We start from the raw sequence: 144179 nt of genomic DNA, 5'->3' as shown, positions 1-144179 counted from the left end.
CAGGGGTCACACTGCGAGGCTGGGGCTGAGCTGGGACTGGAAGCACCCTGTCCAGGGCTCACACTGCGAGGCTGGGGCTGGAAGCACCCCTGTCCAGGGCTCACACTGCGAGGCTGGGACTGGAAGCACCCCTGTCCAGGGGTCACACTGTGAGGCTGGGGCTGGAAGCACCCCTGTCCAGGGGTCACACTGCGAGGCTGGGGCTGAGCTGGGACTGGAAGCACCCTGTCCAGGGGTCACACTGCGAGGCTGGGGCTGGAAGCACCCCGTCCAGGGCTCACACTGCGAGGCTGGGGCTAAGCAGGGACTGGAAGCACCCCTGTCCAGGGGTCACACTGTGAGGCTGGGGCTGGAAGCACCCCTGTCCAGGGGTCACACTGCGAGGCTGGGGCTGGCTGGGACTGGAGCACCCCTGTCCAGGGGTCACACTGCGAGGCTGGGGCTGGAAGCACCCCGTCCAGGGCTCACACTGCGAGGCTGGGGCTGGAAGCACCCCTGTCCAGGGGTCACACTGTGAGGCTGGGGCTGAGCTGGGACTGGAAGCACCCCGTCCAGGGCTCACACTGCGAGGCTGGGACTGGAAGCACCCCTGTCCAGGGCTCACACTGCGAGGCTGGGGCTGGAAGCACCCCGTCCAGGGCTCACACTGCGAGGCTGGGGCTGGAAGCACCCCTGTCCAGGGGTCACACTGCGAGGCTGGGGCTGAGCTGGGACTGGAAGCACCCCGTCCAGGGCTCACACTGCGAGGCTGGGACTGGAAGCACCCCTGTCCAGGGCTCACACTGCGAGGCTGGGACTGGAAGCACCCCTGTCCAGGGGTCACACTGTGAGGCTGGGGCTGGAAGCACCCCTGTCCAGGGGTCACACTGCGAGGCTGGGGCTGAGCTGGGACTGGAAGCACCCTGTCCAGGGCTCACACTGCGAGGCTGGGGCTGGAAGCACCCCTGTCCAGGGGTCACACTGCGAGGCTGGGGCTGGAAGCACCCCGTCCAGGGCTCACACTGCGAGGCTGGGGCTGAGCAGGGACTGGAAGCACCCTGTCCAGGGGTCACACTGCGAGGCTGGGGCTGGAAGCACCCCGTCCAGGGCTCACACTGCGAGGCTGGGGCTGAGCTGGGACTGGAAGCACTCCCGTCCAGGGGTGCACTTTTCCTCCACAGCCTTCCTGTCTTTGTACCATACCCTAAATTACTTCATTGAATTTTGCCTGCAGCGGTAGACCATTGTTTGCCCTAATGTTTATTTAACAAATTGCTGAATTTCAAGTTTTCAAATGTGGAGACTTTCTGGGCTTCTCCTCTTAAAAGATTAGTAATATGTACTGGTTTTGATACTGAAGCACCTACCAACCGGAAATAGACAAGCCCGAAGCAATTTAATTCCAAGTTAAATTAAACCCGAATGAAAGTTATATTTTGTCACTAATTTTAAAAACCAAAAATACATATCATTTAACATTCTTCTCATCCTTCATCAGGAATGACCTCACCACTCAAACTCAGCTGACGTTTTGAATACTTTTATTTTTTAATTAGCACTTTTCAGTTTTCAAGTGTAAGGCGTGTCATTACCGCAGAGGGAAAAAATAACTGGACATTCAAAATTAAGGAGACAGTCGGGGGTAACATAATTGGGGGCGCTAAAATATTTTAAAAAAGTGGATCTCACAAGTGTAGAAATTCTAGGGGTTTAAGCCCGAGGAGACTTTCTGGGCTTCTCCTCTTAAAAGATTAGTAATATGTACTGGTTTTGATACTGAAGCACCTACCAACCGAGCGGATGCTGGCATCCCTCAATTACAGGCCTGTCTGGTCTGCTGTGGTGCCCAAGGGGACTGAAACGCGCTTGCATCGGGTTCTAATTCTTTGTCCCCTGCTAGTCCCCCCCCCCCGGTCCAGAATGTATTTCTGGATCTTCATTCATTGCTTGGTATGTTTGTTATTATTTAGCACAGTGTGATTTATAATTTGTATTCAGTTTTTTTTTTTTTTTGTTATTTTTTAAGATAAAACTAGCACTTTGAAATCAAGCCCCAGCTTGAAAGTGATCTATGCAAATTGTCAACAAGATAGGTAATTCTTGTCCTGAAAAACAAAACCCAAACAGCAACCTGGAGATCGGAACTTGCATTTATTGGAACATAAATAAATAATTGCACAGACTTCTCTCATTTGAGATCTTTGGCTTTTTTGTAGACTGTGAGTAAATCCTGCACCCTTTATGCTATCAAACCGTGTCTCGTTATGTTGCTTCCTTGTGCCCTTTCATGCTTAAATGGCGAACAAGCATGCTTTAATTGAGAAAGCGTTTGTGTTAGGAGCGTTTGTGTTTGGGAAAAACAAAACATCTTAAGAGGTATTTAGCTTTTAAAGATCAGCTGCATGCAGCAAAAACATTTTGCTGTGATATCTTAGATACTAACCACAGCTGTTTAAAGTTGCAAAAAGAATTACACTATTCACAGGTTGCAGCAAAGAGGGACGCTAGTGACCGAATGCGCTAGATTCTCCGACATCACCCTTATAAAAGTTTACCACTGTATTTTTGTATGTTATTTTGGCACTTTTTTCCCATTCTTTTCCCATGGCTATACTAATGCATTTACCATAGTTTGCCATACCTCCCTATTCTTTACATTGCTTGCCTATGCTTTATTGCACTTGCTATGCTTTTACTGTGGTAAACCTTTATCAGGACTTTGTGTTTTGGTGTAGGAAAGGATTTGGACCCCTATTCATGTTAATTGCACCTCGTTGGAACACAATATGGGGTACAACAAAAAGCTCTTGGACAGGATGTAAAAACCATGGTATGATATTTTGTTGTATCAGATTTCAGTTCATATTTCAAAACCTAGGAAGCCTAACAAGAGACAACGCTGAAAAGAGGTGCATTTCGAGAAAAGTTTTAAACTGAGAAATGGAAGTAGAATTTGGAATGCTGCTGGGCAGAGAGTTCCAAAAGGAAGGGGCAATGCAACTAAAGCTGCGCCCACCAAGAGGAATATGCGTAGATGAAATGCATTGAAGAAGTCCTGAATTGGAAGACCTAAGCTGTCTCCCAGGGATGTGTGGACTAAGAAGGTCCATGATGCAAGAAGGCCTTGTTTGTCACCAGCAGCGTCTTGAAAGTGACACAGGAACAGACAGGTAGTCCATGCAAGCGTGCAAGAACAGGAGTGTGTTCAGTTCGTATAGTGCCAGTCAAGGTTCTAGTTGCAGTGTTAAACGATTGATAGAGCAGCCAGTGGTGTTTTTTTGTTGGCTAGCTGGTGCACTGCAAGGGTTAAACCACATTAGAAGCTGGGCCAAATGACACCACTCTGAGTGGATTTGCAGGTAAAGCAACACCTACCCATGTCCTGAGGGCATGACAGGATGGTAGACTAAAAAACCTGTGTGAGCCACTGACACTGCCAGCATCGCCAAAAAAAAACCCAACTCGCTTGAGGTCACTCAGTCAGCAAAGCAACAGCATTTTCTCCCTTTCTCTTTTATTTCCTCGAGCGCTCTCCAATGCAAATTTACTTTCCTTAATATCAGCAAACAAAGTCCGGGTGGTGACTGACTGCAGGGCTAAGAAACAGACGGAGCTTTGAGTTTGAGGGCTGTTATTATTGGGGGTATGGAAGGGATATGTTTCCTAAAACAGCAGAACAAAAGATAAAAGTACTGCCAAAACTGCTTCTAATGACTACTGCAAGCTCTTTAAAAGCACTGTGTGCTTCATATACAGGTGATTAAACACAGAAAACAGTTTATAAAGGCTGACCTGAGTTGGAGTTTGTGGTGGTGAAGTTTGCAAGGGCACGTGTGATCTGTGGTACTCAGCTGCAAGCGATCTCCTGACTCTACTGCCTTATGTCCTGTTGTTTTTTTTTCTAGTCATGCTTGTAAAATTATTCCTAATTTCAACATCTTTAAATCAGGGTTTTTCCAATAGAGGGTTTATGGGGTTCGAAGGCCCAGAATGAGTTTGTTAATGAGAAGTCTCGTCTCCACAGTTGTAATGTAAAAGAAACTACGACGACATTGAAGACCGCTAGTCAAAATGTTTGTCATATAATTTTATAAGGGTCTTTTTGTATAATAGAATTGTATAAGGGTCTTTTAGTATAATGACCATGTTTGTGTGTTTTTACAGCTACAGATTTACCTGCACAGTACTATCTAAAAAAAATAAAAGTGATGTTTATTGCACAGTAGGTGGCAAAGACTAACACAGGTGTGGGGATTTTGTCCAACACCAAGGTATTGAGATGCAAGTTGTTTGAAGGCTCCAAGACTTTTTTTTGTTTTTGTCCCATTTATACTTATAGCCGACAAGAAACCTCCAAAGACTAATATCTTTTGAATTCTAATCCACACTCTGGGAGAGAAGACAACCAGAAAGCTATTGTACAAAAAAAAAAAGCATTTTTAATGAAATACTGACTTTATGCCTATTGAAGAGGTTTAGACCATAAACAGAGTTTGACTTTTTCATCTGGGGGACGGGCTATTTCACTTATCACTAATACTTTTTTAGTAATTGTCAGCGTCACAAGTTTACAACCTACGTGAAATCAGATGCAGTTTACTTGTGCTGATTAATCGCCCTGCAATTTTTCATTCGCTGGTCTTTGTCAAGTTGAGCAGCTAACGCTAACAAGAAGCAATAAGCAGACCAGTTTTATTTACCTGTCCATTTTATCCTCGGTCATAATTTAGCTAATAATTGAGTAACTGAGTAAGTAATAAGAAAAGGTACCCAGAGTATTCTGGTGCTACCCCTCAAAAGAATGTTTCTCTTTTGTTGTGGGGGTTGGAAAACCCTGACTCCAGCTTGGTATTCTGGGGAAAACTGGCAGGTAATGGATTTTTTAAAAAAAAATGTATTAAATATAAGACTGGCAGATATTCATGCCTTCTGGATATAAACAGATTTGCACAGTGAGCACTGACTGATACACAAAGCACAAAATATTTCATTGTGCAAGAGCAGTACATGCTGGAGGGCTGCCAAGGTAATCTTAATCTCAGTTTTTCACAGAGCTCTTAGGAGGTTTAATTACATTTTAAAATGCGCCTCCAGGTTTTTTTTTTTTTAATTTTTATTAGCCTTATTAAAAAAAAAGTTTTAAGTGTCTTTATGATGAAAAAACACAAAATGACCTTCCAGGACTACAAGCATACAGTACATGGTATAACTTTTAATCCGCTCCTTCTGTCTGTGTCTTCATTCAGATGTGGCACCCAATACCATCGCTAAACACTTCTTCCCTTCTGTAAATTGTGTTCATGTTAGATTTGAATTGTGTTTTTCTTACACAGTTGTGTATTATAAAGATGCCCCTACAGCGTGCCAGGGGACCGGAAGCGTCATGTTAGACAGTGTGTATTGTGATGGGGCTGCAGTGCAGTTTGTAACTTCTCCCCTTGTAAGCCTACTGGTAAGACTGGACTCCCAGTCTACACAGTACCTTCTTCTGATCAGCTGTCTTGTCTTCTCTCATGTCTTCCGTAGCCTTGCCATCTTAACTGCTACTCTGCAGTAGGCTTATTAGAACTGAGTGATTAGGTAACTTTCACCCAGCGGCTAAAATCAAAACCACATTTCACCTGTAAGCTGCAAGTTTATTTTGGAAGCAGTTTGTCCTGCCAGTCTGTCGAGTTGTTGATCGGCACTTGATACTTTGTTGTGTTTCACTGGGTTCCTCTGAACTTATTCCTGAGTGTTTCCAGTAAGCCATGTTGAGGGCGTTTTTAAAACAGGCTTAAAAACACACTGTATTGAACTTATTTTGGAATGGTTTATCCTATAAAATCATTAGCAACCTACTATCTGTGATGGGTTGCTGTAGTAGGAGGAGGGACAACTCGACTGGTAATATGGAATTATTACCAGCCTAGCCAAAAGAGCTGCACATTTGGCTTATCTACCCCTATACAAGTTTACCATGGTAAAGCATAGCCGAGTGCAGTGGTAGCATGGTAATGCCAAGATAGATATAGTAAAGCATGGTGAACTGTTGGTAAATGCATAGTATAACCACGGAAAAGACATGGGGAAACTGCAAAATTGCAGTGCAGATTTCCAGTGGTAAACTTTCATAAGGGTAGTAGCATACTAGATTTTAAGGCATTAGAAGCCATGCTCCTTATATAAATGGATGGTGCACTGAAGGGTTTTATGTTCGATATTCAGAAGAACCAAGAACAGTATGTGTGCTCTTAGTCATTGCTACATGTCGCTGTGCTGGTGCTGGAGGACCAATGTTTGAACACAACCATAGTGTGAAAAATAGATCTCATATTAGTGGAAATCAATTGCAAGATCTCTGAAGTTCTGAGCTATATCGTGCTAGTTCTCTAGTTTTTATTTACCTTTAACATTTATTTTCCATTCTCAAATATTTTTGCATAGCATAGAGTGCCACTAGTGCATTGTAATGTGCACTGTAACATTGCACTTGCTGCCACCAGGTGGAAAAATGTTGCAATTGCAGGAGGGGTCTTAAAAGCCAAGTCCAATCTACCCCATCGCTCCCCCCCTTAATCCTATACATGTTTGTTTTGCTGCCTGGTAAAGGCGAGAAGGGGAAGGACTACGCATTCTCTGGGACAGACTGCGGGAGCCGACCTTCGTGTCTCGCTGGAACCCTTTCTCGGGGGACTTTCCATTCTGCACCTTCACCGAGCACCCAGTGCTGGGGGCCAGCGACAAGTTCACAAAGATGTGTGCGGTAGGTACTTTATTCAACTGTCCTGAAGTATGTATTTATTATTTAGTTAGTTGTTTTAGTTATTCATGGGTTTAAAATATTTAACCTTGTGAAAAGCCATGGAGACGGATCATCTCGTTAACAAGGAGTGGAGATCACAAAGAGGTAGCAGAGCTCAGCCATTTCATTTCATTACAGTACACAGGGCTGGAAATAAGACTCCCATTGCATAGCTGTTTGATTCATTTCTGGTTTTACGACTAGTTAAATAAAACACACCTCAGCTTGTTACCTATACACACTGTGGCTAATCAAGGTTATAGTAAAATTTGGAATGATGTGCAGTAGGAGTCTTATTTCCATCCCCAGTGCATCTGACAGGCTACAATATGATCCACCTGAAGCAATTTCACGTGGCTTGATCAAAGATTTTAACAGATTTGGGTACAGTAAGTGTGCACGTTGGACCAGACCAGTGTTCACTTTTGTAGGGGTTTTAGAGCAGTCACCTTTGTGCCGTCACTTTTTATGATTGCCTGCTTTCTCTGCCTACATTTTACATACAGTAAAGGGAAAAAATATGCTTTTGTGTTAGCGGAAGGCTTACAAACTAGAATAATTGTTTTCAGATCACAAGTTTGCAGCGGTTTGTGGGTTAATATCTGACAAATGTGCAACAGTGATGAAATGTCTGCTTAGTCAGACAGGTAGTCTCGGGGCATTATGACCGATATTCATAGGAATTGTAACTGTGGGCCGAAATACGCCCATGAAGGAACATGCTGTGTAACAGGAAGTGACTTATAGAGCCACACCTCAGAACTGAAACAAAAAGGACAATGGACTGAAGAAGCACTCTGCCCACTTTCCTGTTCCCTGCTAACCTTCAGCGAATTTGCAAGGTTTCACTGCAATTCCATTGAACGATTTGTAAGACTTTCTATTTTTTTTGTATTGAAGTATGGCCACTTTCCACACCTAATATTTCAGATCCAGACTTCATATTTGCTGAGTTATTGTTGTCCTCCCCTCCCCTCTAGCTGGACCAGTTCAGGGATCAGCTGACACAGGCAGTTCAGAGAGCTCATGAGAAGAAGCCGATCCCTGGCAAAGCCAATGGAGTCCTGGTGCTGAAGCAACCTATCCTCATAGAGACCTATGTGGGGCTCATGTCCTTCATTGGAAACCAGAACAAGCTGGGGTACTGCATGGCACGAGGGAACATGGGATTCTAAATGCAGTGCCACCATGCCTTGGCAACTTCTATATATATATATATATATATATATATATATATATATATATATATATATATATATATATATATATATATATATATAAATTAATAACATATTAATAAACCTTTGGAAAACATTTTCTTGCATTTTTACATTTTTTTTTTAATTTTCGTGCACTGCAGTTATACCTCTCAAACCCATAATATGTAATTTTTATATATCTCATTTCTATTATACAATATTTTTTTGTATTTAATTTTTAGTAAATATAACTTTTTTTAAGTGGGCAGGAGTAGATGCCGTTAACGCCAAATTATTTATCTGCAGTTTGGTATTTTTTTATTACCTTGCTTTTAGCCTTTGTATCCAAAGGCTACTTTACAAAAAAGATGCTTATTTAACTAAGTTGACTGATTAGGGATGCATTAAATGACAAAGAAAGCACAACCTCATTAAGAAGGAGCATCTTATTCACTTTGAAAACCGATTACCGTAATTTTTCAGCATATAAAGTTTGCTTTGTGTACTGTGCAGTGGGCATGACTGAGCAGTTGCATTCCTTGAACACCACTTGCATGCTAACCTAAAAATAAAAGCACAGTATACTGTAGAATACTAGACAGGTATACTGAACACCTAGTGTACAACTTACCTGTACATGACACACACATTTTAATTAAATCTGTAAACTGGTGCAGGTTATAATGTAAAGATTATGGTATAAATGTGTAAACTGGTGCAGGTTATAATGTGAAGATTACGGTATACTTTATTAGTCCCAGTTCCAATTTAGATCAACTGATGTGTTTCTGTTAACGCTGTCCACTCATTCAGTTTATGTGTGTTGCTATAAATGCTGTTGGGTTTTCATGTTTTCTTTCTTTGGATTGTTATAAGGTGATGGGGAAACATTGGATCAGTGCTTTTGACCAGCACTCATGAACTGTTACCAGCCTTTGCAGAAAGCAGGTGTCTAACGTGTATCTGTTTACAATGAATGCTACTGCAAGAGTTACTGTATATACGGTACCGAATTTGGGTCCCACCCAATCCAGTCCATTTCATTAAAATAAAAACTTAAGAAAAGATCTTTCTTGAGATCAGGGGTAAAACTACAAAGGAAACATGCTTTTGTTACAGTTTCTGATTAAGTGTTGTTTGTTTTTTTTTTTTACATCACATGTCCTAACCAGTTTCTATCAGACCTTTACAATAGCGTAATGTTTTATATATTTGCCTATCTACCGTAAAAGGCATCTTGAAGCATAATGTCTATTCATTCTTCAGTTTAAGACCATGTCATGATGATGGTTTGGCAGTGATCTGCAATGTGGGAAATTCCCAGCAACCTTTCATTGCCCCTTTACTGGAAAACAAACAGTGCTGCATCAAAACACAGTAATCTCGAAAAAAGGGACACTTTGTACATTGTTTGAAGTAGCTTTTACATCTAAATAATGTGCCAAAAAAAGTACAAATCGTCTATATTTGGGCTTGTTTATTTAATAATAATAATAATAATAATAATAATAATAAATATCTGTTTCCTGTTTGTGCTGACATTAATACAGTGTATACTGTTAACCCTGTTCACTTGAATCACCCCTGTGTCCTCTATAGCTGATACACCAGTATGTAACCAATAACCTGCCCCCCCTGCAAGACATGTGTTCCAGGTATTATTAAAAAATGATTTCCACGTGGAAGTATAAAAGACATCCACAGGTGAAGGGAATTCAAGGTATCTGGTTAAACCAGCACTCCAGATTCTTGAGTTGAGGTAAAGAAAGGGGCATTGCCAAGTCATTTAAGCAGCAGACAGGTGTTAACACCCCTTCAGTGTTTTCTAAAGAAAGGAATTGAATTGAGAATCAGGACTTTATTGTTCTGTTTTAACATTGTTGTGAGCCGAATACCTGCAAGCACTTACTTGCACTGTACTGTTTAAATAGTGAAAGTGCAGATAAGCTCAGTCTTTCTGTCTGTATTGAGGATACAGCAAATCACACAAAGGTGTGCTCGCAAACGACTATGCTCATAGATCTAGCAATAACCAGCCTACCTGAATATCAAGCCTCATCTGGGAGACACTATACAGTATAGGGGCAAAACAGAAGCAAAACTTCCCAAAAGATAATTGCTGTTACTAACCTGTGTCCCTTTTGTTGTCTAAATGCATAATCTAGCTGCTTGGATTTCCAGTCAATCCAATAGGGATTAGGTGGAGGGGTGCTTTGCAGCCTCGCCTGCCTGTCCTGACTGCTTCAGTGGTTGTACAGTGATGTCTGACTAATTGTTATTTGATGTGGTTGCCAAAATGCTGGGTATGATCCATATTTTCTACCTGAAAAATCTGTGAAAATGAAACTCCTGAATTTAGGGTTACAGTTTAACAGAACACCGATATAAGAGCAGTGGGCCTGTATTGCAAGAAGCAGGGAAATAGCCTGGCCCCTTTTAAAGTATATGTAGACAGCACATCTTTAGATACTGCGAGAGGAGTGGCGCTGCCATGTTAACCCTATGTGCTGGCCTGTATATAGTCCCAGCCGAAGGGAGAAGAAATCCTCTTTCAAGTTTGTGTTTGTCGAGTTTATTTCTGATGTTGTAGGATTGTGCTAAATTGCTTCAGCTGTCATTGTAGTTGTAACGAGGAGCAGCTCTGACTGTTATTCCCATGGAGTCCGTAATTATGTTTTCTGTAATTACTGGAAGATGTTTCAGTTGTGTAGCATAGCAAGCTCCCACGCTGGAGAGGTATTTACCAGGGCAAAGAAACCTTGAGAAAGTCTTCCACATGAAACCCCAGTGAAGAGAGGCTTGGGTTGAGAAACGCACTCGATCTGCAGAGCTGGATCAGAACGAAGGGCCAGAAGTCACTTCTCCTGTACATGATTACAGTGGTGATAAACTGTGAGCCAGTGACTTTGTTTACATAAACTAATGATGAGAAAATGTACAAATCTTTCTTGCTATGTAACAGTGTACTTACACTTGGATCTTGGATCTTTGTACAGTACAACATCGCATATCCGACCCCCTGTGGACTGGGGTATAGGCAGATATGAAAAAGTCAGATTTGTGAACATTTGTAGAAAAAGCATTTAAATATGCATAAATAGGTTAGTGAAAAAAACCAACACGCAAACTGCTTTAAACACGGGGAAATGCTTTGCTTTAAAAGTAAGAAAACGTAAAAGAGATAGTGACACACAAAGTGCTTTCACAATGACAGTGCCAACTCTAAAAAAAAAAAAAAACAAGCTGTAAAAACAGGCTGAAGGCGCAATGCTAAAGTCATTCAGGGAGTGGAGTAAGAGCGTATTAGCAATATAATTTATCTAATCCTTCCTTACCTTTTCCCATTTCCCTACGCAATCTCACACACTTAATTGCATGGTAGATTTGCAGTGCAACGTTTCTAAAGTATAATTATCGCCATTATTGAAAACAAAGTAGGCGTGAGGCAGTCTGAAGAACTAGAACAGAGCCCTGGGATATAGAATACAGAACTACTGTACTGTCGTGTGTGTGAGAAATTGATAATTAACCAATGAATTCTTTAAAACTCTAACCTACTTTCAGCCTTCACCCTGGTAAAAGAATGAAGCCGTACAGAACAGTACAGAACCCTTTCTGGCCTGCTGCTTGTTGGAATTCTGAACGACGTTGATTCACTTTGCTTCCACTCTTTCTGAGTCCAGTGCACTCCTTGCCTCATGGGGCAGTTGGCTTCTGATCCACAGTTTCTGCCAAATCTCACCTCTCCGAATGCATGCTACAGGACAGACTGAAGTGCTACCATAATGTTTAGTATACGACTTGCGCATGTGCACAACATGCATTAGGCTATTTTTGTACTTTATAACCCACAAAAAGGTGAAAGGTCTCTACACTGTGTAGAATATGAATTTGTCAAAGTAAATGGCTTGGCATCTCAGCCCATTGAATTGAATGGGGAGGCAAGGACTGGACAAACTTCTTACTGTTTAACTAAAGAGCAAACTCTGTACTCGAGAGGCAAGTACATGCTGATGTCGGTATTATTGACTCATCAGCCACAGGAGATAAAGTACATCAGGATGGAACAAACAATACTCATTTAAAAAAAAATCATTTGTCATCATAGTTTCATAAAACAGAGTTAAACATAGTAATCAACTAGTGTCTAATCCTCTCAAATAAAGAATGTGTATGCCAAGGAAATAAACTATTGAAATAAAAAAATGAATCTCTGAAATGCTTAGAAACAGGTTGAGATCGCTGCTAAGGTTATAGAATAAACCCCAGGGGTGGTTTTTACTGGCCAGTTGTTCCAGCAGCCGGAGATGATCCCAGAGTTGATCTGGCTGATTTTACACTAGCTTCTGCTGAGCGATTCGATAAGTTTGAGATGTGTAATTAAAGCTGACAGGCACTAGTGGACTGGGTTAATTAAGGTCATGTGTTAAACCCCTCTGCACCAAATAGCTGCTTAACCTTCCCGTGGTGAACTCCTGTTGCACTGGAAGGACCCCTGTAGTGCTGACTGTGCGAGGGGGAAAGTATTATACAACAGCCAACACCAGTTTAATTGATATAGCATCCTTCCTGTACAAGCATCCCAGTGCACTTTATAACAATAAAATAAACAAAGAATAGCTTGAAACAGCTTGTCAGTCAACCGCCAAATGAAAAATATATTTTCTTTAAGCTTAGATTTAAAAAACAAAACAAACAGAAAAAAACATTGCTTTGATTCAATGCCTTCGACTCAATGGTCACTGTGCATTTTACCATGCATTTACAATGTATTTACCATACTTGTCTTGTTTTTAACACCTGATTTACCACAGTCATCTGTGATCGACCATGTTTGCCTGTGATTTATCATACTACTGAACTATGTTTTTCTTTCTTCTATTATTTACTTTGCTTTTGGCGCAGTATACTCCATACAATATAACGGTTATGTTCGGGTGAGAACCAGATGATATAATAAAGACACAAATCAAGCAAAACCTGATGACAAAGCACTGTAGGCAAGTAAGTAACACAAAGTTGAAAATTTCTAAAAGAAAAACCAATCCTGGATGTTTTGCTTTAACTCTTTTATTTCTGGAATTCGAGGGGCCCTGGTTCTCCGAACCTGGAAGTCAATGTCTGTAGCTGTGGCAGAATTTCAACTGGACAGGATTTCTCAGACAAGCGGCATTACTGGAATTCTGAAGTCTTTTCACTGGAATGAAAGCAATACTCTGTCGTGCTTAAAAGCCAGGAAAACCACCTTGTGCCCAGATTGCTGCCAGCCCATGCCAGAGCGGTCACAAGACCACTGAGGATTGAGATGACCTCTGGGCCACAGGGTTATGTGACCTGGTTTTTTTTGGGGGGTTTTTTCTGACGTTTGCCCTTCTTGTTTGCATAGTAAACACTCTTCAGCTGTTTCAGGAATGCAGGGCAGCTACTCCAAGACTTCAACAACATTACTTACATTTGCAGAACTTTTTCCCCTTCTCCCTCTCTCACTTCTCCCCACCTGTTGCTTGCACAGATGTAGGTATGCGCCCATGTGTTGTCTGTCTGTCTGGATGATTAGGTTGTTCTCCAGAATACTTTGTACTTTGTTTTTATTTATTCCCCCCCCCCCCCCCCCCCGTACCGGTCACAGCTGCAACTGTTGTGTCTGGGGAATTGCGTTACTTGGAAGAGCCTTGACACTGCTAACCCTCTGGAAAATGAAGAGAAGAACATACCCTGAATTTCTTTAGCTGTAAAACAATAGCAGTGGGACGAATGCCAGCATTATTTTTATTTGCTGAAATGTTTCGCTCGGTAACCTTGAGAGGAACCCGTTGCCATTCACGGCTCTTTCACAAGGGGGTCCTAAGAGACAGAAGCAGCAGTGCACTGTCCATCCTTCGCCAGTTTCAACACTGAACAAGGGTGTGTTATCAGCGACAGCGTATCAACAACAAGTCACAGCGACGTTTTCTTCCATGTTCTATGAGTATGCAGTATTACTTTGCCATCAAGATAGCATATTTTGCACATATTCAATACCTGTTTAAATTACCTTGTTCAGTGTTCTGTGGACCCTCTAGTTATTATGAGGAGTGTGCAATGTAGCAGTACTGCAAGTAAAGTTTTTGCAATTTAAGTATAATTGGTAGTCAGCTGTTAAAGGTGAGGGAAGGGGACTGTTTCTTGTTTTGAAATCACACATTATTAATGAATGGATTTATTTAATACCTGCCAACGTGGTAGCTAGCTGTTAAAGGTATCGGGAAGGGGATTCCCACCCTTGTTTGAAATCAAACTTTAATGAATGGAGTAATACTTAAAGAAATAATTCTGGAGTTGCGTACGAAGTTTATTTTCCATGCTGATTGTGGGTAAAATAAAAGGTACGACTAATACTCATGTAGTTTCATATAGTTTATGTTACATTTATATAATAGTCCAATCTAAAAAATAAGGGTCAGAATATTGTACATTCCAAGTTTTCTAACAGGTAGAGTGTGTAAATATAAAAGATTCTGATACACTACACAGTGTAATCGAATGATATTATCTCACATTAGGAGAAGGCAGCTGTCTAAAGGAGTGTGTTTTAATGAAGTATTCAGGTGAATGCAGGTACTGTATGAGGGGCTTACTGCACAATGCCTGCATGCCCTGCTGTTCATGGCTTTCCAGTTCATGGAAGAGCAGTACAGGCAACAGTTGTTTGTATTTGTTTACCGCACATATCCCCACATTACTCGTTTTTCCTTTCTCCACATACCATAAGAATAAACAGTAATCTTGTTGTTGAAAGTGTGCAGCGAGTGCCAAGACAGATTGAATTGAGCCAGCTTCTAGTACCAGTATTGCTTCAGATGAAAGTGTAACAGAACGCCTGAATCTTCTTGGATTTTGTCGTTTTCTTTCCTTGCATGGATAAGATTGCAAGCTCATATGTGTTTTTCCATACTGGTGCAGTGCCCAGATTTCTGCTTGAATGAATGGCTGGCAAAGAAAGGCCTGTTATTGCTCTGCCTGAATGCTCTGAACCACGGGCGATATCAGTGGACCAGCCAGAGCTGCATGTTCTGAAGCACGGGCGCTATCAGTGGACCAGCCGGAGCTGAATGTTCTGAAGCACGGGCGATATCAGTGGACCAGCTGGAGCTGAATGCTGTGCTGTGCTGTGTAGGAACCATTCTAGTCAAAACAACACAGCTGAAAGCTAACAGCTTCAGGAGGAAGTACAGCTATTGACAAAGATTTTGTATCACCTAGAATTTTAGGATTGAGACATAATAAAAAAATAAACTATGTGAACATAATTTTGATCTTTTATTTAACATCATGTAATTGAATCTACAAAATGTGGAGGGAATACTCAAGTGGAGGGAAAGCAGATCCTTAAAGTGAGGTACAGGCTGATACACAGCAGTAGGATGTGACACAGTATAAATGGGGAAGAAGATTTGCTACCGAAACTGACCACACTGCCTTGAGATTGGACACTCTGCAGAGCTCAGAATCAGCAAACATCTCAGTTTACATGGCTTTCCTCAAGGGTATTGGGTACATTTAGATGAGTCAGCACTGTTTCTCACATGTCCTAAAAATGTCAACGTTCATAACAGTTCTTGGGACATTTTTAATGTCGACTGGGGCTTTCCCTGGTGAACTGGGGACTGTTTCTACAGTGGGCGCTATAGAAGTGTAATTTATATTAATATGTGTATTGGAGTTGATAAGAATGCAAACAGACAAAAAGTTGAAGGTGGGGGTGGGGGGTGGGGGTGAGGAGCTATCGGATAACAAGCTATTGGGTTATCAGTAGTAAGTCAGTAGAGTATAAGCATATATTAAGACTGACCGCATGGTAACATCTCATTTAGTGTTATGCATTGGTCTGTGGCAGTGCTTTTCTTTGTCAGATGGTTAATACTGTTACATTGATGTACTGCAGATGTAAAACTAACATTTGTTGTCAATGCAAAGTTACCACAAGTAAGTTAGAATAATGATTAAAAACAAATACATTAATACATAGCTGAGTCTGGCTCCTGCTGCCTTACCAGTATGTAGCAACAGGGGGCGATACCTACCAACAGCCATAAAAGAAATACATTAGAGTATTAATGCTAACACTTGCAGATAACAGATTTGAGATGTATGTACTGCATCTATGAAAAGCAGAGCAGATTCCTAACACACTAAAACATATTCGAGGCACTGGTCAACTTAACTCTTTATTTAGTCATCAAGGCTGATTTAGTATAAAGAAACAGGACTTAGTCAGAAACTTAAACTAGATAGATAGATAGAAAGAAAACTATGCCAGAGATCAAGCTTGATAATCCTGACTGGTGCTTGAATGTACTGTACTCTACCACCTGGTACTGATGCAAGGCAGGACAACAGGACATTCTTACCAGCCTGGTCTTCATGGTAGTATCTTTGCTTTGAATGCACTACCCAACTGTAGGACCTTACAGAGACAGGTGTATTTCAGGTGAACCACTTTTATTGCAGGCAGATGAACTATATGTAACTTATTGTGTGAATTCTGAAGGCAGCTGGTTGCACCTGAGCTTATATAGGAGTGTCACAGCAAAGGGGGTGAACACTTATCTAATGAAGACTTTTCAGGTTTTTATTTTTAATTGATTTGTGTTGAGTAGGTTGTGTAAATCAAAGGGGAAAAAAATCCCATTTAAATGCATCAAGATTTCAGGTTGTAACACAACTAACTGAAAACGTCCAAGGGGGGGTGAATACTTCCTATAGGCACTGTCTAATCAATTACTTTTCTTCTATATTTTATATATAGATAGATATGAGATATAGATGCCAACAGAGAGAACAGACAGGACAGCAGTGTGTTTTTCATTTCTACCCTTGCTTGACCCCTAAGCAGGAATGCGATGGCTGTGTGCTATGAGTGGCAGAGCCCTGATATCATGGTCTCGTTAAACTCTACAATACTGTCACTCTGCCACTGTGTACATGGCCTACCCTCGCAACTCGCAAATATTTTCTTGAGATGGCTGGCAGGCCGTGAGCAGATGTAGAGTAGAGGGAGATAAATTCGCCCGCAAGGAGATGTCAGCTCAGTGACAGCTGGGGGCTACAGTTTCAACCAGATGTCTGGCATTTTAACTTTCTTGTGACTTGAGGAGGCCCGGTAGAAAGCAGGGGCCACAGCGGCCTTATCGTTGAAGTGCTCAGTGAGTACTTTCACAGAGCCAGGATTACGAGAGGCGTAAACCGGAACGTGATGCGCAGGATTGACTCGTCACAAACATTCACCCAGAATCAACGACTTATTACAAGAAATGCCATGCCTGCACGATGGCCCGGTTGCAATGAGACATTAACCAAGCATTAGTGGGGCCTCCATTAATTGTATAGATGATGCAAGGGGAAAACTTGGGGAGCTACCATGTAATTACCATGCAAATGTACCCTGAGACCATAGTGTGCTAAATTTACCCAATGAAGACCAAAATCAAATGCAGGTCCAATGAGGAAGGAGTAGGTCCAGCAGCCTGGTCCCAGTGAGGAAGGAGCAGGTCCAGCAGCCTGGTCCCAGTGAGGAAGGAGCAGGTCCAGCAGCCTGGTCCCAGTGAAGAAGGAGCAGATCCGTTGTTCTGAGAATATTCTGGTGTTAGTTTTATAGCCGTAAGACAAATGCATTCAGTATAGGGCCTTATCAATGCTTGTTGCGTCTCTGTACAGCCACCTGTGGAATGATTTTGTGTGAATCTGGCAGGACTAGAAAGGTGATCAGAGATATGCTCTGAGCTAGTACGATCAAGGGTGTGTGGCATTGCCTGCTCTCAGTGACTGGTTCTCACAGTGACTTCACTCATAAAACCATATCGTGTTATGAGCCCAAGCTTGGGAAGATTCAAGTTGCCTTAGGGTTAAACAAACTGGTCGAGCTACTAACTTATTTTTCTTTCAATTGTTCTTGTTTTTAACATTGAACTGTTTACTCCATCATTCAGCTTCTTCCTTAAATGAATCATGATTAATATTTACAGAATAATTCTTCAAAAACAACAGGTAAGGCCTCTGACTGGGATTTCAGTCATAGGTCACTTGAACCTTTGAGCAGGCAAACTGGATTTCAAAGACCACTGCTTTCAAACTGAATGTCTGAAATCTTACCTTATATTAATCCTTACTTCAGTCACTTACTTTAAACTCCCATGTGTTATTTTAGTACAAGCAGGTATTTTAAAAACGTATCAATGCAAGAACAGTAGATTTCTAGGGTAAAATTCATCCATTATACAACCATGCTTTAGGTATCCAGGAACGTAACTTCAACAGCATTGCACCTATCACAGCAAAATGTGTTTCAACATGACAGCAATATCTTCTAATGTAAAATATATTAAAACCGCATTCAAATAAATATTCAAATAAATCACAGAGCTTAGAAAACCCTGGAAAAAGAGGATTGGGTGTAGTCTTCAAAGGCATGTAGAAGAGGCTGCGCATCGCTCTTCTACTCTGGCCTCAGTCCCAGTCACCCGGCACATTTACAGGACTGCATGAAGAGATTTCACCAGCAAGCCGCTTCTCTTTGGTAACCCTCAACCTCCTGTTCTTTGGGATGCTTTTCTCTACAAATATTTCTCAACATTCGGTCAATTATAATTTCAAAGAACACACTTCCCTATTCCTCACATGACCACGTTTCTCCATTGGTCTCTCATGGTAATTTGATCTGTTTATTAGTTGTGGAATACTGCAGTGAACCCATTACAATTCTTACAGTTATTCCCAGCTGCAGTCTCCTCTTTTCTAATTGTACCATGAAGAGTCCTATTCAATCAACGCTATTCTTTATAATGCATGTATGTTTTTTCAAAGTCTTGGCAGGGCAAGTTGTTCCCCATAGAGTTCAAATAAGCAGCCTTAGAAAAAACATGAATAAAAAATTGGTGAACAAAGGGGATTGTCGGTGGGCAATGTAATGCCCAAGCTAATATATAACAATGGGACTCCTGCCAGCCTGGTCTCCTTAGGGTCACCTCGTAGAGCTTTCAGTGCCTTGATCCTGTGTTGACCTGTGCACGGCTGTAGCAGTTTTCCCATGATGCCCTGTGCATGGCTGTAGCAGTTTTCCCATGACGCCCTGTGCACGGCTGTAGCAGTTTTCCCATGATGCCCTGTGCACAGCTGTAGCAGTTTTCCTTCGATGCACTGTGCACGGCTGTAGCAGTTTTTCCATGATGCCTTATGCAACCACAGAGTAAGGGAAACGAGGCGGCTGAAGAAATAGAAAAAGGAAAGCCCCGTCCAGGCTCAAGAGCATGAGCTTCACTAGCAACGAGTATGAAAGTGTCTTGAGATTTATTGTAGAATATAGACTTTACAGGCTCAGTAGAGCCATGCAATAGAGTACAAAAAAGCACCTTGCTACTGAAAGCATGCAGAATGGCTACTGGGGATTTCTACACAACTTTATGCAAACCATTTCTGGAGTTTTTTTTTTTTTTTTTTTTAATCAATTTTCTTTAAATAATAATTGCTTTAAATATACCCTCATAAAAGTTTCCCGTGGTAAAAGCATAGCAAAGTGTAATAAAGCATAGTGAAAGCATGGTAAAAGTGTAATAAAGCACAAAGCACAGGTACTATGGTAAATGCACAGTAAAAAGCATATGAAAACTACAGAAATACCAATGTTTGTCTGATTGATAGATACAGTATGCTATCTTGAAGAATTTCTTGCAACAGTGGGTGACTTTAGTTATCACAGTATACGGTTTACATGTTGTTTTTTTCTAACATAATCAGTAAGCTTAATGTTGAAACTGGAACCAGGTGTAACACTGAAATGGTGATAACATGTGTTCATTTCAGCAGACACAGAATCATTTCTCAATTAGGGATTATGGAGATAGAATTCCTTTAGGAAAACGTAATGTCATGTTTAATAAGGTTTCCCAGTTTGCTTTGGAGTGGTTCATATTATTGGCGTGGTTCATATTATTACGCAATGTGGTGGAAATTCAAATAGTTTAGTGATCCAGAACAGACCAGTTCTGTCACTGTAGCCTGTTTGTATACATGTAGTATGAAGACAATAGCTGTAGGGCTTTTGGTTACTTCAGAATCCAATTTGGTTAAAGGTTAAATAGATTAACCCTGAACGGGACGATATATCCCTGAGTGTTTTTAGAAATATGTGTTGCTTACTAATATAGCCTTTCAACAAGGGGGGCTGCTTCTAGAAAGAGTTGTGAAAGATGCTTTTCTGGAGTGAGAAATGACCACTGTGGTGGGTTCTGACTGTAGCAATTTGAAATATCTCTATCCAGAAATCACAGTTACAAGGAGATGGAAACTGAAGCTGAACAACACAGGCTTCAATTTTCAAAGCACTTTTCTTCAGAGAGTCAGCTTTTAGGAGTCTTCTCAGTATCAGACCCAGTAATTGAAAAGGGACACATTGGCTGGATTAGTTAGTATGCAAGGGGAAATATAGAATGACGGAGGGCACACATACCAGGATTTTACACAGGTAACAAATTAAATATACTTATAAGTTCCTAATATAAGTTTACCCTGAGTGTGATCATTAATCTGTCCACATACACATTTACTCTATATTTAGGATGTATGAATTGGCATAACATGTTTGCTATATTTCAGAGATATGGCATGTAATTGATATAGAATCTTCCAGAATGTTTCATTTTCTGTGTGAGGGTATTTTCACATAAGCATAAACATCAGTAGTTATCCCTGTCAAACAGGTTCTGAAACCCCAGAAGGCACAAGGAGGGAGCGTATAAACATGAGAAAGATCAATTTCCATGATGGGGTTGACCCTCTCTGCGTATGCCACTCTAGGCTTTACCAGAACAAGTTTAATCGCACAGCTAGTCACTTACAGTAAACGAAAACAGGGTCGCTTGCACACATATTTAAATTCAAAGCGTATCAGAAACAGACGAGTGAATAAAAGGTTCATTTAACACTTTGATGCATGATATTGATTGCATTAAAGTAACGCTGTGATGCAATTTTAATCACAAAGCATGATACTGTTTGCACAGTACAGGGCGGGAATTTCCATATCGGACTCAAATGGATTGAAATACAGGAGCTCGTCAGAGTTATTCCACTCAGCTGAAAGATTCTATTGACTGCTGGACAGACGCTCAGAGGCCAGTAAACAGAGAGCAGTAAATAGTATCTTCTAATATGCATTTAAAATTATGAAAGTGAGTAAATCCACCCCATAGAAAAAGGTCCTTACACCAAACTGAAGTTTTCACTGCTGTTTTATGAAATTAAAATAAAACTATTAATATAACAGAACTATAAAACGGGGGATATAATTTAAAGAAGTGTTTGTTACTAGATGTATTCTCCTTTTAACTAAAAAAAGGAACAAACTGTTCTGTGCCAAAAGGTAAAAAAAAAAAACACTGTAGATCAAAATAGATCAAAACCAGCATTTTTCTTCATTACCGCATACCGTCGCGAGGGAGGATGAGCAGACAGCACATGAGGGACATTTCTCTACCACCATCTAGTGTTGGTGGTGTGAGCGTGCAACCTCAAGGACCCTAGTGCCTATTCAAGGAATAGAGGGATCTACAACAGTAAGTCGGTAGAACCTGGTAAATGTATGCAGAGTAGCCCAACTATCTGTAGTACAAATATCGGTCAACAAGGCACCTGTAAAGAGGCCCCATGACGTAGCCACACCTCTGGTAGAGTGAGCGGCCACCCTCCCAGGTGGGGGTAGGCCGGCATTAGTATATACAGTTGAAACTGTGTCCACAATCCAATGGGATAGTCGCTGCTTACAGAGGGCTGCTTAGAGAGGTCTTTACCTCGGGTCCTTTCACCATGACAGAGGAAGAGCTGGTCAGACTGACGCAGTGCTCTCGTTCTAGCCACATAACCTCTCAATGCCCAAACCGGGCAGAGGCAATCCAGCGGAGTCAAGTCAACAGCGGGCCACGGCAGAGATCTCTTAAGAGTCAATCACACAACTGGAGAAGGTCAGTTTATACTTACCTTGTTTACTCACCTGAAGTGAAAGGCAGAAGAGATTGACGTCTCCGTGCATGACTATTTATTAGGGGAGGCGGGACCGAGGACGTCACTCCACGGAGGGGCCTATCGACAGCTTTGATATAAAAAGCTCAGCAAATACCTGACAAGCAGCCATATTCCAAAAGTATTGTTTTCACGGTCATCTTCTAATTGAAAGGGAACCCCATTTACAGGTCCTGCTTTGATGGAAATGACTGTTGTGTTGCACAGTTGCCAGATTAGTGCTGTCTATTTTTTTTTTTTTTAGAATCCCTGTGGATGTTCTTTTAACCACCTTACGTCACCCTAGATCAGGGTTCAGACAAGACCCTCAGCTCCGCTCTCCCCTCTCGTTCATCCACCCCACCCTCCCTGCTTGTAAGCCTATCTTGCCCATTCCACCTTGCATTAAAAACCAGCTCAGCAGTTGTTCCATGATGCCTGCTTGGCTTGTGGATGACCTCAAGCCATCTGAGCAGGAACTACAATACAAGGCGTATGATGCCCTGTGTCAGGAATGTGTCGAAGGCAAAAACAAAATGGCTTACCCATCTTCGTTTTATACATCGACCCCTCTCGGCAGCTGTCGAAGAGATTGACAAGTGACGTTATCAGCCAGGAACCTGTGTCTACAGCTCAGCTTTCATACACAGCTATCGCTGCTTCAGTTCTTTAAGCCACCCCAGTTAGAAAACACATTACCAGCCCTCTGAGCTAATTAAGCGGAATTAAGCAGTCACTTGCAGGATTACAAAAAAAAGGTCAATAGTGTGATTTGAACACATTGGAACTCAATAGAATTTGAACTTGCATGATGCATTTAGCATCGCCTGTGTGCCTTGTTCGTGCGTCAAGCTTTCTATGTTAAAAACTGAAATCAGCTTCCATTGAAGACGATCCAACCTCTCCTACCAGTCTGAACTGATCGTATTGATTTAAAAATGTGTAATTGAATATGCAGTGGGTGATGCGGTACGGGTCCTAATGAAAATCACAGGACTGGAGCGTTACACTGTACATCATTACCTTGCATTGCTGACGTTCATTGTGAATGGTTGCCTTTAAGTATTTAACTTCCACACTGATTGTTTTAAAAGCCAACTGGAAGATTATTTTACTCTCATCAGGCGCTGACATATTTACTGTAACACTGGCGTACCAAGGCTCTAACATGACAATGAAAATCTTCCGAATGTATTTTAAAAGTGAATTGCCATTGACTGGTACTCAATTATAAATGTGAGGAAGGACAGCTTTTCTTGCTTTGAAATCAGCACGTTACTAAATTAATTTATCGAATACCTGTCGATTAAATACTTCTTAAAGACAATTCTGAGTGCGAGTAACATGTTTTTGCACACCTCAATTGGTTAGAATATTTAAAACATGATTCTAGTATCTTGAAACTCAGCCTTTAGAAGCAAAGATAACCCACAAGGTTTTGCGTAAACGATTTAGAAATTCAGCTTTCTATTCTAGAGACTGGTGTTTAAAAACCTAGTGGGTTTCAGGTGTGTATTTAAATGAACCACTATTAACTCCTCTGCTGTCATTGCTGGTGCTCAGAGAGGTTGAGAGGCATCAGATTTAATTGGGAGACATTTGAACCTGGGGTCTCGATGCTGTGACCCCCAGGTTCAAAAACAGTATTGGCCAGAATCTGCAAGCACTTATCACTGAAACAGAAATATAAGCAAACTTCAGCAAAAGAAGATAATAAACTAAAGGAAGAACAGTCACATATGAGCACCATGCGCTCTCTCCAGGGCCCAAAAAATGAGTCGCTTTAAAACATTTGTTTGCATTTAAAAGCTCTCCATGATTACTACGTGCAATATTTTTAAAAACATATCGAGTGACAAAAGATACAGGACACTTATATTACATTCTTATATTACAAGGGGTTGTGGTGTGGGGAGGGGAGGGGTCAGCTCATGGATACAGGATGAACATCCTTACATACTGCATGAGCAGGGATTTTAATTGGCTGCAGCAGTCTCTGTTATAGACCAATCAGGCTTCCCTTTTTGTCCCCAGGTTACCAGTCTCCTAGCAATGAAACATGATTCCTTAGGTTTACATCATGGACTATATTTCAGAAAGTTACAGAATATGGAAGATATTATTACCTAAGTGTGCTGCTGAGGCAGCCCTTTCTAATCTAACAACACTTGCTGTTTCAAAGGCTTGTGTGCAGTGCTCAGCTAAAATATGCACTATTAAAAACCTTTCCTCCATTTGATATACAATATAATTATAGAGCCTTCACTAGCAAAGAGATATGTTATTAAAACAGGTCAATGTGTCTTATTAACAATTAGCTGTCTTTTGCCAGTATTGTAAGATACTTGTGTAATAATAGAATTTTTACCAAATTCACATGCCTAACACCTACTTAAAACAGACCTCATACAAAACTGTGATACATTCAATACCATACAATAAGATATCATGAGCAGGTAATTGAAAGTGTGACTGAACATTTCTTAGAAACACCATGCGGTGAAGGGGGCTAGATGGGGCAGTGGAAATGCATGTCATCCCTGAAGGGGCTGGAATTGAATCTGGTTCACACGTGAAAGGTGTTTGAGTTTGAATCTGGTTCACACGTGAAAGGTGTTTGAGTTTGAATCTGGTTCACACGTGAAAGGTGTTTGAGTTTGAATCTGGTTCACACGTGAAAGGTGTTTGAGTTTGAATCTGGCTCACACGTGAAAGGTGTTTGAGTTTGAATCTGGTTCACACGTGAAAGGTGTTTGAGTTTGAATCTGGTTCACACGTGAAAGGTGTTTGAGTTTGAATCTGGTTCACACGTGAAAGGTGTTTGAGTTTGAATCTGGTTCACACGTGAAAGGTGTTTGAGTTTGAATCTGGTTCACATGTGAAAGGTGTTTGGGTTTGAATCTGGTTCACATGTGAAAGGTGTTCGAGTTTGAATCTGGTTCACACGTGAAAGGTGTTTGAGTTTGAATCTGGTTCACACGTGAAAGGTGTTTGGGTTTGAATCTGGTTCACATGTGAAAGGTGTTTGGGTTTGAATCTGGTTCACATGTGAAAGGTGTTTGGGTTTGAATCTGGTTCACACGTGAAAGGTGTTTGAGTTTGAATCTGGTTCACACGTGAAAGGTGTTTGAGTTTGAATCTGGTTCACACGTGAAAGGTGTTTGAGTTTGAATCTGGCTCACACGTGAAAGGTGTTTGAGTTTGAATCTGGTTCACACGTGAAAGGTGTTTGAGTTTGAATCTGGTTCACACGTGAAAGGTGTTTGAGTTTGAATCTGGTTCACACGTGAAAGGTGTTTGAGTTTGAATCTGGTTCACACGTGAAAGGTGTTTGAGTTTGAATCTGGTTCACACGTGAAAGGTGTTTGAGTTTGAATCTGGTTCACACGTGAAAGGTGTTTGAGTTTGAATCTGGCTCACACGTGAAAGGTGTTTGAGTTTGAATCTGGTTCACACGTGAAAGGTGTTTGAGTTTGAATCTGGTTCACATGTGAAAGGTGTTTGGGTTTGAATCTGGTTCACATGTGAAAGGTGTTTGGGTTTGAATCTGGTTCACATGTGAAAGGTGTTTGGCTGGTCTCAGACATTCTACAGAGCAACCCTGCTCATAAGTAAGAATCTCCCATTGCCACTGCTTGTGCTGTGAGGACCCGTTCAGGGTCAATAATACCCGTGTGTCTCTTCCCGCTTCTGAAAATGACTCAGGGTTTCTCACCTGCCTCATATCCTATGAATGAAGGCTGTGGGCAATGCTCGACACTTACTGCATGATTACAGGTTCCCGGCTGTAGTAAGCTTATCAAACATTAGTCATTCATATTCGTATTTACTGTCAGTATTGAGAAAGCAGTTTCCTGGTTCCTTGTTCTTGTATAAATAAGGTTTTTTGTGCCCTCAGGGTATAGAACTGGTTTAAACTGGTCTCCTCCATGCAGCTTCCAACTCCTGCTGCCCTGGGGGAAGCCATACAGTGATCCCTACTGCTCTTTCACAACTTCCGCTTTCTGGTTATGAAGGTATGTTTGGGGTTTTTGTGGAAGTCTAATTGATGAGATTTCATTCTAAAACACACAGCTTTGGTTTTCTGGTACAAAGCCCCAATACAAGATTCCAGTCAGGCCAGTTCAGTCCAGGTCTTTATTCCACTGTGATTCTCCCAAGAATGTAGGAGCTGGTTAAAGGAAAGAGCTGGACTGGAATCTGCCTTGAGGAACAGTGTTACAAGTATAACAAAGTGCAGCAGTTCCATAGTAAAACGATGGTATAGTAAAAGAAGAAAACGGTTTGCTCTTTATTTTCCAAAGCAAAAACAAAGTTGAAAATTTACTAATCTAGTGAGGAATTCCCTGCTGTGTTTTTTATTATTGTTCTCAGCTCTCTGTACTGACAAGAGCAAAGGTTTAATAAGCTGAAAACATGTCCTTCCAGCGGTGTAAACAATCGATTCAAACCTAGTTTGCTAAAGCTTAATTGCAATTTATAATGCGATACAAAGCAGCTTTACTCATTGTGTGCCTCTTCTTCACAAGGGGATTGGGTCTGTTCTGTTACACACTGACACTTTAGACTGTTTTAATATATGTTGCATATTGTGATGTTTTGATTGCGAAGATGTTTTTATGGTAACTGGTACTTCCTGAAAAAGGCCTCAAAGGCTTAACAAATGCTACATGCCTGTTTACTTCATAGCACAAAAATGCTGATTCCCACCAAAGCTGTCAAACGGGACTTATTTATTCAGGCTGATTATCTGCACAACAATATCGAAGCCATCCTCACTTCATTTGGCAAGTTGTCAACACTTGCAAAGATGCAAAGCCGCCTTTACCAGTGGAATACGTAAGCAATACGGCACGACAAGGTGTGGGATATACTCTAATATTCACACGCCCCGGGTGCGTTATAAAAGTGTGGATATTAAAGTATATCCCACCCCCTGAAGTGCCTTATTGCGCGTATAAAATGGATCAACCAACATTACAAAAAAAAACAAACAAAAAAAACTAAAAACATAAAAACATGTTTTAAAAAAGTTTCAGAAAAGTAATTTTTATTAAATATCCTTCCACCTCTGCCTGACCTTAGAAAAAATAATCCCTTAAAACATAAAAAATAAAACCAAAAATGCATTAATTAAAAAATTATTTCAGATGTTAAATTGAACATTGCCATTGAAAGTGCAGTTTTGATTCGTTACACTTCTTGTAATTTTTGGTTTATTCATTACATTTTAAAGTAAAATATTATTGCCCGTTTTCATCACGACAAAGCACAAATGAGTCTGCCTTTAAATCACGCAGACTCTTCCTCACAAGAACAGTCCCAGGTTATCCGCGGTACTAACACGAGGTATCCATACCAGATTTGTGCTACAGCTTCACAGAGGTGAGAAAGACGTTACAGTATTTGCATGGAATACCCGGTTACTTGTCAAACTGACTTTGCAATTTACAGCTTGGTAACGAGGAGATCTACTGGGCCAGTGTTAAGAAACAATTTAAAACAATGCAGGGCACAGCAGAAGACATGATACCATCGTACCTGGACACATTTAAAAGGTACGGCAGGAACTGGCGAGATGAATTTATAAATGTTCAGCATCAGATCACACAGCTGCGCAGGGGGTGGGTCCAGTGGCAGCAAGCAGGCAGGCAGACCAAAGTTTTGAATTTATTTGAATACTTTTGCTTTTTTTCACTGCTTTAATTAATCATTGGTGTCCAGTCCAGATTCGTTCAATATCTCATGTACACTTCGGTTTCCCAAAAGTTCAACATTTACATAAATCTCGTCGGTCATGTTTATTGCGATAAATCCCAATATGTCTGCCGTTTTTGTTTTTGATTTGCTCGTTTTTGTTTTTAAATTCTAGTGCATGGATATCTGCCAGTGATTTGCTCGTTTTTGTTTTTAAATTCTAGTGCATGGATATCTGCCAGTGATTTGCTCGTTTTTGTTTTTAAATTCTAGTGCATGGATATCTGCCAGTGATTTGCTCGTTTTTGTTTTTAAATTCTAGTGCATGGATATCTGCCAGTGATTTGCCCGTTTTTGTTTTTAAATTCTAGTGCATGGATATCTGCCAGTGATTTGCCCGTTTTTGTTTTTAAATTCTAGTGCATGGATATCTGCCAGTGATTTGCCCGTTTTTGTTTTTAAATTCTAGTGCATGGATATCTGCCAGTGATTTGCCCGTTTTTGTTTTTAAATTCTAGTGCATATCTGCCAGTGATTTGCCCGTTTTTGTTTTTAAATTCTAGTGCATGGATATCTGCCAGTGATTTGCCGTTTTTGTTTTTAAATTCTAGTGCATGGATATCTGCCAGTGATTTGCTCGTTTTTGTTTTTAAATTCTAGTGCATGGATATCTGCCAGTGATTTGCTCGTTTTTGTTTTTAAATTCTAGTGCATGGATATCTGCCAGTGATTTGCCCGTTTTTGTTTTAAAATTTAAGATCACGTACCTATATCTGCCAGTGATTAAACCGTTTTTGTTTTTAAAAAAATTTAAGTGCACGGACCTATAGCCAGTGATTTGCCCGTTTTTGTTTTTAAATTCTAGTGCACTAATCTGCCAGGATTGCCAAAAAATTTTTAAATCACGTACCTATAGCCGGTGATTAAACGTTTTTGTTTTTAAATTTAAGATCACGTACCTATACTGTCAGTGATTGCTCGTTTTTGTTTTTAAATCACGTACCTATAGTGCATGGATAAAAAAAATTTAAGCCACCGTGACGGTAACTTGATTTGCCCGTTTTTGTTTTTAAATTCTAGTGCATGGATATCTGCCAGTGATTTGCCCGTTTTTTTTTTTTAAATTCTAGTGTGCATGGATCTGCCAGTGATTTGCCCGTTTTTTTTTTTAAATTCTAGTGCATGGATATCTGCCAGTGATTTGCTCGTTTTTGTTTTTAAATTCTAGTGCATGGATATCTGCCAGTGATTTGCTCGTTTTTGTTTTTAAATTCTAGTGCATGGATATCTGCCAGTGATTTGCTCGTTTTTGTTTTTAAATTCTAGTGCATGGATATCTGCCAGTGATTTGCTCGTTTTTGTTTTTAAATTCTAGTGCATGGATATCTGCCAGTGATTTGCTCGTTTTTGTTTTTAAATTCTAGTGCATGGATATCTGCCAGTGATTTGCCGTTTTTGTTTTTAAATTCTAGTGTATGGATATCTGCCAGTGATTTGCCCGTTTTTGTTTTTAAATTCTAGTGCATGGATATCTGCCAGTGATTTGCCCGTTTTTGTTTTTAAATTCTAGTGCATGGATATCTGCCAGTGATTTGCCCGTTTTTGTTTTTAAATTCTAGTGCATGGATATCTGCCAGTGATTTGCCCGTTTTTGTTTTTAAATTCTAGTGCATGGATATCTGCCAGTGATTTGCCCGTTTTTGTTTTTAAATTCTAGTGCATGGATATCTGCCAGTGATTTGCCCGTTTTTGTTTTTAAATTCTAGTGCATGGATATCTGCCAGTGATTTGCCCGTTTTTGTTTTTAAATTCTAGTGCATGGATATCTGCCAGTGATTTGCCCGTTTTTGTTTTTAAATTCTAGTGCATGGATATCTGCCAGTGATTTGCTCGTTTTTGTTTTTAAATTCTAGTGCATGGATATCTGCCAGTGATTTGCCCGTTTTTGAAAAAAAAGTGCCGACCCGTGGTGATATACTGTAATATCAACTCCTCCATGTGACCTATTTTGACCAATCAGGATAGAGTATTTAAAATACCCATCTTTTAAATGTTAAGAAATTGGTGTGTGACGTTTCTCATCAGTGGAAATTACGTCAGCAACAGTGAATAAATCAGTACTGCTTAACCCGTTCAGTCCTCAATTATTTTTTGTCAAGCTGAAGAATGCAAAATTAAGTGAAAAAAAGAAACTCCTTTATTGAGTATGCAGTATGTGAGAACATGACAACATGCATTTATTTTTTTTACATATATTTCTACCCAACCTCAGACTGGGACCTAGGAGTCCGGTGAGGTTCCAGGACTGACAGGGTTAGGAGGTGAGTAAAATAATACAACAAACAGATTTTAGCATCTCTCTTCGTGAAGCAGCTGCCAAGTTGGGTGCTGATTACAGGTGAGCTGGGTGAACGTTCTGGCTGCTGATACAGCAAGAAAGGTTTTGCTAGCTAGTTTTTACACAGGGAAAAACTGGAATAACAGACTAAGCCTTCAGGGGATCCTTGTAATCTAATGAGTAAAAGCTTATATGCAAATTAGATGAAGATAAAAGTGCCTAAAGGTAATTGGGCAACAGTTCTCAAGCTGTGTCAGTAAGTCTGTCTTTTTGCACGTTCATCTCTTTATCGAGTATCAAGTACAATATCGCTGGAGCTACTGTTATTGTTCATATAACAAAATCCTCCAGTTTTGAATTTGAATAATTTTTCTCTGTGCCAGAATCCACTTGACGTCTGTTCCTGTAGAATCCTAGTTGCCAGCTCCTTTCGAATACTTTTGAGCACAGTAGCCTTTCAGCCTTGTCAGCCCCAGCTCATGATTACTGCTGGAGCCAGCAGAGTTCACAGGCCACAGCACTGGAGCAACAGAAGTTCTAACCAACACATCTGAGACTCTAAAGTTTCAGAGGTTGTGGGTGTTGTGATTTGCCCACACTGTGCGCAGTGCAGACTTCAATCACAGATTTCGGTCCTGGCTGGCTGCAGCCCCAAGTTATGGATTTCAGAAGCACCGCTTTGCGGTGAAGTGCCAGAGAGTGTTGGAGATGTTGAAGGGTATTCTGATGGCTGGCACTGACCACATGGGTGTGCCCCCATTGGCAGGAGCCTCCTTGCCTGAAGACAGGGCAGACCCGGTCTGGAGCTGCTCAGAGACAGTCACACCCAGAAGGCTTTGAAATGCACTTCTCTGGTCCAGTGCCATCTACCAAGACCATAACAACCACGCCTTTTCCTCTTTAGTACCCTGCTTTGAGGGGCAAACAGCCATTGAGGCCTAATCACTATAGTTTGTTCTGTAAGAATCATTCCTGGCCGTGACAAATGAAAGGGTGATAATTCGTAGTACACTGTCTACAACACCTCATCATGTTTTTACATTTTTTTAAGAAGATTAACATTTTAATGTCTGAGTCATTTCTGTTCTTTTCTGTACATTTATTAGACAGAGTACTTTTTTCATAATGGAGCGTCCTCCGAACACGCCTAGATAAGTCTATGCTGTGCAGGTGACACACTGTTAAAACAGTTCTTGAGTTCACTCGAGAACTCAGGTAGCCGATTATTTATTTATCCTTGGTGGAGCTGCAAGCACATTCTCTGCTCCATTGCTCTTTCAGAAAACATTTTGTTCTGAACTTACAAAAACACTGTTTTCCAGCTGGCAGTTGAATGAAGGTTCTTAACAGTACAGTAAAAGACTTGTTTCTTTTGAATATAATGTAGTCAAAAAAAGAGTTCATGTTTTTTGATGCCTTTCTGTCAAGCTCTCAGCCGTAGCAAGACACCTCCTAACACAACACTGCCTCAGCACAGTCCTTCATTAAAACTCATACATGCAGCGTTTTTAGAAGGCTTGAAGGAATGCTACACACATCCAGGTGCCTAGTGAGCTCAGACAGACACCTGCAGGGCTGGTCCAGAGGCTACTCTAAGGCCAGCAGTTCGCTGATATCCACTCTCTAGTTCCAGGGTGAAAAGAGGAAGCCGGCTTGGTCGTGGGATTGGAGGACGCCCACTCAACCTTCAGTTCTCCTGAACCGTGTGGGGAATTGTTGCGGTGAGGGTGATAAAAAATAACTGGACATTCTAAATCGGGAGTAAAATTACCCACTTTAAAGGCAAGAAAAGGAGACAGTAATGAAATGCTTCTAAGAGTTCAGTGAAAGCAGTCATTAAAAGAAAATGTTACGACCCAATTAAAGGAAATGTTAAGACCCAATTAAAGGGATTAAGCATTCACATCCAATAATGATGGTATTGTATCATCTTATCTTTACTATGTATCTATTTTTTTTTTTATATTATACATTTTTTGTTATTTTTATCTGTAAAGTGCTTTGAGGAGATTTATCACGAAAGGCGCTCTATAAGAAATATTGACAAATTGAACATATTAAACAGTAGAAGTACAGGCTCCCATGTCCCAACCTTCTCTAACAGATATAAATGAACCATGCCATACAGATCACACTGGCAGTGTGTGGAGCTGCAGTATGTCAGCCTCTGCTTTATCAGCTGCCCACCCATCTGCTCAAAGGTATTCCATGAGTAAACTCTGGGCCATTAATACCCCACCAAAAGGGTATCTTTAAAGCACACAGGAAGATGGGCAAATAAAACTGAATTAAAGAGGATATACAGTAGAGTTAAGTTACAGCAGTTGGGAGTCACTGCTTCTATTTACATTATACTGCCAACACAAATGCAGATTAATACAGGCTTTGACGTGCTTGGCGCGGTGAAGTGTTAAGAGTTATGAGGAAAGCACAGTCACTGTTCACTTATTCAGGCCCAACATGGTTACTCAATGCCCCTGTGCATCAACACTCGCTGTTGTGATGCTAATCATGATATCATTGTGAGAGCTGGATGCAGTTGCATCCACATTTGTGTCTGTATCTTTGTTCATTGGAATGGCCTGTGGGTGTCTGGTATATCAGCCTATACGGGGAGGGAGGGGAGGTTAATAAAATACATCCAGCACTGGCTTTGATTCCCTGTTGGTGCTAGTGAGCTTTATTATTTTGCCCCACGTTTGATTTTCTCCCCAATTTCAGTCAGGAAACTCATGCGATAGATTATTTATTAAAACACACTAGACTGGGAACGACAGTGGACGAGAGTTCCCAGGGGGCGGCGCACAATTGCCGACTACTAAATTTATAAAAAAAAACACATTAGACAACACTACTACATTACACATATTTTACACTACATTCTTTGGCCTTTGGCTTCACCTTTTGAAGTTCCTCCCATAAATTGGCTTGCAGATAAGTGGAGAGGTTGACCATAGGGAATGGGCTGGGAGGCAAGATAGCTGCCCTCCTCCATTAGACAAAGCCAAAAAGCAGGTGGAGGCTGGGAAGGAGGAGGAGGCAGACTCTGGCTTACAGCAGGGTCATAATGGATTGAGGTCAGATAGAAATCCTTTCCTTGCCGATCACTGGACGTATTGTTTTTCAAGGGACAAATAAGAAACTCGCTATTCGATTGACGATTTAGTCTGGTATTGGAAGTGCCCCACATATACTTGAGGTTTAGGTGGTTTAAAAGGATAAAAGTGAGTTTCCTGCCTGAACCATTGCTTTGCTTAATTACTGTAAGAATGTTTGCTCGCTTCCTCCACAGGAGCGCAGAAGAACTGAAGGCCAGGGGGTTTCCTCCAATCACAAGGCCAGGTCGGCTGTCTCTTTACATCCAGGAGCTCCAGAGCAGATCCACTGCAGGTGTCCATTTTGATCTCACTGAGAAACCGGCCAGGAGCGCCCGCTGTAGCACTGTGAGGAGAAACAGTCGATTCACAGCAACTACATGACTTGATAACTCATTCAGTACACTCACCTCTCTCTGTGTAAAAAAGTGCCTCCTGCCCTCTGTAATGTCTAACTTTGTCACCTGGTCTTGGTTTTGGTTCACCAGAATTAAGCATGTTATGTGGCTCCATCAGTGCATTATACAACTTCGTCATAACATCTCTTGGTTTGTCTGTTCCCACTTTGGCTGAGGTTGTAGGGGCACCTACACTTGGACAAACGATTAGTATTTCTAGAGAAGGTAATGAGCTTGTTGTAAACATTTGCACCTAGTGCATTTCTATCTGTAAACACACCAGAGAGGGTCTGATTGAATGTTTGAAGCAAGGGAAGTATTAAGATCTGCCACCATTTGAATTCAACACAGCTTCACCTTATTCTTTGATATGATTATTGCATTTCACGTATTGGGAGATTCATTTTATAGAAGTTACACTCTGGCATCTCCTGCCTTGACATGAAAAACAAAGTGGCACTAATTTGGATGCATTAAGGTTACACTTAATGCACACAGTAGTGTTTCAATTGGACTCAGTTCAGGACTGCAGTTTTTAAATGGATTTACAATTCGCAGATGTTAGTAACTATCTGTCTGGGCATGGGCTGAGGGGTGTCAGTTTAAAATAACTTTCCACTGCTTTGGCACGTAGAAATGGAGAGCGAGAGGCAGAGGAGGGGGGGAGTGAGAGGTGCATTATGGGTAGGTGAGTAGTAGGTCATAACCCCCCTCCCCTCTTCTTTCCATTTCTTCTTGATAGTACAACTCTCGAGGACAGGATTGTGTTCCATAGATACACAGCTTAAATTTTTTTATCCCTTTTTACTGGCCTCTGTTTTATTTTAGCTCCCTGATTCATGTGCCATTCATTCCTGAAAACCACAAAAGTAGTCTAAGTTTACAGCTGGTACTATTTGTGTGGGAGAAAAAGAGTGATGGTTGAATGCATGTGTTGGGTAAAGGGGGAGGGGAGTATTAAGGATACTCTAGTATTCACAGACAGGTTGCTGGTATTGGACTACCAGAACTTCAATCTGCTGCTGTACATGCCAGTCTGTCAAGAAGACATTCACTTTATTCACTTGTTAATTACATTAGAAGCGATTGGTGGAATTGCAGTGGGGAAACCAAAAGATACCAGTGTCTTCACTCCACCATCATCAGAGAGACAGCTTTTACACCTGTGGTAACTTCTTCTTCCAAGGAGGGGTGGAATTACAAGGATCCTCTGCATTATTACACAAAACCTGCCTGCCACTAGTAGCCATTTCTGAAGCAACAAGGTAGGTAAAGGTTACAATTCTTTGCACAATACAATTCCTCCCTCCTGAACATTTCTGAGTTTTGCTTTAACCTCTGCAGCAGCAGCTGTTTAAAAATAACCAGTGACTCAAAAGACAAAACCCCCCTGGGCATTTTTATTGGACACATCTGCCCCCAGATTCTCTAGAAGTGATCCATCAGCCGCACAGCAAGACGGGAGGGCTCATCTGAAGCACGGGGGTGGCTACTGATAACAGAACTGCTGAAATTAAACAGTGATGCAAGAGCTGAGCCAGCCAATGAGGATAGAGAGCTGAGATCAAGTTCCAGAGTGAGGCAAACAAACAAGTGGAAAATGTGCTTGATTTACATCCTAAATTCTTAAGATGCAAAAGATGTTCAATTGGCATGCCCAGCAGTGGCTGTCATACCCAATCCCTCCGCTCATTCTCATTGGTCAGGCTGAGGAATCGGCCCCGCCTGTTTACTCCTGTGAAAAAATAACAATTGCAAAAGAAAACTCGAATCGCCTTTCACTCCTTTGCACTTGACCACCCAGCACTTTAGACTGATAGTTTTGTTTTTGTTTTTGTTTATTTATTTCTGTGTTTATTTATTTCTCTTTGTTTCATTTATGATTATTGTTTGAATTGTAATTTTAGTTTGGAAGAGCAGTAGCACAGCATGAATTTTGAACATCCACCTCATGCAACTTTACAGTACTGTCCTGAGCACTACTTTCAGCGGTAAGTAACTAAGTTGCTTCACTGATGCAAATATTTTGTTAGTAAAAATAGCCCTTTGGATTTGCTTGGCTGTAGGCTCATAATTACTACAAAACCATGAGGATCAATAGATGGTCCTGATTTCATCCATTTTCATCACTCAATTAAATGATCTTGGGGGAGTTTTATTTAATCTAATATTGTGCATTTAAAGCAGCTGGTTTTTGTGTATAACACAAAGCTCTTTGAACAGATGAAGACTACGCACTGAATGCTCTACACCATCTCTGTGTGCCAGTATTCAATATCACTATGTATGTATAAAATAACAAAGTGACCAACCATGCAGTAAAACCAGATGCATACTTTACTTCCTGAGCAAATAAAAGGATATTTTGTCTTTGAGAGTACACACATTTTCATGCAGCTCTGTCTAACTCTACAGCTGTTGCATGTGTAGGATATTTAGAAGTGCGGCATACTAATGACAACAATGCAAGGGTAGCCCAAGCAAAAAAGCATGACTAAAGTTTAGCTATGGGAGTAATTAAGTAGGTTCAAATTCACAGATGGGTTTTTAAAGGAAATTCTGAAGAGCAGTTGTGGTCCGATCCTCATTCACCATATCGACTGGAAGTCTTGTTTTTAGTGTTTGTTTTTAGTGTTTGTTTTTACTGCTAGTCCAAACCCAGTCAAAGAATCCTTTCTTCGGGTTTGGTTTACAACTGGTTGGTGTACATCCAGTAATTGAGAACGAAACAGCTGGAAATGGACGGAGGCCAGTCTTCGTAGCTTGTTCATTTAATTAGGTGAATAATGTTAGCTGCACAAGAGCTTGCCGTATTCCAGATTTTATTTTTTCTAAAACGATTGGTTCATCAAAATATTCTTTACTGTTTCTTCAGAGCACAACTTGGACATCCCAAAAGATGAACAAATAAAAACCCAAGGGAGCTCTACACAATACAAAAGATGAACAGTACAAATATAAAACCCAAGGGAGCTCAACACCTTCACAATAGACCTGGTCAAATGGACTTTCTCATGCTAGCTCAGTTTTTTATGCTCAGCATAATGGTTCTGAAACCATTTGTGTTTAAAAAGGGGGGTGAAATAATAAACAACAGCGCCTAGCACACGATCAGTTTAGGAAACTGAGAAATGAAATCCTGACCACTAGCAGAATGCATCACAAAACAAACTGCTGTTTACTTCATAGGAACAAGAACACATGCACTTCTAGAAGGTTGACCTTTCATTTACCAGATGAGAAATTCAGTTGATCAAACAAATGATTATTCACCATCAGGTCGGAAAACGATCCCTCAGATGTGCACTATCCTCCTAGGCAACAAGCAATTAGTGCTCAGCATTGCTGCTATCTGTATCAATAAACCAGGCTCCCATGACATTCAGTGTGATAACAGAGTCTTTTCCAGCATGGCCCTTCCATCCCCCACTTTCATTGTACACAGCTGATTATTTGGTGTCAGTCTTAAGCTTCTTGTGTTTTTTGGAAGACGGGGACCAGCCTAAATGATCCATGATTTGCTTTCACAAGTTCGGTTTTGTTTAATTTTTATTTACTTTACATGTGCTCCCATCTGATAATGTCCTGTTGATGCGTTATGGGCGCATGGCATCGTTTCCCCACCATTATGAAGTTGTATGCAAATTTTCAAATGACTGCAACAAGACATTCACAAGACTCACAAGTTAATAATAACATGTCCAGGCATTATACAAACCCCAACATTTGCTTTGCAACAATAACACAGCAAGGACAGTTTCCATTTATAATATCTCATTAAATGATAATATAGTGAAAACCACTCTGATAAAAAAAAAATATAACTGAGGGTTATATGTTTAGAAAGGGTAGAAGTGTATTGTTGTTTTTCAAAGAGCTGTTTAAACTAACACAATGTTTAAAGACACTTAAAAAAACAAAACATTCCCTAAAACACTTACAGTTGTGAATAGAGCTGAAGAATTCATGAAGTGAGTCAGTTAAATAAAACTGTGGCTGCATTCACAAAACTTTAACTCAGGAGTTGTTCAAAGAAGGTATTTTCACTCTGTTTTATGAATAAAATAACATTTGATATTTCTAAAACTGTTTATTGCTGTTGCTAGTCTCATAAGTATCAATCATTATTTTATTCACAAAAAACATTCTCATGAATTAAAGCTTTGTGAACAGAGCTCTGTGTTTCATTCATCAAAACATTCTGGAAATAAATAATGAGTTAAAGCCTGATATTTGTAATTTGACTCTTCTGCGTCGAACACTGCACAGTTTAAATCACTTTCGCAATTTGCTAAAGAATTTTAAAATGTTAGAATGCAATTCATTGCCCTGCTACGATCTAGTAACAACATTTGTCAGCGCCCTTTCGATTTTTCTGAGTAAAATTAGCAACAGGGCATTTCAGAGCTGCCCTGAAGGTCTGCTAACCCAGTGCCTCTCTCCATCTCTTTGCTCTTATATCTTCAGTGTAATAAACATGAATAGCTGAGAATTTTATTAACAAGCTCTTATTTCATGTAACACAGAGAACCTAAAGCATGAGCAATAGTACTGTAAGACCTTGCTTGGGATTGACAGAAGCTTCATATGAATTCAAAGGAAAGCATGCTCTCGTAATGCTTATGTACATCGGAATCCTGACATTACAAAGCATTACCAGAGCGTCTCTTCCAGTCCCTGAAGCTTCATCTGTTTAGGCTGCGGGGGCAGTAAGGGTTTTGTATTGTCATGGCTCCCTTGAAGTCTTTCAGTACAAGGGTTGTTTTCTTAGCTGACAGAGGCGTCTCTATCCTTCTGTAACAGTCAATTGTTTGCAATCACTGTTGTTTGATGTTACTGATGTAGCTACTACTTGATTCAAGCAAAGTGTTACATAAACTATAGACTAGATCCTGTAGGCGTATGTGTTATACACTCAGAGTCACCGACAAAAATAACCGTTTCGCGATTTAACCATTTACAAATGAAAGGTTATTTAGGTCTCTGAGCAAAGTATTTTTGCATGAACAAAGCATGCTTACAGTAGTCTTTAAAGTCTTGTGAAAAGGGCCCACTGATTCAGTAGTGATCCAGTTCAATATGCAGCAGCTAAACTAAAGTGAGGCCCTGGTACGACTGTGCTTAGCAGAGGTTTTTAGTATTTAATTGAATCTTTTTGAAATCTGAGCCAGTCTTAAACTAATCTTCAGCAAGGGGTTCTAAGGGTTTTGCATTGGATTTTAATGGTATTGAGGAGGCTATGGGAACGGAGATGAGACATGTATCTGTTCATTCACAGCTTAAAATGAATGTGATTATGGCTTAAACAAACATCGAGACAGTAACTGAAACTTCAATCACTCTGTTTCCAGTATTCTAGTCAACCTTTAGGCTAGTTGGGTTAATGAACGGAAGAGCACTGAGCTTAGAGGATGGGCTACTTCAGATATTATAGAGCGTATCCCTCTGAAAGCTGATGAGAATATTTCAACAGGCCTGACCTTTACTGTTAGCACAATGCTATGCCATCTTGTGTAACCTGAGACTGACTGTTCAAGCAGAGAAGCGTCATTAAATATGCTTTAGTCATCTTCATGCATTCCTTACCAGTCTGAGTGGGGCTATATATCAGCTTCAGTCTTTAACAATACAAATAATAACAAAAACAATAACTACTACTACTGCTACTACTAATAATAATAATAATAATAATAATATAATAATAATAATAATAATAATAATAATAATAATAATAATATAATAATAATAATCTTCATGACCATTTGAGCAGCATGTGTAGAATTCAAAACAGCCTAAAGGAGGCCACACACACTGTACAGATTTTGTCACTTACTAGACGTCTGGTTTCTGTGTAGAAGCTCCTCCTCTGGAGACTGAGGTGGGGTCCTAGTGTTCTGCTAAGGCTGTTTGCGTTAGCGCTCCTCTTTTAAAAGGGATTATTCAGGCCAGTACTCTGTCTGTGTTGATTCAGTGTGGCATCTACACCTGCTTTCATTTGCTCTTTTATTCCACCTTGGAAAGAAAGAAAGAAAGAAAGAAAGAAAGAAAGAAAGAAAGAGTGTATAAATGATGACACTGTTAATGGCACTGAAAATATAAAAGAAACTGTAAAAGAAAATATCACAAGCCAGCCTTCTTTGAAAACCTAACCAACAGACGATTTGGCATTGGAATAATGACAGCATGGTTTCCAGGAAGTATACCGTTGTTTTATTATTTTTGACACCATGCTAAAGTTTTGTGGCCTTGGGATAAGTAGCATAATTACTTATTTTTGCTTGGTAAAAAAAGACCTGTCTAAAACTACAAATGCAACAGATTCTACCTGCAACAAATTTGTTGCTTGGTGGTTTTTTTACGTTATTGTTTGCTCTTCCATTCAGAACAGCAGGGCAAAGTAGCTTTAAAAAGAGCCCCTGGTTCATAGTGCCTATTTCTGGGGGGTGAATGTTAATCTAGCCAATCAGAAACAACAGAGAACACTGACAGTGTCGGGTAACACTTAAGTGTCTGTAATTCCAATGCAACTAACACATGATATCCTACTGATTTCAAATGCAATTCCCATTGAATTCAAAAGTCTTATCCATGAGTTCATGCCATACTTTTTAAGAATTCATAACATTTCCCTTAATGCATGTGAAATAATCATGAATAGACACTTATTTTAAAGTGTTATCCAGTGTTGTACTAGCAGTGCTGTGACACTAATGAACTGGCAGTGCTGTGACACTAATGAACTGGCAGTGCTGTGACACTAATGAACTGGCAGTGCTGTGACACTAATGAACTGGCAGTGCTGTGACACTAATGAACTGGCAGTGTTGTGACACTAATGAACTGGCAGTGCTGTGACACTAATGAACTGGCAGTGCTGTGACACTAATGAACTGGCAGTGCTGTGACACTAATGAACTGGCAGTGCTGTGACACTAATGAACTGGCAGTGCTGTGACACTAATGAACTGGCAGTGTTGTGACACTAATGAACTGGCAGTGTTGTGACACTAATGAACTGGCAGTGTTGTGACACTAATGAACTGGCAGTGCTGTGACACTAATGAACTGGCAGTGTTGTGACACTAATGAACTGGCAGTGCTGTGACACTAATGAACTGGCAGTGCTGTGACACTAATGAACTGGCAGTGCTGTGACACTAATGAACTGGCAGTGTTGTGACACTAATGAACTGGCAGTGCTGTGACACTAATGAACTGGCAGTGCTGTGACACTAATGAACTGGCAGTGTTGTGACACTAATGAACTGGCAGTGTTGTGACACTAATGAACTGGCAGTGCTGTGACACTAATGAACTGGCAGTGCTGTGACACTAATGAACCGGCAGTGCTGTGACACTAATGAACCGGCAATGCTGTGACACTAATGAACCGGCAATGCTGTGACACTAATGAACTGGCAATGCTGTGACACTAATGAACTGGCAGTGCTGTGACAATAATGAACTGCAGTGCTGTGACACTAATGAACTGGCCCCCAGGCTCTCAGTCTTTCTCTCCACGCTTCCTGTCATGTCTCTCAAAGTACCCACGTGACAGGAGTGCATAGCCTTGTGCTCACAGCTCTCCAAAAACAAAGAATAACGTTGAGAGTGAAAGGTGCAGACTGGCTTCAATGCTGGTCCTGCAGCATGTTATCCCACAAAGCTGTCAGATTATACATGGGAAGCAGTGAACTGGAGCCAGTAATCACAAGCTTACATTGGGCCACTTTAGCCAGCCGTGTTTGCCTCTCGTTCAGTTGAGAATCTTGTCGCCTCCATTTTACGCCCGCTGAACTGCAAGTATGCAGATCCAAAAATATGCCTGAAACACCAGGCTTGCAATTTAGTTCAGGGTGATCTATAGGTTTTGAATAAGATTACAGGCGACAGTGACAGAACCTGCCCGGGGCCTCACTTCACATTCACTGTGTTAACTTGCTTTGACCTCAGCACCACATTTACTACCACCTTTCACCTGCCTCTGAGCTACATATCCCTTGGCAGATAGCAAACAATGATCCCTGAACACTCTAAACAGGCATTCTATCACACTCCAGACATTCACCTCGCCCAGTACTCATTGGAACGTAGCATAGGTGTAATTCACTTTAAACTAAATACATTGCAATGATTACACCTTTCACTAGAGTCCACTAATTATAGTAATAAGATGGACATATTTTGGAATAAATTGCAGTAAATTGTTTTTACATAGTTCTAACAGAATGTAAGGTGTTTTAAGGTATTCATATTTAAAACTTTATGATAATTATTAATTAGTCACTTAGCAGATGCTTTTATCCAGAGCAACTTACAGAGACTAGGGGTGAACTATGCATTACAACTGCTGCAGCAGAGTCACTTGCAATAAGACCTCGGTTTTACGTCTCATCTGAAGGACAAGAGCACATGGCTACGTGAGTCCATGGCTGAGCTGGGAACCTCCTGGTAACAAGCCCCTTTCTCTAACCGCTGATCCATCCAAAAGATCCTATAAGACTCATCACATTATTGTTTCAGTTGATCAGATTACTGTGATGTATCAATGCTTTGGTTTATCCTGCTCACCAGTACAGTTTTAAGAGCATAGTGACTTGCAGGGCTTATTCATTCCTCTAGTAATTGAAACTTGAACCACTCGGATGCCTCCTTGTAGCAGCACTGCACTCTTCCAATCTCTTGGTGTGGGTGCGCTGTCTGTCAGCTCCTCTGTATAGCGTAGCCCCATGTTTCTGACACAGCTGGACCCAAAAACAGTCCCTTCTCCAAACCAACGTCCCTCTCTGTCTCCTTCCGTCATTACACGGAACTGTGCCTGTCCTGGGCGGTGATGTCATTATCTTCGGCTTTCCCTCCACCTATCCGATCTCCAGCAGTGAATTCGGAGTATGCCTGTACTGCATGACCTGAGCTAGCAGCCACTCAGCACCTGCCGGGAGCCCATATAACTCCAATGTTCTCACCAGCCTGAAATGTTTATTCTATTAAGTATAAAAACAAATAAAACTCCAGGGCACCCGATACCTCTTCTAATGAGCCCTGCCCTTGCGCAGCATTTCGATACGCAATAGCATGATCTAACCCCCCAGCTACTTCGCTCGGCTGGATCGGATCCAACCCTTTAAATGACTATGAACGGTTGTCGGGTAACACTGAAAAATTGTCACCGATACTTTTAATCAACATTAACTGACTAGATTTTTTCAAATGGTTTGGAATTACTTTTTTATTTAATTAACATTTTTTTTGCTCTCGATTTTTTCTCCAATTTGGAAAGTCCAACCCTTTTTTCCCTTCACCGCAGCAATTCCCCACACAGCTCAGGAGAACTGAAGATTCAGTGGGCATCCTCTGATCCCACGACCAAGCCGGCTTCCTCTTTTACAGCCAGGAACTCAAGAGCTACCGACCTCTGAAGGACAAAGGCCAACCCTGCAAGCAGTGGTCCAGATAAGCTGCATATCTGCTGTTTTTACGCGTGAAGAAATCCAAAATATGCACTAAAATTGTATTTAATGAGTAAAAATAAGCACAGCAATTTTGCTGCACAGATTGTCTTTCTCCCCTTCCACTAACAACTATATCTCCCAGAATACAACGTCTTCAGTTACTAGGAAACTGTACACAAGAAAAATCTAACAAACATTATCCAATCTCTGGCTAGCCTTATCCAATCTCTGGCTAGCCCTGTTGTCTTTGCAGCCAATCACAGTAAGAATAAGAAAAATTCAAAGCTACACAGGTTGTGGCGTAAACACCCCAGTGCAGCTATAAATCCATCTGGAACAAGGTGCCTATAATATCAAACAAACTCTTTGATAACTTATTAATGCATTGCCTTATTTTATTTATCTGTATGACTTTATATTTAAGTTATAACATGTTCTCTGAGTTTAAGAATGTAATGTTAAAATCTAAATAACGCAATTCATTTGGAGAGTCAGTGTGATACCTCGAAGAATCTTGTAGAACATACGTGTGGTTCTACAGCAGTTCACAGTAACAATGCAGTTAAAATGGAAGGGTCTTTTTACTGCCTATTCAATTACCATTAAAGATTATACAGTATTCTTCATTTTTCATGTAACCTTTATTTTACCAGAGAAGAAGATTGAGAACAAATTCTCATTTACAACAATGATCTGGTCAAGAGGCAAACATCACAACAGCAAAAAGCAAAAAAACACAACAAAGAAAAAAGAAATCCATGAATAACACATTAACAAATACATACAAATGCATCAGACAATAGTGAATTCAGATTCCCATTAAAAACATCCACCAAAACAAAACTGTGTAGTTTTAAATTAATTTGAAATTCGTTCCAGTCATTAGCAGCCGCAAACTGAAATGAATCACATCCAAAAACAGTGGACACTCTGGGAAGAACCAATCTAATAAATGAATCTGATCTTAAGTAGTAAACTGAAGCAGAGAACTGTAACAGGTTGTGCAGATATAGTGGGGTTTTCCCAGTCAGGGTTCTGTAAACTAAGCTAAGCCAATGATCCTATCGCCTAGTGTGCAATGAGGGCCATACAACCATAATATAAAGATCGAAGTGATGAGTAAGATAAGAAGCACCAGTTATTAATCTAATAGCAGGATGGTATAAAGCATCAAGCTTCCCAAAGCAGCTTTCAAGACCATTTTGTAGAGAACATCACCATAATCCAGTACTGGAAGAACAGACATCTGGACTAGAGTATACCTAGCGGACCGTGTGAAACATGAGTTACTGTGAAAGAGAAAAGCAATTCTAGATTTAACTTTAGATTGCACTTTATCAGTCTGGGTTTTAAAAGACAAAGCACTGTCCTTGCCAAATACCTAAACATTTATAAACTGCTACTGCTATTTTTGCAAATGCTGTTAAGTGAACCTGTCATATTTCTTCTATTAAAATGCATAAGTTTATTTTTATCAGTGTTCAGCGAAAGATGCAAGTCATAGAAGGCCTGTTGAATTTTATCAAAGCTAAGCTGCAAATCAGACATTACTAATGGCAGCGTAGGACCAACTGAATACAAAATAGTGTCATCTGCATAAAGATAAACAGCCTGAAAGTTTGCCTATTACCTGAGCAGTATTATTAATATGCATTTTACTCTCAGTGTGTTAAAATTAGAGGGTAATTTATTCCCAGATCCAAAACCTTATCTGGAGCGCTGCCTGCAAGTGTCCGCTTTTGAGCTTACTGGGCTCCTGGCCAACAGGGTTCACTGTAACGCGATGAGGAGAAACAGTCCCAACAGATGCAAACCTGTGCTGTCTGACTCACCCTGCACACCATGCAGCTGTACCTTGACCAGGCAAGCCCCTGGTTTTTAAATTACTCAAGTCTTTACGAAGTTGCTTTACACTCAGGCTTTCCTAACACAATACTTGCTTTCTTGAAAATATGATTGAGTTGCATAAGTGTGTAACTTTCTCTTTACTGCTGGTCTATTATCCCCTCCTACCTCAAACCAGCCTCAATGGTATTAGTCACCTTTTAGAGAGGCTTTACTATCCCCCCAGGCAAGTTCCACTAAGCTAACAGAAGGGGGTGTGTCGCATTCAGTGACATAAACTGGGAACACAGTGAGAAATCTCATAATCTCTGAGGAGTGCACCTATATAGCAGAGCCTTCCCTTTCTTCCAGTCATAAATAGAAATAATCCATTTCAGAAGCTTTTAGGAGAAAACAAAACAAAAAAAAACCTTGAGTTTCCAGGGAAAAGCAAAGCTGTGGTTTAAATTGAATTTTACCAGTCCATGGGTGTGCTGGGATTGTAGTTACTCTGAGACAGTTGTTACAATCTCTTTAATGAGAGGCATGGGATGAAGAGATTTAACTGGTATCTTTTCTGCAGAATTGATCAAAGGGTACCTGAAATTCAACACCTGTTATCAACTCAGACTCAGTGTTTCGAAGTCAGATAAATACCTGGAGTTTTCGTCAAAATCAGAATGCCACGAGAAACCTGGTTCATTAAGCATGAGTTTTTTAAAAGAATATCTGTAACCTGCAGCCAAGCCTTTTCCTCAGGATTGGAGGTGCTTGGGAGGCAGGGCCACTGATCCTCGCCCAGTATTACTCCAGTTTATTTAATTGTTTCTGACTAGGTTCCAGTATTAAGGAATCAACAGAATGATCTTTCTGGAATTTTAAAATGTTGCACCTGTTTATACAAAGTTTTAAAAAAAAATCATGCACATTATGTTGCAAGATTAATTATAAAATATTTACAAACTATAAAAAATGGCTACTTTAAAAAATAGATATCTATATAGCAAATAACAGGTTGACAAGGAAGGTGTATGAATTGAAATGTATCACTGAAAAGCCCTTGTTCATAGATAATGACTGATTGTAATGTACAGAAAAGCCTGACTAGAATGTAAAAACCTGATTTGTCTATAGCTGTTTGAATTCTGTGGTGGGTTCAGACAGCATTGCTCTACGGTTTCTATTGGCTGGTAGCTCCTTGGACAAAGTGCTGGGGGGGGGGGGGGGGGGGGGGTGTGTAAGTCTGCCTGTTTTAAACAAAGAGCTGGACCATTAATTACATGTATAAGCCCACAACTGCATACCCAAATAGGCAATTGCATCAACCCCAGGTGCTGGGAACTTGAGAATCCACACTGCGTTAAAAGGCTGTAACGTTGCAATGTTTCACCAGGCAAATGATGATTCAGCAGCTAATGGGACAATGGAACTGTCCCAGCCGCCTTCTATTTCCTTTCAGTATACCAGTGTTTTATGTCTCCGTTGACATTATTACCTAAACTCAAGGTGTTCAATATAGCCATAGTTGGTGCTTCCAGTCCTGGACTTTGTTCCAACCTTGTTCTAAATTTTTTAATTGAACAGATTAAACCTCCATCCAGACTCTGAAGTAGTTCATTATATCCATTTACCTGTTAAACCCAGAGTGGAATGGCTCTCCAGGACCGTGAATGGACACACCTAAGCTTTTGCGTCAGTGTTTAAAAAAAAAAGCAATTTAATGGGAATTCAAGATGTACACTGAACCAAGCTGCACCTTTGTGGTTTATTTTCCTGTTACAAATGAATGGTGCATAGCGGTAGCCAGGTAGGGGTAGAATTGCTGATGACTCATCTGCAAAACTGAGACCATTTCAATTATACTGCACCACTTAACAGAGATCTGCCACATCTGTCAGAATGGAGATTAACTGTTACAGGTAAAGGAAATGGGAGAACTTGGGAAGGCGCTACCATTAAAAACACTAAAGGGATCATCGCCATATAGTATCTCATAAGCGCTCAGTCCTCCTACAGTTTCTATTTGTAATGTTTTAATTCAGCTAGACCTTAATGAACTGAAACAAGGCAGGTCCAGATGACTACCCTGCATCTAAGAAAACTGCCCTTTCATTGATAATTGTGCTGTCAGGTTGCTTGTTCTTATGTCCTTTATTATTATTATTATTATTTTTAAACTATTTTAGTCACATGACAATAAGAAGATAACAATTAATTGATCTGCAATTACACACTCGATATTTCAAAGTCCGATTTCTTTTGTCTGTGACACTATTCAGTTCATATTAGCAAGGTACCCAGAAGGGTTTGTTTGTTTGTTTGTTTGTTTCAATGTAAGGCCACTTTTAATTGGACTCTTTATTACACATACTACTTGCTTTAAATTAACTGGCTCTTATTTCATTTTCAGTGATGTCACTGGCTAAATTAATAAGCGTAATAAATTAAATTGCAACACACAGGCTAGTAAATTCAAGCTGGAACGTGTACTAAATAACGCGTTTTTAACCCTTATGACCTTCCATAAGATTCCGCCACATTTTTAGGTCCCCTTAAAAGTCAACGTGACTTCCCATCACACTGCCTTATAAAAAGACAGTTTATATTTGTTTTCTCATCCTTGCTACCAGCGATATGGGGATATATAAAAACACGTGGTTTTATTTACGTTTGGTGTAATGACTATAACATCCGGGTGAGAGGTGGCTTGTTGCATGCCAAGACGTGTTTGGAAATCTGAAGTAAGCGCGAAGCTGTCTGCGGCAGGTAGCGGGTTGCATTGAAGAGCAACTTTTTGAAACGGCAGTATTTTCCAACAAGGTGCACTGCAAGTGAGTGGAGTTTTATTATGAAAATGACAGTGGCCGTTGAATTGTTGTTGGTTTTGTTAAGTATATTTCCCCAGTCACATTGCGGGTTCAGGCCCTGTGAGAGCTCCCGCAGTTTTGAAATCGATGTAAAATGATCAGCTATCATCAATCGAAAATAAATATTTAACAATGTTTGAATAGTTTTACGTTTACAGAGTTCTAAAATCAATACATATCGCAAGAGGCAATGAAACCCGTCGTCGTATTAATCGTAATAATTTCTGAAAATGTTATATAAACCTCACAAAATATAAACTTTTTAATTAATCTTTTAAAAATGGAATGTTTTGGACCGAACACGTTTCTGAGGACGCGTGTGTCAGTCTTCATCCCTCCTAAATCAGTGCTGACGTGGCTGCGGTGAGCCGGGTTGAAGTAAAAAATAATTGTACATTTCAAATTGGGGTGAGAAATAATTGGCAATTCCAGATTTGTAAGATACTTGGGCCGGTATTTGGAAACCAAATTCCAAACTCTCAAAAACTATATCATTGGTTAGTGCAATGTGACCGGAAGACGCCCCTCTTTGAGTTGTTACCATGCAGTGTGATCTAAGAAGAGAGTTAGTTTGGAGAAGCGACGCGCTTCGGGTTTTTACAGGCGTCGAGTAAAAGTTCCCTCTCTGGCACAGAGTGCTGCTGTGTGTGTTAGAAGGCGCCAAACAGTGATAAGGAGAACAGCATTCTTTTGTGCAAAATTTGTCGTGTCATTATTAACAAATGGGGTGATGCATGAGATATATACATTTGCCAGAAGTAGTAACGAGACAGAATGATAATCATTTAAATCATAATCATTAAGATTACGCGGGGTACAAACTGACGCGTGATTGACAGCAGTGACATAGGCGGTATGACTGGTTTCAGAGTGCAGACACAGCTAGGAGTAGCATCGATGCAATTCACAGTGGATCTGATTCTGCAAATGTTAGACCATTTAAATACATATATTTGTAATATAGAAAGGAAGTTAAAACATGTGGAAGACGTGATTTTACAATGCACAAATTTAGTTTACATTGGGGTTGCATTTATAACATGTAAACAAAAAAAAAACAAAAAAATGCATCGTATTATATATATTCACATTACCTGCTTTTTTCCAGTGGCAAATTCATTCAGTTTTGTATAATAACATTATTTGCACATTGTTAATGTATAAAACGTTGACCTTTTTACTTCTAACAAATACTACGAAAATATTGCATAATGGTTTATTTTGTAACAGACAAAAATGCCCTTTAAAACGTGCTATAACACGTTACGTTTTATGTATATTTAAGAAGGACGCATATGCATTGTTTTGCAGTAGTGTTTGTCTCGGTGTCACTTCATCCTCACAGTCTTGGCAGAGTGACCAATGTGTTTTTAGGGGTACAATAAAATATATATTTCAATTTAATCACATTCTAGCTTGGAATTAAATTGGACAAATCCTTTTTTTTTAAATTCTAAAAGCTAGTGTCAGTAGTGCAAAACTTAAATCCAAGATGGCTACCGCATAGGAACTGTAGCCGTATTTGGTGCGTAAAAAAACATTTAAACGTTTACAGTTTTTTTAAATTAATTTCAGATGTGTTTAAATTATTAATAACCTGTTTTGAGTTGTTTGTTGAAATCGACAAAAACGTTTCCCCGCCCTACTAGTAATGAACCTAATATTTTTGCAATGCACAACATTGGTGTTTTAACTACTACGGAGCGCAGTCTTTTATAGAAGATCTTTATCGATTGTAGTTGTAGTTTGTGTGCTTTGTTTAAGTGTGCACTAGTTTAATTGTGTAAAGACTGTGTAGTTTGTGTAAAGAGGATCAATAGTGGCATACTGTGCTTACACATTCAGTAAGTCATGTTTCAAGTTAAAACTGTGTAACTAAAACAGGGGGACACTGATAGTCCCCTTCATGGGAAGAACACGTAGACTGTAAACAGTCTGAAGCTTGATTATTAGCACCACTGGCCAAATTTGGGGTATTCCCTTCACTCAGCAGTAGGAACCTGTGGTGGGTTTTCTTATTAGGTGGAGAAATATTCACCACAAAAGTCACTTTAAAACATATAAAAGTAACTTTTTTATTGTATTTATTACAGCACTGTGATTGTTCAGAGTTGGTCAGGAGTTTTGATTGACATTAGTGGTAAGTATGGGTGTTCTGCTGTACAAAGGATAATAGCTCCACATTGCTTTTCCATGCACACTGTACCTCTGCAAACTACCATCCTGTCTTGAGAACATTTGTTTGAATAAGTCTGGCTGATTTCTTCAGCCGTCTGAGGTAATCCTAGTTTGAATAAAGCAACATCAGCAGTTTACAAAACACTGGGTTAACCAAGCACCCAGGGCAACAAAACAGCTCTTTAATTACCAGTGGAAGCCATAAACCTGCTGGGTGCAGCATTCATATAATTATCAACACAGGGATTCATCTTTGAATCCCAGGGCAGGTGCTCCTATACACAGGTGTTGTCAAAATAGAAATGAAACACACATGTCCTGGTCCCTCACTTCATATTTCTCAGGCTTAGGGATAATGCTAATGGAGAAGGGGATGCAGTATCCTTTGTTCTTGGTTTGTGGCAGCTACATGCATTATGGTTTTGGGAACACTAAAAGTATACAGTACTATACTAACAATACATAGCTCAGGCTTCTGTCAACATGCCACTGGCTTCCCAGCTCTGTGCGGATGCATTGTTTTGCTGAGACAGAAAGGGAGGGTGTTTGCATCGTCTGAATGTGCAGTCCATTTACAGCCATTCACGCGACACTAATGAAAGCAAACAAAAGCCAGTGAGTGAGGGAGTGGGGCAGCTGACTGTGCAGCGAGCTTTCACTGGCCCCGCAGCACCATTGCTCGTTCCGAGACAAGCACAGATTGATGAAAGGGGTTCCTGCTCGGCGTCTGCAATCGCTTTCCCTGCTCCCCTTTTCTTGTGCAGAGGAGCTTTTCACTTTGAATGGATTTTAGTTACTGGAAGGCAGCAGAGGAGGCGGCTGGCCGGTCACCGCACCTATGTTTTGTTTTTAAAAAAAAAAAACAAACAAAAAAAACCGTTGTGACCTCCTCCTGTACCCTTCTCTCCTGGGTTTGAGGGAGGGAGCTGTGCAGCCTCCCCTACTCCAGCTTTGTGCAACACCTGTAGTTCCTAACAGGTGAAATCCGGGGCTGCCGAACAGCAGGTTCCTCCACAGCCTGAGCCTGTCTGTACCTGCTACAGGTTCAGCAGCACCTCACGCTGGAGCCACTCTGAGGGATATCTCAAGTTCCCGTCTCTTATGAAGAGGGTCACAGTAACCCACAAGCCAGGGCTTAATGTATTTGAATTGGAGCCCATATCCTGGCCCCAGTCTCCTACTGTAGCACTAACACTAGATATTCAAATAGGGCTCTACATCTGCAATAGACTTGCACTGTATTTAGTTCATATTTTACATTTGCATATACAGTATTCAGTTGCAGTGGGCTACAATGTATGTTGGGGGGGGGGTTTGAAACCTTTTTAAAAAATAAACATTGTTAATTTTTGAAGTACTGTGCCCTTTTAAGGATTGTTTACAGTTGTGCTCTTAGTATTGACCTGAGAATGCACTGACAATCCGTGCTACAGTTATATACAGACGACCTGAGAATGCACTGACAATCCTTGCTACAGCTATATACAGACGACCTGAGAATGCACTGACAATCCTTGCTACAGCTATATACAGACGACCTGAGAATGCACTGACAATCCTTGCTACAGCTATATACAGACAACCTGAGAATGCACTGACAATCCTTGCTACAGCTATATACAGACAACCTGAGAATGCACTGACAATCCGTGCTACAGCTATATACAGACAACCTGAGAATGCACTGACAATCCTTGCTACAGCTATATACAGACAACCTGAGAATGCACTGACAATCCTTGCTACAGCTATATACAGACAACCTGAGAATGCACTGACAATCCGTGCTACAGTTATATACAGAAGTCAGAGTATAGCCCATAAATACTGGAAAAAACCCTTTCCCGTTTAAAAAAAAAAAAAAAAAAAAAAAAAGTACATTTCCCAGTGCAGCGTCCCTCTGTCCTGTCTTGTATTATATTGAATTCATTTGAAACTTAAATCAGCCCCAATTTTGCATTGCAGCACATTCCCTACAGTCTATTGGAGACTTACGCTTGCAAGATTGTAAATGATTAAAAATGAACGTTCTAGAACAACTTCCCTGAGGTTTGTTAGCGGGATTGTAAATGCTTGTTAGCTAGCACAGTTGCAGGTAACAGAGGATTTAAAAAATAGAATTGTAAATTGTGTGGAAGAATTTTAACTTTAAAAAAATGAATGTAAAAAAAAAAAAAAAAAAAAAAAAGTCTACACACAAAACCCTAGAAGAATGTGCCTGGTTTTGGTTTGCAAAGGAAAGAAGATACAACTTAAGTGTGCAAGTAGTGCGAGAAAAATAACACCCAAGCATTGTGGAAAGTAAATGAAAACAATTCATTTAAAAAAAAAAAAAAAAAAAAAAAAAAAAACAGGTTTAAAACTCAAATAGCTAAAAATAAGCACCAAAAAATGAAGTTAATAAACAGAAGCCCTAATTATTGTGCATTCTCTTCTTGACACTTGCCAGCTCCCTAAAAAAAAAAAAAAAAAAAAAAATATTTCTCGCTGGTGTGTTTTTTTTTTTAAACTTTACACTGTAATTTGAACTCTTATTCTCTTCATTTTAAGAAACTGGTAATGGATTTAGATAGTGTGAATTTCTTTTATATTGGAAATTAAACTTTGTTGTCTACTATTACAGAGGATACTGGACTTTACTATTCTGCGTTTTTTTTTTTTTTTTTTTTTTAAAGTTAAGGTAACTAACTGTTTTGGTAAGAGTTACTGTGCTGTGTACACTGATCTGTTAGGGTTGTCAGAGTAACACATGACACAGTGGTATCATTCTGATTTTGTTGTTTTTATTATAAAGCAAGCTTCTGAAATGCTGTGGTTGTGCTTCATCAAAGATGTTTATGTTGGAGAGTCGGGTATTAATATCTCACTGGAGAGAGAGTCTGGGGGAATTCCGACTGCAGTTTAATGCCAGATCCTGACAGCCAAACCCCTCCTCCAGCTTCTATACAGCTGTACATCAACACATACCAAGAGTCTGCAAAGCCCTACAGAATGATCAGGTAGCACAGGGGAATTCCAGTGTCCAGACACACAGGGACCGGGGCTGTTAGCGGAACAAGCCAGCTTTACACTGCAAACAGCATTTCACGTACCTGCGCTCCATAATTGTGCCCAGGAATGTGACTCGCATTTCCTAGGATTTTGAATCTTATTGGTGCAATTTTAATTTAAAATGGAATTTAAAATATCTTCTGTGGTCCCACTTTCAATGTGTATCTATAGTGTTGTACTGTATTATACATATGTGCATATCCCAAAGTATAGAAAAAAAACACAAGAAAGGGAAGTGGGTCCAATGATAATATTAATAATGCTGGTTAGAGGGGCGCCAGTGATAGTATTAACAATGCTGGTTGGAGGGACTCCAGTGATAATGTTAATGCTGGTTAGAGAGGGGCATTGATAATGTTAATATTAACAGTTAGAGATAGGATTTTAAGTACTGGTACAATTTATACAAAGCTTCAATGTCAGGATGAATGGGCAGTTTAAGAGTTAGGCACGTGAATGTCAAACCCCTGTTACATGTGCCCAGGGTGGATATACAGTAGGTCATGAAGATGCTTATTATGTTAATGACTGCTTGCATTTACAGCTGTGGAGTTGGATGTATGTTACTTACATACTTTGTTTTATTAAGCATTTGGTCAAATCTCGCAATAGTGCCATTTTATTTTCTACTGTAGCTGTTGCTGGCCAGTTAGTGTTCCTGGTCACTAACCGTGTGGGTGAAGTTTGCACGGCCTCCATCCTAGAAAAACGGGAGCAGCATTTTGCAACAAGGGTTATAAATCTGTCTTTTGGAAATTTCTGGTTTGCTTCACTTTGTAAAACTCCAAGCCCCTTTGATCCTGACAGATCTGTGCAGGTGAGGCAGCTATAGCTGTAGGTGTATATTCTCACAACATACCTTGGAACAGAAACTCCTCCAAAGGGTTTTTATTTCAGCCCGCCAGAAAGACGTTTTCATATATAAAGAACCGGTTTTCAGATCATTTCATGTGGCATTTTTATAACAAATATGATTATCATTCTGAGTGTACCTCAAACATGGTTTATTTTTTAAAAGGCAAAGCTTCAAACAATCTTAAACAACTGTCCAAAACACAGATTGTTTTAATCCTACATGCCAGCATTGTATTATTTTTTTTAAGGCAAATCAAACGTTTCATATTTAAAAACTTTTATTGTTCATTTTTATGGCTCTTGTTTGTACCAAATGTTACTAGCGCTGAAGCAAAAGCTTGTCAGATGTGCTGGTTAAACTAGCTAACCTGGGGCGTGGGTCTAATTTAATATGGTTTGTGTTTGAGAAGGTTTGGGCTTTATTCTCACGTTTCAAAACAATGATAAAAACAAAACAGTCTAAGTAAAACGCAAGTGAAAGAGATACTTCATCATATGCATTGTCCTAATATATCATTTGCCTGTGTGTACGTACTGTGTGATCCTCTATTGTTTCTGCTTACTTACTATTCCAGAAACAAATTGCTATAAAAGACTGATTGTGTGAAATGAGATGACACTGAGTGTTGCAAACCCATATAGAAGTTTCCCACAGTAAAGCATGGGAAAGCACAGGTAAGCATTAAGACCCAACTTGTGGGATCAGTCAGCAGCTGGAAATCGGACGAGCTTAGATGGCCCAAATGGCCTCCTCGTTTGTACGTTTTCTTACGTAAAGCCCAAAGAGGTTTGGTGAAGCAAATTAAAAAGCATGGCAAGTTATGGTAAAGGCATAGCATAACCATGGGAAATGCATGGCAGAACTGCAGAATTACAATGAAAATGTACCGTAGTAAACTTGTAAGGAAAGTGTCCAGTGCACAATGCTTCAGCTATGAGCTTCAGAGCAGAATGCACTGCTAAACATGCTTCCACATGAGGAGTCTTTTCAGAGGCATCTTTGCTGAAATAATTAGTAAGCATAGAAAAAAAGAACAAAGCAGGACCATTAGATAATCATACAGATCACACGTAATAGGATATAGAGATGTAATAGCAGGACGATGATAATGAAGAATCACTTGAAGCTCTTGTAAACTGAAATATTCTGCCAGAGTCATACAATACAGTGCATTTGTATTCCCAGCTCCCTAAGGCTTTTCAAAACTGGATTGCTACCCACCCTACTTTTTATTTTACTCGGCAGTTTAATTGGTCTTGCCTTCTCATTTTCTTGAAAGAAATCTTTACACGAGACAGAGACTGCTGTGTGCACAAACCTGGAAGCTGTTGTAATCTGAGCTCTGAGCGCATGCGGCAGCCAGACTTCGTTAGTATTGTACTTGTCCTTCCTTTTAACTGCGTGCAGCTTTCAGGACATTGCAACAGACTGCCTTGCAACAGTTCATGAGAGGTGCTGTATACAGAGCCATTTACCCCACGCCAGGTCGCATGCACAGAGTATGGCTGGTTTCTCAGCTTTGATCTTGTGATGTGGAGGCTGACCTCTACAGGCAAAAGAATGTACTTCAGGCATACTGCAGATGGAACCCATGGTTGTGTGATTTGTAGAGAATGGCTGACTTGTAAAATTTATCTCTTACATTGAAATAGTTGAACTTCACAGCTGGGTGTGTTCTGTACTTTGTTCAAGTCAGCATTTTACAACAAATGGGTTTGATACACACTAGCAAAATAGTACCTTTGAAAACAAATGTTAATGGTATAAAATGAGGACAAATAGTTGCATAATTTCTGAAATCCCAGTTGTGCTAAATATTATGTATATGTCTCCTCTTTTTTTTTTTTTTTTTTAGGTTGATGAACCAGTCATCAGGGATCTACCGTTCTGCAATGACACAGTCCCCGCACACAAGTCAGGTTTTTAACCAGCTACTGGGAATGCTGGACCAGTGAGTACAATACCAGTCTCTTAATGCACGCCTCCTGTACAGTATGTCAAGATTCAAGAGTCAAGATTCCAGTTCCATAGCTGTTTCAGCCATTCCGCATTTTAATGAGCCTAATTTCCGTACTGTTTTTTCTAAAAAAAATAAGTGAACCTGTTTTGAATAAATAGTTAAGTTGAAGTAGAAGCAACTTTTTTTCATTTAATCCAGTAAGCTCTTTCAGTCCAACCATGTTCTTAAACATTGAATTTAAAATCTAGAATAGCGCTGGAATGGACTAAAAGAGACACAACCTAGACAATAACCAAAAAACCTTTGGTGATAATTACGGCACTGTATCTTACAGGAGGTAAGAACTTGGATTTTCAAAGCATGGTTATCGTCACTCTTCATTGCGATTTCTGCAGTGATTCAAGTCCGGTTGTTTTGCCGTCCCCTGTTTCTCAGAACCTCCTTTCACTCGGTTCAGCCGATCGAGCTGGACTTCAGTGAGACTCCTGAGAGTAACTATCCCGGGAACATGATCCAGATCAGCATGGACTGCATCACCATGCAGGACCGGGAGGAGGCAGACCCCCTGTGGGTGAGTGAGCACCACAGCAACAAACACTCATTTATAGACATTAACTTTCAGATCGCCACCCCCATCTCTTTGCCGAAGTTCATTTTGACTGTAGTTTATTCCGTTCTCTTAGTTGAAGTGAATTTCAGCGCCGATTACTTATAAAAAACAAACAAAAAGTCACAGCAAAGATAACACATAAAACAGGAATGCGCTGGAAGCTGATCAAAAGGGACTTCACTGATACTTGTTTATTTTGTCACTGCAGTGCATTTGCTAGAAAGTGCAAAAAAAAAAAAATTGCTTGACCACGTGTCATTAAAACTACCGCATGTGAAATGTTAGCGATGTTTTTCTATTCTTTGGATTTTGTGTTAATCCGTATTTTATGTGCATGTAATGCGATAGCTGAGAATCCTGTGTTTTGAATTGCATGCATGAGCGATGGAAAGACCAGAGTGAATACAGACTTCACTGCCAGCATATCCATTTCAGCCTGTGACGCCTCTCCTGCAGAGGTTCCGAGTCACACAAGTCTGACAATGCAGGCGGCTACAGGTTCAGCATGAAAGCATAAAGAGTACTTGCAGTTTATTGTAGTAAGTATAGTTGTAGTCTTTTGTCTAATTTACTTTCTTTGCAAGATTTTTAACAACCAAGCGAGCAAACAAGTGTTATGTTGTATTGACTTTTTAAGAACATATGTTACAAACAAGAGGAGGTCCGTTTGTCCCATCTTGCTCATCTTGTTTATTGATCCGAGCAAGAACCTCATCAAGCCATTTCTTGAAGTAACCGTGTGAATCAGCTTCCACAACAGTCTTTCATTTTTTCATTCCTTGCTCACGTTTTAGGGCACTTCTGCTTCAAGGAAAGTATTTCTGTAAGAATTAAGAGATTCCTTGTAATTGGATTATTTGAAGCTGGCTAAAATGTCATTGTTCTTTTTTTATATGTAAGAAATAAAGAAAATGGTGTTGCTTACATTGTATTGCTCTTTCTTACCAGTTTTATTTGAATTTTATAGCTGGCGTCAGTGACCTTTTGAATACACTGGAACTTGTTTGCAGCAGTGTGTGTGTATATGTATGTGTGTAGTTAAACAGCAAGCTTATAACCATGCTGTAGCAGTAACTGTGTATTAGCTTTTGCAACTGCAAAAAAATGAATTTGGCAGCCATTTAACATGTACTAGACATAAGATCCAAAATATCGCGATAGTGTCGAATATCATTACACTGAATCTCTTGCTTAGACTCGCTTGCCTTTTAGTTAGAACCCTTTCTGTTTTTAACCATAGCAAATACATTTAAAGGGGATTCACTTTTCGAATACAACTCAGACATGTTGGTAAGTCCCTGCAGATAAAGTGTCCGTTGGAATTTCATAGTTAAGCTTCGCAGTTCTGCAGTGCAGATTGTGGGGTTCCCCTTGTCATGCATTCACTCAGCCAGCCCAGGTGCCTTTCCTATTGGCGTTACCACCTTCACTGGCTGTGCTTCAGACCAGTCAGAGCGTGAACGTTGTTGCATCTTTCTGAATGAAAGATTTCTCCAGAAACGTTACAAAAGAAAGAGGAAGAGTCTTTCATAAATAGATGAATTGAAAGGCGACCAGTTTGGGTCACGATGCTAACATCTCGCAGCCTCCAGCAATGGTGAACAGAGGAAGAAAGTAGCATACTTCTTCTGAAGGCCATACAACTGAAGTATAACGTTTGGCTTGGAGATATTGGAATGGTTTGGGAACCTGCAATAGAAAAGGAGATGGGCTTTGTCGATGTAAGTTTTACTTTCTTTTTCTCAAAAGTAAAAAGTCAATTCTAACAATTTCTTTTCTATAAACTGTAGTGGTTAGTATACAGTATCTGTAGTTTTTAAACAGGTTTAGATAAAGAGGAATGTGTCTTCTGCATATATCTAAGAAGTAAACCGTGAGGGGAGCACAAAATAAGAATTAGCCATTTCTGTAAACTAGCATTTTGGATAACAGCATCCTGTTCATTTAAGACTTTACAAGTCGTCAGCCCTGTCCTGTACTGGAGTTTGCACAGCTTTGTGAGTCGATGTGACCTTCACACTTCATTTACTGGGTATTATAGGATTTTTTAAATAATTTTGTTCAATTTGTTGAATATTTTAAAGGTAGAGTATATGATATAGTTTGAGGGTTATTACCCTTTGAGCCCAATGAGAATATATGTAGACATTTCCTATAAAGCATGATTGATGTGAACACCATGTGGGAAGTAGCCCATTTAACAAGGACAGGCTCAGGAGCTAGGAGCTCAGGGCTCAGGAGCTGTACATTTACAGGAATGTGCGCAGGGGTAAAACTGGAAGCGTGTGGGGAAACAGTAACGATTCTATTCTGTGTTTTTCTGCAGATTTCAAAATCTCAGTGACAGCAAAAATAAAAGTGAAGCCTTGCTGCTGGTGTAAAACCGTATCTTTTGTCACATATTAGTCTTGGACAAATGAAGAATCTGAAAAGTCTAGTATCAGACTATGGAAAGGGCTGTACTGTAAATGAGGCAGCATGAAGTACAGCAAACCGCTATAGAGGAGGCAGAGAACCACAGATCTAAGCTAGATTTGAAGCATTCTCCCTGCAGGCGAGGCATATCGGTATGATGAAGCCGACCCTTTAATGCCCTCCACCCCCACCCCCTCTCCTGCCCTCCAGCAGTAAGGCGTGATCCAGGGAGCATGCCAGCAGTTAGCAACAGCAGCAGCAGCAAGCACTGTAACTGAGTTGGCTGTTGGAAATTGCAGAAACATCCTTCCTCTCAGTGTGATTTTTTTTTACAGCACTTGCGCTGACTAACATCCTTTTGAACAAACCTTTGACTGGACATAGCCCTTTTCTTTTCTATCTATTTATTTATTTTTTCATAGGCGTGCCTCTTTATTGCTCATTAGAATACAGCTTGCAGTTCAGTGCCACCGGGGACATGTTTGCATTGTGTGGGGTTTATGTTTAATCTGAAATTCCTTCTCTTGTTTTTCATGGCTGCAGGGCAGCAATTTAAAGCAGCACCTGCCGCCCTGCTGGGATTTCAGCGCTCGTCTGTCATTGGGTGTCTGTTTACTGGAGGAGGAGAGGTGCACCGGGCAGAATAACATGAAGGAATTTAGCAGAAACGGTGGCAGGGGAAACATAATATCTTCTACAAACAGCTGATTTTATAGGGAGATAAAGGGCAGATCAGCTGGAGCATGGGGCTCGGAGAATGCAGGGACGTTCATTCGCCCCTCTGTTAGTGAGCCTGTTGCTGGCATTTCAGATGGTTTCAAAGTGAAGATGCAGTTATCTCAGGCTGCAATTCCACTTGAGATAGGAATCGCCCCTCCCAGTACACACGCACTGCCCTCCAGCAGTGATTACAACACCCTCGGAGCTTTATATACACTATAATGTCACCTTACAAAAACACCATAGGTATTTATTGTAGGTGCTGTGCTCATATGTAGAATCTTAGTCATAAAAAAAGTTAGAAAACAGTCCTGCTGATAACACTGGAGAAAAGCTTTGACAGTTACCCACACTGTGTCTTACTTTGCCATTTATCTATTTATTTTTCCATTTTTAGGGAAGTCTGACAATGAGCTGTGACATTATTCTGATAAACAGAGTTGCATGTGATCAATTATGAGGTTGGGTTTTTGAACCAATAAAATATAGTGCCAGCCATCCAAAAAGAAATAGACAGTAACAAAGGAAGAGTACTGTAAATAGCTAGAGTGGAGAGCTGGAAATGGTTTGTAATGCGCTCGCCCTGGTGCAGTCAGCCACTGTGACTGGAGAAGCCTTGTTGCTTTTGGCTGTTAATGCTTCTGTATGTTCTGAACACTTTGAATTGCACTGACAAGCCTAACGTGAACAGCTGGCTTGGGAGGTGTGCGTGTTGTAGCTTACTTTCTCGGCAAACAGCTTTCAATAAATGTGTCCCCCTTCCAGACGGGGGTGCGGCTCTGGCCAGTCACTTGGTGCTTTGCACAGGTTTTGCTTGTCTAGCGTAGTCCTGTCGTGTGTTTGTAGTGCTCAGTAAGACATGCATTCAAGGGGGCACGCTTTTTGTGTGAGCAGGTTGTAACGGAAACAGACCTGCATGGGTTCAGGAGTCTGGGGCTGCTGTTTAAGAGAGGTGAAAGATTTAACTCTTTCAGCACTAAGATAACCCTAAGAAAACAAATTAAGGAGTTTCACTGGAAAACAAATGTAGACAGGCACGTGCCACATTAGTTTATTGTCCTGCTGATCTGGGTGCAGCTATCTGGCTACCTGTAGAGTTCAAAGAGTAGATGTTGCCTCTATAAAGATACATACTAACCCCCCCCCCCCCAAAAAAAAAAAAAAAAAAAAAACAAAACAAAAAGCAAAACAACTCTGATACTTAAAACAAAAAACAAAAAGATTAGTTCTCTTTTAAACTTGTCCCATGAGATCCTTTTAACCCTAGTAATAATGATGGTAATTTATAGAAATAAGTGTTTTTAGTTGTATTTTGTTAATTTTCTTGTAAATCAATCAAGGGCATGCGTGTTTATTTTTTTTATGGTTTAGATTTTAGATTAATGTGGTGCTATACGTGGTTGCTGTTGTGGGAAGCCATTACAGCCCTAGTCACATGAATCAGGCCAGGGGGCCTTCTCAACCAAGTCTCTTTCGCAGTTAGATTCCCTTGGTAGAAAGAATGGTGTGTTGGGAAGGTGTGGGTCTATATGGGCCGAATGACCTTGTCTTGTACCCAAACATTTCTTCTGTCGTGTAAATTTGCCATGAACCACCGGTGTGTGAAGAATGCTTTTCCTTACTGTGTGACAGACCTGGATGGAATCTCGCTGTTCCACACTGGTGTTTCTACAAGTATGTTAATGCCTTACAGTGCTGCTCAATTTCCTTTTGTCAGTTTAACTTTTAATAAAATATCCTGGACAAATAACCTACTACAACTGGAGGTGTATCCTGGATTACTGAATTAGTTCTTCAATAAATTAATTACTCCTTGTCATTTTAACACGTAATTTTAGCTTTACTAATAAGGATAATAATGAAGCAACTGTCATGAAGTAACGATCCTTGTGTGTAAATTCTGCTAGTTATATGTGTAAAAGCATGCCGTAGTAAACAGATTAAAAGCTTTCTCAAATAGCTCATATCGGAAGCCAAGCCCTTATGTTCCCTCACACACTAACAGGTTTTCCATTTACGTTTTCTGAGTTTCCGTGGAAGCTGGGCGAGGGAAGTGGATTCCTCTCAAGTATTTGCGCCTCTTTTTTTTTTTTTTTTTTTTTTTTTTTTTTTTTTTTTTGAAAGCCGTGCTTGCAGCCCGGTTCATTGGAGAAGTCGTCGCAGAGCTACCTCTCAATAACAGACAGGGCAAAAAGCTTTTGTTTCCCCAAACCGGTTTCCTGGTTCAGTGTTGTGAGAAATGTCAGGTTGTGTTGCAAGGTAATATATCTCCCCATACGTTTAAAACCCCTATGAATGTCCGAAAACTGTCAGCATTTGGCTGAACAAGGACCTCCCTGGACATATTTGTTGGGGGGGGGGTTTGGGGGGGTAAAGAAAACAGAAACAGGTGGAACCGCTTCATATACAGGGCCTTGTGTTGTTCACAGCATTTCAAAGTGCTGTAGTTCAGTGGGCCGTAGTTTCAATGCATTTTCGCCATTCTTTCATTAACTTCTATTTTTATTTTTTTCTGTATTTTTTTAAAGGAGAACTTGGATTATGCTCTTGTAAAATTAACCAATGTTTTACCCCTTTCAAAAAATAGTTCAATAAAGAATGTTGTAAAAGCTTTTTAAAAAAATGGCATTGTGTGTTTTTAATGAAAGAAAAATAATCTAAACCATGTATTTAAATGGCATGTTGAGGTTTCGACAATTTACTGTGAACCTGCATTTTACTGAGCATTTATTTATTTATGTATTTATTTATTTGTTTTAGGGTGGCATTTTCACAAACTAAATGATCACGTTGTGTATATATTTGTATTTCAACCCAAACTGCAGTTCAACAGTAGTGTTTAGAAATGATTATAAGGTACTGTGTGTGTGGTGGTTTTTATTATTTTTTTTTTTGTTTTGTTTTTTTTCTTTTGGAAGTCTTCGACGCTACCCTGCTCATTTGCCTGTCTAAAAAAATAAAAAATAAATAAATACTTTCATTAGTCTGGGCAGGTGGACATGTTAACTGTTACCATGACATCAAAACAATCAACTGCAAATCTGAATAAATTGAAAGAAACACCAAGACCAGTTCTTTCTTTAACCTGTCATTACCTATTTAACTGCATTCTAATAACTTTTTATTATTTCATTTTTATGATATTAACATAGAATTTGGTTTATTTAAATACAGTATATATTTCTGTATATACTCCCATCTACTTCAGAGTTGAGGATTTATGGGTGAATGGATCAGACACAGGAAAGATACCTTTTTCTTCTTGTTTCTGCTGTACTTTTCTTGAATTTTACATTCATTTGCTGCACCCTTTAACGAAGGATACAGTTCCAGCATTGGCTGTTCTTTTCAGTGCCGGTGGTCCTGAAACCCCCAAGTACATTCCCTTGCAATAAACTCCACCAGTATAATGCAAGCCGTTTGTTCAGGTGCAGCGTGCAGAGAACCATATATTGATGTGATTTTAATTTTTTGCATAACAAGTAATTCACTTGTTGGACCACCATCAGTTTTTCTCTCTCGTCGCCCTATTGGATGTTGGTTGGGGTGTCCTCTGCCAAGCAGGGAAATCTGATATCATGTCATTAGGGATCAGATGGAATTTTCAGGTGAGTGGGTGTTGGAGACACGTGAAAAGGATTTATGGTGGTCTTAAACCTGTATCTGTTCCACACAACTAAAACCACTGTGTCAGCTTACTCAGACTCGACTTCTTTAACTATGATCATCTCTCGAGTAATGCCAAGGACTGGCCATATCTCTAATCAGTGGAAGGACAAACAAACAAGCACCTCCATTGTACGTTGCTGGCAGTGATCTCCATCCCTTTGAGGGATAACCAATTCCTTCGTCCTGTTCCTGGCACTGAAGGAGTAGAGTGTGCAAGTAATGACTATTTACTGTTTCTTTTTGAAGTTTAAAAAACTGAGCTGAGATCATATTTAGTTACCTGTGCTGTCGTTATATATCATATATGACAAAGCCTTGCCCATAGTCTTGGTTTAGTGTTTCTTAGTTTTGAGTATGAAATAGAGTTGGGCTTTGAGACTGGTTGAGTTGGTATAAAGCCAAATGGCTTACATGAGCGCTACAGTAATGGGATTGTAGCCACAAACTCGTAACATATGGTATACTGATAGACTGTTCTTTTGAAATAGTAGCCTGGGTTTAATGTTTACATAATTCTCATATATTTGTTTCCTAGACCGGTCCTAATCCATGCTCTTTCAGCTTGACATTTTAATAAATGATCATCTGTCAAATTTTCACAAAGCTGCCCATGTGATTGCCATGAATTTGCACAGTTGCTGGGTAAGAAATTGTCAAACAGTGGATAAAAAATACAAAAGATGAGTTATCTGTTTTAACCCTGTAATGCCCAAGTAGTTTAGCATGGAGAAAATCTTCTGTATGTTGGCTTTTGAGTCTAGATTTATAAACCCAGTATTCTGCACAAGGTGGCCCAGTATTGTCTTACGGTATGCGATAGACCAATGTGAATTAGTGTTCACTGATTCCGTGCAGCTTTGGGTGAGCATTGACTCCTTTTTACAAGCTGTTGTCATGTAAGATCTCTGTACACGGCTAATTGTCAAAACACTTCATGTAAAATATTCAAGCACTGTTGAACATACAAGAATATTTAGAAACACTTTTCAGAAAAATATTCTTTAATAGGGCCTGATGCAATGCAATGAACACAGTATTGCCTTGTTTTATTTATTATACATTCCAAAACAAGTGAAAAAGGTTAGAATAATAAAGGTGCAGTTGCTCAGTGTAGGCTGCGTTTAATTGCTTGTGTGCCGATTTTCATGACCGCTGCTGTCCTGAGGTTAAGGAATGTGTGTGAAACCCTGTTTGTGTGCCAGTGCTGGATTTTCTCAGGGATGACGTTGTTTTTAAAGAGCAGAAGTGTCCCATGGGACTGTCACCCGTAGCGTTTCCAGCCAGGCTTGTTCACACAGTGCTTTCTGCCAGTTGCCCTCCAGCAACTCTTTGATAGCATCACTAAACCTTAAACAAAAGTTCTCGCCAGGGAAACCGTTGACAGAGGTTCAACCTGCCAATTTAACTTTTCTTAAGAATTGTTGCTGCATTCGCGGTTGCATAACCCAATATGAGAACCTGGTATTTGGCAAAACCACAGCTGTTATTATTTACTCAAGTCATCCATTCATCCTGCAGGAGAACTTTATGCTGTGGTAATTAAAGTGACCACTTATGGGACCAGCAACAGGTACTGCAGATAGCATCGTGTCACTCAAAACCAAGAAGCAGCTATCAATAAAGTTTCAAATGCGTGCCTCCTTAAAAGCATTTGTAGCTTCTGTCAGTGCTGGTGGAAGTTCCTGTGGCTGTAGGAAGTGGTTTTCAAGCTTGAGTAGCACGAATTGGGATCACAATCTGGTGTGTGTGTGTGTCATCACAGGGGTATATGGAGCGCAGAGGAATGAAAGACCCGATATTCTTAGCTTAGGAAATGGAACCAGTGGATCCTAATGTCATCGTGACACTCGGAAGATGAAATCGCTGATTGCATATCAATATTTGGGTGCGGTGCCCCCTTTATAGTCACATGCTGACTATGTCCTACTAGCTGTGTTTTGTCCAAGATGTAGAAACTTTCACGGCTTCATTTGAAGCAGCACAACAACAAAAGCAAAGGCACCTCTTTTTGAATTGTTTGGCTCTTTTTTTTTTTTTCCAACACTTCAGAAAAGACATGGACAGAAAAAAATGTGAATGTGTCCCCTACTGTATCTGTGTGTGCATCTGCACAGTCTGAGCCACATGCCACCAGAGGGGATTCTGGAACTCTGCCAACAAGTGTGCCATTGTGGCCAGGTTTATTGGGCTTTGTTGATACGCTGCTATAGTACTGCACCGGTGAATTGACAAACTATAGGTGACATTGTGATGCATTTGGAACTGATTGATTTGATCTGGTTTGTTTGCAATATAAGTTACATTTATGAAACCCATTTTATTAAATTAGAAATAATGTGTTTCATGAAAAGCTTCATTGCCGCTACCTGTTTTAGGAAAATGTGTGTGTACCTGAAAAAAATAGTGGCTTTGTAAAACGTAACATGCACATCTCTGAATATAATATATTTATTTTATTAAAATATATACAGTCAATACTTTGTGCATTCAGCTATCTAAACCTTTGTTTTTGTCTCTGTGACATTGCTCAAAAAATCTTAAGGTAATGCTCCTTGGAATTGATTAATGGAGCAACTGAAAGCAACAAATTAGTAGCATGTATTGAAAGCCTTTGGAGAGCAGGAAGCAGCATTCTGTTTTTAGAAGTCCTTTCATTATCCTTCAAGGGTCTTGCCTCAGTCCTTCCTCTATTAGGCTGCTGTATATTTTATAAAGCAGAGGGCCAAAAAAAAAAAAAAAAAAAAAAAAGGTTTCGGGAACACATACCCCGAGGAGTAGGGTGTGGTGTGCTGTTGGATTGATGTGTGTGACTCCTGGCCTCAGGATATCCAGGCTTCTGATGGCTGGTTTGGTCTTCCAGGTGATGCACGTTCTAGTGGGAACTTTGTTGTTTCGTTATTGTGCTCCACCCACCTGCCTGCTAACGCAGCCATATCAGCAAATCCACAGCATTGTGGCCACAGCCTAGTTCTCTGTATATTGGGTGACACAGCGATTCTGTGAATTGGTTTAACACCACAGTTTTCTCTAGAAGGTGTGTGTTGAACGCACTGCAGCTGTAGCGTCAGCAATGCCCTGGGCCCTTTCAGTGTGTGTCACTGTTTAGGTAACTGGGCCGAACGCTCTACTGACGCCTCTGAAAAACTGCCTGCTGCCTCGGTGAAAGAGGAGAGGTTATTTTAGACCCGAGACAGTATTAATTCTCCAGTGGCAGCTGCCCGAGACAACTCTGCAGATCTGAAAAAGGAGTGGATTGATTTGGTTCTGTTTCCACTCTCTCTTTCTTCAGCACTGTCTGAGGAATTGGAGGGGGGGGGAGATATTAACTGTTAATAAGCCCTGAGGGCCGCTGTATAGACACAAGGCTTAACACATGGATCTGGCGTGTGGACACATTCTACAAGAGTCACAGGTCAGGCAGGCAGGCAGGGAGGGAGCCTTGTCTGGTTGAAGGCACACTTTTTCTCCAGGCTCCTGTGAAACACTCCAGGACACCTGGCAGGGCCAGAGCTCGGCAAGCACACGCCACAGTGTGGAATCTGGGGCTGAGATGCCGTTAATGTTTTTAACTAGATCTTTTGTCCAGTGGAACTCTTATTTGTGTTAGCAAAGCCATGAATGTCACCCCACCTTCCTACTTCGTCTTCCTCTTTCCGTCCTTGGGATAAAAAAATAAAAACAAATGTATGTTTAAAGAGGCACACCCTGGCTGGAATGTCTAGGTTTTTCATTTGATTAAACTAAATAAATACATACTTTGTTGGATCAAGCCCATTAGTTGTCTCTTTGGGTGTGTTTTGTATCGGTTACAATATCAATAACATTTTAATAAAAATTTTCATAATCAGCTAATTAAATTTCATTGTAAGCAACTTCTTAGAAAAACTACAAGGGCCTGCTAAACTGCTAATCTTTATTTTTGCAAAGTTGTTAATTTGTATTGCTACAATCCACAGTAAGTTTTAAACACATATAATAAAATGACAGCGCCTGTAGAAACTCTTTTCACAATTTGTTGTGTCAGTGCCGCAGATTTTTTTCCACTTATCTACACACCATACTCCACATTGTGAAGGGAAAAAAAGTTGTTTATTGAGGGGGGAAAAAAAATTATATATTAAATACAAAACTGAAAGATCATAATTGGATAAGTCTCCACCCCCCTGAGTTAATACTTGGTGGAAGCATTTTTGGCCACAATTAAAGCTGCGAGTCTGTTGGGATAGGTCTCTACCAAATTTGCACATCTAGATTTGGCAATGTTTGACCATTTTTCTTTACAAAACTTTTCAAGCTCTGTCAGGTTCTTTGGAGCGTTGATGGACAGCAATCTTCAAGTCATGCCACAAAGTTTCGATTGGATTTAGGTTGGGGCTCTGTCTGGGCCACTCAAGGACATTTACCTTTTTGTTCCTTAGCCAATCTAGTGTAGCTTTGGCTGTGTGCTTTGGGCTGTTGTCATGCTGAAAGGTGAACTGTCCCAGTTTCAGCCTTCTTGCAGAGGGCAGCAGGTTTTCCGCAAAGACTTCTGTGTACTTTGCTCCGTTCATTTCCCTTCTATTCTGACAAGTGCCCCAGTCCCTGCCGATGAGAAACATCCCCATAACATGATGCTGCCACCACCATGGTTTACTGTAGGGATGGTGTTCTTTATCTGACTCGAAATTGTGTAGATTAAATGAAAAAAAAAAAAAAAACTCGATGCATTTTAATTCCAGGTTATAAGGCAACAAAAGGTGAAAATGTTGAAAGGAGGTGTAGTCTTTCTGTGTGTGTGTGTGTATGTGTATATATATATATATATATATATATATATATATATATATATATATATATATATATATATATATAAATATATATTATATTAGTGTATAGTATATATATAGGTGGGGGGTGCTGTATATTAAATATGTAAAGCCGCTGGGCATGCCTGTTGATTGCGGAGGCCTATTGATTTATGTTGTCATCATGTGTTCTCTCCTTGGCAGGTGGTCGTTGAGGAAGAAGGCATTAAAATATGTGAAGTAGATGCTTATTTAGTTTGTTGATGGTAAGACCATCAGTTAAAGGCGAAGACGGCAGATAAACTTGATGCCCTGAGGAATGGTGTTTCAGCAAAGAGGGATCTGGGGAGCAGAAGAATGTAGCCTGTGTCTGTAGTCTGTGCCGTGCTTAGAGAGGGCACGATCCTGTTATTGCTGAGCCACACAATCAGGTTAGTGACGATTCTAAGGCGACCCCCACCCCCCCACCCCCCCCCAGTCGGAGAACCCTAAATCATGTAGTGGGATTTATAAAAAAGAGCGAAGGATTCTAGTAAATTCCAGCATTTGGTAAATATTAGAAGGTTCTACGGAAACGCTATCCTCTTGATTCACTAGTAGAAAGCTTCGTTTCGTACAAAGAACTTCTGAGAACAAGAGAATTTGTTTTTTTACAAGTAAGGAGCACTTCAGTTATTGTTCCTAGGTAGTTGATTGTTCACATATTTCCTCTGTGCTCACTTGATTCAAAACGGGGCCCTTGGAAGGTATCTGTTTTGTTTGTGTGTTTTGCTTTTATTTATTCACTGGACTTGATCACAGAGACTCTTCAATGAAACAAACAGGCTGAGGCATTCAGATGGAACATTGCCACTCATTTTCCTTCCCTTAATTTTAATTGCACATTTCTTTTAAATAAGCAAATATTTGATTTATAAGTTGTTTAAAAGAGTAAGGGTGCCTCCTATAATAGTTTAAAACCATAGAAAGTGTAATAAAGCATAGGTAAGCTGTATAGCAGAGATATACAGTAAAACAGATTAATAAACATGACAAACCAGGGTACATGCATTGTATAAGCTTGGGCAAACTACAAATGGACCATGCAAAAATAAACTGTGTAAACTTGTATTCGTGACAAGATCTTTTAAACCTTGCTAGAAGAAAAAAGTACAGCAAGTGAAACCAGACACTGCATTACGACAGTTTATAAATGCATTTAAGAGCCCTTCCCGTATGATGCATCCTAAGGAAAACCTTTGTTTTTCATGTGTATTGTAATGAATTTGTTTTTAGTACGAAAAGGGTCGATTTGCAAGCATCAGGCAAGGTTTATTTCTGTTGCAGTTCAGCTTCATAAACTTCAGTCCAGGCAAGCATTGTACTGGAAAACCATAACCTCTTTGGATTACAAGGTAAATGGTTGAATTGTAGCTGTTCACAGCTTTGAACCACTGCTTAATGCATATTCATATTGTGTATGGAGAAACACTGGGAGGTGGGGAAATAGGGGCAACAATTGCAGTGGTGTTTTTTAGTGGAAGGACATTCTAAGCTTTTAACATGATGGGAGAGGCCTAAGGTGCAGTGAGGAGGCAGGTGAGAGATTGGACAGGTAAAGAAGAGCTAGTCCCTCCCCTTACCTCTACCTGGGGTAGGTTATATAAAGGAATCTCTTTAAATGCTCTGTAGAAACACTTTGCTAGTTCCATTGCACCTCTGTAGATCACACACCCAGAGACACTGATATAACTTGATAAACAGGGGACTAGAGGAACTGAACCCTGGAGCCAGAGGAGCAAACAGCAGCTGCCCTGCTCAACCTAAGAGCTAACATGTTGTACCTGGAAAACTCCGCTCCAGCACAGTATAGCGAGGTAAGAAAAGGGGGTTCAGCGCTGCTCCCAGTGGGGGAATGTGACTCGGTGTTCCAGGGATTGTACTTGTTCTCAGTGTGTATTGGGACTCAAAAGCTGGATGGAATTTGCAAGTAAAGCTGAGACCCTACTATGAAGATTAGACTTTAAAACTGGTTGAGATAGTGTATTAGAATTTTAGCTGAAAGTGTATTGCATTTTGTGTAACTGTGTGTGATTTTATATATATATATATATATATATATATATATATATATATATATATATATATATATATATATATATATATTATATTTATAATTTAAAAATAGGACTTAAGTATGAATATTTAAAGTTGTATTTGGGGCCGGCCTAATAATTTAACTGTATACATGATTTTGTGAAAAAAAATTCTGAAGCAGTGTTTGCAGAACATCTCCATTTAATGTGTGTTATGGTTTTTACAAATGTATGTAAAAGAAACCTAACACTAGAAATATATGCTTTTATAAGTAACACAGCAGTTCAAATACAGACATTGCTTGAGACTGTGTACTCAATCAGTCTTTATTATATGTAGCGCCTTTCATAGTGGACAACCATCACAGAGTGCTAAAGTAGATCTGCTGTACGTTATGCGTTTGTAGTGGCATTACCTTTTAATAACACTCTGTTGCGTAGACCAGATGTAAACACCTGGAATGGAACGGTGTCCGCGTACACCAGTCCCCACTGGCCTGTCTCAAGTCAGATAGGCAATCTGCAGAAGAAATCAAAACTGTTGATGTTAAACAAAGGTGATCAGAATCTTCTGGAAAAATGTGTAACTCCAGGGCAGACCTGGCAAGCTGAGGGCAATAACAGTAGAGCCCATCACCAAACTGGTGACGTGCTCAGCAAAACGACTGACAAAGAAAAGCTGTCTGGTCTTGAAATGGAGGCTAGGCATCAACATGGCGCTGGTGCTGGAGAACCCAACAGATGTTGCTTCATTCCATTAGTTTGTTTGTTTTATTGCAAGTGTTGACACGATATTCGTTATTGGTATTTTGAGTGTACTGCTTGTTGATTTTTATTCTACTGTGTGATTTGCTTTTTATTTTTATTTTTTTTCTTTATGCAGTTTTGGCTTAACTTAATGTTATACTCCTATATTCTTTAATAATATAGACATTATTTTATATTGAGGTGGGTTATTGGTGTTCTGTTTTGATCATAGTAGTTTTGATGCCAGAATGCTTTGCATCCAGACCTAGAGTAGCTGCGAACTGCTATGTAAAGTGGATCTGAAATAAACTTTAGAAAGTTGGTAGACTTTGAGAGATGAGCTGTGCTTTTTGTTCAGGTTGTTTGGACACTAATACGTAGTGATTGTATTTGATTGTAAAGCGGCATACAGGTAGGCAAATACTGTGGTTTCAGAGATTCTGAAGATGCTATTTGCATGTTGGAATGAATCGCTAGATCTGCCAGTGAGGACGGACGTGGAAGTGCCCTGCTGTGATTTTTTAGCAGATTAGCAGGGAGAATTGGAAGAGCAAAAAAAAAAATACAAATTGAAAACATTTCTGAAAGTGTAAGGCACTAGCAGCAGTTGTAAATTCAATTCTTCAGTGAGCTGTTTTGTCAGGATAGGTCTTGTTATGTGTGTGTGTGTTTTTTTAATGTATAAACGAGGATTGGGGATCATTTGCTCTAAAGGTAGTAATTAAATTTTTCATGGCCCTACCATTTTTACTATAGGTAACAGATTACTATTTGTTTTTGTTAGCTTCTGAATATCTTTCTGAAATATCGCTTGAACACTAGAGATGAAATAGGTCAAATATTTGCATACATGTTTATCGTGTTGACAAGTTAGAAATAGCCCTAAGCGTCTAATCGGGATCAAAACCGTGTCTTACCTTGAGAAGCCGGCGGGGGGAGGGGAGGGGCAACCTCTCAACCACATTTTGGACTGAAAGGGTAGGGTAGTTTGGATGTCATTGATCTGTGTCCTGAAGTAGCAGAAAATTTTCGCAATTCTTCCAGCATATTGGTCTAGTTTGACTTGACTTTACTTCATTTGATGACCAAAGTGATTGGAGAGTGATGAAGGCCAATATTGTGGTTTTGTGGTGTTTTTATCAACTAGGTTCTCTTTAACTAGGTCATTTTTGAGCTGTGAAGTAACTATACAATGTTGTAAAATGCATGTTGACAGAGTGCATGCAGTGCATTCTGGGAGCAGTTCATTCCAAAATGTCGGGTCATGATGAGTGAACCTCTGTTTGAGGAGCAGCTGGGCGTGGACCTGGGGTTTGAGTCTAGGATGAGTCCCGCCCTCTGCAGTAAAGTGCAGAGAACTGGTAGCTGTAAAAAAGCAATGTACCACTTGGTCTGATTTGTTTGTATGTTTGTTTTACAAAGACCTGTATAGGAACCTGTCTGTTTTAGAATAGGCACCATTTGACTTTGAGATGGCACCCTTAAAAGTGATGTTGTAAAGAGCCTTTTAGTGCCCTTATAAGGGATGCAAGGCTGTAACCGGAGCACAACGTCATATTTAAATCATATCGGTGGACAATACTGTATCCAAGACAGAGCCCACTGTGCTGTTTTAAAAGAGAGAGTGATGGGCAAACACAGGGAGTTTGTACCTTTTTAAAAAATAGTTTGCACTGCCGTAATGCAGATGGCCTAATCATTGACCTGGATCCAGGCATTCTTGCCGCACCCCTGGGAAAAGTAAATTGTTGTGAACTTGCTAATTACTACTTTCAGTGTTTCTTATTCCCATCTGCATTGTTTCTCCACCATTTAAACAGGTCAGGATCTGGGCTATGATTGTCTTCAGTAGGAGAATGTGATCATTTTAACACAGTAGGGTTTAAAAAATAAATAAATAAAAAATGTAAAACTGTGAGACCTGATAGGTGGAGCCATGAGCTGTCACTTTATTCAGTTTCAGGCTCATTTTTTATTTATTTTTTAAGTAATATTTGGCCATCATGTTTCATGATGTCTGATCACACCTATTCCAAGAACAGCGCTGGGCTTAAAACTTGAGTACAGGAAAAAAGTACAGGATGTAGGGGTACCTTTACCATCTGTTCAGTCTGCCCCGGACCCTGTAAGACAATGGCAGACATACAGGATCAAACTCTTCTCGATGTTCAGCACTGTTGAGTGAAGAGCAGCATTCTTTATTACAGCTAGCTATGCTTAGTCTCCTGCTTTCCAAAACACCCCTCGGTAACTGCAGAGTGAGGTTGGCACACTGGGGTAGGTGAGCCAGTCAGTGGTGCAGAGAGAGGTCCGAACGCATCAGGTATTTGTTTCCCCACTTTATTATTTTGCAGACTAGTATTGCAGTCTTGATGACCAGCTGATTTTTATTTATGATAACCCTCCTGATTCGACTGTATGTGTAAAGTAAAAGGGGGCAGGTCTGGTTTAGGTTCATCTGAAAAGCATTTTCTGATTCAGCAGAGTCGTATAACATAACGCCAAAGCTGTTGTGTTTCAAGTAATTTAATAGTGATCGGAACATGTTGCTTTAAGGTATTTTTGAAGTAAAACTGTAAGTAACGTGACGCTACCGAAGGCATTTGATTTTTCCTTTTGTTCTGCTATCTTGACTGGGTATAATGTTTTAGGTAATGAACCTTATTTGTAGTTTTGGTTACTAATGCTGGTGAGCCATACAAACCCACCACACACACACGCATGCATGCATGCATGCACGCACACACACAGAGCAGATACACTCTACCTTCATTTTACAACGCATAGAATGAAACACAGGGTCCCCCCAGGGTCTTGCACAGTTCCAGGATGCTTGTAGCTTTTTCTTTTTTTTTCTTTGCCTCTCTGCGTGTTTGCAGGGTTTCAACACACATCACTTACCCTTTGTTCAATGGGAACTGTATGTTAATTGTTTTAATACACACACTGATACATATAATAAGCAATTTAATAAACAGGTATAACTTGCTGTACCTGTATATTACATTGCTAATCCCCAAGAGTTGACAATCCCATCAACTTGACAACAGAATAATGATAACACACATACTGTCCACATGTTCACATTTTCAGTACCTTCTAAAATACATACATACAGTACTCTTTACTTTTGTTTCTTTAGAACAGAGGAGAGTGCATGATCCTAGCACTGGCACATCACAGAGTGGAGGGAACCAGTCAGGCTAATAAACTGCCTTGTTGTCAAGAGAATGTAGCTACGTTCCATAAGATTGAACTTCCTGTGCAGGGATTAAAAGTGTCCTTTTTGGTCTGAGGTACTGGTATTCTGTACAAGTAATCTTTTACATTTTATTTTATTTGCATTGCACGCAGAATTGGTTTGTGTTGTGTGAGCGGGACCCCACACGCTCCACCATAAATGTGAGACATGCACGCATTCACTCTTCTGTAGACATGATAAAGCTGCCTGTCACACATGGGGGACTCTCTTTTAAGTCATTGCAAAATACTTGAAGGCATGAGCCTGTGCCTTCTCCAGTGACAGCCACAAGACACAGGCCCACAGACAAAAGAAATTCCAATGCCTTCCTTTCTGAAGTGCCCCATTGTTCCCCTAATTGAGACATTGTCTGGGAGCTTGTGCCTCTGAAAGCATGATCTTCCGACTGGGAGTGGGCAGTGAGAGTGGCGGGTGCTGGTGCAGGGATTGTATTCTCAATAGTGCGCGCCCACACACAGCACTTAACCTTGCTGCATTGTTTCCTATTGGAGTCTGAAAGCTTTTTGTGCTTTTGTTCAAGGAGAGGGGTTATGGGGGAGCTGGCTCGTGGCGCACACACACACACACACACACACACACTGACTGTAATCTCCAAATAGTACAAAACTGGGGCTGCAAGCCTCTGGCATTTCATTGGTAGTGGTGGGTTTCTAGATTCTCTAGTGTGTCCGTGTCACCTGATGGAGTCAGCACCTGGCCTGGGTGTGGCCTGGACTGGACAGCTGCAAGCTGTCCATGCTGAACAGAGGCTAAAGGATGAATAGCTGTTCAAAGGGCCACAGAGACAGGGCACCGAGCTCAGGAATGTGTACTTTTAAATGGAATGGAATGACTGGTAGCAGGGGTGCTGCTCAGTCAGTCATGTCAGTTAGATTGTGTCACAAAGCTCTACTGATAACTTTTGAAAGAACATTCACAAATGGCGTTAAGGCAGCTTAAATTGGCAACCTTAACATTTAATTTGGGCGTACTTGAACAGTAATTGGTTAGGCAGGAAACATTGCAAAGAAAAATCATTGCACAAAAACATCAAATCGGAAGCAAGATTAGAGTCTGCGTTAGGCTTATTTATAGAAACGTCAAGAGACCATAATTGAAGATTTGATTAGAATACTGTCACAGTGTTGCCATGTGTCGGCAATGCAAAGGGAGTGGGTTCACTGTTGTGTATGTAGTTGATGGGAGAGACTGTAGCTATTTGCCTTTGTGAATTAGGTGACCTTCACTCCAGATTGGTATTAATAAACCTGAAAGAATCCTTGGGGTTGGCTTTCACATCTTGTAGAGAACTTGTAATGTATAGCTCTAATAATGTATTTAATGTCTCTCTTAATGTTATATTACAAAAAATTGTCAAATTGCAGGTACGTGGTTTTTGTAACTTTGTTTCAGTGGAGTGGAATAGCTAATAGTTTTGTTTATGATTTTAATCTGTTCTGGACTTGAGCCTAATATTTTGGAGACCATGAAACACGAGTTGGGTTGATTTCCTTGAATCTATCCCCGTTTACAGTCAGGATCTAATATAGACACATTTAAGTTTTCCTTATCTTCATAATCATTGCTCAAGGTTCCTCATTGGAAACCGATGGAGCTTTAAACTTGAAGAGCTTACTGCAAGCTCCTCTCCTCCCGCAAGGCAGCGCTGAAGTGTCCCCTGCTGACGTAAAATAACTGTGAAACCGCCAGTCTTAGATTCATTGCTTATGCAAATTTGATGCAGCTACTGTAAGTGTTGCTCCTCCTATCCAGTTTAGTCACTTCTTCTTTTTCATTGTGTTTGAAATCCCACTGGTTCTTAATCAATCCTGTCTCTCCCACTCTGGGGGTCTCTGTCTCTCTCTTGCTCTCTCTGTGTGCACTATGTAGTGGTATGACTGTTTCAGCCCCTGTTCTGAATTCTGCTGTTTGTAATCAATTCCCTCTCCTCTCTCTCTCTCTCTCTCTCTATCCATGTTGGCACTCCAGTCGCAGTACACAAACCTGGGGCTCCTAAACAGCATGGACCAGCAGATGCAGAACGGGGGCTCCTCCTCTACCAGCCCTTACAACAACGAGCACGCCCAGAACAATGTGACGGCCCCCTCTCCCTACGCCCAGCCCAGCTCCACCTTCGACACACTGTCCCCGTCGCCAGCCATCCCCTCCAACACAGACTACCCCGGGCCACACACCTTCGACGTCTCCTTCCAGCAGTCTAGCACTGCCAAGTCTGCCACCTGGACGGTAAGTGCCCAAGCCGTGCTTTACAATGCTTATTATTATTATTATTGTTATTATTATTATTATTGTTTGAGAGACCTCCCTCACGCACGTTTACAGACTAGAATGAGAGCAGTGCAGTGACGCATAGTGGGGTTATTTATACGTGTGAAAGTCTCTGCTCTTCTCCAAGGGTGAGAGTTATTCATTCTCGGTGCGTGGAGTCTTTCCAAAAACTGCCACACAGTTGCGGTTCGAGAAACCGGCGCAGCAGGCTTCTCCACTGGCCTCTATTAAAATTTTTCTATCGCATCATTTGCGCTGATGAATTTAGGAATATTTCCGTAGACTTTACTAATACAAATTGCAGCTGGAATGCATTGCCTTTTGTTAACAGTTGTGTGTTGGTTGATTTTGATTGATCTGGGAATCGAAGGAAGCTGAGAGAAGAGTGCACTTACTGTATGATGTCTTTGCTCTACAGTGCCCCCTACTGTTAAAGGTAGACTTGGCGTTGTTGCCGAGGCTGCAAGGCAATCTGCTGGTCAGAGCTCACAACCTTGAAAGAAGGGGAGGGGTGGGGGTGGTTATTATAACTTATTGTTGTCTGTTTTTTGTTGATTCGTGGGAAATGCATTTTTAATCATTAGATTTCCGATTTTAATCTCCTGTAATTTTTCTGAAAGCTACTGTTGAAAGAGCCCTCTTTTTGTATTGCACAACTGAAAGCCCTAAGATAATGTACACTGAATGAACAGAGGGATTTAATGAGATGGGAAGAAGTTCAGGGCGATATTGCAATCGTCGTCAGTGCTCAGTGTGGGATAGTGACATTCACCCAATTCCCACACACACAAACACTTGCCCATCCTTTCGTTTTTACTTCCAAAAAACAGTGCTGTCAAACCAGTGATTGTTTCCAGAAGAGGTGTGAGCCACCACGCCTGGCTGCTCTCGGGTGCGCTATCCCTTTTCTGAAGCTTTGCTAGGGGTTTGTTTGTGTCACTGAAATGTATAATGGCAATGAAAGCATTGTTGGATACACGCCGGGTCTGCACAAGTGGTGCTTTGTTTTTATTATATTATCCTTATAGCTGCCTCTGTGTGTGTGTTTTTGTTGTAACATTGTATTGGTTATACTGTATTTTTTGTGTTTTTTTTTTTTTATTTAAAACAATGATAGATCAAAAATTAAAAATCCAGTGTGGTCCAAGATTCCCAACATGCTTAAAATAAACACATTCCTTTTGAGCTGGCTGAATTTGGAATAAAAAAATGAATAACAATAATAATATTATACCGGGTGATTCAAAAGGTAACTGGACAAGTAAGTTACAGTATCTAACTTTAAATTATAGATGTGTCCTGTGATTTCTGAATCAGCCAGCATATGAAAGTGGCAGAATTGACAATTTCTACCCAAAAGGTGGCTGCAGTTATTCCTGTCCCTGTTATTCCTTACTGGTGCCTTATTTAGGGGACGTCACTTCCTCATCTCTGATGAAAGAGCAGCAGGGCTGGAGTGCACCTCCTGAAGGTTCTTGAGAGTGGGATCTGGAATTGGGGCTCTCCTCCTTGTTTTTCTGCTTGAATCTAATCCTTCTCCAGTGTGACACTCGCAGCAGACGGACCGCACCCGCAGGGCCTACTCTCCTGCCCAATTGCGTACAAAAAGAAAAAAAAATCCCAGGGTTTAAAATAATAAATATAGCGTGTATGCATTGGCAACAAATCAGTGTGGAAGAGGTTTCATATTACCCGCCTTGCAGTTAGTTTTTGCAGGGCTTTTTGAAAATTGTTTATGTCCCCTTTGTGTTGTCATAAGAGACACTTGGTTTTAAACTAGTGTTTCAACCATGAATTGAAACGCTGTTCTACTAGACTTTTGCTAAAATAGATTGTATAGTGTCCTGATTGTGTGCACCATTCTTCTTTAGGGCCCTTCCAACAGAAAAAAGAAAATGAAATATAACTGACCACTAAAGTATTTTTGGGATGGGTGGAGGATAAGGTGGGGGGGGGGGGGGGGGGGGGGGGGTTAAACGTACAGTAATTGGTCAGGCGCATCGCCTGTTCTGAAACAGTCTGCATTTTGCAACTGCGTGCTGTTAATGGGTTAAGTCTAAGAGTCCATGGTAGATTCCACCGCAGGCGCAGTGGGTGGAATGATGTGTTTGGAGATGAATGCTCTTGCAAGAGGCAAGATGGAGCTTGCAGGGGAACATCTGCACCCATCCCATTCCGCACGAGATGGGGCTGAGACTTGTTTGTGTGAAGAAGCCTGTCCCAGCTTGTCAGCCGCAGAAGAATGAGCTCAATCCACGCAGTCTCAGGGAGAGCTCCAGGAGATCAGCCACACTGATAGGGACATGTTTTCCTGGGTGATTCTTTTGAAAAGCCAGTTTACAAACAGGTTATAATAAACCTGAAACTTTTAATCGGTAAGATTTACCGATGCTGCACAGCACTACTGAAGAAAGCAAAGTAGCTTGGGATAATAAATAAAAAAACAACAAAACAAAAAACGGTTCATTTATATAAACAGAATATAGTGTATATACTAAATAGCATGCTTCCAAGCAGAAACATTTAAGAACTAATAAACCCTCATTTATAAATGGTGTGCTGATAGAGCCCTTAAAAGAAACGTTGCATGTTAAGGAATGGTGGTGGAAATCCACCTTAACAGACACTCCCCACATAGTGAATTCGCTTCACTTCAGCCTGCAGTGCACCTTCCTCTTCTGATGTCATAGTTACAGGATTTGAAGCGGGTTGAAGGGGAGGAGAGGGTTAAGATATATTGTACTCTGCAAGTTCTGTGCATCCTTCTTATTTCCACTCATCAGGGCAGTTCTATGTCATGAACCGCTATGCAGGAATTTTTCTTTTAGTTTTTTTTAAGAAATTAATTGTAATAAGTGACACATACATGACATGGCGCTGGGGAGCTTATCAGTGCCCATTATCTGGCTTGTGTAGTGTTTGAATGTAGAACGTGTTCAAGCCGTAGCTTGTGGAACGCTGCTGTGCCATGCTTGAAGTGCGCTGTATCGGTTCTCCAGGAGGTCTTGTCAAGTACACAGCTATGGTGTGTGTGTGTGTGTGTTTGTGTGTGTGTGTTTTTTTTATTTATTTATTTTCGGGGGGATGGCGGCATCTATCAAGTCCTTTGCTGTGCAGATTGTCCGCTCCGTGTACAGCAGGAGTGGGTACCCCAACTTACCTAACTCTTTCAGGGGGTCCTGGAGTGGAAACACTTCATTTCCGTACAGTGCTTTTTTTTTTTTTCTTGAGGTTACAGATGCCTAAAATAAATAAGATTACCTGGAAACGTCAAAATAATTTGCTTGTCGTGTGGTTTTTAATGTCAGTAGGCAGATGTATGTGGGTTTTGTTTTTGTTTTGCAGTTTTTAAACAAAAAACCCACACAGGCCCACTTTTGTATGTGGCAGATGAAAGACAATTTCAGAGAGGCTGTAGACATGACACTACTTGCAAGGTATGAACAAGACAAGACCAGAGGCGCCAAATGAGCTTGCTCAATGCCTGGGCTGCTGTTGGGACTTGCCTGGGCCCAGTGCCTGCAGCGTTCGTCTGGAAAAAGGGAATGCTGCAACTCGTTCCAAAACTTCGCAAGAACAGACCTGTCTGAGGGGGGGAGGGGAGCGTTTGATGTAAACAGGAAAATTACTCACCTTAATGATGTGTTTTACTGGCAGTCACTGAGCTTTGATAATCTGATCAGGTACGCTGGGGTGCTACACACACCCTTTCATTGGGGGAGAGGGGAGGACTTGAGGTTTGCATCTTAGATCTTATCCACTGGAAATTCTGGATATTCGATGTCTCCGTGGTGTATAGAAATTTTTATTTAGCGGTACTATTAAATTGTCTTTTAATAAGCCTATGAAAATGTATCTTTGGTTTTTGACTTCTGTGCAGAACTTTTAAAATGGCTCAGTACAGCGGCTTCTAGCGACTGGGATCCTCTCCTACCTCTTCTTTTAATACTGCAAGTTCAGTGTTATGAGGCGCTTTTGGGGGGGGCTTGAAAAGGGTTTTATTTTGCTTTTCATCCTTTTTATCGGTTTTTAACAAATCCAAATGATGCAGGTCCTTATCGTTTCTAAGAAGATTACACACGGTGGCCGATTTCAACTTGTACAACTTCCACTGCTCCTTTACAAGCACAAAGCAAACTAAACTTGTCAGAGACTGAGTGGGTCCAATTTGGACGCTAACCAGCATGGTTTGGTGTCTCAGGCAGGTGTGCTGCCTTTTTTTTTTTTAGGCAATGACAATAAATTGTATAAAGCTACAGAAGCCAGTATTACTGGTTCTATTTGTTTTTGATGGATTCTTTTAAAATATGGAACAGGGTGGGACCAGAAAGTTGAGTAGATATCTCGACATTATTATAGTCGTTACACTAGTTGTGTGAGTTCCAGACTAAGGGACACAAGATCAAGGCCAGACATTGGAATTAGCTTTATTTTTAATATAGTGGTAATTTGGTTCATCAGATGGTTGGTTTGTGAATATGATCTCTTTCTGTTCAGCGGAAGTCTTTTCTATAATAAACATACAGATAAGACAAGGAGTCTGCCAGATTTTACCTGATATACTGTCATGCCAGCATGCAATGAATTAATTCTGCCTGTTACATCAAGCATATCTTCTTACGCTGAGAAACCCATTGTTTTTTTTCACCACTGCAATTAACAAGCATTGGCAATTTGCACCCCAACATGCTTGGAAAAATGTGCTTCAATCCTAGTTCTGCTGAGCCTTTTATTTTAGCCAAATTAATTGCATTAGATCTGAATTTAAACTAAATGCCTGCATTTACTACTGGGTGAGGTTATGGAGAAAATCATAATAAAAAGCATGCATCCTAGATGAGACCTTTTTTTGGCGTTTTTTTTTTTACGGTTCTCTTTAGATTAACTTCATTATTATGTCTGTTCATTCATGAGACTTACTTGCTTGTCAAGGTGGAGCTGTTCAAACCCTGCAGGTATTGTCTGCTGTGTTGGTAGCAAGTGGTTTGTCTTGCAAATCATTACAGAAATACAAAGCAGAAATCCGGAAGGAGCGTTTCTGCGCTACTTTAACGATAACTGTTGCAATTAGACAATATGTTCTTGAATCTCATTGAGGTTCGAAGGAGAAGGTGTTACGCGTCTTAAAAACACGTAAGCGCCTCTACATCAGATCAGGTTAGATCAGCCCGACCTTTCATTCGCAGCATTGGTCCAGGTCATGGCACTTTTGTTTCAGGTAAAAATAAAAAATAAACATTGGTTTTAGCTGCAGTACTCTACTCAAAACTGAACATTTTCATAAAGAGGTTATATAAAGAAAGGTTTCCCCCTTTGCCTTTCAAAGTTCTTTCCATTGAGAGTTCCAGCATGCAAACAAGACTGCATGAATGCATAGTGTTTGAGAGTTTGTAGCCTCAGGGCTGGGATGAGCACTGTTAAAGCGCTCTGTGTGTGTGTGTGTGTGTGTGTGTGTGTGTGTGTGTGCACGCGTGTGTGTGTGGGGGGGTTTAATTCTCTTTATATCTGTGTAAATTGAACTGTTTGACTAGAGGTGAAGGTGGAGACTATGTCAGCATTCTTGATTAGCTCAGGCAGCGTGGCTGGAACGTGGCCCGAAGCCTCAAGGCGTGACACAAGTCGCAGTGGCACGATTGCAGTTAACTCTGTGTGTGCCTGTATTAGCCTTCTCTGTTTTCCAACCCTAATGAGGAATGAACTACAGGAATATTTGCAAGCATGTGTCTAACACGAGCTAGATCCCAGGCCTCTCAATGTGAAGGGTAGGTTCCTACCAAGGAGAGAGACTGAACCAAAACAGTCGAATCACGTAGCCAAGCATCAGATTTCATTGTTGTCTTTGCACAGCTGCTAGTATCTCAAGGAACTGGAAGCCTACCTGTGGACTAAACCACTTCTAATGCTACCCAAATTCACCATTGCAGGTTTAGGTCTTCTTCTAGTTATAAACTAAGCACTTTGCTGAAAACTAGGATTTAATACCCGAGCTGAATATGCTGTTTCAGTACTGCAGTGACATTTCAGGACCCTAAACGGTTCTGAGCTGAAGGAGTGCTCTTTCTGTTTTAAGATTGTAACCCAGAAAGGTCGGCAAAAAAGAACGCGCCTCGGAGGCAGAAATATTTAGTTGCAGTGAATTGGCGGTTCCCTGCCTGTTTGCTGGGCACAGCTGCTTTTCTGAGTCCGGTATTATTAAGGATGTGCTCAGCCCCGAGGGCATTGAAAATTTACTGTGCCAAATTCTTTGTTTCTTTATGTAAGTTTTGAATGCAGTTTTGTCTGTAAATTTGTGTAAATGCTCCCATCCTGTCTGGAGAGGGACCCCAGGCCAACAAGCTTGCTCTCCGGTCCTTTATTGGGTTATGAATACGGTTTATAGGTGATCGCAGATTGGCTGTGTGTGTGTTTGAAGGGGGTGAATTAATTCAATTGTTTGCTCTTAGGAGTTCCATAGTAAACACAGCTTTTGTCCTACTTCAGATTCCCCCGCAACCCCCCGGGTAAAAAATAAATAAATAAAAAATCACTAAATACCTGCATTCAGACTTACAATAGTTAAATTCGAAGAAGTGTGGACAAGAAAAAAAAAATAATGCTTGGTTTTAGTCCTTTTGGTGTAGGAATAGAATTACAACTGCTCGCTGTAAGTTTGCAATTGAAATACTAGGTTTCCTGAATGAAAGTAATTGGAAACACAGTCGTCCAGATGTTTTGGTGATAATTGGTAAAGAGAAACATGAAGACGGTTTGCCAATCCTTGATGGGGAGGGGGTATGAGGTGAGGCAGGTGTTCTGGCTTACAATAGTTGGCACGTGTATGTTGTTCAGGGGGGCTCTTATGGTACAACACTGGGCCAAGCTTCTGTAACACTATATCTCCACATAGGCAGGTGGTTGGAAGGGTAGGGCTCCATTCACTGGAACATTTCATAAAATGTTCATAGAAATGGAACTTAATGTACCATTGTTCCAGGGAATATCCCCAAGCACTTTTCACAAAATCTGTGTTTTGTTTTTTTAGTTTTTTAAATGAACTGAAAAGAAAGGATTAGATTAAAAATGTTATTTGTCTAGTGAGAAGCTGTGCCTTAATTCTTAAACATGGAATTGATTCCTTGGAAAAGCTCCCCCTTTACCGGTTTAACCTTTTATAGAACCAAAGTCAATTTTACATGAAGTTGTTTATCCTCTCCTGAAGACTGAAGCTTCTGTAGAGTTTTGAGACACTTTATAAAAGGCAATTCAAGGGAATTAGTGGCACTGAAGGTTCATACCAGGGACCCTCTGCATCATCACTCTATACTGTATTGTGCAGGATCAGTCCAATCAATAACAAATTAGATTAAACTGATTAGATTAGATTAAACGTGTTGGACTTCATGCAGGGCATAGTCGATTTTAGTTGTTGATGTGCGTGTGTTTTTTTTTTTTTCCTTTCTTGGCTTGTAGTTTGCGAGCTCGGGTGTACCTCTCTGTTTTTTAAATGCTTGGCTTCGTGTACGACAGCTCCAGTGTTCGGAAGGTGCCGTTTAAATCTGAGCCCTGCAGGCAAGACTGTACTAGAACATGAATCTGTTTCCATGGAGTCTCCAGACGCGTTTCGGAAGTGTTACTTTGTGCTGCTCAGGGTGTCGTTTGGGTTTAGTTGTTTAACTGTTAGAAACCCTGTCGGTTTCCAGCTTGGGCACACGTGTACCCATGCAGAGTCACAGCTCACTCGGAGTCACTCAGCGCTGTCACCCTGTAGGAATCCGCAGTGTTCCCTGACGAGTGCAGCGGTGTCTGGTTAGCGTCCAACTAACACATGCGTCAGAACAGTTACCATGACAATGAAAAGTTAGTGAGGTATCACTTATTCGCTTAGTCCAACATAAAAGTCTTGTTGCTAACAATATTGTACTGATGTGTTAACTGAGCGTTCGTTACTTCAGTGATGATGTGTCACCATGGTGATGTTAATAACAGGACACATGTATTCATGAATAGGACTGCCAATCCCCTTGGATTTATTCTCTTCACAAGAGAAGGTATGTTCATTATGACTCGTGTCAAATAATAGTATCACTGTAAACCGCATTGATCTGAGCTGATTGGAGCTGCGCAAATAGATTATTCATATTGAGCTCTCAGTCGAAGGAAACGTGTTGGTCGCTGCTCTCCACAGTAAGGAATTTGCACTGTACTGTCTTGGTATTTAGTACTGATGTTGTAGGTAGGTGCTTTTTGATTGCTATTTCATGCTGCTGATTATTCACTAACTATTCCCCTGTTGTGTTTCCCCCATGCAGTACTCAACAGATCTGAAGAAACTGTACTGTCAGATTGCCAAGACCTGCCCGATTCAGATCAAGATGATGACCCCCCCTCCTCAGGGCGCGGTGATCCGGGCGATGCCAGTGTACAAGAAGGCGGAGCACGTCACAGAGGTGGTGAAGCGCTGTCCCAACCACGAGCTGAGCCGCGAGTTCAACGATGGTGAGGCGCCGCTCACTGTCCAGCGCACTCATAAAAACACCAATACTAAAATGACAGGTGTACATTATGCATAAAGATCTCTCTACTCCCCTTACTTCATGCCCCTCGGTAGTACAGTGATTATTAATTGGGGGGGGGGGGGGGGGGTAAACCATTGACACAACCTGTGTCCGGGCTTAAGTGAAGCGTCCCGACATTAGCAATGATCAGATTTAATCCATCAGCATCTCCTATTTAGATTATTTCATTGCTTTTAATGTATTTCTGGCCTTATTGCCTTCTAGGTCAGGTGGCGCCGCCCAGTCACCTGATCAGAGTGGAAGGGAATAACCACTCCCAGTATGTGGAGGACCCAATCACTGGCCGGCAGAGCGTTCTGGTGCCCTATGAAGCCCCCCAGGTAAAAATCGTTGCCCTTTTTTAATTTTATTTTGCTATCTGACTCTATAGAATAATTGGGAGTAGTAATTGGATTTGGAAACGCGAATCATTTTGTTCCTCTGTTTTCTGTACAGGTGGGCACTGAGTTTACCACCATCCTTTACAACTTCATGTGCAACAGCAGCTGTGTCGGGGGAATGAACCGGCGCCCCATTCTCATCATTGTTACGCTGGAGACCAGAGAGTAAGTCTCAGAGTAGCACCAGGAATACACACCCTGTCTCATGTTCACAGCAGTCTGTCATGTTTGGATAGACTGGGACATCTCTGTCTAAAGCAGGGGCCTCCAACCCTGGTCCTGGAGAGCCCCAATCCTGCAGGGTAAATAGGTGCTTGCGTCATCAATGGCTAAAGATTTGGAACACCTGTTAATCTTGACTAATTTAAGCCAATTGCCTCAATTAAGTAACTGAGAGCTCTGCTGAATTGAAGCACTGAGGAGCCCTGGTCTAAAGCAAGGCAGTAGAAGAATCAGAAAAGCTACTAATTCAAACATGTTTACTGCTTAAGAGTAGGTTAAAACAATACAACCGTCCGAATTCCATGGAAACACTAACAAAAATAACACATTAAGATACTTGACTGCCAGTGGTGCAGCTGAGCCCTGTTGGTGTTAAAAGGTATTCCGGATCTCTAACGTGTGGTTCTGTTCTGTTGTGTTCTAGTGGTCAGGTTCTGGGTCGCCGCTGTTTCGAGGCCCGAATCTGTGCCTGCCCAGGCCGAGACCGCAAGGCAGACGAGGACAGCATCCGAAAACAGCAGGTCACAGACGGAACAAAAAACGGTGATGGTACGAAATGCATTAACTAACTATTGGTGCTGGTGTCGGGACTCTGAGTGCAGGAGTGTGGAAGCAACATGCCGCTCACTCGCATTCTTTTTTTTTTTTTTTAATTTAAGGACCTATGCTCTGGCCTATGCTTCCTTTTCAATAATACAGTGTAGCTCTTTCTTTCTCTTTCTTTTGCGACATCTTGGATTTCAGTTTCTCAAAGCATTAATTTTTGTTTTGTAGCTTTCCGTCCGACGTCCCACGGCATACAGATGACGTCGATTAAGAAGAGAAGAAACACAGATGATGAATTCTTTTGTCTATCTGTAAGTTTTTACCACTGCATTATTTTATCTCCTGTTTTATTCTTCAGGAAATGTGTCACCAAGTGTAATCCATTTTGTCTCTTTCAAACTTTAGTCACTCGCAGAACACATTGCAATCGGATATAAAACCCTTGTGTTTTTTTATCTTATCTTTTTTTTTTTCTTTGCAGATAAAAGGCCGTGAAACTTATGAGATTTTGGTGAAAATTAAAGAGTCTTTGGAGCTCATGCAGTTTTTGCCACAGCACACAATCGAAACATACAGGCAGCAGCAGCAGCAGCACCTGCTCCAGAAACAGTGAGTATCACTCCACAGCAGCCTGCCAATACAGCGCAAGAGCACAAGGACAGAACACACCGCTCCGCCCATCACACACACACAAGGACAAAACACACCGCTCCGCCCATCACACATACACAAGGACAAAACACACCGCTCCGCCCATCACACACACACAAGGACAAAACCCACCGCTCCGCCCATCACACACACACAAGGACAAAACCCACCGCTCCGCCCATCACACGTACACAAGGACAAAACGCACCGCTCCGCCCATCACACGTACACAAGGACAAAACCCACCGCTCCGCCCATCACACATACACAAGGACAAAACACACCGCTCCGCCCATCACACACACACAAGGACAAAACGCACCGCTCCGCCCATCACACGTACACAAGGACAAAACGCACCGCTCCGCCCATCACACACACACAAGGACAAAACGCACCGCTCCGCCCATCACACGTACACAAGGACAAAACCCACCGCTCCGCCCATCACACGTACACAAGGACAAAACGCACCGCTCCGCCCATCACACACACACAAGGACAAAACCCACCGCTCCGCCCATCACACACACACAAGGACAAAACACACCGCTCCGCCCATCACACACACACAAGGACAAAACCCACCGCTCCGCCCATCACACACACACAAGGACAAAACACACCGCTCCGCCCATCACACGTACACAAGGACAAAACCCACCGCTCCGCCCATCACACATACACAAGGACAAAACCCACCGCTCCGCCCATCACACACACACAAGGACAAAACGCACCGCTCCGCCCATCACACATACACAAGGACAAAACACACCGCTCCGCCCATCACACGTACACTCGTCCAACGTCATGGCTGAGGTCTATTTGAGCTACAGATCACAAGCTTTGTGCAACTCGGCTGATTCTGATAACAATCCCCCCTCATACTGTAATTGTTATAAATTGATATATTTTTTCACATGCGTTTGATGGAGGGAAGGGGAAAGTAGGTTGCCGTTAATTGAACAGGTAACTAATTACCAACAATAACTGAGCAGACTACAATCAACCGTGCAGTTTGTTCAGTGTAGGTGTAAACAAGGCTCTGATCTCCGAGTTGCACAATTATAGCTATTATTACACACACACACACACACGAATTCTCACAATCACACACATACAATCTGTACTTCAGCGCTAACTTATGTAGGCAAAATAAAGAGAGAGAGAGAGACGCAAATTATAGTTTAGATGGTGTGGCAGCGACGCCCTGTAGTAATTATTGTTGTTTTACTTATTTTTAATGAGCAAACTGACAGTATGAACCGTGCCAGGCTTTTTTATTTAAATAATCCTTAATAAAAAATACTAGTAAAGATGATTAGATGGCTCCACCCTTTTACCCTCTTCCAGAAAAAACTCAAAGCACTGGCTTACGTCATCGTCTAGTCATGTGCAAATAACTAGGCAAAGATGGGAATGGAAATGCTTTGTCACCCCTGCAACCACATCCTTTCGGCGCGACAGTTTTCACCTAAGAAAATATATTGCAAGAGGAGTGGGGCAAAGGGAAGAGGGGGAATTCACGACAGTGTCAGTGGAACAACATTACCAGGAATCTGGCAGTTTCATTATTACAAACATTTTATTTATATATATATATATAATATATAAATAAATTTCCAAATCATAATTGACTGTGCTGTTATCATTGTACATCTGCCAACAGGGAAGAAAAAAAATCTAATTAAAAAGATGATGCATCTCAAGCAGTTTTTCTAGAGTAGCACTCCCTCCACCCCACCTGTTGAGTAGTTTAGAAAGTATCTCCTCTTGCCTGTCACTCTCTGTGTGCTGCTGTCACTATACTTGCATGCTGTTTGTTTAATCTTGTACCTTGTCTTTTTTCCTTATCTCTTCTGTTCATTAGATTTAGAGCATCTTCGTGGTCATGGATTCTGTATTTTTTTTTTTTTTTTTTTTCTTTTAAGGGACACTGATTAGTTTTACAGAAATAAAAGACCTGGTTTATTTGAAGGAGGTTTTGACTTTTTTGTTTTCTTTTATTCTTGATACACCCCATCCCATCCCTGCACACACCTTATTCATGTGTTTGTGTCCTATTTTACCAGGGAGTTAACATTATTACCTTTTAAATACATTGTTTTTCACTTCACCATATGTATATATATAATATAAACTTTTTCAAACTTTTAAATTGTATTCCCTGCCTCAAGATGGCTTTGCATGTACCCACATGGACCTCTCAGAACTACATTTCCCATCATCCTCCTGCTCACTGGTAAATCTATCTCATGTAGTTCTGAGAGGTCCATGTGGATACACTTGAAGCCATCTTGAGGCAGGGAATGCAATTAAAAGTTTAAAGAAGTGGTCAATGTAAAACAAAACCTTACGTAAACAGTTATAGCAACACATGGGAACATATGTCCTTATGTACCCTTTAAGTGACACCTGTTGGAAAGAGAACGACAGCTACAGTCTTGCCTGTGTCTGATCCACCAGGGGTCTGTCTAGGAGTCCGTTGCGTCTTCGTGCAATAGCTGAAATGTTGCATAGTTCTTCATTTCTTTTGGTAGATATGAAATGTAAAGAGAAAGCATTAACTAAATTCGGAACATGTAGAATATCTGTCAATGTCAATCTTGCTGCCCAGACTAACCCACTGTTTGCAAGCAGTTGGGTTTTGCACTGAACACATAAGACACATCACCGTGGCAACTGCGCTGAATTGCATGTAGTACAGGTGCCCCAGTGTTTAGTGATTTAATCTTGTAGCAGAACAAATTATATTCCTCTGAACTTCACGCCTGTCTCCCTGCCCTCGCTGTGGTCATGAAGATGTCCGTCACCAATGACAATCCCCCTGCCCTTATCTGCTCTTTCTTTTTTCTTTGGTTCCTTCTTTACAGTGGGCTTAAGGCCTGCCTCCGAACTGAACTCTTGGAGCCCAGGCATGGCAAGGAGAATCTCTCCAGCGCAGACTGAGACCACCTTAAACATTCCTCAGTTAGTTTAAGACAAACAGCACAGTTGCCCTTTTCCAGTCCAGTTTCCAAAAACATTTACATGGCCGTAGCTGCTGCTTTTACCAGATTTCTACACCAGATTGTGACGATTCTAGTGCATGCCTTGGTGTAGAAGTGTAGATTCGGATTACAAATATAATTCTTATATGGAACAAGAATATCTGTAATGACTCCTTCATTGGACTAATGTCCCAATACACTACAGAAGGAGCAATACATTTCTAGTCAAATTAAAAAAAGTCTTGGGTGGGGGAAAAAAAAAATCTAAATGAGACACCCTTTTGTGCATGCATACTGTTAGCTTGTTGATTGGCAATTGAACGCATTTGAACATTACACTGTTAAAATAGGAACCAGCATGATGATGTGAGGGTCTGTATTGCACTGAACAGGGCAGAGATGGCGCTGCTGATGTAGTGCAGTGTATTGGCTGGATGCATTTGTGCACATCCTTTAAACGGATCATGTTTTGTAAACTTCTTTTAAAATGCTTTCATTTATTTATTTATTTTTTTGTGTGCTTTTGTTTTTACCATGGTGTTTTAAATTTGTTATCTTGGAGCTGGGCTCAATCTGTTTCTGTGATTTCTGTAAGATACAATGCATAATAATAATAATAATAATAATAATAATAATAATAATGCTGGCCATGTTAAAATGATTACAAGTTGATTTACAACATACTGCTGGACAGGTTGATTTTCTAAGGAAACCGCTGGAACAGTTGTTGCAATGATTGTACAATCATACGCAGAGCAACATGATATTTCTAGAATCTGTGTTTTTTAGTCTATTTGAAACAGATTTTATTGTTGTTCGAGGCTCTACTTGCACTTTTTTCTTTTGCGTTTTTTTTTTTTTTTGCAATAAATGTCTCATTCTCCTTTTGTTTCTGACTCTTTTTCTGTCACTTGCTTTCTTATTTCTTCGCTACTCCTAGACTACTCTTGAGCTGCACACAGGTACAAGGATACTTATCACTGATTTAAATTGGCCCCAGTATAGCTCTGATCTCAGCACTGGCCCCCTACACCTATCTCACTACATTGAAAGACAGTGCATGATGCTGCATATGATAAAAGGTTATGGGAAGAACACGTATGGTAGCAACACTTTTAAATGAATAGTCTTACTTAAAATGACTTGGAAGGCATTCCTTCTCTCATGGTGCAATGAACCCCATTATAAACGGCTCCAGAGAGAGTGCATGCAAGGTTCATTAGCTTTCCAGGGGTACACAGTCATGACTGTTACTGTGCCTCGCTGAAACACCAGATCCAGCAGTGAAAAACTGTGATACTGGTACAAGTGAAAACTTCTCGTAGTAGCAGCATTAGGGCCATGGTAAAGAAAGCACGCTCGAGCACTACAGCACGTTGTTCAACACCATGAATGTTGTGCAGCAGTTACAAATGCCAAATGCTGGTCAAGCACAAATTAACCATAGAAATGCATTATTATACCTGGATGCAATTCTCATACAACCTAAATGCAGACAATGAGTTCATCTACTTTTCCAGTGTTTACTCAAGGTGCTATAATTTGTTTTCCAACACAGAATCAAGTTGGATGGATATATAGAAGCTGTAAGGGAGACATTGAGAGGAGCAGTAGCTCCTGCTGTTGTCTGTGTGTGGAGTGCTGTACGTTGTGACTGATTGATTAAACTGGGCTTTGTGTTGTTGAAGATTCGGTGTCTTCGACGACGAGAGTAACGGCATGTATGCTTTTCCGTGCCCCAGGACCTCCATGCAATCACCGTCCTCCTACAGCTCCAGCTCACCACCACTCAACAAAATGCCCATCATGAACAAACTGCCCTCTGTCAGTCAGCTCATCAACCCCCAGCAGCGCAACGCGCTCACCCCCTCCGGCATGTCCGGGGGCCTATCCGACAGTAAGTACTCCTGACACCTGTCTCAGGCACACAGCTGTGGAGCCACTGGAGGACAGTATGAACTGCAGTGACACAGTATCCGCTGGTTTACATATTGCTGGCAAATACATTTGTGCGAGCCACGTACACGGGTGATTGTTAGTGTTGACTCCACAAATCCCATTATGAGTTTGGTTACAGAAATGTTAGCAGATGATCTGTAAAGCAGAGAGGTAGCTGCGTCCTGACCATGTGTATTGCATTCAAAAGGCCAGCCTAGGACTATCGTGTATCGCAAAGAAACTGATCTAGCGCTTCTGATTGCTTCTATTTTTGTGTTTATTCATACTGTATATTGAATCCTCTGTTGGTTGGGTGCTGGGGAAGAGTTTGGATCTTGAATGTGTTTGCTCTGTTTCTTGTGCCCGCAGTGGCTCCGATGATGGGCTCACACATCCCCATGGGCAGTGATATGAGTTCACTCAGCCCCACACAGGCTGTACAGTCCCAGCTGCCTATGCAGCCGCTGTCGTCACACTGCAGCCCCCCGCCCCCCTACCCCAACGACAGCAGCATTTCCAGGTGAGCAAGCGCCCTGCATAAGAGCATCTGCATACAGCAGGTGAACCAGTCAGCCAGGGGAGTGTGGCTCCTGTTAGACAAGAATCCAGCCACTGCCAACCTTCACCGGTTATTCTACTAACCTTAAAAACATTTTCCCTTGGCTAGTAGGCATCTTTCTACTAAATGCCTTGATCTGTGTGTTGTACTGTAAACCAATGATTAAGATCCTGCTTGTTGAACCGTTAGCTTAATGAAATACCTGTTTTTTTTAATTTTTTTTTTTTAATGCTGCCTTGAAAACACAGTAGCAGCCCTACAGCATGGCTTTGGGTTTTGTGCAATAACCCTAACCTTCCTGTTGTGTTTCTAGTTTCCTGCTGAGGCTTGGCTGCTCATCATGTCTGGACTATTTCACTACCCAGGGGCTCACCAGCATTTACCAGATCGAGCATTACAACATGGAGGTAAGTGCCTTCCGTGTGTTAAACCTCAGTGCAATTTAGAAAGCCAACCTGCTGTCTCAGTTTTCACAAGTCTAGTCTTTCCTTCGGTGTTCATTTAAACATTTGCATGTGACACTGATACCTTTTTAGATAAAATATTCCCCTGTAGAGGACACAAGGCTTAGGCAGTATCACCACTCAACAGAAAACATGATCTTGACATTTTAAGTATTGATGCAGTAGATCCCATTACGCCTTGTGGGTTCCAGAAATGTTGAGATGTCAAACGGAGAGAGCTATAGTGTGGTTTCCTGACAATGCGCAAATTGTTATTTTAAAGTCTTGATTGGACTTGATTGCTGCAGGACCTGTCCCACCTGAAGATCCCGGAGCAGTTCCAGAATGCCATCTGGAAGGGGCTCTCGGATTACCGGCATAGCCTGGAATACTCCCCCTCCCCCCCCCAGCACCTCATGCGTTCCACCAGCGGGGCCTCCACCGTGAGCGTGGGCTCGTCCGAGGCGCGGGGTGAGCGGGTCATCGACGCGGTCCGCTTCACCCTGCGGCAGACCATCTCCTTCCCCCCGCGCGATGACTGGAGCGACTTCTCGTTTGACATGGACTCCCGCCGGAACAAACAGCAGCGCATCAAGGAGGAGGGCGAGTGAGGTTCCCTCGCCGGACACGACTCTCCTGTGACGCTTTAGACCCACGACCACGGTGCGCACCGACTGGAAACGCAACCCGTCTTCATTCTTCAAACTTTCATTTTATTTGACTTTTGAAAACTTTTTTGAAACAAAAAAAGCAAAGGGATAAGAGAATGTTGCACTTAATTGTTTTTTTTTCTTCTCCGTATGTCTTGGTCCTGGTTTATTGCAGGTTGGGTGGGGGCGAGTGGTGGTTATAAATTCAAGTGCGTTTTTTTGTGACACAGCACTTGCAGTACAAAAAAAGTTTTTTTTTTTTTTTTTCCTTTTAGATGGAAGCTTTGCAGTCTGCTCAGCTGTAGTGTTGTTTTAGGATCATCATTAATATATATATATATGTATTAAAGAAAGGTTAGGCTCCTGCAAGCAGACCTTGTTGGTGCTGACGTTCTTATTTGATTTTAAATGCACTCTGCTCCCTGTACTCTGGGGTTACTGACTGATAAATCCTTGCTTTTTGGGGTTCTGGATGACCTTTTAAGATCCCAAGTGTAATTAAATGGTAGCCAAATGTTCTGCCACTGATTTTGTACGTTTTCTTTTTTATATATATACACATTCAAGAAAGACTGCCAAAAGAAAGTATTATGCCATCTTTAAAGTTCAATTACTTGAATTACATAACATTGGTTTTCCGATCCATAATTACAAGATTAAGTATTGTTTAGTAACAGCCTTGTATTACCCAATCCTGGCCCTAATCTTCCAGCCCAGTATTGCTTCACTGGGCTGTTACAGTATTGGATTGTGGAGCAGCCTGAACCAATGTAGAGCTGATGTCATGTTGTACAGCTGTTTTCTTCTTTAATATGTAGTCGTGTCACATTTCTGTAATCTTCAAAGGTCACGCAGCAAGTGTTTTTTTTTTTTTTGTGATTTAAAAATGTATATATGTTCGAGCCATGTGTTTAATGAAAACCAGGATTTATTCGTGTGTATGCTGAAGGCATAACATTTTGAAAGGCCGACACATATCCATCATATTAAAAAGATATATTGAGGTTATATTTTCTTTTCATATGTGTTATTACATTGATGGAAATAACTCCTATTGCATAGCATTTTGATCCATTCCTGCTTTTACTATGAGTTTTTAATAAGACATCTGAGCTTGTTCCACTGTGGGCTAATGTAGCTCGTACTAAAACCTGGAATTGGTGAAACTGCTATGCAATAGGAGTCTTATTTCCATTCCAGGTTAATACAGATGTTGCCTCTATTTTGTCCCTTGCAATTCTCAGACTTGTGCAACATAAACAGCAGAACAGTAAAGAAATCTATAATGTAATGCTGTATATACTGTACATTTCTGTCTAGAAGACTACATTCACATTTGTATTTGCAGCCCAGGAATGTATAACAACTTGAACATCTCTACTGTATGCTAATGGCAATGCACAGGGTTGTGATTAAATGACAGAACTTCACACAAGATACTGTGAGAATTTGAAGTAAAGTGTTCATCCATAACACTCGACCAGAACACAGGAATCACATTAGTAAACGCTGAATTATTCTTTATTATTAAAACTGTCTTCTGAGAGAGTAAAACTAAGAGGAACCAAGTCAAGCAGACAAGCTGTGAGTCTCGGCCAATGTCATTGTCAGTGTTATTGAAGTAAGATTCACTGGACTTACTGTACTTCATGATCGTTGAAGACTCTTCTACTGAAATGTTTTGGTGCCTTTCAAAGCCGAGCATGTATTATATTTCTAACCCTGACACCCTTTCACTGTTTCACTGACTGACATTGTTTTGGCCGTCTGGGAATCGATCATTTCAGTTTGTATTTGTGTATTGTTTAGTGTCCTCAATTTCAGAAACCAGGCAACAAGAGCTTCTTGAGCAGTGCCATTCCTGACAGAAATCCATTACTGTTTGTAAATAGTCACACGGTGAAAAGGCCATGTTGTGGTAACGGGAATATTTCAAAAAACCTTTGGATGTGTTCTTCAAATACTGAAATGCTTGTGCAAGAATGCCATTAACAAAGCTCGTTTCAACTGGGTTCTTGTATTTTGTTCGTTGTAAAATTTATATGTATATACGTTACAGTTAAGATTTAAACTTACAATTTTTTTTTATATTTGTAATTTTGATTATAAAGAACGAGAATCTGGATTAAGATTGTTACTCAAATAAAAAAAATAAAATGAAAAAGTAGCATTGCTGAGAGACTTGCCTCATGTTTTTGTTTGTTTTATTATTATGTGGAACCAGTATACAATGTACCTGTTAAACTAGTCAAGACTTCTAAATCGCATTGCGCAAAGGGTGGAACAGCAGAGTACGCAATTATGTTCACCGCAGTAGGATTCCCTGGTGAAGATTTACTGAGTTTATTACCTGGGGGCATTTTTGAACAAAGGTAAATAGATTTATAGGGTGTAGTCCAGCCTTTCACTAGGCGTCAAGACATTTAACAATTAACAAGCACCTTTTAAAATTGCTCCTTTTTAAACGTTCTGGAAGGCTGGGTAAGAGAACTATCCTGTACAATGTATGTTAGGGTTGGCTGTGCCCCAGCTCCAGGCTGGCTCCAGAGCTGTCAAGACCCCCTGCGTCAGCTCCAGAGCTAACGAGACCCCCCACTCCAGATCCAGAGGTGACAGACCCCCTGTGCCAGTTCCAGACTGGAGTGGAGTAGTATAACTTTGTATATGGGATTCATTTCCTTTTTAAGAGTGCACACGTCTGTACTTCAATTGTGGCTCTTACTGCACAATTGCAGTGTTTCATGCCACTGAAGATTATCAAACCCAACCCTATTACACAGCAGGTATATGAGAGAAATACCCAGGTTAATGGTGATTTAAAATGCAAGCGTGACAAGGCTGACATGGGACAGGGTTTCCTATACCCCCAGAATCTGAGACTCCAATACTCCACGCACACTGCCTCAATGATGCATGTGTCCCAAAAGAAAGCTTCTAAAAGGGTCCAATCGCATTTACACCAGGTTGCTGCTGTATATTGTTAACCAGACACATTAAAATCACCAAGATACAAAACACAATAAACAGATGCAAGAAAATATTGCTTTAATAGCTAAAAAATGAATCTATAGTTGAACAATAACTTAATTAAATAATAATTATAATAATACATAAGAAAGACCATTCTTGATATACAACAGCATTCTTAAATTTACAACAATTTTCATTAAAAACTGACATCTAAAAAGGTAAAAAAGAAAAAAAGACACCTTCATTGCTTGCGGGAAGCTAATCATTTTCAACTACAGAAGTCCTGCCTTCAAAATACATTTGCAAAGAATGCACCGGGAAGGTGGCCCTTCCCACAGTATGTCTATATTATATATATCATAGTATATATTATTTGTTGACTTATATATAAATCAATATAAGACAACTTTCTGACAGTGATGTAGTGGATGCTTCTGAGAAAGACTTCGAACAATACCATGTGAACGTGACAGTACACCCAGCATATACAGTCTATGCAGTGGCACAGTCCACAGAACAAAACATAGGCGAGGAATTCCTTGAAAACAAGAAATCAATTAAATACCACGTGGTAATAAAAAAAAGAAAAAAAAAAAACAAAGAAAAGCAACAACATAAAAAAATCCATCTTTGAGCATCAATTTTGACAATTAAAATAGCAGCTATCTAACAAAGACATGTACTGTACCACTGCTTAATTAGCTGGTTTCATGAGAGCCCTTTGCATAGCATAGCTTGAAAAACAGGTATGAATTTACTGCTCGGTTTGTAAATGTCTTTATTCAAAATGAGGTTCTGTAGAGGAGTGATGGAGCTGGATCCTGAAAACGCAGTGTTTGAATGTCAAATATGAAAACTGCCCTTTGTATTGTGGATGCAGCTTGTAGCAACCCATATGGACTAAGCAGACTGGTTTTGTAACATTGAGGTTAATCCCACTGCTAACTTGACATCTCCAAGAGTCCTGTGCAAGAAAAACAAGGAAGACTCACTTTAAAACAGGAACTGCTCCTCGCTAGCTTACAGCAGCACGTAGTGCCTCACAGGAGCGAGATTCACCGTTACACCAAAGCAGTCCGTCCATAAAATCATCCCCAGCACAAGAAACAAAGAGGTGTTACATGCAATGAAAGAGGCATTATGAAAGCCTGAGCTTCTTCACAGAGAGACAAACCGAACTGTAAATGCATATCGTACTGAAGTCATTCTTAAGACACAAGCCTGCAGAGGTTGGACAAAATGAACAGAGGAAGCCCGGACTCCAGGAAAGGAGTTTGCACCAGTCCGATACACTCATGAAACTAGCAATGAAATGAGCTGAAGTTTAGGTTTGCTTTGGGTGGCATGGAAGGCAAACAATGCTACAGAACAGGCAACACACGAAACAATAAAACACTAAAGTACCGCCACGGCGCTTTATCCGTTAGGACGCACCAAAAAACGTTTTCACACTTTCAAACTATATTGACATATGGTACAAAAATAAAAACGTTCCGTTAAAGTTAACGATTTGAAATAAATAGATATTAATTAACATAACGTTCCATGGCATTCTGAATGCGCTTATAGCTCGTCCCTTGGGTTGAGAATGTCCAGCCGGTGTGCATCACCTAGAGACTGCATCACCTCGTCTGCCTGCAGCCTCTCCTGTGATGAGGGGGAAAAAAAAACAAGATTTATTAAAAAACAAAACCAAAAAAAAACCACACAACTAACCTTAACCACTAGATAAGGTAGCCTGGAAAAAAATTAAAGGGAGCAATATACTTTAATGCCACTAGAGGGGGATGCTTTATAAATGGAACAGTAACCAATTGCTTGACCACCAGGGGAGCAATTACGCATATATTAACAGTGCACCATGCAGGGTCATAGATCAGGGCACAGAAACCGGAGCTAAGCTTGGGGGCTGCAGGTGTCTCACCACAATTATAAACTGGGGATCTTCAAACCCTAAATTAAATACAATCAATTACTACACTGAATATTCTTACACTAATGAAAAGCACTTCTTAACAGGTGCCCAAAGCAAGCAAGTGTATTGTTGTGAGTGTATTGTTGTGTGTGTGTGTGTGCATGCTGGGAGCTCACCAGTTCTCTGAAGAGTGGATCTAGTGTAAACCACATGGCCACGGCGCAGCGCTGCCCCCTGGTGACGGCCTTCACGCCATGCGGGTTCTCACCGCCTGATGAGAAGCCCACCATCCTCCCGCAACTGGGTTTCACCGAGGCCTGAAGAGCAAGAACAGAAACTATGCGAATTCACAGCTATGGGGAATGAGCCCGTATAGAGCCTTACAGACACACCTGCCCTTCATCTTCAAGAGGACCGATACAACACAAAACAACACACAAATAATTGCACATTACTCCAGAATGGTCAGCTTTCCCTATTGTTTTTGTTCGATTCAGTTGCGTTTTCACAAGTAAAGACAATGACTCACAGTGACTGTTTTGGCATCCATCTCAGTGAAGATAAACTCCCCGCCATCGAAATCTCCATTCAGGTATAAAATAGCACTAAGGTAAAGGAAGACATGCATTAGTATCGGTGCAGACTCTGCTTACTGCAGCCCATTCAGAACGCTGGTCTTGCACATTACTGTAAGCTGCACCAAGATGGCTTGAGGGCTCAATTCAATTATATTTTAACAAGGAAAAAAAATAAAAACCCTACAATAAACACAGCAAGTTTGGATGCCTGTGAAAATGATGTTGCTCCTCCCTTGAACAGTGCCGCCCTGGAGGACAATACAAAGACATGCAATAAACAAAGCGACAGTAACAGCCAGTACTGTGTGAGACACTGCCGATACAGATTCTCTCCTTTTGGTGAGATGAGAGGAGGTTAAAAGCTCTAAAACCATGAACGCAGCCAAGCCCGGCTTTTGCATTTTGATTGAGACGCTCGCATGCAGTGTGTTGGGTCACCGGTTCGAAACCTGCCTCTGCCCTGTTACATGAGCAGATGTCTTCTTTTCAACATCAGAGAGGGGCGAGTCACCTGTAATCTCTGTAGGTGTACGCAGGGGGTTCCTTCCAACATTCGTAGGCCTCAGTGTCCAGTAAGCAGTTATCTGCGTGGATCGGGTGGCTGAGATCGTTCCGATGGCTTTGCTGACCTTTAAAACAACCAGGACAACTCACCAGTGTACACTCTGACCCAGGTTACAACAGAAACCCTGCCGATCACTTAGCAACTTGCAAAATGCTGTGAAATAATCTAAACAATCATAAATCATAAAGAAAAAAGTTCCAAAGAAATAAAGAAAAACAGATTATTTACCACTGTATACTCTTTTCAGTATAGAATGTTCTTAAAGCAAATAGTACAGGGGTGGAAATAATCCAGGTTTTAATTGAGCTTGATTATTCACAGTAACCTGTATAGGTAACAAGCTCAGGTGTGTCTTACTAAACTCATAGGAAAAACATTAATGGATCAAAGTGCTATGCAATGGGGCTCTTCTTGCTATCTTATTACTACAGCAATGGGAATCTCAAGAACAGCCTTTCAGTAGTAGTTCAGTAGTGAAGCAGCTCAGCTGTGCATTGTCTGTGTGAGATGCTGGGCCCTCACTGCTCCCTCCTTACCTTGGATTGCAGTCCTGCACACCAGGTGGGTGTATGAGAAATACAGGGTGGAGTTCAGCATGAAATAGGACTCGATGGTCCTCCGCGCCTTCTCACTGACCTCATAAAACAACTGGGCGCTTTTCAGTGGGATCCGCCCGTCATAGCCGTACTGGAATAAAACACAGAGCAGTGGAAAACAACAAATACCTGAACACACATAAGAACATAAGAAAGTTTACAAACGAGAGGAGGCCAGTCGGCCCATCTTGCTCGTTTGGTTGTTAGTAGCTTATTGATCCCAAAATCTCATCAAGCAGCTTCTTGAAGGATCCCAGGGTGTCAGCTTCAACAACATTACTGGGGAGTTGATTCCAGACCCTCACAATTCTCTGTGTAAAAAAGTGTCTCCTATTTTCTGTTCTGAATGCCCCTTTTTCTAAACTCCATTTGTGACCCCTGGTCCTTGTTTCCCACACAGGGACACGCACACAGGGGCACACACAGGGACACGCACACACATGCACACAGGGGCACAAACAGACACACACACGCACAGACACACACGCACGGACACACACACACACACGCACAGGGACACGCACACACACGCACAGGGACACGCACACACACGCACACAGGGACACACACAGGGACACACACACACTGCTCACAGCTGCTCTTCCTCTTGTACCAGCACTGCTTACCTGCAGGGCTTTCAGCACCGTTGCACCTTCGAATTTTTCATTGGGCGTGTGGGGCGACATCTTCCCACTGTATCCATCCCCAGCGACAGTGATTGTCTGAAAGAAAACAAGATAAAGAAACAGGGAAACACACAGGCTGCACAGGCAGATTGCAAGCACAGACCCACTGTACTGCACAAGGTAAAAGACTTTCGAAGGACACAGTCTAAATACATGGGCAACTAGGAGTCTGTTCAGGCAGGGAATTTACATCTCTGCTCGAGAGTTACCGAAAGCACTCCGAGGACTCACCTGCGCTGCGCTCTTGAGGTCGCTGCACTCCTGCTCGGAGAGGACTCCGTCGAGCAGGACTCGCTGGGAGCCGTTGAGCGCCTCGGATCCCAAAACTACCTGCACTTCATCATAGGGCACTGGCCCACCTGCAGGGGCAAAACAATTGGCACTGCTTTACCTTCTTAGAAAACCTGTCATGCAGCTGGATTCAGAGAGTCGTCACACAAGCACTGAAGCACAGCCCCACTGCACTGTACGCACGGCAACAGTGCACAGCGCTGTCAATCCCAGCATGCCTCTGTGCATGCTTACCTTCACGCAGCCCTGCCTGCGTTTCAGCCAGGTTTCTCTTCTCTGACGGAGAGCCGGAGAGCACACCAATGGCAGTTCCCGAAGGGACCCTTTTCAGCAAAAAGAACACAAGTAGTCAATTCTCCAAGAACGAGAAGAGTCTGCCTTGGAAACTCAAAACTCAGACGTGGAAATATAAAATAATAATCTTAGTTGAATCGATTGTTCAGCTGGAACAGGTGTATATCACTGAAATTTACAAGGAGATAAACAGTTTTTTAAAACTATGTCCTCTTGGCTTGTATTTTACATATTAAAGGATAGAGGAGAGCTACTCTAGAAAAGACAAACTTCTTACCTGTTTATATCCTCTCTGCCAAGCGTGGTGCTCCAGTAATTCTGTAAAGAAAAACAAAAACAATGCATTAGTGGTTTTATATCTACTATATATATATATATATATATATATATATATATCTATATATATATATATATATATATATATATATATATATATATATATATATATATATATATATATATATATATATATATATATATATATATATATATATATATATATATATATATATATATATATATATATATATATATATATATATATATATATATATATATATATATATATATAATTTATTTATATAAATAAAGTATCTATATTATTAATAATATATAAATATCGGAGAAAAAAAAAAAGATTCTATGAATATAATCCTGTGGAATTTTCTTGATCTCCGTGGTCTGTAAATATTCCGTTTCCCTGTTCTCCCTTTTTACCACTAGATGGAAGTGTAATCAAAAAGATGACAATAGTGAAATAACTGTATGCAGTCTGACAGTGTACTGTACTGTCCATGTGATGATCTGGCGCTACTGTGCCCCATTCAAAGGTTACAGACAAGCAGGCACACCAAGCATGCAGGCAGCTGCAGTGTGCGCCTATAGAAACTTCCGATATGTTCCCTGCAAGACTCATATAGAAGTTAACAAACAACCACCTTTTTTTTCCCCCTTCTCCCCCAGACACTTTGCCCCTTTGTTATTATTGAACCTTTTATACCAGGGCATTTCTCCAGAAGGCAATCCCACCAGCACTTGCAGTGACACAACCTGCTGCAATGCCTGACACTTCATATGTGTCCAGGTTTGTGTTTTAAAGCCCTCTCCGGAGCTCTGCGGCTGGGTGCAATGCAAGCCTCTGCTCTTACAACAGCCTTTGAATGGTATTAGTAGTAGCAGAGTGTGGTCAGTGGTGTTATCATGCAGGAAACTGAAATGCAGTACTACAGCATTCCATCAGTTTGTACAGCGTGCTCAGTGAGAGAGACCGCTACAGAAACGCTTACAAATCTTTCCAAAAACAGCTAAACAGCTTACCATGTCCTGTCTGTTTGCTATACATCTAAAGTGCATGGCTGCAGAAATGGGCAGAGATCCTGCAAAACACTTCCCACATACCGACTCTGAGTAAACGAAATCCAGACTGTCACTCCCCATTAGCAGGATCTTCAGTTCCTGCTGGTGACGCCTCACATACCTCTCAGCATCCTGTGAACACAAACACACAGGAGACACACGATGAGACAAGCAGCCAGCAGAGTCTGGGCCTCATTAACATGAGTTTTTCTCTCCTTTCAAAACAACAGGTGCTAATTAAAGACTGGAGGCCACACATTGAAAATGTAGCCCTCTGTGTTCAAAGCCCCTACCTGGCGTGGTCTGATGTCCTGAGGCCTGTTGTTCTCAGCTAGAATCTCCTTGTAGAACTCAATGTTATCGGTAATAAATTCATCTCCTTCATGAAAGAGCAGGTAGGTCCAGGCACATTCCAGTGCTTTCTCAATCTCATTCACTGCAGGAGGGAAACCAGAACTCAATTTACCTTTAAACAAACACCATGGTAACACGGAGCTCCCCTGCTTACACATCTCCATTGCTGGATTGGAGACACCAACACAGGGCTCCTCACTTACACATCTCCATTGCAGGATTGGAGACTCAAACACAGGGCTCCTCACTTACACATCTCCAGCCACTCGGAGCAGCGAGACAGTATACCATTTGGGAATGCATTTATTTCAAGCTTTAATACACAGATAACGCATTCCTCAGCACATTACCCAATAATATCCAGAACAAAATTTCAGGCTTGCATTTAAAACAAAGAGAGTAGAGCAAACTTGCTGAGGTAGTGGAACAAATATAAAATACAAAAAAAAAGCACGTTTCCAATCCCTGTTCCAAAGTGAAATATCAGATTTAGCCATGGTTTAAAAGGCATGGCTTGACAGCACCCCCCTCCCCCTCTTACCCACCCCCACCCCTACAGTTTTACTGACGTCAAATTATTCACCTCTAACACTATTTCCTGAAGAAAATAGTGCAGTGGAAATATTTATGAAATTATTTATTTGAGCTATTTTCTAAGCCATAAAACGAGTCTGAGACCCACGGTACCGTAACTCATTCAAAATGAGATTCCTGCTCGAACCAGACAGCTGGAACTGAAGCACTCATTCTTCCAGAATCCCTGCTGCTGGTGTAGTACTGAAACAGTCTGAGTCCCACGCAAACACAACTTCTGTCAGTGCTGTCGTATCTCTTGTATTAGGACTGGAGGTTTTAAAGCCATGGCAACATATGGACCCACACTTCACTGGCCTCCACCTGCTTCAGCCAGCCCTAGGGGTCCACTACAATACTAAAGCAATGACGCTCTCTGCATCCCAGCGATTAGGCTCTAGTTTGAGACAAACACCCATCCTGTCCGTCGTTCAGGATGTGGAGGGGGTTGTATGTCAATTTGTTTGTTTGTTTTTGGTAGATTTAGGTCTGAACTCCTCTGCTGGGATAATAATATATTTATATTTCCCCCTTTCCTCGTTAGTTCTCCTTCTGTTGCATTAGCAAACATCCTTTTACGGAGGATATTTTATGCCAAAATTAAAAATTAATAATCAATCAAATTAAAGTTGAAATAAATAAATGCATAAGTGAATAAATAAATATTGAAATAAATAAAGACATGTATTTATCTATTTAATATTTATTCATTTCTTTTTAATTTTGGCATAAAATATCCTCCATATCGTTTAACCAATTGACACATAAAAAGGCAGAGGATTAAACTAGAATTATGCTGTCGCTTTCCTTATAGCAGCTTTTAAAGAGTAGTGACCCAAACAAACTTCAGCCTGGACAAAGACGATGGTGCTGAGTATTTTGCAAAGTAATAGCATTAGAGAATTTCTGCATGGGTATCGTAGTTATTTTGTGCCTTTTTAGAAACCGCTATGAAAGGAAAGCAGCGTCATAATTCAAATGTAGATCTAAAGTGAGTGACTTGGGACTTTTCCATGACCTGCCACCAGATACTTACTTGATCTGGTCCAACCGGTCTAGGAGAGCTGGCTTTTAAAAACTGCCCCTTCCTCGCATCTCAAGTCTCAGAGCCTTTCACTTTAGCTTCTATGCGCTGACTCTCCAGGAAAACTCACCTAAGGCACAGACAGGCCTGCTCAGATTGAAAAGCCTAAAAAACATTCCTGCTTTAAAAAGTATGGACGCGTGTATATGTGCAAGTACAGCTGTGGCCAAAAATCTTGCCTCACCTAGAATTTTAGGATTGAGAAATATTTAAAGCAAGATTTCACCAGAAGCCATGACAGTAGTACAGTATTTCATGCTACATTTCAAAATGTCACATTTGTAAGTTTTTTTGTTATGTATAAGGACAACTACAAAGCGGTATAGTTCTTCTTGCACATGGATTTCCAATGAAAAGGATGTAGTAATTGGCTCCACGTGTTTATAATTTATAAATGCAGATTTAGCCATGAGTGATCACTCCACTACAAGCTTTATATTTCAATATCCAGCGCACTTGGGTGTAACCACATCAGCTGTAAAGTAATTTATTTTCTGAAGTGTTCAGAGCTGTGGTAGATTGAAGGGAATTTTGACAGCATGTAAACTGGTCAGCGATTATCAAGTCTGTTGTTTGGGTGTGTTTTTAGTGGGCTGCAGTGTTTTCCTCTTGACTCGATTACTGCAACTCACCCCGTCTTGCCCAACTGCTCTGGCTACCTGTAGTTCAGGATTACTTTCAAAACTCTCCTGCTCATCTACAATGCCCTTCATCACACAGGTCCCGAGTACCTCCTCAATCTGCTGACCCCCGCTGTGTCCCTGCCTGCAAGCTGAGGTCCACCGACTCTGGCCTGCTTGTTATCCCCAAGCAAAAGCGCACCACACTCGGAGAATGCTCGTTTAGCTTCATGGCTCCGACTCTCTGGAACTCTCTCCCAGCTTTAGTGCATGATGCTCCCACAGTCGCTCGCTTTAAATCAACTCTCGAGACCCACTTGTTCTCTCTTGCTTTCCATGCTGTTTAAGTCTGATATCTGTTATTAACCGTTATGTCGTTGCTACATTTTTTACTCGCATCCACAATGTTTTACAATTATTTTTACATCCTAGCCCTGTATTTAATGTATTATGCATTGTTTTTCACTGTATTTCATGTATTATGCATTGTTTTTCACTGTATTTAATGTATTATGCATTTTTTTTTACCGTATTTTGTCAGGCACTATATAAAATAAGACTGAGTGATTGATTGATTGATTCTGTGACTGATTACTTTACCATCTACTCTATTCTATGGTGCAATTGATGAGGACGATAAAGCAGGTCGGAGGACGAGGTGTGGAGAAGAGGTAGCGAGAGAGAAAGAGAGAGGGGGGAGAGAGAGAGATAGGGTAAGGGAGAGGGATAGAAAAAGGGGGAGTAAAACAGAGGGAGGTTGGATGTGGGTGAGGGTGAGGGAGGGTGATGATGCAGAGATTGAGAACCATGCTCACAGAGGCCCGTCTTTACCCTTGAAGTAGGCGAACTGCAGGTAGTCGTAATGCAGGGGCAGGTAGTTCTCCATCGGGGACAGCCGGCCGGGGCGGGTGGCCAGGTCACGCACACACTCATGTTCACAGATCAGGACCTGCATGTAGTGATCTGAAACAGCACAGAGGAAGACAAGGTCGCTGAGCTGTAATCACCATTGACTGGATTATTTAGCAAAGCACAATTTGCCCTTGGTTAATATAATACAATAGAGGTATTGAAGTATTTTCCAAGCACAGTAATGCCAGTAATTTCCTTGCCCATAGATATCCCACAGCGAATGTTAAACACAGACTTTTCTCTTGCTGTTCTTGGGAATGCTCTTCTCAAAGGCTGATCCTTTTATTACGCGTTTGAATTCCTCTTCTGAGGATTGGGGAAAGCTTCACAGTTTTGGAAAGCGAGGCTCGGCGAGAATATTTCTTTGTGACATCAGTGAAAAGAATCCCCTACCGTACTGGCATTTGAACTAAATAACTACAGAGATCTCAAAATACAACAAAAAGAAGACAATAGAATAACATTAACAAAAAACTTCCCAAGACACCAAACCCAGATAGATTTATGGAGCACTATAGTAATTGCCTTTATTTAACCCTAAGGAAAACTACTCTGGAACAGGTTAGGGTTATGGGGTTCGTTACCCAGGAGGTAGACAATAAATAGAAGGCTTAAAACAGGAATCCTAAACTGAGCGCTAGTGTAAAGCTGAGGGAGCACAAGCCACTTTTTTAGGTACAGTGGCTTTAAACCTGTTCTCCAAACCAAGTCTCCCCCGGTGTGCCATGCAGCGGCCTGAAACCAAGTCTCCTGTTCCAAGTCAAAAAGCGTCTCCGTCTTCCCTCAGCTTAAGGTTGTCAGAAGTGGAGCCATTTGTCAAATCAGAATTATAAACTACTTTGAAAATGAGTGTTAACTGTGGCACTGAAAGAGAAACGTTCAGCTGCTTCCACAAGCAGTAAGCTGGCTTTAAAGACAAGGATACGAATGGCGGCCCAAGTTACTGAGACAGGCCCCTTAAATGATAAACCTTTTACTCTGCTAAAGATCGCATTGCTTTATCCCCTTAGGAATTACCCTCAACCCACCGATACAAAGCCAACACATTCTACACCCATGGGGGCTTGATAAATTAGTTTTCTCCCTCAAATTCCTCAAATGTTCTACCTACTAACAGAGGGCACAGAACAATCAGAAAGTGTAGGTAACTTTTACCAGACCAGTCGCAAAGAACCCAACAGGAAAGGATAATTTTGCTGCGGACATCCCAATGCTAAAATGCTTTCTTGGCAAGGGTTTCCACTCTGTAAAACAGTTTGTATTTTCCAGCCTCTCGGATCAGCTAAGAACTACAAACCCTGGAGTAGTTTCTGAATGATCTGAATGGATTGTGTTTCTAGTATTTCTGAACCCCTGCCCCCCTGGTTGTGAAGCACTAGTGCAGAAGGTCGTAGGGCATTGACAGCATTCAAACACAGGCATCTTGTATTCTTTCCAGACTACCACTGTTTAGCAGTTTGTGAACTCCAGGAGACCCTCTGTCAGGCTGATACTGGTAAAACTGTACTCCTCTCTGGGGGGAAAAGGTTTCAAACATCTTTTCTTGTTTGGGCCCTGGACTGTCCAAGGACAGGAACAGTCATCATCTGGTCCCTATAGAGGTTGAATACTTGTCCCAGGCTTCGGGTTCTAAACTACTAATAAAAACTAAGTGGACAAAAGTCTTTATCGAGGTCAACTGAAACGTTTCAATCAGATTGTATTACATTTATTTTTAGTGCTATATATCTACGTTCTCAAAGCAACAGTGTTTACTTCAAATTGCCATTGGCACGTTTTTTTCAGAAATTATTTTTTTCTTTAAGTATTGGCCCTACTTTGTGTTAATTCAAAGGAAAGGTGCTGCCTCAGCTCCTTAATGTAAAAACAAGCAGCTCTGATCCCTAACCAAATAATGTGATTGAGCTCCTACTGCTCCCGTTCTCCAAAAGGGAGCGTGCTGCATGTTTTTCTTGGGCTGCAACAAGTATTGGATCCACATGCTGCTCCTTGGTAATAGGAACGCTCAGCCGCAGAGCCAAAACACAGCCATAACAAACCCAGCGCTACAATGAAGTAACAGGATCTAAAGTAGCACACACAGCTACAGTTCTCAGTGTGCTCTCTGCACTCTGCCACAGGGAGCTCAGCTTCTGCAGAGTAAGCTTAGAGCTGTCAAGAGATGGCAAGCTGTGGGAGGCCAGGGCAGATCACGCAGCAGCTCGCTTTTCAGAACAATCAGACCCCTTTATTAGGGCAGGTTCGCCAGTGAATGGCACATAGATTCAAACAGGTTGAACTTGGTTGGCTGGTTTTACAATTTAGTCAGCTCACACGAAATCAAGAAGACAACCATTCCTGCTAACTCCCTCAAGTCAGACCATCATATAGACCATCACATGAAACTAACCCAGAAGCATCAGGATAGAAACTGCTTCGAGTACTTCCAGCTACTCATTGCTGACCTGACTGACTTTTCGATAATCCAACTTTTGCATCGATCATCAACAAAAAGATCTTGGCCTTGCCTTTGATCACTATCTGCATGATTTGCCAGTGTTGCAAAATGCATCATGGGGTAGCTCGTGGTGTTTTTAGGAACATTTACCTGAGATGGCCTTGTACAGGCCGGGGTAATAATCCAGGTACTCATACTCTTCAAACTTCTGTGGGCCCTCACACATCGCCCTGCACTCCATGTCTGCCTTTCCGTACTCCAGCAGGGCCTCCTCGAAGAACGAGATAGCCTCCTCATAGTCCCCTACATCATAGTGCTTTACTCCAGAGGTGAAGGCTTGCTGCAAGAGCACAACACAAACAGGGGGAGGTTACTGGACTGCATTCCAGCAGAGGAGCCAGAGGAGGTCCCAGGAGGCGTGCAGGCTGCTTTCTTTCTATTCAGTCTTATTATATATGTTGTTTTGGTTGTTCTCTGTAACCAACCCTTTGATGAATAACTTAACGCAGCTGCATGTGTGTTGCCCATCATGGAAGGAATGCTGTCCAAGGAAAACACAGTTGCAGATTCAGAACCTGCAGTCAAAAATGCTGGGCGTTAAATCGGTGACTGGCACACAGTCTGCAGCTATGGCCATGAACAAACAGCACACACCCCAGCCAAGTTATCAATCAAAGAGGTGCTTGTAATGGAAGACAAATGTTAATGTGGTAGCGACAGAGAACCTGACCTAGATTATTGACATGTGTGTTTCTTTTTCTTTCTGGGTAGGCTGTGGTTGTGCATGACAGTTCGATCCATTCCTGGTTTTACCACGAGTTTAAAAATCAGACACTCCTGAGCGTGTTACCTACACACTGGGGCTAACCAAGTACACATTAAAACCTGGAATGAGTGAAACTGCTATGCAATAAGCATATTAACTCCATCTGTGCTGAACTGAAGAATCAAACAGTTTTCCATGAAAGGTGATGCTCATGCACATGGAATCATTCAGTCAGCCTGTGGAGATTTACAATGAAACTAGAATAACGGTCCTGTCTGCGCCAGAGAGCAGCCTCCTCCTCCTCCTCCTGGCAACGAGGCAACTACTGCCATCATCTATCCAAGGTTAGAGATGACTGAACTGCATGTTTCTCATCAGCGCTGTTGACTGTTTATCTGCCTTAGTAAGCAAATTGTTCTTGGTGTCACTGCTGTGAATAGTTTACTTTAAAAGTTAAAAGCATTACAGTAACACAGGGTGTAGAGATTGTTATTCCATAGCAGTTTTGCTTACAGTAAAACCTAATGTGGCAAAACAGCTACGTAGATTTATGGTTTTATTAATTTTCTTACAATTGCTTTTTAATGAACGAATGAATAAATCAATCAATCTCAAAACGAAAAACTACATTGAGAGACTTCCAAGTGCTAAACACTTCCTATCCTGCTAAACATCTGCACCTAGTTTCCAGCTGGACTGTGTGGAGTGGACCGTGGACAGAGGAGAGAGGACAGAGTGCCACCCATACCTGGTGTGGTCGAGCCTCCCTGTCCTGGAAGTGGCTCTCCTGCACCCCCTCCTGCAGCTTGTAGTGCTCCAGGTTCTGCCACATCTCCATGTGCTCGGGGTTGGCCAGGAAGAATGTGTGGGCTGCCGCTGATGCCTTATCCAGCTGATTCAACTGGGGAGATAAGAGAGGACTGGTTACACAGAGGAGATGGCACAGCACTCACAGCAGATACAGGAAGGACAGAAACCTTTATCTTCTGTAACACACACAGGCACACTCACACAATCACTAAGGGTGAGCCCCAGGTAGGGCTGTCAATTCCAAAGGGTCCAATCAACCAAAAAAGAGAGACCAGATGTCACCCCGTCTTTTGCCTGGTTGCCAAAAGCTCTGCTATTGTATTGTTATCTGGAAATTGGCACACAGAACACAAAATAAAGAAATAAATAAGCGGGTGCTAAAAGGGAACATTTTCTCATCTTGCCAGTTCTCAAAAGAGACAAAACCACACAAAAAGATGTTCTAGAAGCAGTACACAACCACAATATTAGCCTCAGTAAGCCGTCTCACATTTATAGCCGCTAAATTTGTCCAAAAAAAACTAATAAACATGTTGCTTTACCCAGTAAGCAAATAATGGAGCCAGTGTTTGTTGCCCACATCCTCATTAGAATGAATTCCATCGCTTCGGAGAATTACATAAACCTCCCTGGATACCATGCTCTTGTTACTAAGAAGTTTATTTTACAGTTCACACGCAACAAGAGCCAGTAAGACACCAAGGGTATGCCTTAAAGTTCACCTCACAAGAACAGCACCTCCATCTTGAAAGGGTCTCTCTCTCTCTCTCTCTCTCTCTCTCTCTCTCTCTTTCTCTCTCTCTCAGAGTGCGGGGGATTCTCACAGCTTATAAATGCATATCACGGTTATGGTAGAGCGGGTACAGCCTAGGGTTATGGACCTCATAACCTCTACAGTACTTGGAGCTTTGATAGACAAACATTTGGGCTACTGACTTTGTGTACACACTGAATTACTGCATTACAAATTTAGGTCATCGATTGACAGTTCAGTAGCTCTCCCTCTCCCTCTCTCCTTTTATCTTCTCCACAGGTGCAGAACAATGACACTTCAGGGCATAAGCATGGTTGCCTCTGAAAGAAACAGCAGAGCTGGCGTCAGGCATTGTTGTGTCCCATCCAAGTGGGACCTGGCACTGCTGACTTCTTCACTTTCCTTAAAGCTGTGGAATCTTCCAGATAGTTTCCAGACTGATCTGGCAAGCGGCTATACACAGGCAGTCATGTGGAAAGCAGTTTGTGCAGCCAGGTCATGATGAAGCATTGTGATTTTGGAAACGGTGGTAACCTACAGTGGTTTCCATGGAAAATGTCTCTGGTAACTGACACTGCAGGTTACCGGTCAGTTGCTACAGAAACATTTGTGACAATGTATCAGCTTCAGTCTCCACATACACAGAACCGTTTCTCTAATGGTGTTACTGTCTGCACTGTGGAACGATGAACGATGTCATGCTTTACTCTTCTACTGTAGTGGCTTCTCAACTGAGACATGCAAAGCCTACAGAGGTATCGCCGCTACCCGGCAGGGAGATCAATCATTCACGTGAACGTTGGCTGTTTCAAACTGCACACTTACTATCGTGCAAGCACAAATGCAAGGACTGACTACAGTGTTAACAGTTACTGTATATGCAGGCCAGCGGTACCTTTCAGAAGAAGCGAGAACTAGAGGTGATGCAGTCGAGTCACATGCTCTAGGGGGTGAATACATGGCTTACAAATTACACCTCTGTAGACACAGATGAATTTCCATTTCTGAACCAAATCAGCACTATTGGAATGGAGATATTGGACTACATTAATTAAGTTAACATTAGGGTCTGTGAAACCAACTATTAATGATTAGCACGAATCCTGAACTACTAATGATGCTTTAGGTAAGGTTGCCCAAGATTAGTTCTAGAACTGCGAATGAATGAATCAATCAAATCAAGCCTAATATCTGTTATTAGCTATTGTCTAAATTGCTATTTCAGGTTTGACACATGCATCCACAGGGTTAAGAATTCACATCCTAGCCTTGTATTTCATGTATTATGCTTGTATTGAATGTATTATGCATGTATTTAATGCACTGTACACTGTATCTCACTGTATTTAATGTACTATGCCTTGTTCCTCACTATCTTGTAAAGCACTTTGTGATGGTGGACCACAATGAAAGGTGCTAGAGAAAATAAAGACTGATTGATTGAACTATGAAAAGCAGAGGTAATAAAAATAATAATAAAAAAGCACAATGAATGTTTTACTTCCAGAAAAGCTCATGTTTTTTTCCGCATTGTCATATCCCTGTACTGTTGTGCTGGTTGGGTTAGGCTTTAACCCATCGGCCCTAATGTTTTTATTTGTTTGTCTTAATGGCCTCCAGGTTGTCATAGCAACGTCACACACCTGCATGTAGTTTGACCTTGTGTCCTGGTTTTTTGGGAATCTGCCAGACAAATCTTTATGAGTGTATTGTTTTTTGTGGAGGACCAGTTTGTCAACCTTCCTTGCTCATATTTATAATTATATTTGAACCATGAAACAATGTCCATTGGTGAAGCAGCCATAATAGTAAAGGGTTAAGTCCTAAAACTCCTCCTCTTGGCACTTGAATCACATGTAGGAGGTCGTCTTCGTCAAAGCAATGAAGGAAGCCTTTGTAATCAACTCAAAACTGCAAGCCAAGGTAATCATTCACAGCCACTCGGCTCCTAAAACTTCCAAGCTTGTTAAACATTCTAAATGTTCCATCCAGAATGAATGTATAAAATGTTTTCAAGTTCTGTATAGAGATTGGCAGAACACTCTGTTTCAAATAACTCATGAGCAAAAAAAAAAAGCAAGTAATAATCCACAGGTTTGTTTTGTCTGTCATTTTCCTAATTCACAATTTTCAACCCCCCATTTGGTAACAAAAATTGGCTTTCCTTTAAAAGAAACAGCGACAGGAAGATTTCCGGGTGAGATTTGTAAAATACTCTGCCAAACAAGGAGCCTGTGTGCCCAGAGGAGCAGACGATAGTACGGCTATACAGAATTACAGGCAGGCGCCACGGCCTTAAAGCAACACGCTGTCCCCCGCCCTGACCACTTCAACTGCTCCTGCTACGGTAGGGTACACATACTGGAAGTAGGTCCTCATCCAAAAAGTCTACAAATAGCAGAGCTTAAATTGCTAAAGAGGGGGATATATGTATTAAAAGCTCTGGCTCAGAAGGAGCCGTTTGCCTTTCTTTGCTCACTCCACAGGTCACACCACACCGCACCACACCACACCACACCAGTGAGCTGCTCTTTCATCTTGGTTTATGAATCACATTCCCTATGATAAACCGCCTGCATCTCCTCTCCATACATACACAGAAATACTCTCTCGTTTCCCTCCTGCTTTATCCTGTGCTGCTGAACTGACAGTCCCATTCAGGAACAGAAAAAAGCCAAAGTAATTAATGAAACACTAGCTGAAACCTACACCTCTCTAAACAAGCACTTGGAAATGAACAGTGACTTAAGCAGTGCTAATGATCTCAAATTAAACCCCCGGGGTTTGCTTTCCTAGTGCTACAGATGATCATTGACAATGCCCTGCTCTCTGCCCTCAACACAAGAGGCTTCCATTGAAAACTTGACCGCCTTTTAAACTGTTATATAAAAAATAAAAAAATCGAAACACATTTGAAACACATGCGCACGCCATCCTTTTCCTAAGCACTGAAGACACAAATTGTTCCAACAACTTTGATTATTTAAATGATGTATTTATTTATTTTTAATTTGTTATGCGTGCAGGGCTGGCACAGTTTTCTACAGTCCAATTAATCACCTGTAGATACACATGTTCAAACAGCAGAAGTCAGATTTGAACCCAGGCCTTCAGATCAGACAGATCATTTAGTAAGCACTTACAATTAACTTCCTGAAGTTATGGTTCCAATTAAAAACACACAGTAAACTAACTCTGACCTTGCAAAAGACAGCCTCACACACCAGCTACTCTGCACAAGCAGAGACGAGAAAATACATTATATAATCAAAAGCAGTTAATCATGAATCTGGAGTATTCAAACTTGGAAAAAAAAAAAAAAAACAGGGAGAAATGTAATTTGCAAATCACTTATACATTTGGCCAGACTATGTAAACAACATGATTTGTTAAAGTTTGCATAATGTGCGCACTTTTACTAAACAATTGTGAGCAAGTTCTAGACCCATAGTCTGGCAGTCAGAGCCACCCACCTGAGAGGGCTCACAGCCACTGGGAACACGAGAAGCTGAAGCAGGCCTGCAGGCTCTCTCTCCACTCTATCAGGATCACAACAGCCATCCCAGCTGTTTGCTAGAAGCACACAGTTTAAGCTAGATCCAAAAAGGTATCCTTTCCTCCTCGAGTACAATTAGGAGAAACTGACATGAGATAAGAAGGACGTCCGCCACTGCCATCTCTCCAGATTTCACATTACAAAATACAGCATACAGCTACGTAAAGCTACCCAGTAAGAGGATGTTGACTGTTCCATCTCCCACAGCAACTTCTTCATTAAATAGGGTGAAGGGACAAACATTAGGGTCATTCACAAATCTAACCCACCTCACTGCCCTGTACCCATCCCTGTCTGTACCCACAATCCTCAGTCTGTGACCTTACCAACAAATAGGATCCTTCACAAATCTAACCCATCACTCCTCACTGCCCTGTACCCAATCCCTGTCTGTACCCATACCAACAAAGACAGCATCCATGGCTCAGATCCAGCTCCCACACAACATTCTCACGATGACGTCAGAGGCAATGGAATGAGGTCACGATGACATCACAGGCAATGGAATGAGGTCCTCCCACACAGGACACGCCCTCCACGGCCACACTGTATTCTCTCCCTACAGTGCAGCGTCAGCACTCAATGAAACCACACATGTTAATTTAATAAGGTAATGTCCAAGATCCTTTATTTATTTTTAGAAGGATACACTTTCCCTTCAACCCACATAAAGATCAGCTTGTGTTGGGGGAACAGAGAAACAGAACACATCCCATATTAAATTATATAGCACAGAAGGTCAGGAGGGCAATGGAACAAAACTAAACCACAAACTTTTGCTTGTACTGGGCTGGTTCATCCATTTATTCAGACAGCTGTAAGGTCCCGTCTGTGGAGACAAGGTATAGAACATATGCAATGAACCCAAAGCTGAATCCTATCTTCTACAGAGGGTGGACTCCCCTGTCTAAAGGAACATTCTGTAAAGTGGTACACTGCTACACCCATACAGCAGCTCACTGACAGCACATCACTACTGGGAGATAGGTCTAATCTAATACATCCAAGTCTGATTTAAAAGTATTGTACGTACTGTAGTCTTGATTAAACGCTGGATAAATTGTTCTGTGCTTTTCCTGGGATTTATATAAAGGTTTCTAAAAGCATACATTTCACAGCAATGTTATTTTTACATCCCTAATACTCGAAAAATTAAGTATTATAAAAATGAAGCAGCTCACTGCATGTACAGGAGTCCCCAGCCAGGGGGCAATCAGAAAGCTGGTTCTTAATCTTTTCCAAAACTGGGTGTTTGGGGATTCTCCCCATAGACTACCAACTAGCACGAGATCAACAACAAATGTACACTGTACTGTACACTGTGCACTGACCTCATCATGGGATCGCTCAATAAGAAATGTACACTGTACACTGTGCACTGACCTCATCATGGGATCGCTCAATAAGAAATGTATACTGTACTGTACACTGTGCACTGACCTCATCATGGGATCCCTCAATAAGAAATGTATACTGTACTGTACACTGTGCACTGACCTCATCATGGGATCCCTCAATAAGAAATGTATACTGTACTGTACACTGACCTCATCATGGGATCCCTCAATAAGAAATGTATACTGTACTGTACACTGACCTCATCATGGGATCCCTCAATAAGAAATGTATACTGTACTGTACACTGACCTCATCATGGGATCCCTCAATAAGAAATGGCCACCTGACTCTGTAATCATCCTCTACCATTGCTAGAACACTTATCGTAACCAAATGAAGACAGTGGAGCCTGTTATTCAACTAATCTAAATAGTGACGCTACCCAACAACACTGCCATGCAGAAAAAAACTGCTCCCTGAAATGTTATGTTGTACGAGGTATCTTTAAAAAAAAACTAAAAAAACTAAACAAAACAAAAAAAGCACATGCAATAAGACAGCTAGAAATGAGATGTTTAAAAAGGTCCCAAGTGACCAGGTCTCGGGGGGGCTCCACACAGTTTTGTTCACACACAACAGGCCTTTAAAAAACCTACAAAGGAGATACCGCACTTTCCATACCCAGACAATGCCACCATTCATACTGCGAACCATATTCCACTCACTAGACCTTCTCCGGGGAAATGTAAAATGTACGAATTAAAACTGAACAGCGCAATCAATCTGCCTGGATTCCGAGAGGTTTCTGTGTGGTTTTGCACGCTGCATCCCTACAGCCTTGGTTTTATATTTACAGTAGGTATATTTTATTACACTTCAAATGTCTGAACTGCCTCTGCACCAAACCACTGGCAAGCACAGGAGGCTGAGAAAACAAGGCTAGATTCCCCTTGAAAAGAGCCTTTTAATATTTGAGACACTCAGCCATTGTCGGATATTGGTGCCACAACGTGTAATAACCTTGTTAGACTGTGATAATGACACTGCCTGCAGTCTGTAGAAGAACACAGTGCACTGAAGGTGCTTTGGTGCTCTACAGAAATCAGATGGCTGTGCTGTGCTGCACATACTAATCAAACAGTATAAAAGGAATGCAATATTCAAGAACCTGTTTACCATTTCTCCTTTAACTCTTTTGACTGTCCTTTAATCAGACAGCCGAGAAAAAGTAAACTGTTTTCATACAATTTACTGTAACTGCACACAAGCATTGAAAACCCTGACTGTTTTCACATCAAGGTGGTGGCTGATGTAGATTAAGTTTACATTCATTTCATTAAAATCATACTACTCTACCGTGATGCAGCATGCCATCTCGGAAGCAGCCTTTTTTATACAACTAAATTTGCTTCAGCTGGGTTTTATATTGCACACCTAAAAAAGCTGTAATAAAAACCAGGGTGCTGGCAGTGAAGCCTATCCTCTATTTTCCCCGCTACCTTACTGCAAGCATTGCTGGCAGCTACTGTTAACAGCCCTAGACTGCTGGCTGTACCTTGGCATAGTACTCCTGAACCACAGAGCACTTTGCACCCTGGCGAATTAGAACCCCACGGGAGCAATTAGCCCCAATGTGTCTGAAGATGTGGAAGTTTAATAGAAAAAGAACGAATTGTAGGATGAGAGGAGCCCTGTTGATTGTACTGTGTACATTTCACCCCAATCCAAGTCTCCTGAAACATAATACAACCTTTGCATTAACATTTACAGCTCTGAAAACATCAGGACAAAGACAGACAGCCGTTTCGGCAAAAATGTATTGAAAGAGATTTAAGGTGTTTGGTAAAAAGCGACTTTCCTTGTTGTACTTGGTTTTGTTTTAGATAAAAGCTCAACATTATCAGTACCTACCAGCAGAGGTTTTAGGATGCAGTTCTCCTCTTGTATTGTGGGCAGGGGCTGCGAGAAGGTCAATTCTCACTCCCAGGCTCTGATCACAGACTATAGCTTACTTACTGGCAGCAGTTAGCATAAAAAATATTTAGAAATCCTAAACCAGAAAGTCTCTACAAAAGGAAAAATAATCAAAAATAACAAGCAGGGGCACTGTCCACGACCCTATTTCCAAAAGGACTCTCTGGGAGCCAGAACTATATGAGAAGTAGCCTATAGGTCATGAGGACAGGGCATTTGCCAAGAAACAGTTAACTGGAATGTTTCCTTTTCCAGAACACTGTCCCAACACACTGACCTCCTACAGGCCTTCACAGTTAATACAGCATAAAACAGCCAAAGGCACTTCATTAAAAAATGCAAAGCGAAAAAACAGGAGCGCACCAGGAGTAAAACGATAGCGAAGGAAATGACTTGAATACTTTTAAATATGTTTTCAGTAGCTGATTGACTGCTTTGCTATGCTAGTTATTTCATACATTTTTTTTTGGTAAGGACCAGAAAACAGCTTTACTATATGCTTGACAGAGTAGAGCAGAGAGCAGTGTACAGAAATTCACCCCGCATGTCTTGCTCAATTCATTGGCGTAGACTCAGTCCCATCACATTGATGGACGAATGAATGTGACACCGATTCACTAGCGTGTCGTTACACCGGTAGCTTTCTTGTTATCCCTGCTCTGTGGAACTACAAGGTCTCTCAGGCTGAAAATCCAGAACTCTTCATACTCTGAGCGGATTACAGAAACACTCCTTTAGTCCGTTTCTGAGTGTAGGACGTCTTCGCAGGAACGAACCTTTCGACATAAACAGCTAGGCGGGTCAGATCACACACATGCAATATCAAAGCCGTAAGCAACCTAACACACCTAATGACAGCGTTGAGATGCAAAGCCTGCTTCCACCACCCACACACAGCCAGCTCACCATCGTTAATGAGAGGTTTGCAGCTTTGTGGTTAACATGGGACTGGGCTCAGAAAGGCTGCTTGCTCGGTCCTGTGCCAGGGCTTTCCACTGCCCTTGTAGAGTTTATACTAATGCTACAGGTGGCCATTGCGATCAGTGTGTTAGCTGCACAAGAACCATGGACGTCACTGGAGAGGAGAGACACTGACCCAGAAAAACAGGAGGGATTCTCCAAGGCGTTTCTGAAACAGATGGTTTAAGATATTGCAGAACATTCATCCATACTGTGTAATATGGCATACAGTACAACTGAATGTATTCTGAGCATCAAAAGAAACTTATCAGTATAACACATTTATTTAAAAAAAAATAAGGATGGACAGTGACAAAATGTTTTTGGTTTCTTTTTAATCACTTGATCATTCATCCTTGACCATGACACACTTGAGTGACTATGACTGAAGCATATGCTCGTAATCACTTAATTAGTGACGCAGTTGATTGGACACTGGATATGGAGTGATTTCAGCTGTTGAACTGCATGCTTGAATAAAAGCAATAAAGAAAATAACAGAAAAAAACAACATGCCACGTCTATCAAGAGAGCAGCGCCGTCGTGCAATCGGCATGTTGGAGGCTGGACAAAGGCAGCGTACTGCGGCTCGCTGTCTTGAGCGCTCCCAGCAGGCGATTTCAAACCTGGCGTGACGGTATAACCAGACACACTATATCAATGACAGGCCACAAACTGGGAGACCAAGAGTCACAACACCTGCCCAAGATCAACAGATCATTTTGTAGCATCTTCGTGATGTCAGTTGTTAATCAGCACAATAAAAAGTCACTGCACCTGCTCTAAAACACAGTTTGTCATTTTTCGATCATATCTAGTGAATTTTATCCAAATAAAAGTGATACGTTTCTTCTGATGCTCAAATATAAGTGATATGTTTCTTTTGATGCTCAGTACAGATAGACAGACCACAACCGGGCAGATTCTGCAGTCCCTTGCTTCAGACTGTCCCAACGCTCCTGGTAGAGAACAAATGTTCGTATTTAAAAGAACACTGACATCTCCAGGGGCACACTTACAAAATGAGGGTTTAAATAAAAACAGCCTGACTGAAAAAATTCAAAATAAAATGATGACAGATCACCACAAACAGCCTGTCCAAAAAGTGAGCAGTAGCAAGGATTCTTGGGATTCCTGAGCAGAGAAAGCACTGCCATTGAGAAGCTTCTAGCAGGGATATGTGTTCTCCCATCAGAGATCAGAGCTGAAGAGTTGAAGCCCGGGGGGGGGGGGGGACCACCCACTGCACACAAATTAATTCAGTAGAGAATTCAGATTAAAAACAACAACTATAAAACTACTGAAAAATCAGGTAAATTGGTAAGTCAGTGCTACAAGCACAATGGGATATTGTTCCAGTGTTTATGTATAAGGTGTGCCCCTCCTGTCTTTGAAAGAAGTTACCGCAGGAAGGGAATGACAGCACATAACCGCACAGTAACATACGTCTGACTAAGACATTAAGCCTTCTTACATCATCCTCACCAGTCCCTGGCCCAGAGGCCTCTTCTCTTTAACAGTCTTAGTCATATCATTATTCCACCACAAAAAAGACCAGGCAGCTCATGTTAACACTGCACTCCTCTGTCTGGGGTTTATTTCAGCCCTGTAACATACACCACCATATAGGGAGACACCCTAATCTGAAACTTGCCTCATGTAATTATTTATACAAGAAAGTAAGCTTATAGATCATACTGTACTTAGAAAGGCGCCCATAAATAGGAACTGTTCTTTTTTTCCGTTTACTTCCTTGTGTAAACCAGCGACTGTCGTCTAACGAACAGTAAACAGTACTGGAAACCAGAGATGGATGAGTCCGGGACCAGCAGTAAAGAGGTAACCAGGAAGCCCCACCTACCCAGCTGAGCCAATCTGTTCCAGTGGGGTGCAGTCAAGAGACTGTAGTGCATTTGAAATGGACCCCTCTGAGAATGATCTAAACAGGGGCATAAGCTTGATCTTTCACAAGCCATATTCCACTGTGTCTTGATGAGCATCTAAACCCTCCCTCGTGAAGTAGGGCTGTAGCGTATGGATCGAAAAAAGGACTGATGGTCACACAATAATTCAGACATGACTGTTTGATGTATGACAACTTGAATAGTGCAAGTGTTACTGAACTTCAGGGAGCAGCAGTGGTATTAAGCGACTTACCAAGCTGGCAGTGTTTATGTGCTCCGCTGTCCTCCCCAAAGAGGTCACAAGCCAATCTTCACTACTGTTGTTAAAACTCAAGAGCTCATTGCAGACAAGGAACGAGACTAGAGGGAGACATGTTGGAGCTGGTTTTAACCAAGCAGAGACTATAGCCACAGGGCTCAGGGCTTAGGCACTGGGGCTATGGTAAACAACTACTTCAACTACTGATGGACATAGCGAAAAGATGTCCCATTTCACCACAACACATATGCTTCCTAATTATATATATACTGGAAATCAGGGATGGAAATTTGTAGCCAAATCAGTTCCTTGTGAGACCATCAGTATTTTGTGCAGGATTGAGATATGGAAGCAACTGCCAACCGAGCAGGGCAGGGCAGGATCATGCAATGTGGATGCCTGCTTTGAAATCAAACCCTCTCCCAAGTAAAAAAACAAAACCAGGATTCCCACAATAATTCACAGACTGTACAAAAGATAGCAAACCCTTAAGACGTGCGTCGCACTGATACGCGAAAGGACAGAACTTTCTGAGCAAACACAGCAGCTACACTCCACAAGGCACAGCTATACATCACACAGCCTGTGCGAGAGCCTCCTCTTGATAAGAGCAGCAGGCAGCTGCACACACACATACTGTTCAAACACCGCTCTGTCCTTCACGCATTAACTGGGAGCGTGGAGTAAACAACCTGAGCAACTACCCCAGCACGGGCTGCTGGGTTATAAATATATAGACATACTTGCTTTATGAGTTTCCTCCAAGGTCATACTGTACTGCAGACCAAAAGACTGCAGCTGTCAACTCAGACAGAAAGATTCTGCTTCACCAGCAAGTCTGATGATCTGACTTGCAAAGAGGACCCTCCAGCAGAGAAGCAAATCCAGGGATGATGTCAATTCCAATTCCAATTCCTTTTTAAAATCAATTCCCAATTCCAATGAAATTGCAATTAGAGTTCCTATTTTGTAAACAACAGCACTGCTGTGATTGTTCAACTGCTTTCATTTGAACGTAATTTGACTAACAGTGACTTAAATTCAAGTCATTTGTTGCCACTGTGAGACGCTCATTTTAACAGAATGCTGCTTATTGCAATTTTCATCAGTAATGTGCTGGAACTGATTAAAATAGACAGTGTTTTTGTAAATTTCACTATGCAATAATTCCTAGTTTGGTCGCTGAGTTAGTGTATTTACTAAACTAAACTAAAGGGGATTCAGCAATGCGTCTGGTAACAGAGCTCAGTGCAGTAGTTGTGTATGATGCGGTTTAATTTTAGCAGCAGGGAGCCCATTACAACATGCACGTCACACACAAAGCCTTACGCGATGGGGTTGGCATTTAGCTCAGTTCCAGCAGCTAAACACACAACAAGAATGAGCCACACAGGGATTAAATCAAGTTCACACACCCTGCAAAAAGAGAAAGCAAACACAGGAAACGCAATCGTTATCAAGTGTCAAATCAGCTTTGAATACGTTTCCAAAACAATGTAAATGAGACCAATAAAATAAATCTAAGAGAAGCCTTTTTGAATCCAGACCTTTTTAACGACAATTACTTGCACGTCAATCCCAACAGCAAAATATGAATCTATAAAAAATAAATAAATAAAAAACAAAGATAGATGGGTTTACCAGACACAAAATAAATAGAACAAATAATGGATAAAACAGATGTGCTGACAAAGAGAGGAAAACAGAAGAGACGGACGATGCACACAACAGATCACAGAACTGATGGGCTGCATCAATGCTTAGCATTCATCTTCTACCTGGACTCTACTGTACTCTGGAACAAGGTCTGCTTCTCTTGGCTACAACACATGCAGGCACTATAAAGAACAGAAAAAACAGGCAAGCAGACAACTAATCATTTCTCCATCTGCCTTGCATCACAATCAATCTGCCTGGGCCAGACAAAGACAAGAGACCCACGTCTGAAACAGGAAACAAATCAAATTGATTTCCCAGGCGCTGCACAGGTCAAGCCAGCGGAAGAGGGGGTTTAAACATGTAACTTCTACGTTCGTTCACATCCCAACTGGCAGCCCCTGATCCACACAGCCCTGGAAAAAACACTCGCTGCTGAGTCTGCATGCATGGGTCATGACGTAACGGCATGGAAGAAACTGGAGTTAAAGACATTCCCGAGAGACCCCCTAAATCCCACATGTTTTTCATTGTTCAAGGGAGACCCCAATGTCAAAGATTTCACAAGATCCATTTCAGTCAACTCTGCCAACAGTTTAAATATATTAAGTGAAATTAACATAAACGGCCTTGTTTTTAAATACGCCCCATTACACTGTTTCACTTTGCAATGATTTGCTTTGTTTCCCACTAAATTTATCTTCCTATAACATATGGTGGCAATCAGCAGAAAAGCAAAGTAGAAAATGAAAATGAAAATGATTACTTTTTGAATTGCAAAACACAGGGAACTGTAACTAACCTCTGCTGCTGTAGGAGCTTATTGAATCTTTACCTGGTGCCATTCAAAAAGCACCAGCCATCGTCTGAGGGTCTACTGTAACTGCACAAGCATGTACTGTACCTACACAGCAGATTAATCTTTTTTTGTATATACAACAGTATGCACATCAGTTTATTGTGTGGACATGCAATTCTTTAAAAGAGGTGCATCAAAAATGACCAATAAAACCAAGCAGGAAAGTCGTCCTCGACATGCACACCCCTACAAAAGCAACTCTTCTGCAGTCCTGATCAGATCAGACTCTGTCGTTCAGTTAAATCTAAAAGCATGGTCAACCAAACTGGTCCCTTTCTAAATCCACAGTCTCAATTCTTGCTCTGGACGATGAACATTTTCAGCTTGTTTTGAGTGAAGCCTACAGAAACCCCAGTGTAACAGCCCTGCAGATTAAATGTATTGCTCAGGGAAGTTGTAAGACATAGTCCCATTACTCAAAAGGAACATGTATGACTGTTCAGTTAACTTGTGCCACTATAAAGAGATTCCCCCAGGGGTCAAGTGTACAAGATTCCTAAGGAGGATAATACATGTCTCAGTCAGTGCCCGCAGGGACACCAATATTAACATAGGTGTAGGGTTAACCCTTTTATACTAGGGTTCTAGGTTTAACCGAGCAGGAATTGAAATGGAAAGCAGGAAAGCAGTACAAAAAAGAACATCGGAGAAAAAAAAAACAAAAAATGGATTGTAGATTAATAAAATCAAATACAAATCTGGCTCCCCAATCTGTCTATATTATTCTATCAGTGCCAGAGGTAGCGACTACATCATGCACACAAACATTTATAAATTCAACCCAACACAGAAAAGTTACTTTGAACTTTTTTTTCTTTTTTTTTTTTTTTTTTTTTTTTTAAACTTTAACACATCGGCCAATCAGGGAGGGGTCAAATCTCATGTCCAAATGTCTCACTGCATTGTATTTCCAGCTCTGCGAGATGTACGTTGTCTTTTCCCTACACATACAGTACCAAGCAGCTGTGCCGAGGCTTTTATCATGTTAGCTTATCTGTTTTGAAGAGTTCTGAAGAGTTCAGCTTGTAAAATGTGTTCAGTCGATGGCTAACAGTTTGTTAAAGTATTTGTTTTGTTGTAAGGAGGCAACATTTCAATAAAAACATGCCCAGCTAGGGGAGAGGGGGTGGGCAGAGGAATCCTACCGCGAGGTCTACAACCCTTTCAGCCCAAACTATTTTTCCTCTCCACACGTCAACAGTTGGCAAACATCTGCTGGTCTCAGGCTGTTAAAATTCCTCTCTGGTGACACGCTGCCTGAAGTCACTGAATTTCTACTCATGATCACACTTTCAAAAGCCCCCACCACCACCACCACCCCCACCCCCCACCCCCACCACCCCTAAGCAACATTGCAACCAATAGGTATTGCTAGGCAACATTGTAACCAATAGGTAAGAATCACATTGAAAAAGAAGCAAGAAAAAAAAATAAAACCATGAGGAGACATCTTCAGTCCAAATTCTATAACATGTATCCAAGTGTGCACTGGTTTCATTCGACTTAATCAAGCAAAATGAGTTCATTCTATAGGGAGATGCAAAACTGCCTGCCCAGAATACCTGAGTCAGAACTTATAACCACATAGAGGATGATGACAACATTAGAGTTCTAACTAATGCAAAACAGACAGGAGGAGTCACCAGAGAGACACAGCAGCCCCAAGCTGTATATCATAACTATAGCAACACAAGATGAAAAGGTAGAGGTCATCAGTGGAACAACGAAGCTTCAAATGAATCTGCAAGTGTTGGTTACAATACAATGTGGTACTGTGCTGGCTGAGACTTGCACAGCATTCACATGTATTTAAGAAAAGGGGGGGTTTGATTAGATCTTGGAAATCTTGGGAGTGCTACACTAAATAGAGTGGACGTAGAGCATGGCAATTACTGGCAGCCCTTGAGGCTTCTGAATTTTGGACGGTACCCAACATACACTGTATACTGTGGAACGTGGCAGCAATAAAAGCTCTGGTAGCTTTATAAAATAGAAGTCAGGCCCATCTCACAAACTCCATCATCATCTTCACAGCAAGAAATATAGGAGCCTGCTTCTCAGAAAGATTAAAAACTGCTTAAGGTTGAGCTATGTTGTAGCCAGATTTATGAAGGTCTTTACTCGCAAACTCGAGACCTTTGTAAAATATTGGAGAATGCAAGAAGTCAAAAGGTTAAATTCGGAACTCAAAGAGAGTCGTTGGTGACCACTTGTAAAATGACCTTTCATGCCCGGTGACCTCAAAGCTCTCTTCTTGTCTTTATATGGGAATATAGGGAAGACGCAAGTGCATGACAGCCTTACTCCCCCCATGTGAAAAGCAATATTTCATGCACAAAAGAGTTAAGTACCAATGCTAATTTTGTAACATACTGTAATCATTTAGTTTTCATTAATATATATGAACGACATGGTCAACCCTAATCAATGACCATCACTTACAATTGTTAACCTCTGCCAGATGACTCTTGGTAAATTGTGCCAAACTAGGTCTCCTGGAAGCAGGTTTCAAGCCATTGTCCCTGAAACAGTGGCTTTGTGTTCTTTCAGTTCCTTCAGTACTGTGTATCATGCCAAACCAATGTTCTGTGTCACTGAGTGCAGGAATGCAGGGGGAAGCAGTACAACTCTAATTCAGTTACTGTACAGTACAACAAGCCCCCTTGGCTGCAAGTGTAAATCATTTCCTTGGGAACCCCTTCAACACATGGCCAAGCATCAGCTTCCTGCAGACAGATAATCTTCTGAAATCAAGCCAAAAGTTACAATAAACACAAAACAAAAAAGACCAAGCAATCACTGTGAGCAATTTAAAAAACAAGCGTGCTCATACTTTAGCAGACCACAAACTTACATCTTTAAATGTAATTATAATAAAATACCCACTTAAAAGACCTTTTTTTTTTTTACTGCTGTTTTTTGTCCCGTCCCTGCTGTTGAAACACTGGAGAAAAGACACTGATACACTTTCTAGATCGGCCTGATTTAGTATCATAGAGCACTGTAATCTGAACTATAAAACAGCCCTTCATTCATTTCCTAACTCAAGCAGATTTACAGTGAGCACGACTCAAAAACAATACTGATTGTAAAATAGCAGGATTTCCTCTGACGTCCTGGACTGCAGGGGTCACGGCCTCGTGTAAGGGGGGCCCTTCATTCACAGCAAGGCTTACCCTGCCCCCCTTCAGATCTGTAAGTGATAAAGCAACTTCATGCCACACAATTATGTACGTATACTGGGTTACAAGGAGTCTACTTAGGTTAAAGTCCCTGCTAGAAAGCACCATTTACTTAAGCAGCAGTATTAAAAGGAACAAGGACCCTGACAACTCTGTCCATTCTTTAGTGGAATATTTTCAATTCGGACTGCATAGAACAGCTAATTCTTATAAAGCAGCAGACACTTCCAGAAAAAGGATGCATGTGTGTGTGTGGGAGGATTTATGCAACTGTTTGAGATGGCAATGAAACGGGTCTTTCAACAGCTTCTGAAAAGCAACGCATCTGTTTTGCAGAGTGGAAATTACTAGGGAACTGTGCTAAAGAGCATCAGAATCAAGAATGAGCGATAATCCTCATCATCCACCCAGAGAAGGCTGGAAAAGGAAGTTAGGAGACTATGGTCTGTGATCAGAGGAGGCGAGCGGAGGTTAGCAGCAAATAGGAGCCAGAATAGGAGCACTGTCAAATAGAAGGATGCAGTCACTGCCACCAAACAATCAGCATCCAATCAAGGAATGCAGTCCATTAGGACAATTCAATAGCCTCTATTTCACTGCAGTGCAGCTGCCAAAATCTGCCTATTACTCCTTTCGGTGCCTTCATTGTGGAGAAATATAAATCTCAGCGAGCCAACCTTGGCTGGCAAAGCCACTATCAGCAGCTCACATTGCTTCAAATCAGGGGTTCAATCCAGAGCCCAAACAAAATGATTGATTCTGTTTGGCAACATACTGTAGCACATGCTTTTACTTGAAAGCCAAATAAAAGGATCAGAACAAAAAACACACCAGCTTCACCAGTAGCCATCCGTCTGTCTAGGCAGCTACAGCAGGATTCAAAGGTAATGTCCAATTTAAACCACTAGGGGGAAGGGACTTAGCATGGATGCTGTTGAAGATCTAGATTCTAGTAAAAACGACAATTTACCTGGTACTGACATCAAGAGAGAGAGAAAGGGTGATGATCAAGCCAAAGATAAAGAGTCCGGTCAGTGATAATGACTAAATCCGATGTTGGCTACAGTACAGTAAGCTGATAAAGTGCTGAGCGCGTGGAGAAAGGAGAAAACGCTTTTTAAGCAGGCACTTACCAGCGATGTTTTCATGATAAAAGTCAACTTGATTCCACAGATGTGGCCTGCGGTTGATAAGAGACTGTGGAATTCTGGAGCTCATTAGATTATTTTCTACTGAACCAAGCCACGATACTACAGTACTACTTGACCACATCCTTCCCTCAGTCTGCCGAACAAACCCCACACCATGTGTAAACACGTTCACATCTCTTGATAAATAAAACAAAAAAATCTAATCATATTTCACTTTTGCTTTTGTGTAGACAGCAAAACAGAACAGTTCAGCTGAAAAACAGCAAAGCAGATTATACTACAGAAAACAATGAGAGCACATTTACTCAACAGCCACTTAGCATGACATGAAAACATTGTGACTGCTTCTGTGGTTTAAAAACTGCAAACTTTAATCAATTGTTGGATACCATGGACTAAAGGGAGATCAGTTATGCTATTGAGTCAAAGACTAATTAGAAGGAGTAGCAAAAGCAACCATACAGCACTGTTTGTGAATGATGAACAGATGGAGTACTGTATGATCTGAAGACAGACTGCCCAGAGAGAGAGGTCCCTAGCGAACCAACATCCCAAAGTACAACTCATAGGAAATGCCTTATTTCCACAATCTGTGTGAACACACTAAATGGTACGTGCAAGTACAACACGTTCAAATCTCCACGTCTCACACAACGCTGCCTGTTACAAACTAAATCTTTAATTCAGAAACCAACACGTCAGACAGCCCCCAGCCCACTGTCTGTAAACAGTCATGCAGAACCAGTTAGAGATTCGGATTCTTAGTCTTCTTTGTATTACTACTGCAGTGTTTACATGTTTATTTATCCTGTGCGTCATATCAAGTTCAAGCCAAGTTCTTGCTTACTTAAGTTATCATTAAGCACTGTGTGATTAATTGTCAACATATACGATTTACAAGGAAGGTATTTTTTGTGATCAGCTGAATAAATCAAATTGTGATCAGATGTATTTGATTTATATATGTATTACATTCCCCATACAACATGGGACCATTTGTCAACAACTAACTATCTAATTAATATTACATAAACAACAATAAAAAGTGCATTGCTACTGTGCAATAATCCACTCAAACCCAAGCATGCCACGTCAACCTCTACCTTTAAAAGGCGTCACTGAAAAGGTGTTTAGTTTAGAAGCTTTTTGGACTTTGGAAGATCCTGCCTCCTGTAAATGTCACTGCAGTATGAGGAAAGCAGGCACTTGCATTGCAAAGAAATGCAGATCCAAGTGCTCTGCACTGTGCTCTAATGAAAGCAGTGCTGTCAGGGTTGTACTGTACACATGTTCCTCCTCTGCAGTAGCGTGATATTCTCAGAGAACACCAGCGAGACACAGCACGACACAGCACCCCCTCCCTGTCCCTCTGTTTCCCTCCAGCTGTGCTTCGTTTGTGGTCTGGAACAGGAAACCAGCAGCCTGGCTGTTCTCTGGAGGCTTCTCTCATTCCAGTGTCAGACCTGGGGGATGCTGCTGCAGCACCGTCCCGTCCCCCCCGTCCCCCCTGTCCGGGGGACAGGGGGGGCTACAGGGTGGGACAGGGGGGCTAAACACTACCGATGTCTATTTAATTCCCAGACGTTTTGTATTCTTACCCTTAGTCTTCTCTGTATTACTATTGCCGTGTTTACACATTTATTTATCCCGTATGCCATAAATCAAGTTCAAGTGAGTTCGTGCTTACTCAAGTTATGATTAATCACTGTGTGATTTTGCCAGTACTTAGAGTTCCCACCCAAGTTATCAAACCACTTATATTGCTGTCTTAGAGCATAAAAATAGAGCTGCATGCATGCGTGCGTGCGTGCGCGTGTGCGTGTGTGCGTGTGTGTGTGTGTGTGTGTGTGTGTGTGTGTGTGTGTGTGTGTGTGTGTGTGTGTGTGTATGCGTGCACGCAAATTTGTTCTTTTCTTAAATCTGACACATTGTAGGCTGCAGGTTTTTTTTTTTTTTTTTAAATTAAACCCATCTCAAGACTCAAGTGGTCTTATTCCTCAAAAAATATCTTTCCAGTCCCTGCTAATCGATCCCCTTGTACTATGTGAAAGCATGCTGGTTCAGTGCATCTTACCCAGGTGCACACTTCACGATCAGGTCTGTTGAGGAAGCTGGATGGTGCTGCAAAGGAACGGTTGCTTCAGGATATTGTGGTTGGCAAAAGTGTGTGAAAGTGAGGTGGTCACCTCTGCTCCAAACTACAAGGGTCTCTATGGCAACACAATGACATGAATACTCATTCACATCCCACACAGCTAATCCAACCCTCCTGTAACAAACACACACACACACACACACACATCATAAGAATGCTGCTTCACATAGCAAACATCATAGTCTTTTTGGCTGTTCAGAATGATATGTCTTGCTTGTCAACATATAAGGAAGGTATTTTTTGCAATCAGCTGAATAAATCAAATTGTGATCAGATCTATTTGATTTATATATGTATTACATTCCCCATGCAACATGGGACTGTTTGTCAACAACTAACTATCTAATTAATATTACATAAACAACAATAAAAGGTGCATTGCTGCTGTGCAATAATCCACTCAAACCCAAGCATGCAGACAAGCAGTTAAAGGAACTGTGCAGAATTAACACTAACACTGTCTTAGTCTGTTGATAAAGTCGGAGGTCACACAGCATGGTATCAACCAATCAGAATACATTTGGTTTCAAGACGTATGCGTTACAGCCAATCGTATCCGTGCTATACGTCACATGGGATCGTGGGCCACGTCAACCTCTACATTTAAAAGGCATTCCTGAAAAGGTCTTCAGTTTTGCAGCTTTTTGGACTTTGGAAGCATCACCAAGAAAATAAATTAACAGATTTTGAAAAAATACAAAATCAGAATTTCCAATTCCTTAGGAAGTTTTAACTGAACAATTCTGAATGGGATCCAGCAAAAGATTTCCGGCACCATCCAGCTTTCTAACCCAAATCTGAAACATTCCTGATGAGGATCCAACCCGCCCCCTGGAATATTCAACTGAGAATTGAAAGCCTTCTCAGCCCGGACTCAATACAGGAGACTGATGGAAACAGTCAACCAAGCCAAAGAAGACAGACCTAATATACAAACCACTCCTTTAGCTGGGCTCCTACACGTAACGATGCATCACCAGAGAGATGAGCTATACTGCAGGGGAGAGCACAAGAGATTCAGGTTTAGTAAGCTTCGTTTCCATTGGAAGCAACTTCTTTTGTTATGTTTTACAGAATAAAGATTACTGTCCCAATATGGCTTTGACCCAATTGTATAACAGACAACTTCCATACATGGTATGATTGCAGTGTGCATGCTGCTGTAACCAACTGCCAGCTATACTACTGAACCAGGCTGCAGTATATGACAGCATTGTGCAAAACAATGCTTTAACCATCCCCCTTACAGAGCCACTGCCATTTGACAAACAAACAGTTCAAAAGAGACTTCATTGTACTAAATCAATAGAAAAAGCCAACTAAAATGAAGCAACAATTGATGTAACTTTGAGAACAAAGCTCAATTAACTGGTAGGATGCAGCATTGCTGTGAACATCCAACTAATTTTCAGAAAATAAATATTTTTCAAGTGGGTTAAGAGCATTTCAATGAACACCCCCTATACAGCAGCTATAATCAGCCCATGTTTGCTGTCTATCACAGTGGACTTGGCCCAACAAGACCCTTTGATCCTGTCTGTGGGCTGGAGAGGCGACCAGGTAATTGGGGGGGGGGGGGGGGGGGGCTATGTGCTTCATGTCCATATAATATTGCCCTTTCACACATTCACAAGGAGCTTTTATTCAAGCAGTGGCAGGAAAACAAAATATTTGTCCAAATAAAACAACGGCTAAAATTGGTAACCACGCAAGGACCTCCCTTCTAAAGCAGTCCGTGCCTGTGGCTATGCGCTTGAGCCAGAGGCCTGAGTCCAGCACTGGAATTTTTAAACAGTGAAGGAATGCTGTGGATCTTTCTCGGGGGGTGGATTTGTGTGTTTGATTTTGTAACTAGTTTTCCGCAGACCCAGACTGATTTATTTCATTTTTATATATATTTTTTTTTATTTTAAACCTATATTACACGGGAACCTTGTGATCAAACTCTTACAGATTGTGCTTGCATTCATCTCCCTGTACTGTATCTCTCTTCCACAGGGTTGAACAGGATCCAGTACAGCAGCTGGAAGCTCTAGAGTAACCACCCGCCCTGGACCGGACTACACTGGAGCTACTACTGCTTTACACGGGACAGCAAAGCTAGCATTCTAGTGCAGATCGTTTGGGTGTGGTTTTCACTTCAAATCACTTTAAATGTTGCATTGCTACCAGAATATCCTATCCAGCATGGGTTCTGCTTCAGGCTGCTCAGAGACAGAGTCTTATTGACTTTGTGATGTTTAAATACCAAGGCAGCAGACTTTACTATATTGGGAAAACAGTAGCTGCATGAGCTGATGGTGAAAGGGATCATTTGCAACCGTTTTTAAAACTGAGCAACAAAACACTCAGTTGTGATTATACGCTCTATAACAATAATTAATGAAATGCCTTTTTTTTTTCAGGGAAATCCATCACTTAAAGTGGCTGTCTGGCACAGAAGACATTCTGTTAAGTTTCACCTAAGAGAGTGTGTTCTGTGCCAAGCAAAGAGTCTACTGGCTTTTGTTTCCAATGCCTCTGGACTGGGAGGAGGCAGGCCTAGTCTAATCCCAGTCAAACCCAGCCCAACCCTACAGGGCCACCTTTATCTATGTTACACATTTGAATGAGTACAGCTTTCGACTCGTTAACAAACCACTTTGATCATAAGGCCGCCTCCAGTGTATTTCCAGTTGTTATGGGGAAAATATAGATGCTGGAATTGTTTTTAATGAATGTAATATTAGTATGCACAGTTCGGCAGGAATAAGTACTGGCTAGTTGCCTGGGATCAAAAGTAATTAACATGACATGCAGAAACAATACTCAAGTGAACTGGACGTTTTCATCAATGCTATGAGACGTACACTGAGGTGAAAAACCTTTGTTTCCCTACATTTTCAAATCCCCCTGCCTGGTATTTGACACAAGACAAGTGTGTTTGTTCACTGGGTCAGCGCCTGGTTTGAGTAGCAGGTCAGCGCTCCACACAGTCCAGGATTTGGCAGTGTGGCCAGGCACCTGAACACAGCCCAAAACTTGCAACAATTTCCACTGATGCAGGGGCAGGTGTCCAAGGTTCTGCCAAGGCCTGGCACCAACATCATAAATAGTTCTTCAGGGGGAATACAAATATCAAATTCCTGGGCAAGAAAACAAAGAGGGCATCCCTCGCAATGCTGAATCCACCATCCACCCAAAACATAGGATTTCAACCCGCCAAGACCCACATGTGAACACAGAAATTTACTGCCGATTTACCACTATGCAGCACCCTAGAGAATGAACTCATTGTGCTTCATGAAGTCGAATGAAACCTGCTCACTAATTTAACGTTAACATATTAAATTACATACCACCACTTTGTAGTTTTCCCATATAATTAACAAAAAACTGTAGAAAAAAATTAAAGATGTGACATTTTGAAATCTAACATGAAATACTGCACTACTATTATGGCTTTTGGTAGACTTTGTAGTTTGATTTGATTTAAATAAAAGATCAAAATCACTTCTCAATCCTAAAATTGTAGGTGATGCAAAACTTCTGTCCATATCTTTATATTGTACTTATTTATTTATTTTTAGGGAAGGATAGTTATTTTGGAAGTGGGCGAGTATAAAGAACTCTTGTGATATTGCGATGAAATGGTTTTGCTGTATTTTATCTTTGTTTTTATTGGAGGAGATCCCCCCCCCCCCCCCCCCCCCCCCCCCTCCGTTAGCTTGAAAGCTCCCAGAACCTGCCCCCCCTGTTAGCTAGAAAGCTCCTATAACCTCCTCCACCCGTTAGCTTGAAAGATCCTAGAACCTGCCCCCCACCCCCCCACAAAAAAGGCAGCATTTTTTGTAGTACGGGAGAGAAGGGAGCGTCGGGGGTCAGGTGCAGGTACAATGCACAAAGAACACTAAAGAGAAAATGTGCAGGTCCTGGAAAATTTAACTACCAACGCACACTCTGTACTGATGGACTGCAGGACAGGCGTGATGCTGCGTCTGCCCAATCTTCCGCCAGGACCCCACTCTTCAGACCTCAGATTAGCCTGCGCATAGGCTTTCCTATAATTTCTAAGAATCATTTATTTCCCCCGGCAAGCACTGTGCTGCAACTTCAACCACCATCAGCATATATTGTACTGGTACAGCTGCAAACAGCCGATAGAAAAAGCTTGAATCTCTTGGAGCTGGAAGTTTGTAGGGACCACGCAGACAGTGCTGGAAGTTTCTCTCCTGAGCTGTAGCTGGTGAGTCACTGCAACAGCATAAAACGCTTCCTACTAGGAATACACACATACCGCACAATCACTTAAACTTCCAAGGCATGACGTAATTCACAAAAAACACATTGTACTTCTGTATTTTATTAATGTAATATCACATGCGCAGCCGAATTTCGCAAGTTCCTTTTGTGTAAATTCTTATGACCAACGCGTACCTGTGCAGGTGTTTACAGTATCTCCTGTCACTCCCGCACCAGTGGCTCTGCCTGAATCAGCAATATCTTGTAAAACACTTTACCTAACAAGTGCACAGGCTGCACCACACGAATGCTGTACCGGGGGACTTACCTTATAGTAAGCTAGCTGGAGATAGTTATACGGGACCCTTCTGTTGAAGTCTTGAACGACATCCCCACTGACCAGGTGCATAGACAGCTGTTGTCCCACTTTACTCCCCATGCATTCGTTCAAGCAAGCTGCCCTTTTGAGCACCGCACTGAAGAACGCCAAGTCCGAAAAGGATGCATCAAACGGGTGCTGATCATTGCACCCGAGTCTGCACCGGACCTTGGTCTGCCGGAGCTCGGTGTAGCTTGAGAGGGCTTTCTCCATGTACAGCGCCACATTCTCATAATCGTGTCTATAAAATGCCTCAACGCCGCTCGCGTACAGCAGGTCGTATGGTTCCAGACTTACTGCGGTTGAGCTCAACAAGATTGTCTGCAGTAATAATGCTGAGATCCCGGCGAAAATCGCAGACTGGGGAAAGTTAAAATCCATCTTTCGCGTTAGTTGGTTTGCTGCTACACGCTCGCTCGCTCGCAGTGTGACTCGCACTAAACCCCGTTTTCAATGCGAGCCAGGCTGATCAGCGGAGTCTCGAGTGGGGGATTACAATGAATTGAGGAAAACGTGAAACTCAAAACTGACGGCTACTGCGAGCGGTGACGGAAACATAGGTACAATTGAGTGGCATTAGATTCGAGGTGGAAAGCTGGTAATTTTCCATTGCATTCTCCCTCCCCCAGCAAAACTCCTTGCCAGTTTATTTAGGAATGTGTTACACGTGCAGTTTTCTGAGAAGGGGGGGTTGTTGTTGCATTGGGGGTTGGTGAGTGTTAGGGCTGTCAGCAGACTCCAGAATCTGTTTTTTAACTATCCTCTCTAAACTGCAACGTATTCAGTAAAGCGAGTGTGAATTGTGCGAGCAGTTTAGTAAATGCATTTCATTGTTTAATTGTGATGGCGAGTCTATCCAGAGAGCCAAGTAACAATGATTATTCATATTGCTTGCATTTTTTTTTTTTTTATAAAGTAAACAATATCTATTAAAATAGCGCAACACCATTGTTATAGATAACTTTGCACTCTTTCATTTAACCTTGTGGCTGCGGGTAAAGTTTCTAATTGTTGAATATTTTTTGCTTCACACAGTCCCGCCCAGTCAGAGACTCAAAAAGCCAATCAGCTGCTGTATAGGTCTGATTGATGGAAACGATCCTCGCAGGCAGGTGTGTGCTTTCAGCTAATTTAGCGACAGATCGCACAGTTAATTTACACTCACTTTACTCAGTACACTGCAGTTTAGATAGGTGAGTTACAAAACCTGAACTGGCTTGCAGGGTCCCGAGAATCTGGAGCCTGTTGGCAACCCTAGTCAGGGTTCGTTGTCAGAATTTCTCCAACTGAAGTCATGTCAGTTCTGTAGGGAGCGGGAAAACTCGCCGTGTAGTGTCTGTTTTTTCCGTTTATATAACCCATGTTGCATTAACTCTATGGAATATAATTTAGGCTTTATTGTTGTTCCTGTGTATCCTGGGTAGGACAGGAATAAGCACTGACTTGTTGCCTGACGTCATCAAGGAATTAACATTACATGTAGAAACATTACTCTAGTAGAAACTGGTAGCTTCCATTAGTGCAAGACAATAAAAGAAATGTCCAGGCTACATTACCGCTCAACTGGCTAGTATATTACAAATAAGTGATAGTAGTGAAAGAAAGCCTCCAACTTCTCTTCTGTCATTAGCAAACTATTTTCTACCATTTATTCAGACTTTAATTTCATAAAATAAATTTTTGCAGGGGGTATTAGGACTATGTTAGGCTAAGGACTGCCTTTACAAATATTGACTGCAAATTATGTGATTGATTGAATTAATTGATGCTTTAGTACTTTATTCTGTGCTTTTTCTATGGTACAGGTGTATCGAGAATCTGTGCTGAGAAAGTTGAGGTCCTAATACTAGAAGTGAACTTGCCTTCACATCAGTCCAGATTAAGCGTGAAGAATCAGTAAATGCCATGACATTTTTCAGGATATATCAAATAAAAATTAAAAAGAACAAAAGAAAGAAACGTATGCCAAGTTAAAACCTGGAATTCTTAAACAGTGCAGGCTGTGTTTCCAGAAGTTGTAGCTGGTTCTTAATCGTTACAGAGACGTGTGGATGTCCAGGAGCTTACTCTGACAGTGAAACACTGTTTTATTTGTACTGTACATGGGAAATAATCACCAAAAATAGAGGATCATTTGCTACCAATTATATAGAGTGAGGTCTTTGTCCGCCGGGCTTGGAAGAAGGAACTCTGCTGTATCCTGATGTCTGGCAAGCAGCTGAAACAGTGAACAACAGTGTTGTTTCCCACTGGCTGTGGAAAGAATCCCCCCCCCCACACACACACTCAATGGTCTGTTTGCAAAAGAGCAATACGTTGGTAGCTGTCTATGTAGCACTGTGCCGAGTGCTCAGTCAATGGGTAACTGTTAGGCTGATTTCTGTCATATCAAAGCTGTCTTCATATTTTTGAATTTCAGCTCTAGTTATAAACTGTGAGCCACAACCCCAATACTGCCCCATTACTCTTTTGACAGTAGTATACAGTACAGTGCTTGGTCCCAGCTTCTTTTCGACGAGGCTCACTACCTGCTTTCACAGTCTGGGTTATTCTCTGTATCAAGCAATGCCTTTTAAATGTTGCATGTTCTCTGCAGTCGTCATCTTCCCAATCGGTCCTAAACACGGATGAGGTTTGGTGCTTGGAGCCCTGGTTGCAGATGCAGTCTGGGATTCAGATCATCTGAGTTGTCTGGTATCCGAAATCATAAACAAGCCAGGTAGCCAAGTTGTTGGATCATATAGTTGTTGTTTTTTTTTTCCTGCATGATAAATACCTGAGGATATTTTGCATTGAATCTGGTAGAGACGGTGCATGTTGCAATAGTGTCCCCTTGTGGTTGAAATAAATGGATACAGCTTGAGCATACAGTTCAAGCTGTCGCTTTTATTAACAAAGCTATCTGCGCCCTCTAGTGGCAGTATTAAAGTGAAATGGAGGCGTTTCTTGTAAAGCAAAAACAGAAGTCTATAGAAAGTGCAAAGCGAGAGAGTTATAGAGTCCCTTTGGATAATATGTTTGCTGGTTTTAATACAAAATGAAAAGCAAAGTTTATCAATGTTAGTTATAATAGTTTTATCTTGAGGTTAATGTTTTTGATCTGGCAAAGATTTTAAATGGGACACACATTACGCTGAGGTGGGGAGAGTAAGTGGTAACGTGATAAACATTTACAGTGCAGATTATTTTGGATTAATTATAATGACTTTGCCGAACAGAAAGCGAATACGAGCGTTTCCAGTAATAACATTCCCAATGACAGAGAGATACCGAAGTGGGGACCGCGTGTAAGATGAACCTAGAACAATCTAGATAAATCGAGTCAGGTTTAAGCAAGAAAAGCTCACTGGCATCGTTGAGTCACGTTCTAGAATGCGCACCCGGTGCCAGCACTACAGATCATCCACGCCCCTTCCTGCGCTGCGCTCTGTTGTTTAAAGAACACGTTAACTTTAATGAAGGGCCAGGCTGACCGCACTGCTGTTCCAATCAATGTCAACCAGCAGAGCACATAGATTACAGAAAATAACCCTTGATTATATCTCATTCTGATATATGTATAATATCCCAGCGTTTAGCTAACCTTGGCTGATTTAAAAGCATCTACGTGCACATTTTTTTTTTCTTTCCTTCAGTGTATTTTCCAAATACAAATGCCTGTTTTAGAAACGTTCAGCTCATTTTTAAACAATCTCAGTGATGTAGAGTGAAGTTTTCGACTACTTTTACAGTGAGGTTGCAGAGTGAGGTGGCAGAGTGAGGTGGCAGAGTGAGGGTGCAGAGTGGGGTGGCAGAGTGACATTGCAGAGTGAGGTGGCAGAGTGAGGGTGCAGAGTGGGGTGGCAGAGTGAGGGTGCAGAGTGGGGTGGCAGAGTGACATTGCAGAGTGAGGTGGCAGAGTGAGATTGCAGAGTGGGGTGGCAGAGTGAGGTTGCAGAGTGAGGTGGCAGAGTGAGAGTGACATTGCAGAGTGAGGTGGCAGAGTGACATTGCAGAGTGAGGTGGCAGAGTGAGGGTGCAGAGTGAGGTGGCAGAGTGAGGTTGCAGAGTGAGGTGGCAGAGTGAGGGTGCAGAGTGAGGTGGCAGAGTGAGGTTGCAGAGTGAGGTGGCAGAGTGAGGTTGCAGAGTGAGGTGGCAGAGTGAGGGTGCAGAGTGAGGTGGCAGAGTGACATTGCAGAGTGAGGTGGCAGAGTGAGGGGGCAGAGTGAGGTGGCAGAGTGACATTGCAGAGTGAGGTGGCAGAGTGAGGTGGCAGAGTGACATTGCAGAGTGAGGTGGCAGAGTGAGGTGGCAGAGTGAGGTTGCAGAGTGAGGTGGCAGAGTGAGGTGGCAGAGTGACATTGCAGAGTGAGGTTGCAGAGTGAGGTTGCAGAGTGAGGTTGCAGAGTGAGGTGGCAGAGTGAGGTGGCAGAGTGAGGGTGCAGAGTGAGGTTGCAGAGTGAGGTTGCAGAGTGAGGTTGCAGAGTGAGGTTGCAGAGTGAGGAGTTGCAGAGTGAGGTTGCAGAGTGAGGTTGCAGAGTGAGGTTGCAGAGTGAGGTTGCAGAGTGAGGTTGCAGAGTGAGGTTGCAGAGTGAGGTTGCAGAGTGAGGTTGCAGAGTGACATTGCAGAGTGAGGTGGCAGAGTGAGGTTGCAGAGTGAGGGTGCAGAGTGAGGTTGCAGAGTGAGGTTGCAGAGTGAGGTGGCAGAGTGAGGTGGCAGAGTGACATTGCAGAGTGAGGTTGCAGAGTGAGGTTGCAGAGTGAGGGTGCAGAGTGGGGTGGCAGAGTGAGGTGGCAGAGTGAGGGTGCAGAGTGAGGTTGCAGAGTGAGGTGGCAGAGTGGGGTTTTAGGAGTATCTGGGGGTTAAACATCAGGGACAGGTGAGGGCAGTTTTTAGTCTCCATATTCCCACCTGGACATGTAGCTACAGGTAGTGGGGGATACAAGGAATGTGCTTCACTCTGCCACACCTGGATCCTTTACCTTCCTGAAGCTTTTGAAGCTTCTCTTCATAAAGAGCTCAGTCTCCCCTCAAGGCTGGTCTGTGAAGAGTGGAGGGAGGCACAGCAATGATTCCTCTTTGTATTAATGTGTGACTCATCACACTTTTACCAACTTATATATCATCTCATGCAAATGTATTTATTTCAGTTCAAGAATACCAGCGGAAGGTGTTTTCCGTTGCTGCAGTAAAGTTATTTCAGTGTGTAAGAGAAAGAGGAAGACCTCAATCCAGCCCACTGTGGTCACACTGGCCCAGACTGTCATCACAAGACAGAGCTTGCAACACAACAGTGGACTGTAGAGGAATTCAACGTGGCTCGCTGCCGTGTTGACCCATCACCCCAACGCCAGGCTAAATCTATTTACAGCAGCATGGCAGAAGTGGCAAAAGTTCTTTCTAAAGCGCAGTCTGCAGCATGCATGGGAGAGTTACTAGCCATGGCTAAATATCTGTTGATTTATTTTTTCAAGCAAATGAAATGGTTATGTTTTTTTTAGTAACTGTTGATTTCCTAATTTCACTTGAAATATAGACTCTTTTTTTATTACATTAAACTGGACCAAAGCTCAACATGCTTGTTTTGACACGTCATGCCTTGGGCCGTTGACGTCAGTCAATCATGGAAAGTTTGATTAACCCTTAGTCATAATTCCAGGTGTAAATGTGCCTCAATTGGTGAATGTTACAGGTGTCTTCTTGTTTAGCTGTTTAGTAAGAAGAGAAGGGCTGCGAAGGGCTTCACTGAATTTAAACACGGCTCTGATTAATGAAACCAGATTTGATAACCATAAAGGCTTTCTTGTCAGTTACTATAGCGAGTTTGGGGTTGGCTCTCTTATTTTAAAGCATTTCCCAATGACAGTGCATGCTCAGTGGTGATCTGGAGCCCCTATCTGTCTTGATCTGGTCTGCAGCTCTGTCCAGACAGCCCAAGCAGGTTCCCTGTGGTGCTGAATGCCAGCACAGTGTGCTGAGTACTGATGTCAGAGCAGTGTGGTTGCCCGGGCTCTAGTTTGATGAGTGCTGCACACTTGTTAAATCATATCAACATGGCCTTGTGCCGTACAACAGCAGGACTGCTCTCTTGAGATTTTGAAATCCATTGTGGTAGATGTGCTACATGTTCTGCAACTGAATTCAAACAACACTTGTCTGGTTTCAAAGTCTTTGTAAACACTAGCGGCCACAGGATAAACAGTGATTTGGCTTTTACGTATTTCACTGGTATGATTGACTCAGATAACGATGAACAAGTCTCATGACAAAAAGGCAAATATATAAATGAAATAAAATAAGAAATACACCTTTTTTTTTTTTTTTGGAACCCAGCTTTAAAACCCATGCCAGCGTTCAGGATCTGTTTGTGTTACATGGGCCGGCACTCCCTAGTCCCGGGAAGTGAATGTGACAAATGCTGGATGCATTAAGAAGCTGTTTACAGTGCTGCAGACTGAGTGTGGGCTTGTGTGTGCTATAATTACATTGGGCTCATTTGAAAAGGCAACTATCTTAGCTTCGCAGAAGAAAACAGTTTCCATATTAACAATATTTGACCTTGGTGACTTGGGAAACGCTGCAGGAAGATATTCACTTCCAATCCTAGTCGTATGACTCGCTTTTCGGAGCTGGAAATGGGAACTGAAATAATATTATCCTGACCCTCAACCCAATCCATTGGTAATGAATCTTACAGAGTGTGGCAGATAGCAAGGGCTCTCTCTCTCTCTCTCTCTCTCTCTCTCTCTCTCTCTCTCTCTCTCTCTCTCTCTCTCTCTCTCTCTCTCTCTCTCTCTCTCTCTCTCTCTCTCTCTCTCTCTCTCTCTCTCTCTCTCTCTCTCTCTCTCTCTCTCTCTCTCTCTCTCTCTCTCTCTCTCTCTCTGGCTCTGAATGCACTGACTGGCCTAACCAGACATGTTAAAGTGTGGGTATTCATCACAGACTGTACAAATACATTTGCAGTTTCACTGTAAAGCTGCTGTATTTCAAAGGCAGTCATTGTTAAGGTAATTTAGGACGGCTGTAAAACAGGTTTCTCTGTACAGTACAGAGACTTTCAGAGGAACCTGAAGGCACTGTGTTTGTTACCTCTCCAGATTACCTTTAGGGCAAAAACATTTCTAACAATATTATTGGAGCACCTGGAAACCAGCTGCTGCTTACAGGTTTGTTTTTATGGGCAGTTACAAAATGTTCATGTTAACTGCTTTCCAGTCCGATGGATCCTGAGTGGTTGTAATGGGATCTGATGGCAATGGAATATTCACATCACGAGGCTAAATACACAAGACTTTTCACTAAAAAAGCTAATGACCTTATTGTTTTCACTATCTGCTGATCATATCATTTTGAAAATGTTTTCATGGAGTCTATTCCTTGGGGTGAGATGCATTCTCAGAGCATTTTATTTTTGTGTGCCAGAAAAAACAAAACAAAACACTTACTGAAATTCTAAAACGAAGAAGAAAACATTTGACTACTTACAGGTCTTTACATGTAGTGTCTGCGTTGTTTAGACTCTAGCTCTTAAACAAAAAAAACAACAAAAAAACCCTCCAATAAGGTTTACCACACTAGAAAAAAAAACAAAAAAAAAACAATTCAGACATTTAATCGATTTGATTTGATTTAGAACTATAAATGTGCAAATAACACATTGTAACAAATAGATTTAAAAACCTGGTCCTTCATTTTCAGAGATGCCTGATTTACCGGTGCTAGGAAAGTTTGGTTTGGTTGTTTTATTTTCTGTTCATATTAGCCAGGTCGAAAATGAATATAGATTAATCACTAAACAGGCTCCTTATCTGAAAAAATGATCACTCGCTGCTTGAAACTCTACAATGCAACCTGGTTTTAAGGCAGGTTTAGAAGGGTTGTCTTTAAAAAAGATCTATCTTAACATACAAGCATGTTTACAATTGCACCAACTAACTGTGATGAATGTCCAGATTCCAAACAGAACAGGTCTGTTCTTAGTTCTTAAAAACAAAAACGATATGGAGGAATACGCAGACAAGCATGCAATTAGATCCTGGAAAAAAACACATTACCCAACACAGATAACAACTGAGTGAGGCTCGTCATCTCATTCGAGCCCTCTTGCACAGAGATACTTTGGGTTTGCCGCTAATTCCAATCTCTGTAATTTATGTTAGTCACACAAGCATGTAAAAAACAAAAAAGAGGGGGTGATTGTATAATAATGTGTACTTCAGCTGGAAGGAAAAACTAATCATTCTGTGGAATTGTGTATCATGCTACAAAATGCAAATAAACTCCGACACTACAACACTGAAAGAATTTGTATTTGTATGGCATACTGACCATTTTTGTTTGCAATTATGTTATTCCCCAAACATTTGTATCTGATTGGCTTCTGGGCATGTTACAGACAAATTCAATAACATAAATATGTTTATCAACTCTCTCTCAACTGTTCTGGATAGTTGTATGAGCTTGCAGTAGTGCTTTACCCTGCTCTCACTGTGCCTGCTGCTTGCTTCACTACACATTGCCATGCTTTTACCAGGGTAGACAACACTTTCCAGCTGGAAGGGCAGACATTTACCATATATACACTATGCAGACCTAACATGGTGCTGGTAACCAATTCTTTGCCTCTCTCTCTCATTCAGTGCTGTTGAGTCTAAACACCTACTAATATGCAAATACATGACTTCTGAATACAAGATCAGACAAACGTAAAGTCTCAGACAGCGCGGGATGTGAAGAAGGAAGCATGTCAGTCTGCAAGGTCAACCTTCCCGGTCTTGTCAATGTGTGTATATAGTGTGTACCACATTGAAGATAAACAGAGAGAGGAGAATGTCACGACGCTCTAGATTTGTGGATGTATGTTAGTCGTGTATATATATATATATATATATATATATATATATATATATATATATATATATATATATATATATATATATATAAAAGTCAGGTAACCTTCAACACTTACTGTTTCAAATCCACATTAACTCTACATTATCTGGGTGAAAGGAATTTGCAGTGTTTTTTGCTTCAAAGTGCCCCCCATCTGCCTTGCATCACAACCAACTGTTTTTACTACAGAAAAACAAGCTGAGATCATAGGCTTCTGTCTGTCTGCAATCGTGCAAGTTAGTTGGAGCCTGTTTCCATTGTTCAGTGTCCTCTTCTGCTGATGACTTTATACAGGAAACGACTGCATGAAGGTAACAACTACATGGTAAAGAATTTGAAGATAGACTGCCTGTGCTACAGAACTTCTGGTACCCCACAGAGTTCACATAAGAGTTTAAAAAAATCTACAAATTCAATAATAAAATAGTGATCGAAGGGGAAATAAATTCTTTATTATAGCCCTTAAAACTTTAGCTACAGTAATATTGCCCAGTTTCTTTGATCAAATAGAAAACAGTTATGAAATAGAAGCCCGGAATGACACTGATAATGGTTATTGGGAATTGAAATAGCAAAGCGTGTTACGTATGGAAATAGCACAGACATTTTAAAATGAACACAAAGAAATAAAATAAAAAAAAAAAACATCAACATGATTTGTATAAAAGTGTTTTACATTTATTTAAAAAAACTAAATTAACAAAAGTAATTTTCAGTCCAACACTGTGACACACTGTATTGTTTGAGGATGGGAATTACAAATTGGGATGGAAAAACAGGCCTGGGTCTCGACTCTGTTTTACAAACAGATCTGTTGGAATGACGTCTCTGTCTCACAGAGGTGTATCCCAATCCAACACCTGTGCTCTGCTGGCGTTTTTAATGACAGGTTCCAAGCCATGATCACGCAGGCTGGCATTTCAACTGCATGTTGCAACATTTCAAACACAAGAACG

At 41.2% G+C, this 144179-nt stretch overlaps 3 protein-coding genes across 16 annotated transcripts in view; 2 read left to right on the top strand and 1 right to left on the bottom strand.

The window, feature by feature from the left end:
* tprg1 (tumor protein p63 regulated 1) overlaps nucleotides 1-8016 on the top strand; it is a 21208-nt gene extending 13192 nt beyond the window's left edge. For 2 of the 3 annotated variants that reach the window (XM_041270553.1, XM_041270552.1), the window contains exons 6-7: nucleotides 6571-6724; nucleotides 7744-8016. In XM_041270553.1, coding sequence (XP_041126487.1) covers nucleotides 6571-6724; nucleotides 7744-7938 — 349 coding nt within the window. In that variant the 3' untranslated portion in view covers nucleotides 7939-8016. The remainder of the gene's footprint in view (nucleotides 1-6570; nucleotides 6725-7743) is intronic. The other variant, XM_041270551.1, reaches the window with a different exon arrangement.
* A 27419-nt stretch (nucleotides 8017-35435) lies between these two features.
* On the top strand, nucleotides 35436-96476 carry LOC121326710 (tumor protein 63-like). 10 transcript variants are annotated; one of them, XM_041270114.1, is made up of 14 exons: nucleotides 35436-35512; nucleotides 55605-55700; nucleotides 56145-56280; nucleotides 75960-76217; nucleotides 84548-84734; nucleotides 85019-85134; nucleotides 85250-85359; nucleotides 85841-85965; nucleotides 86191-86273; nucleotides 86444-86571; nucleotides 91349-91503; nucleotides 91914-92064; nucleotides 92417-92510; nucleotides 92855-96476. In XM_041270114.1, the coding sequence occupies exons 1-14, from the start codon at nucleotides 35451-35453 to the stop codon at nucleotides 93155-93157; spliced, it is 2004 nt and encodes a 667-aa protein (XP_041126048.1). In that variant the 5' UTR covers nucleotides 35436-35450; the 3' UTR covers nucleotides 93158-96476. The 10 variants fall into 10 exon arrangements, with proteins under 10 accessions (XP_041126048.1, XP_041126047.1, XP_041126046.1 ...); XM_041270113.1 differs by having other exon boundaries at nucleotides 91295-91503; XM_041270112.1 differs by having other exon boundaries at nucleotides 84548-84791.
* A 252-nt stretch (nucleotides 96477-96728) lies between these two features.
* Nucleotides 96729-135199, bottom strand: LOC121327002 (prolyl 3-hydroxylase 2-like). Of its 3 annotated transcripts, none has more exons than XM_041270735.1 (15): nucleotides 134301-135199; nucleotides 109942-110094; nucleotides 108578-108767; nucleotides 105910-106041; nucleotides 102741-102883; nucleotides 102490-102579; nucleotides 101369-101409; nucleotides 101032-101120; nucleotides 100738-100865; nucleotides 100447-100542; nucleotides 99761-99911; nucleotides 99171-99288; nucleotides 98611-98686; nucleotides 98258-98398; nucleotides 96729-97813 (listed from the first exon to the last, which is right to left on the bottom strand). In XM_041270735.1, the coding sequence occupies exons 1-15, from the start codon at nucleotides 134730-134732 to the stop codon at nucleotides 97730-97732; spliced, it is 2064 nt and encodes a 687-aa protein (XP_041126669.1). In that variant the 5' UTR covers nucleotides 134733-135199; the 3' UTR covers nucleotides 96729-97729. The 3 variants fall into 3 exon arrangements, with proteins under 3 accessions (XP_041126669.1, XP_041126670.1, XP_041126672.1); XM_041270736.1 differs by lacking the exon at nucleotides 134301-135199 and adding an exon at nucleotides 127579-127729; XM_041270738.1 differs by lacking the exon at nucleotides 134301-135199 and adding an exon at nucleotides 121492-121574.
* Between the last annotated feature and the right edge of the window lie 8980 nt (nucleotides 135200-144179).

The sequence above is a fragment of the Polyodon spathula genome, chromosome 14, assembly GCF_017654505.1.
Source record: "Polyodon spathula isolate WHYD16114869_AA chromosome 14, ASM1765450v1, whole genome shotgun sequence".
Lineage (NCBI taxonomy): Eukaryota > Metazoa > Chordata > Actinopteri > Acipenseriformes > Polyodontidae > Polyodon > Polyodon spathula.
Note: the sequence above shows the minus strand (reverse complement) of the source record. Positions and strands in the feature narration are given on the sequence as shown.

Bases quoted from the DNA above. Each gene is read 5' to 3' on its own strand.
- LOC121327002 (XM_041270735.1), bottom strand. From the start codon at position 134,732: ATGGATTTTAACTTTCCCCAGTCTGCGATTTTCGCCGGGATCTCAGCA. The intron at 101,121-101,368 runs GTAAGAAGTTTG...TTTGCTGAAAAG, and splicing joins GGCAGAGAGGATATAAACAG to GGTCCCTTCGGGAACTGCCA. The intron at 99,289-99,760 runs GTAAGGAGGGAG...GTTGTTTTAAAG, and splicing joins GTGCAGGACTGCAATCCAAG to GTCAGCAAAGCCATCGGAAC.
- LOC121326710 (XM_041270111.1), top strand. From the start codon at position 35,451: ATGAATTTTGAACATCCACCTCATGCAACTTTACAGTACTGTCCTGAG. The intron at 85,966-86,190 runs GTACGAAATGCA...TTTGTTTTGTAG, and splicing joins CGGAACAAAAAACGGTGATG to CTTTCCGTCCGACGTCCCAC. The intron at 92,065-92,416 runs GTGAGCAAGCGC...TTGTGTTTCTAG, and splicing joins AACGACAGCAGCATTTCCAG to TTTCCTGCTGAGGCTTGGCT.